The following is a 108,032-nucleotide window of genomic DNA, read 5'->3' as shown; positions in this document are numbered from 1 at the left end:
CTCCGGGTGCTCACACACCATCATGAGTGCCGAATTGTGTCGAAACTGGACAAAGCAGAACATCAAAGTTACCACAATAGGTGGCAATACGCAAGCTTGCTGTGGAGCCGGAACTGTCAAAGTCCACACAGACTTTGGTGTGGCCGCAAACATTAATGTGCTGGTGATGCGAGGGGATTTGCTGGGATTCGATGTACTATTGGGATATGATGCTATTAAGGCACTGGGGGGAGTGGTTATCGGAAAAGATGGGACTGTGCGATTTTTGGAAACCCCAGTGTGTGCTGCAGTTCACATTGATCGGCCTGATTTTAAGGTGGACTACGACCCTCACCAAAAAGCATGAACTGCATCGTGGAAGTGGACAGAAGGAAGGGCGCCAACCGAACTCAAGAATAGCATTGCAGAGTACTCGATATCCGACGAGGCCCGTAATGATTACGAGAAGGAACTTGAGGCATGGATCCAGGATGGATGGCTGATCCCCTACCCCAACAAGCTGGGACCACCCAAGGGTCTGATTCCCTTAATGGCTGTAGTCCAGCATAACAAATCAAAAGTTCGTCCGGTGCTGGACTATCGTGAACTCAATAGATACATTGAGACGTACACTGCCGATGCTGACGTGTGCGCCAGCAATCTGAGAGAATGGCGCCAGAAGGGCTGCAATGTGTCTATAGTAGACTTGCGGAAGGCTTATTTGCAGGTGCGAGTGGATGAGACATTGTGGCCATTCCAGACAGTGTGGTTCCGGGGTCAGAGATACTGCCTTACTCGGCTTGGCTTTGGGCTGAATGTGGCACCGCAAATCATGAAGACCATCGTAAATGCAGTGTTGTCCCAGGAAAAGACTACTGAGGACGCAACATCGGCCTATATTGATGATGTGTATGTCAATGAAGACGTACAATCTGCGTCGCACGTCAGAGAAAAGTTAGCTCAATTCGGGTTGGAGTGCAAGGATCCCGAACGTCTGAGGGATGAAGCACGGGTATTAGGATTGGACGTTTGCGGGAAAGACGATACCTTACGATGGAGGCGTGGCAGTGAGATTCCAACCGTCCCTGATGTTATTACGCGGCGGACTATTTTTTCCTTGTGTGGGAAACTTATTGGTCACTTACCAGCGTGTGGCTGGCTCCGAACAACTGTGGGCGTCATCAAACGCAGGGCAAGTTTAGTAACTACAGGTTGGGATGATGTATCTGATGATGCTCTTCTAACTCTGATGACGACAGAAACCCTAGAGAGAGTTAACAAGGAGGATCCTGCCCGTGGAGAATGGTGTGTCGATGGGGACACTGTGAATGTGTGGGTTGACGCTAGTTCTTTGGCATTGGGAGTGTTATTGGAGCAACGTGGAAATGTAATTGAAGACGCATGCTGGCTGCGACCCGTGAATGATGCTCAACACATCAACCTGGCGGAATTGGATGCTGTTGTGAAGGGTTTAAATCTGGTACTGCAATGGCAGTCGAAGAAGTTACACTTGTACACGGATTCTCTCTGCGTCTACCACTGGGTGTCCGACACTCTCTCGGGACGAACAAGAGTCCGTACTAAGGCAGCCAGTGAGATGTTAATCCGGCGGAGGCTAAACACCCTGAAGAGTCTGGTATCAGAATATGACCTGTCGGTGAGTGTAACGCTCGTGGCATCACACTGTAATCGTGCAGACCAACTAACCCGTGTGCCTCACAAATGGTATGAAGCTGTGAAGACAGGCGTGGAGTTCACTGCTCGATCTTGCGCAGTTGGCGCGATTAGCTCATGCCAAATACAAAGAATTCATGTGCAGAGTGGACATCCAGGTATCAAAAGAACTTTGTATTTTGCGAGGCGTGTAGACCCGGCAGTGACAAGGGCGGATGTCAGGCAGATCATCAGGCACTGTGAGGCATGCCAGTCTATCGATCCTGCACCTGAGCAATGGAAGTAGGGGCGATTGGAAGTTGAGCATGTGTGGCAACGATTAGCGATGGATTATACCCATTACAGTGGTAAGCCTTTTCTAACCCTTATCGACTGTGGACCCACTCGTTTTGCGGTGTGGCGGCAAATGACCAGGCAGGACTCAGCGAATGTTGTCCGCCAACTGTCATCTATCTTTTCTGAGCGAGGTGCACCGGAAGAGATATTGACGGACAACGATGCTACTTTTTGTAGCCACCAAGTTCGGCAGTTGTTGAATGAGTGGGGTGGCCGACTACGACTGCGATGTGCCCATGTGCCATCAGGGAATGGCATTGCTGAGAGGAGCCATCGCAGCATCAAGAGAATTGCTGCCAGAAAACAATGCACCATTACGGAGGCCACGTATTGGTATAGCGTCACACCAAAGGATGGGAAGACACTAACAACAGCACCGGCCAATGCCATACACAAATACCGTGTTAGGATAAAGGGCATTGACACTGTCCAACCAATCGACGAGGAGAGTCATAACAAATACAAGGTAGGGGATCCAGTTTGGGTTAGACCTCCTGAAACCGGTGCACCACCAAGTTCAAGCGAGGACGAATATCTGGAGTGGTCAGCCAGCAGTCAGTCCTTGTTGATGGAACCCCACGCCATGTGCGCGATCTTCGCCCGGCTAGTGAAGTACATCCCATAACTACAGAGAGCGATGAATCATCAGATGATGAGCTGCTGATGAGTGAGGTCACCGAGCAAGAGAGTGGTAGTTTAAGTTCGTCTGATCAGGCAGGATCAGAACCAGAACCAGAACCTCACACAGAACCAGAACCAGAACCTGAATCCGAGAGTGTAAATACCACCCTTCGCAGAAGCCAACGAACTAAGAGGCCACCCCCGGAGTGCACTCTATGTGATCATCAAATCAGGGGGGAGTGTAGTACTTACCAACACAACAAACGCCCTCGTGTTTGTGCCTTGTATAGGCATGCGCGACAACAAAACTTGGGTTTTTATAGGCGGAAGTCTCGAGATTGTCAGGAATCTACAGGCGCATGCGCAAGAGAAGGGATTGAGATAGTGGTATAAAGGCAGGTCGTGAGAAGGTTGTTGTTGTTGTTGTTGTTGTCATTGGACGTTACAGTGACGCATGCGTTAGCAGGTGATTAAGAGGCGGTTTATTTTTGTGTGTCAAGTCGCGCACCTCGGTGAATGTCATATAAATCGTTCACCTCGGTGAAGGTGAAGGTCATAATACATTCTTAACGCTTGTATAAAGTATTGTAAAACATAAGTTGTCTAATATTTGTAATGAAAATGTCTACACAACTTTATTCTAAAACATCCCACGGCATATTTAATGAAATAAACTGATTACTCATTCCTTAATTTATTGAGATTTACTACACAAACATGTTATCTCTACTTATATATGGAAGGCACGGAAACATATTGACCAATTTTTAAATTTCATATAGATGTACCTTATGTCTTTGGCAGTGTTTTGGGATTTTTATCGGAATGCCTCCGATAAGTATCAAAAATAGATAATAGAAAAATCCGATTAAAGAATGGACTATACGATTTTGGCCATAGTTTACACCCTTATACAGCTTAATATCACGCGCATTTTATTAGCGCACAAGCAGAAGAACTCGGTGTATAAAATCAACGGTAGGTTCTTTGATAAGACAAGAGTGCGCTTGAAATGGATGTCTTTGTTTAGACTACAATTGAACCATGATACCTGAGTTTTTCATTTTAAACCTTTATTCAAGCCATTATATTAAAATAACTTAATAAAAACCATAGTAGGTTCTTGAAACAAAAATGTAGTAGGCAAAACAAAAAAAAATACAACTAAAAACAGACGGAACAAAAACTCGCTTCTCGCAGACACGTGGATCGTAACAAGCGCAATCTACTCGCCAGAATCACCTACACACAATGTGCAGAACGCCCCCTCTCCTTTCCAGTGTCCTGCCTTTATAGCGGCTGGGAACCACATATTTGCATAATCTCGCGAGAGCAGACGTGATTCAACGATAATCATTGGGTAAACGCTAATAAAACCCCATGGACGCCATCTTGGAAATCTCTCTTTCGCTCAACCCAAAACAGACGTATCCGAGGTAAGCTCTATTTCTCATTTTGGTTACTGCTAATTCTGCTACACCCCCCCCCTGATCTCATGATCACAAACGGGGCATGGGGGCAGTCTTCTTTGCGGGGTTCTTCTTCGAAGAACTGGAGCCAGCACTTCCTCCCTGTCATCTTCCCTATTACCACTGTTATTGCCGCCAGCTTGTTCCATAGGCGGTGTTTTACAATCAGGGCAGGGACAGGGGGGCAGTATCCGTCTTTGTCGGGTACTCCTTCGTAAAGGCAAGACGGGTGGTCCCTCTTCCGCTTCTTCCGTATGTGCATTATATGGCTCTTCATCGTCCTGCATCATACTCTCTGCTCGTTTAGAAGATATTGTACTGTCTTCCTCTTCCTCTGATGTAACAACATAATGGCGAGGGCGCAGATCTTTCACGTGGCGAGGCACATCGTCCACAAAAATCGATTGAGGGCTGATTACCTTGGTCACCTCACCCTTGCCGAACCTCGTGGTACATCGATTTTGCGGTCTTTTGACCCACACGCGATCTCCAACCTGGTAAGAGCTGTCCTTGGGATCTGCGAACGCAGTTGCGAGATTGGTCTCCTTTACTCGAACTTCGTATCGATAAATCCTGTTGGCAGGCGCAGTGAAGGGAGATGTGTCGTCTCTTGGTGTGATGTTATACCAGTAGACAGCTTCCTGTACGGGACAGCGCATTCTAGCCGCTATTCGTTTCACTGTACGGTGACATCGCTCTGCTATGCCATTCCTGGCTAGAGCGTACGCACAACGGAATCGCAAGTGAACTCCCCATTTATGTGCAAATGCTTGAAATGCGTTGCTGCAGAAAGCCGTGTCATTGTCTAAAAGGATTTCGTGTGGCGAGCCACGCTCGAGGAACACTGTTTCCAACTGATAGATCGCGCTTGCCGAGTCCTGCCTTGCCAATTTCCTCCAAATGGAAAAACGCGATGGGCCACAATCTGTCAGAGTTAAAAAGTGGAAGGTGCTATAATGCGTGATATCTATTCCAATTCTTTGCCAATTCTCGTTAACTTCCAGCTTTCTCTTTTCCCACCTGACTGGCGCTGGGTCAATGGACTGACATTCCTCACATGTCCGTATGAGCGTTTTAACGGTTGCTTTTGTCGTGGTTGGGCACCTTCTCCTGACAAAGTAGGTAGTGCGTCGCACCCCCGGATGTCAACTACCTTTGTGAATAGTGTAACGTGCATCCAGGAGATAAGCGCCCGCATGTTTGCATGTTGTGTGGGTACGTGGGAGAGACGGATGAGGGAAAAAGACTTACCTCGAGACCAGCTCAGCGTTACCGACCAAAAATAAAAAAGAAAGACCAAGATGGCGGCCGCCGTCTTTTGTAAATTATGATGTCTCGCAAAGTCACACGAATTCTCGGAATATGCAAATTTAGCCGGCCTAGAACGACGATAAAAGCGGGTGAGGGGAAAGACGTCAGGAGGGACGATTGAGTTGGCTGGGGAATCGTGTGGATGTTGCTTCTTGTGCCGTGTGAGGATATTTTACCGTTGTTGGAATTCGTGCAGAACCGGTGTAAAAAGATTATTGAATTGCTGCAACATTTATAACATCTTTTCCTGAACTTACCGTGTTAAAGAGAGAGTCGGGCGCCATCTTGAATTTTTCCTTACACATTTCTGTTACAAGCTATCTCGGCCATTTGGCCTCTAGGACTATGACCGAGTCGAAATTTGACTTAAAGCTCATACCCGAGTTTGACGGGTCCACATCCATCGTCGACTGGGTTGAAAGGGTCGAGCTGACGTGCGACCTTTGTGAGGTGAAAAGGGTACACACTGTGATTCCCCTGAGATTGGCTGGGGGTGCCTTGAGTGTATATCAGCAACTCAGTGCTGCCGAAAAGGGAGATGTCACCGCAATTAAAGCTGCGCTGTACAAGGCATTTGCCATGGATCCTTGTACGGCCTATGAAAAATTTGCTTCCCGAAAACTTCTACCGGAGGAAAGCGTGGACGTTTTCTTCGCTGAGTTAAAGAAACTCGCAGTTCTGTTCGGTGGAGGGGTGTCGGAGCGGACGCTCGCGTACGCGTTTGTGGCGGGCCTTCCCACTCGGGTGAAGCAGCTACTGAGAGCCTCAACCAGCGTTTCAACAACGAACACTTGATGGAACGTGCTCGAGCCATCATCAAAGATGAGGAGGACCTGGGAGAACCAGTTGTGATGGCGACACAGACAGGCCAGATTGGCGCTCGGGAGATTCCGAATCAGAACCCTGCAAGCAATGGGAAATGTTTTCGTTGCGGCCGACGCGGACATTTTGCAAGGAATTGCACCAACAGGGGGCGTGTGCGCTGTTTTAAGTGTGGCGGTTTGGGGCATCTAGCCCAAAACTGTGCGGGAAACGTATCAGGGGAGAGGACGTCAGCGCCGCCCTGCTCCCCGAGCAAAATTTGAACAAGGCGCAACCAGTGATGACCGTCTACGTAAACAGGATACCCTGCTCAGTACTTCTCGACTCAGGCTATTCGCATACTATAGTGAGCGCCAGGCTGTGTCCAAGTTGGACTAAGAGGAAGATCAAAGTCACCACAATAGGAGGCGAGACCCAGACATGCTGTGGAGCTGGAACTGTCAAGATCTACACGGACACCGGTGCAGCCACTAAGATCAATGTGCTCGTGACCCAAGGAAATCTCCTGGGGTTTGACCTGTTGCTCAGATACGATGCCATCAAGGCGCTGGGGGGAGTCGCAATTCATCGGGATGGAAAGGTGCGATTCTTGGAGGCCCCAGTGTGTGCAGCGCTCCATATCGATCGGCCGGATTTTACAGTGGACTACGACTCGCGCAAGAGGGCCTGGACTGCATCTTGGAAGTGGACCGAGGGAATGGCACCGACTAAACTCAAGAATGGGGTTGCAGAGTACCCTATACCCAGTGAGGCCCGAGCAGAATACGAAAGGGAACTAAAGGCGTGGATCCAAGATGGCTGGTTAATCCCCTACCCTGAGGACAAGCTTGGGCCTCCCAAGGGTCTAATACCCTTGATGGCAGTAGTCCAGCATAACAAGTCGAAAGTACGGCCCGTGCTGGACTATAGGGAGCTTAACAAGCATATTGAAGCCTACACTGCCGATGCTGACGTATGCGCCAGTAAGTTGAGGGAATGGCGTCAGAAAGGCACTAATGTCTCGATATTGGATTTGCGAAAAGCCTATTTACAGGTGCGAGTTGATGAGACGTTGTGGCCGTTCCAGACAGCTTGGTTCCAGGGGCAGAGGTACTGCCTTACACGCCTTGGCTTTGGCCTAAATGTGGCACCACAGATCATGAAGACTATTGTCAACACAGTATTGTCCCAAGAAAAGCCCATGAGGGACTCAACGTCAGCTTACATTGATGACGTATACGTCAATGAAGATGTACAGTCTGCGTCGCGTGTCAAAGAAAAGTTGGCTCAGTTTGGTCTGGAATGCAAGAATCCCGAACGTTTAAGGGAAGGAGCACGTGTATTGGGATTGGATGTTTATGAAGACGATGGCACCCTACAATGGAGGCGTGGCAGTGAAATTCCAAGCATCCCCAACCTCGTTACAAGGCGGACCCTTTTTTCTTGGTGTGGAAAACTTGTTGGTCACTTACCGGTCTGTGGCTGGCTCCGCGCAGCTGTTGGTGTGATTAAACGTAGAGCAAATTTAACAACTATGGGTTGGGATGACATATCCGATGATGTCCTACTAACTCTGATGATTAAAGAGACACTGGAGAGAGTGAACAAGAAGGACCCTGCCTGTGGGCGGTGGTGTGTTAACGGAGACAACGTAGGTGTGTGGGTTGATGCCAGTTCTTTGGCGTTGGGAGTATCGTTGGAGCAAGGAGGAAACGTGTTCGAGGATGCGTGTTTGCTGCGGCCCGTAACAGATTCTCAGCATATCAACCTGGCAGAGCTGGACGCTGTCGTAAAGGGGGTAAATCTGGCCCTGCAGTGGCAGTCTAAGAAGTTGACCTTGTACACAGATTCTCTCTGTGTCTACCACTGGGTGTCTGACACACTTTCAGGACGGACACGAATCCGTACCAAGGCAGCAAGCGAAATGTTAATACGGAGAAGGCTAGACACGCTAAAAAAACTAGTATCTGAGTATGGGCTATCACTGAGCGTCACTCTGGTGCCATCACATTGTAATCGTGCTGACCAACTGACCCGTGTACCTCACAAATGGTATGAAGCCGCGAAGATGGGAATGGAGATTACTGCTCGATCTTGTGGAGTTGCAATCGACCCATGTCAAATACAAAAAAATCATGCACAGAGCGGACATCCGGGTATCAAGAGGACCCTTTATTTTGTGAGGCGCGCATATCCAGCAGTGACCAAGATGGATGTCAGACAGATCGTCAGAAATTGTGAGGCTTGCCAGTCTATTGATCCTGCACAAGAGCGATGGCAGAAGGGTCGCTTGGAAGTTGAGAGTGTGTGGCAGCGGCTGGCCATGGATATTACCCATTACAGTGGCAAGCCCTTTCTAACTCTCATTGATTGCGGGCCTACAAGATTTGCGGTGTGGCGGCAGATGACCAGACAGGATTCAGCAAATGTTGTTCGCCACCTATCATCCATTTTTTTTTTTGAGCGAGGTGCGCCGGAAGAGCTCCTGACTGACAATGATGCAGCGTTTTGTAGCCAGCAAGTTCGGCAGTTGTTAGATGAGTGGGGCGTCCGACTACGGTTGCGATGTGCGCATGTGCCGTCAGGAAATGGCATTGCTGAAAGAAGTCATCGCAGCATCAAGAGAATTGCTGCCAGGAAGCGATGTACTATTGCGGAAGCCACATATTGGTACAACATTACGCCAAAGGACGGGACGTCCCCTTCAACCGCACCTGCAAATGCTATTTACACGTACCGAGTCGGAGTGAAGGGAATCAATACTACGCAGCCAACCGACAAGGTAACATATAACAGATATGTAGTGGGAGATCCAGTGTGGGTGCGGCCCCCAGGAAATCGGTGCACTGACAAGTTTAAGCGAGGACAAATATCTGGAGTGATTAGCCAGCAGTCTGTTTTGGTCGATGGAACCCCACGACATGTGCGAGATCTTCGCCCAGCTACCGAGGTGCGTCACACAACTACAGAAGAAAGCAGTGAAGCGTCTAGCAATGAGCTGCCGATGCACGGATTCAGTGAGCCCCCTCCAGAGACTGATAGCGATACTTCATCTGATGAGGCGGAACCAGATCCAGAGCCCGAATCTGAAACAGTGAATGTACCTCTTCGCAGAAGCACACGCACTAAAAGGCCACCCCCCAGTGCTCTCTATGTGATCATCAGATCAGGGGGGAGTGTAACGTGCATCCAGGAGATAAGCGCCCGCGTGTTTGCATGTTGTGTGGGTACGTGGGAGAGACGGATGAGGGGAAAAAGACTTACCTCGAGACCAGCTCAGCGTTACCGACCAAAAATAAAAAAGAAAGACCAAGATGGCGGCCGCCGTCTTTTGTAAATTATGATGTCTCGCAAAGTCACACGAATTCTCGGAATATGCAAATTTAGCCGGCCTAGAACGACGATAAAAGCGGGTGAGGGGAAAGACGTCAGGAGGGACGATTGAGTTGGCTGGGGAATCGTGTGGCTGTTGCTTCTTGTGCCGTGTGAGGATATTTTACCGTTGTTGGAATCCGTGCAGAACCGGTGTAAAAAGATTATTGAATTGCTGCAACATTTATAACATCTTTTCCTGAACTTACCGTGTTAAAGAGAGAGTCGGGCGCCATCTTGAATTTTTCCTTACACATTTCTGTTACATCCAGCTCGTCTGTGTGAACCGCGCCTATCACCGGGTCAGGCCCGTTTTTCTTTTTCATTGCCTCAAACCATGTCTGTGGTACTTGTATCAATCGGTCAGCAATGTTTCGTGCTGAAGGAACCAGCGTCACGTCCACTGTCAGCCCATACTCTTTCACGAGCTCCTTTAGAGTACTTAGTCGCCTCCTAATAAGCATCTCGCTTGCTGCTTTGGTGCGCACTCGCGCCTTTTCAGTTAGTGTGTCCGAGACCCAATGGTATACGCAGATAGAATCTGTCTTTATGTGTAGCACTTTGCTCTGCCACTGTAGAGCAAAATTAATACCTTTCAATACGGCATCCAACTCGGCTAAGTTGATATGTTGAGAGTCACCTTCAGGTCGCAGCCAACATGCATCCTCCAACACAGTTTCGTGCATCTCCAATACTGCACCAATTGCTAGGGAGCTAGCGTCGACCCATGCATTCAGCTCTTTGCCATCCACACACCAATTTCCCCGGACCGGATCGTTCCGCTGCACAGATTCCAAGGTTTCGAACATCATACGATGCAGTACGGCGTCCCTTGCTTCATCGTCCCAGCCCTTCGTTACCGAACTTACTCTCCTTCTGAGTATTCCACAAGCCACACGAAGCCAACTGCACACCGGGAAGTGCCCGACAAGTCGACCACACAGGGAAAACATTGTCCGTCGCGTAACAATGCTGGGAGCTTCTGGAATTGCATTTCCTCGCTTCCACCGTAGTTCACTGTGTTCCATCTAGACCGCCAATCCCAGCACCCGTGCACCGTCCTTCAACCGCTCCGGGTTCTTGCACTCTAACCCAAACTGCGCTAGGTGCTCTCTTACGTGGGTTGCGGGCACCACGTCCGGTTTTGATGATCAAAGGTGGCGGTGAAATCTGGTTCATTAATAGAAATGGCTGCGCATTTAATATTTTCCTGTCGCCCAGCCGCACTGATCCTGTAGGGTTGACAACGACACCGCCCAGAGCTTTTATGGCGTCGATCCCTAGAAGTAAGTCAAACCCCAGCGGTTTGCCACGCACCACTAACACATCGATTCTGGCAGACACACCTTCGTCAGTGGACACAGAGACCGCTCCAACACCGCAGCACGCATGGGACATTCCACCAATCGTTTTGACATCTATGTTCGTGTTTCTCCAAGACCGACACCGGTCTGCATGTAAAATAGTCCTAGAGCATCCTGTATCAATAAGCGCCAAACATCGCGTCCCGTCAACCTGGATGCTTATCACCGGGAGCGTCGTGCTCGCATCTTGGTGGGGAAGGAGACTGGCGCTTATGCGTCCTCCCCGTGCTCGTTTCCCAAGCAATTCCGAGCCCAGTGTCCACTCTCACCGCAACGGTAACACCGTGTTCCATGTTTTCGATAGTCCTTTGCAAAGTGGCCTTTCGTATTGCACTTGAAACAGGTCACACTAACAGGAATATTCTGGGCCCTGTGGTTGTTGGGTGAGCGTGTGGCCGCAACCACGTCCTGATTGTGTTCCCCAGTCGTCGTCAAAATTCTTGCTCTCGACATTAGTTCCCCCATGGTCAGGACTTTGATGTTCGGCACCTGTTGAAGAGCAATTGAGATAGCGTCAGGGAACCCAGTGACGAAAGTCAATTTTGTAAGCCATCTCCTGTGAATCCGGCCAATCCAACCAAATGCCTGATTTTGTTGGCGTAAACATCCACACGTTCGCCAGCCCATCTAACCATAGTTATTTTTCTGTATGCTGCAAACGCGTCGTCGGTAAATGCCTCCTTTAATCGGGCCTCAATCCGGTCTATTTCTTTTTGATCGTCCTCCTCCATTTCCATGTAGAGGGCCAGTGCATCACCTTCCAGATATAAAGGTAGCAGACTCGCTACATCATCCACCTGCTGAAGTTGTGCGACAAGTCTCACTTTTTTCAGCCACGCTACAATGTCTCCCTCGCCAGAGAACGGCTTGATGATATCGCTGCTTATCCGCACCTTCGCCATAGTCGGGCCGAAATAACTTGAAACAAAAATGTAGTAGGCAAAACGAAAAAAAAATACAATTAAAAACAGACGGAACAAAAACTCGCTTCTCGCAGACACGTGGATCGTAACAAGCACAAGCTACTCGCCAGAATCACCTACACACAATGTGCAGAACGCCCCCTCCTTTCCAGTGTCCTGCCTTTATAGCGGCCGGGAACCACATATTTGCATAATCTCGCGAGAGCAGACGTGATTCAACGATAATCACATTGGGTAAACGCTAATAAAAGCCCATGGACGCCATCTTGGAAATCTCTCTTTCGCTCAACCAAAACAGACGTATCCGAGGTAAGCTCTATTTCTCATTTTGGTTACTGCTAATTCTGCTACAGTTCTTTACAGAATATAATGAATTGTGGAATAAGTCACTCCGGGCACGCATAAGTTTCTTTCCTATATACCGTCGTAGGCCTCCGATTGAAAAGTAAGTGATTTAATCGATTTTGATGACACTGAAAGTATTGAAAGTGTGGAATGTTCGTTGATTTTCATTCAATCTTGAGCAACGTTAGGTCTCCCTTTTGATATATATATATATATATATATATATATATATATATATATATATATATATATATATATATATATATTGTGCTGCCGCGAAAACGCTAACACAAAATGTTTTCTACTATTTCTATCTAATATTTGCGAGGATATAAGCTGTCTTTTAAATGTTTCTTGTTTTTGGATGTTTTTCATTTTTATATTGATTTTTCTCGTTATGTACTGAATATTTGTAAATTAAACTTATACAAAATCTGTTCCTTATTTCATTCTACATACTTTTGCTTTTAAGGTATTTAAAAACACTGAAAAAGGTTATTTTAAAGTTTCTGTTTTGAAATGTTAAGATGTTTTTATTTTTAAGACCTTACGTTCAGTGAGATGGTTGCTTCTTAGTTAGAGTATGACGAAAAATACAGATAAAGAGAGAAAGGGTGAAAGAGTAAGAAACACATAGGGGCCTAGAAACTTGCTTTTATTATTAATAAGATAGTATACGCTTAAATAAGAAAATAAGGGATTTGTACATAAGCATAACCATATGAAAAAATAAGAAACAAAATCTTAACAGTGACGGAAAGATAACGCCGTACAGCAAAACGAAAAACACGTAAAATCATCGACTAGTTTTATTTTTTAAAACGCAAATGAGTTACTTGTGCAGAATTTTATCCATATAAACAAATCTTGCTCGAGACGGAAATAAAACGGTATGCAACAAAACAATTACGTAAAATGATGTAGTAGTTTTATTTTTTTTATTAATTTACACTCCTACCTTGTCTTGAAAAAGATTGAGAGTTACATTGACCAAAACACTGAGAGGATAACATCTAAAAATTAAAATTATACAAATTAGAAGGAAACACCCAAATTAGAAAGAAACATGGTTTACGAGAAATTTCAGTTTCAGTAAAATTAAATTATATTCTTTAAATACGTTGATTAAACTTGAATTGCAGACATGTTTAATACCAATACTGTTGGTTTACGGAGGAGCGTAGAAAATGTACATATAATGTCGTTTGGCGTATTTTCCGTGCGTGCGATTGTATATTTGTTTATCTGTCAGTTTTATCTGTAATCTAGTGACAAATACACTCGTTGAGAATATACCGTGTTTTGAATAACAAATAGCAATTTCAGTTTATCAAACAATGTCGTTTGTTTTAACAATCAATTTGTAGCTGGTGGTTATATAGCAAGAAAAAGACGTGGTAGTTTGTAGGGACGTCGAAAGAATGAGGAGAAGTCTATTCACCACGTCGAGTTCTTTCTATTCTCTCTGTTGATCCCAAACAATTTGTTTTTTCGTTTTTATTGCCACAAATTGGAATTCCCATTGTTTCTTTTGACTTCGGTCAGCAAATGGTACACGACTATCTCAAAAGGCGTTCTTCATTTTCCCGAAAATTCAGCACTGCACGACTTCACAAAATCCGGCACTGCTCGGGATTATAATCTAACATTCCTTTTTTACACATTTTCCAAAAATGTTTAGTCATTTTTCACTCCACGTCTCTCTTCAACCACATCCCTCGTTCCTGGTGTTGTGTATTGGGTGTACATATCGGAGACATATAACGGACGATGAGACATTTATATAACGGCGTATACCGCGACAAAGATGACGATAAGAATTACTTGCTGAGTTCATTATTTGTAGTAAAAGTAATATAGATGTGAGAATGGACTGTTCTTTTTAACACAGAGAAGAGATATATTATTATTTGGGGGACAGCAAGCTCAACTTTAAGAGAGGGTTTCATATAAAGTTCATTTTACAAAGATGATAGATAAAATCACATTATCTTTTCAGTGGATGACAAACGTAGACTTACAAATAAGATGATGATATTTATTCTTTCAACTGGATGAAATTATTCGATTGCCTTGCAGAATTATCCCTTTCTGGTTCGCTTTCAAAAGGGCTGAGTGAACTCAACTCTCCTCTCTCCCGAGTCTCCTAGCTGTGACTCCCAGCTGTTTCTCTTAACTCTGTCTGATTTTGAACTCTCTTAACTGAATATATTGAACTATCTTTCTTTGTGACGTCAAAACGTGTTCAGTCACGTGAGTATTTTTCACGCAGATTTTGCATATTACACATGTCTCCAGAACACTTTTTGTCAACACAAAGAAAATTCCTAAATTTAATTTCCATTGTCCTAACTCTGATCTCTAGTTGTATCGTTATTCTAACACAATGAACAATGCTCCACATTCCTAGGATTGCATCAAAATTGCATTATGTATCCTTTCCAACTCTTGAATACTGGGTTCGATTCCATCCTTTTCCTTGTAATAAATATTATTTTCAATCCTATTTTCGTCGTTTATCTGTCCTCTTCAATATACAACACCGATACAAAACAAAAACCAAAACAAACAAAAAACAAAAAAAAATCAGTCGTTGTGTAAAATCCCACTCCTTCACTGTAGAGGTTGCTAGAAACTGGGAAGATTTCTACTCTGATATCTTCTTTTTGGGGACTGCTAAATTTTGGAATTCTCTACCTGCTTCCTTTTTCCATGGGTGTACTTATACAAAAGTTTAAATGTAACGTAAACCATCATCTCGTTCATACCATTACATAACTTCCTATAGACATGTTCATAAATATTAGCCCTTACATCTAAATCGAAATATGCCTTGTTTGTGGTAAACAAGAGTGAAAAGAAAAAAATCGAATATTTCGATGATTCCATTAATCAATCCGAATAACTTATTTCAGCTGCAAATGACATTCAACCAAATGATTGTTTATAACAAAACAAAGTTTATATTAACATAAGCCACCGAATAAAACTTAATAAATATTCAATAAACAATGGCCCTATACTTCTGTACTTATCACTATTCACTTGAATACTTTTTATAAGCGGATTTTTTAATACAACGCGGCAATAAATGTAGCATAACTGTTGAATATATACGTCTTGGATTTTTTTAGAGTTGTTTATAGTGCTTTGATTATTTTTATTTTTATATAATATTACTTTTATGCCTAGAGCGCTTATTCTAATATTACTTAAAGTTCATTACATGATTTTGATTTTAGAAAATGTCTCAAAATTAATTTTTTAAGCCTAAGGGATATTTAGAAGAAATTGATATTAAGAGAATTTTGCGAAATTTGTGTCAATTATTATCGATTAAAGTAAAAACAAGTCTTAAATATTTGAATTATTAAATTTATTCATGTATGTCTGATATATAATGCTAAAATGTGACAAAAGAAACCCATATTTCTTGCAGCTATGTTCTAAAGTTCATAATGATCAAGTCACTTAAAAGTGAATTCAGTACATATGAATATATAACTACGTATTCATATATATTCATACGAATATATAAATACTTATTCATTCCGAACTCTATATAAAGACTATTGGGAGGGTTTTTACTTGGTTTTATATCATTAAGAAATGCATATCAATAACTAGAAATACGTATAGAAGGATAAAATCATACTTAACTACAGGGTGTTTTCAACCTTGATAAATTACCTGGAACGCCAATAATGATCCTCTTCGATTTAAGATCGTTTTTCAGAAACGTGCTAACTTGTTGTTTTATGATAATCGTTCATTAATTGTCACTATTGTTATGTATATCAACCACCATTACTTCGTCATATTAAGGAAGAATAACTGGTTGTATCTTAACAAATACTTGTTTATACTCATTGACAAGAATTAATATAACAACTGAAAGGCATGGGAAAGCGCTTCAGGTATTGCAACATACTACGCTTTATTTAATTATCAGCAGGATCCGTGTCCGATCGTTGCCCGGGAAAATATAAAATATTTTAACTTAATAAAACTTAATAGTAGCGTATTAAAAAGAAAAGTCCATAACATTAATGACGCTTTATTGAATTATAACCCGTATATGGCATTTCCGAAGCTTTAAATATATAGCAAGATAGCCAATATATGTAAGCGATTGTAAATGTTTTTTTTTTCACTAAATTCTCTTTGTTTGAATTGCATTTAGTATTAAGTAACGTAGTCGCGTAAGTGAATAGACCTTTTGTAAATTGGTCGGAAACATTTTCGCTCTCTTTTGATTTGTTCTTAACATCACTGTTCTCCAGGTAAACGTTTATAAACATTTGGTAAAAATTATCTAGTGTGTAAATTTGATTATCCTAAAGTTTATCACATATTTCATTTAATTGCTTAGAATCAGATTTGAATGAGAGTATAGTGTGGGTTGTATTCTAAGTGTTCCAGATTCTGCACCGCTGAATATCAATATGATGTCGTATTGATGCTAACACACAATAGATTTGTGCTATCATATAAAGCCTTAATCAACAGCTCTATGACAAGGTTACATTGATCATTTGTCATCGACAGCCGCTACTTGTATATACTACCATTTTAACGTTTCATAAACATATTACACTGCGGATTATACATCTTGGTTCCAGTTATAAGCACGTTCCTCTTAATTGGGAATTACTTTATTTGTCCAGACATAAACCAGAATATCGGATTTGTGTGAATATAGACTAATATTCCAAACATCTATAATATAAAACTCACCTGTCTGTTTAAATGTATGTATGTATATATGTATGTGTTGTGTTTGTATCAATAACAACACGAACGCAGAAAATACAGGTAAAACGAATATATTAAGACGAAAATATAATACATATTTACAAAGGTGCAGTTGTACTGCTGTTGGAAGATTGTCCGGCAGAGGGCGTGTTAAAGTCTTTCATGGAGCAACCGGCACATGCGTCTTGCCTATCCGGCGTTCGAACACAGCTCCCCGGTCTTGCTGACTTGATACCTTTATCTATATCTTGTTCACCCACGTATGCTAATTAGTGGGCGTCTCCACAACAGTGTGTATATCTGCCTAAAATTTCGACAGAAGCGACAGATTTTCATGATATCGATACCGTTTCGAAGCTCGACCCTTCGGGCTACATATATCGAAAAATTGGATAAAAACATTAGTTCCTTCACCCTCAACGTGGCACTTTTCTACAGGGAGGGGCGACTTTTTTCGCCGATATTTTCGAAATGTATCCCCTCTTTTCGATTGACTAGCATTAATTTAAACATTTGTAACTTCTTGTTTGGCGTTTTTTTCACGTTCTCTTCCTTCATATCAGTACAGGTTCGAGCTTGCCTGCTTTTTTTCTCAACATACAACTACAAACCAACAGATAAAAATATAATTTCTTCACGCTGGGTTTTTTCCAAAAAAATCACAGCTTCTGGCAGTGAAACTTTTTAAGCAAGATTTGTTGCAAAAGGTTTTTCACAAATTTCTGGAGTGGAATACTTTGCAACATTTTCACCAACGACAAATTTAACGATAATTAGAATTTTATTACAACTTGCAACTCAATAGAATTAAAAAATACATCAAATTGGATGTAAAAAAAATTGATTATTTAAATGCTCCGATTGACTGTAAAATCTATATTTACCCTCCAGAGGGATTTAAAAAATAAAAATTGCATGTGGAAATTAAATAAATCGTTATACGGACTAAGACAAAGTGCTCACAATTGGAATCTAACACTCTATAATTATTTAATAGAACAGAAATTCAAGCAATGTCCCGTAGACGCGTGCATGTATACCAAAAATGTAGGTAACAAATTGTTGATTTTGGTTTTTTAGGTTGATGATATATTACTCGCCTCAAATTGCGACAAGAATTTTTAAGATGTTAAAAATGAATTAAATAAAGCATTTAAAATGGGCGATCTTGGACGACTGTCATGGTTCCTCGGTATAAAATTTACCTGTGAAAATGAAACTATAACTATGAACCAATCACGATACATTGAAAAAATTCTGCTCAAGTTCGGAATGCAAGATTACAAACCGCGTAAAACTCCCGTCGAAATGGACATAAATAAAAATATAGAGACCGAAACAAAATCCATATATAATCGAATATACAGGGAAATGGTTGGAAGCATCATCTATTTGATAACCGCAACTTGGCCTGACATATGTTACACTGTAACAAAGCTATCTCAAAACTTATCGAGGCCGATAATTAAAGACCTTAATCGTGCAAAACAAATCCTTCGTTATCTAAAAGGAACCAAGGAACAATCTTTAATATTTAAAAAATCTACATATCTTCTAAATTTAGAAGGCTTTTCGGATTCAGATTGGGGTAACTCTGAGGATAGAAAAAGTATAGCGGGGTATTGTTTTAGACTGTCAAAGACTGGACCTATGATCTCTTGGAAAACTAAAAAGCAATAAATTGTTGCCCTTTCTACTTGTGAAGCAGAATTCGCGGCCCTTACCCATTCCACACAAGAGTCAATTTTTCTGAACACCCTTCTAAAATATATTTTAAAACCTGATCTAAGTAAAAAAAAAACTTATAGTAATTCATTATGACAATCACAGCAGTACCTTATTAACAAATAATTCTATGATTCATCAAAGGTCGAAGCATATTGATATCAGATATCATTTTATAAGGGATAAAATAAGGAAAAAATCTATTAATCTTACTTATGTGACGTCTGAGAATAATATAGCTGACATTTTCACTAAACCTATAAAAATAATAAAATTAAAACATTTTGTAACCGAACTTTTTGGAATCTAATTATGAATAAATCTCTTTTCAGAAACCCAAAAAGAGAAGCATGAACAGTCGAAATCACACAAAAAAAAATGTAAATTGTATCGGGCACGACGTTAAACTGCGACCATTTCTATCTTACTAACCAAATTAACCAACTAATACCTAACATAATGTTTCCAATTTTTGTTTAAAAAAAATGCATATTTGAATTTTTGTGCATATATGTTTATATGTGTTTGAATAGGATTCTATTTGTATGTTTATATATAAAACAAAAAAATGTATATTTGAATTTTTGTGCATATATGTTTATATGTATTTGAATAGGATTCTATTTGTGTGTTTGTATATATATTTGAAAAGTGTCTATTTTTATGTGCATAAAAAACACTTCATGTGATTTACAAAAAAGATGGCTTCTTTTCGCACACATTATACCAATATATTAATTCTTTTTGACCAATGAGAATAAAGACATATTCTCCCAAAACAAAACAAAAAATTGGTTTATTTTTTATTTGTTCATTTATTTGTTTATTTTTATTTATTTATTTTTCTTTCCTTTTTTCAAGTCGAACCAAAATTGAATCCGAAAGGATTTTTTCATTACATCAAAAAAGGGGTTGTATAAAATGTTTTTGACTCCTAATGGGGCGGGGGGGATATGACGCCAATGACTTTGACAATCGTTTTTATAATCACCGTCTGTGCTAATCAACCAATGAAAATCTTCCAAAGTTACTATAAAAATTGTCAAATTTTAGATTCAATCAGTTCGCCGTTAACTACGTCACGGACTGCATTTAATTCTTGGCCGCCATCTTTATTACTAGCAATTACTGCCGCCATTTGTGTTACTGGAAAATACTTTACACTCAGTATCGAGACTGCACTCTGTTCAACATGTCTCAACACTTAACAGGCTCTTAATCTCGGACATTCAGAGTTGCAATGCCTTAGGGTTCGGAACAAGAAGGGCTCTCGTGATTGAATAGATATGCATAATAGACACATGGCCTGACATGGCTCCGTGTTTAAGCATGCATTGTTACTCACATGTTTCCCCGATTTCTCTAACCTACTTTACAAATATGTTTAATATTTTCTATTGTTCTGATCTAGATTCCTTATTTTAATTTCATTTCATTACATTCCTTTTCCTATAAACAGATATCTAACTATTTATGTGAACTAAACAATGGTAATTCTGCATTCCATTTTCAATAACATTCTTATTATTTCAATAACATTATGTATTCTGTATTTATTTTAACTTATGATCGGAATTCTCAATTCCAAATCTAGCTCGCAAGTTCGAATCCTCGACTATCTTATCTCTTATTTACTCACTTACAAGAACAGGCGGCTGTTCTTTAACAGTTCATTTATACGTCGTGTTATTGTGTGTCGTGTTACTAAATGTCTATATAGTGGCGTCTTCACTATCTGAAACTTAACTTATCGTGTTGCAGTCTATTTATGTTTCGTGCTCGTCTTAGTGTGTTGCGCGCGTGTGTGTCAAACATAACATAAACACATACATGTATTTCAACATACCTCATCAACTTTCAACTGCGTCGTTGGTCTTTTGGTCGACCTGGAAATTTCATCTGTTCTTGGATGGAAGCTGAAACCTGTGGACGAATACATTTCAACTCCAAGACGATGATTGGTTTCTATAGTTTTTTTTATTATTACTTCCTAGTTGTCAATCACAGAAGAATGAGGAGTGAAAATCTTTGCTTGGGTGATACTCTTTCCAACTCATCTATTTTCTCAGCTAACTAGAATACGTGACATCAGATACGTACTTCCGATTCTGATCAACTCTCTTTCGGTGCAACTTGTTCAGTTTACACCTCAACATGTTTTGATAACTTTTATTAAAACATAGTTTCACATCTCATCTCTTGTTTACTTCAAATCAGGTAGACAGATAGATCGACAGATAGATAAATCGATAGTTAGATAAACAGATATAAAGCTAGATAGATAGATAGATAGATAGATAGATAGATAACAGCTAAGTTCTCTTCTGTTCCACGACCATATAACATTACAAAATCTTCGACATTAATTGTGATTTTGTGGCTTTTTCACTCTGACTTGTCATTGGTTTGATGAGAATTAATCTCCATTTTATCCTTCAAGGTAGACTCCCCCGGCGTCGTACACCTGGCAGACGCTATTTCCGGCGTGAGAAATATTCCGACACCAATAAAGAAATGTTTGAAGTCGAAATGCAATAACAAAACTCCAACAATTTTTTTTTCAGTAAATGATTTAACGGTTCTCTCAAAATATGGATATTGGGTATATAGCCATTGTACTAATTAACTAAAACCAAAATGATTGTAATTATACTACGTTAGTCGGTGCGGACATACATTTTATCGCGTTTGCCGGTTTGAATCAGAAGTCTTACCGTTTTTATTATTTATCTTAGATATTTGATTTTTGTAGACAAAACACATTTTACCATACGCAGTTTCAAACAAATTCGTTTATTTTTTTTTAAACACTTCGATAAAAGGTTTCGTATACTTTTAACGATTTTCACTTTTTATTCGAAAACCATATAATGTCACATGGTACGAGCACGTCACAATAAATTATGTTTTGTAAATAAAATTTTCGACTGAATTTCTTATCGCAGCTTGTGGAAAAAGTATACAGATTTGCTTAATCACTTACTTTTGAGGGTGGGCGTAAAAAAACAAAACGGGGGTGTATGTAAGAAAAACAAAACGGAGGAGGGGATGTAAGAAAAATAAAACAAGTGGGGTTGTAAGAAAAACAAAACGAAGGTGGGGATGTAAGGAAAAAACAGGAGTATGCAAGAAAAATTAAACGGGATGCATGTAAGAAAAACGAAACAGGAGGTACGTAAGAAAAACGAAATGGGGGGTACATAAGAAAAACGAAATGGGGGGGGGGACGTAAGAAAAACGAAACGGAGGGTATGTAAATTGAGCGTAACGAACGAAACCAACCTGATATGTAATGGGGGTATTATTCCTGAAAGTTTGAAATTGATGGAAACGGTGGCTTCTGAAAAGAAGACACTAAGAAAGCCTTCCCGGCTTTGAGAAGTGTGCACTCGGGTGAGGGGTAGGCACACAGGTTGCCCCGAGGCGAGTTCTCTGTCTATCAAGCGTGTCGTCGCACTTTGAAATCCCTTCTTATGGTGAAAGGACGCCTCTGTGATATGGAGGACTCGCATGAAAGTGGTTTACGGAGCTTCCGTTTTTACTTGAAGGCTCATATTAGGACCGAGAGATTTAGACTTTTTTCGTCTGACTTTGTTTACTTTGTTTAAAGGCGGGTATCTGTTGCGCGTGTCTGTCGCGTAAGTGGTGCAAGACTTGAGTGGTATTTGGACATGCTTTAGGCTACAGGATGCTTGGTTCCAAAAACAAACGTCAACCATGACTCGGTTCTCAAAGTCAAGTATATAGTTTAGTTTAGGTTTCATTTTTAGACATCTCAAGTTCATAACTTAGCTAGTTTGTGAGAGGTATCATTAGGCCCCATTTTTTTTCGACGCTAGCTAGGTGACAGATCATGCGATTTGCTAGAGATGTGGGTTCTATTCCGATGTTTTTGTAAGTGGTGTTAGTAATAAAGCGATCAAACACGCATCACTTTTTTCGACTGGCAAATCTGTGCATCTGCCACAGTTTAAAAAGGAAGTGGTCTTTATACTAACACCTTTTCTTTTCTATTTATTGTAAATATCACATTTTTTCTTCATCCACCTCCAACCCCACCTTTTGCATATTGTATAAAATTGGGTGTTGGTAGGTTAGTCATAGTATGAGTTTTTGGTGATTGAAGAAGGATGTATACGCTGATGGATGCATAGTATAAATGCGGTATTGTGGTGAGAGTATAGTGAAAGTAGGATCTAGCTAAGTTAGCTTAGGCAACATAATTTAGTGATGACCGGCCTTTCCTTCATTCCCCAATTTTTTGGCCTTATGCCAAATATTTCTTTTAAAATCTTGTTATTTTTTAAAATAAATAATCATAATGTTTTCGTGTCAACACCAGAAGGATCATTTACTCTTTGCTTGCAAAATTATAAAGTCCAAAACAAGTTCAGAACAGCTACCCACTGAAAATTCATTTCCAGAACTTGTCGGACACTCTTCTGAAATTAGACATGGCTTACAATTCAAGAACCTCATTTAACAAATATATATATATATATATATATATATATATATATATATATATATATATGATTTCGAAACTGCTGAGCCTATCTTTTGTCAAATTTCACACAAAGGTAATCATGTCTGGCAGTGTTCTTACATATTTTTTTTACAGAAATTCATAAGTATCGAAAATCGAAAAGATCCGATTTCAAAAATACTCTTTCTCTTTTCTAGTTAAAAAAAAGAGAATTTTACGGGGGAATATTTTACGTTACAATGGAAAAATAATAAAATCTCAGCAATTCATTTCTCCTTTAAAAAAAACAGTATATTTATTGTCATCTGGAAATATAACAGAGCAATAATAGTGCATTCAAGTACAGATCAAGCCCTGGTGTACCTCACTATTTTATTTTAAGTTTCTCTTAGTTAATGGGTTCAATTTACGATAAAAAAGATACCATTTAAAATCGCCGCAAATCATTTCTTCGTTTGCATATTTTAAAACTAAACTTTGATCAGAAGAGCATTCATCGGCAAGCCCAAATATTAGCTGACGTGATATTATAATTAATCAGAAACGGAATACGATAAACGACGACATTATTTTTCCCCCGAATTAGTCCACCGGGCAAATTATTCCTCGTAATATATATAATAATCAATAGAGAACTGATTTTATAATACATACATACGCAATCTGCATAAATTAAAATATCATGTTCAAGAGTATTGTACGATCGGGCAATACGGGGAGACCAGCTAGTATATATATATATAGAAGAGAGAATAAATGGAATCAGACAGAATTAGGGACACATAGAAAAGGATGAGTTAAAAAGAATAATAACATAGTTATCGATATTGAATAGTCGAAAGACAATTCGAAAAAAAAAATGAAAAAGAGCAAGGTACCTTTCAGCCGACTCATTTCCAAAAGGGAAATAACCTTTAAAATAAATACATGAAGTCGAATGGGGGAGGAATAAAAAACAAAAATTCTATACCATAATATCCTTGCTTCAATATGACTCTATTCCCTTTAAACATTAATAAAATTTTGTACCACAATTTTTTTTAAATATGTGTGTGTGTGTTTGTGTGTTTGTGTGTTTGTGTGTGTGTATGTGTGTGATGTATATATTTTGTTTCTGTAGTCAAGTGCATTTTTTAAGCTCAATGGATATTAGACGTTCGAAGGACTTTAGTATGTTTTCTCAGAGCAATTATAAATTGAGATATTTTCTGACAAAGTCTTTTACCAAGAAAATCGGGTTTGATTTAGTCATAACGTCTGTTTTTTCATAGCCAAAAAATTTGGACATTGACAATTACAAAGAATGCGATGGTAACCATAACAGATGAGTACTCTTTATATTTATAAACAAAATTACAGTTCACTATTTAAGATTCTCGATAAAAATCACTCATAATAGGTTTTTTATATGAGTAAAAATTTATATATAAAATTTTAGTGTAGATTTAAAAAAAAAACACTTACCTAGACGTTGTTTCCAGTGTTGAAAGTTCACCTGAGATGTCAGTAATGATTCTCACTTTTTAAGATCGAACCATGCAGTACTGAAAATAGTTTCTATCTAAGCTCATCGCTTTTCAGAAATGTGTTAACTGGTTTATTATGTTATGATATTCATGCAGCAATTGTTACTATTGTTATGCATATCAAACATCACCACGACTTTGTCATATTAAGAAAAGATAACTGTTTTGTGTTAGCAAATACTTGTTTATACTCGTTGACAAAAATGGATAGACACAAGGTGAGGCACAAGAAATCGATTCAGGTATTATAATAAACGTTATTCGATGGTTAATTCGGATATTGTATTTAGAATGTTTGAAGATTTTGACTTATAACAAGGTAATCTGCATGGATGTGAAGACAAATGCGACTTTCATCACATGTCTCTCTTCTGTTAACTTGCATTTAGCATCAAGTGGCGTAGTCGCGCAAGTGACTAAACCTTTACCAAATTAGTCGGAAACGTCGTGGATGCTGCCGGATACATTGCTAGGAGATATGATGTTCAAAATCTCTTCTTTCTCCTACATTTGCATTCAGATTTTGAAACAGGGTCACTGAAATTTTAACTTCGGTGTTTATATGTTTTAGGGACTTTATGAATGTGAGTTTGCACCTTTATAAAGTAATTAGTAATTGAGCATGGAATAAAATAACGAAACCTTTTTTTAAAAAAAAAACAACAACAGTGAAAGGGTTTATTTCAGCGACAGAAAGTTGAACTGTGTCCGAGTGAAAATAAAAACTCTTTGGGTGTCGCCGGTCAACCAGAGGATATCTTCAGCGAAGATCATCTATGCTGGAGTGTGAGTGGGCATGGATAGGAGAGAGAAGAGGAAAGAGGGTGTTTTTCGGTGCTTGCCGGATTCTCTCTATTGACCGACCGTGATTCTCAAAGTGGCTAAAGAAGTTCCTAGGCGACAAATGGTATCTATGCGCCCTGCAAGTTGGTTGGTCAGTAAGTGGCTGATTTGTTTAACGAAGGCATTGATTCATGATAGAAAATAAATCTTTTATTTTATTCATGACTGCTACATCAACCCTTGCTTAGGCAGAAAGCTGACAGATAATAAAATTGCAGTTGTAAAAAAAAATGTCAGTTCAGTTTACAGTTTTTGGGGTTTTTTTTATTTAAACTGTTTTTAATTTTCAGCGAAATATTTTGTTGTGCTCTTTGCTGCAGAAAAAAATCTTGTTTTTCGGTGAAAAATATTTTTAAAAATAATTTTGGAAAGGGCATTTCAGTGAAAAGCACTTCTTTGGGAAGAATGTTTATGACACCTCTGTTAAACGGTTTTTTTATTTGATAAATGTTTATATTTTGGGGGGTGGTATTTTTCTTTTCTGTGAAAAGTATTTTCTTTTCGACAAAATAGCAGAAATTATACATGTTAAGTTTGGAGACATTGTGTTGAACAAAGATGGCGGCGTAGTTCAGATCAATAACCAAGCTGGCGGCCAAGAATCAAATGCGGTTCGTGGCGTAGTTAACGGCGAACTGACTGAATCTAAAATTCGACAATTTTTATAATAATTTTGAAATGTTTTCTATCGTTGTTTAGCACAGGCGGTGCTTATAAAAATGAGTGGCGAATCCATTCGTCTCATACCCCCATCACTCGTCTGATGGGGAAGGTCTCCTAGCGGCTTCGGCTGCAAGGAGACAGGGTAGTACACGTCAAGGATTCGTCACTTGACACTCAGCCCAACAGGTGGGGGGCCGGGAACCGGCCCAGCACCTGTTGGACTGAGGTACACCGCCTGGGTAATACCTAGGAGGTCCACCCTCCCAGGCCTTGCCACCGGGCTTTCCGGTGGGGCAAGTTTATTGCTTGCTGCCTGAGGCGCCCCGACCGGGGAATGCCGACGGGGTTACTCAGGCAATTTTTAAAATTGCAGGAGTGCCCCTCCTTTAGGGGAGCCTGCGGGGTTCCCACTTTCCAGGCCTTGTGCCAAATAATGCTGATGTGGGCAGCATTTAAATAAATACCCCCATCACTCGTCTGATGGGGAAGGTCTCCTAGCGGCTTCGGCTGCAGGGAGACAGAGTAGTAGTACTCGTCAAGGATTCGTCACTTGAGACTCGGCTCAACAGATGAGGGGCCAGGAACCGGCCCACCACCTGTTGGACTCTGGTACGCCGCCTGGGTAATACCTAAGAGGTCCACCCTGCCAGGCCTTGCGACTGGGCTTTCCGATGGAGTAAGCTCATTGCTTACTGCCTGAGGCACCCCTACCGGGGAATGCCGACGGGGTTACTCAGGCAATTTTTACAATTGCAAGAGTGCCCCTCCTTTAGGGGAGCCTTTTGGATCCCCAATTTCCGGCCTTGTGCCACATTTCGCCGAGGTGGACGGCAAATAAATAACTACCCCCATTACTCGTGATGGGGAAGGTCTCCTAGCGGCTTCGGCTGCAGGGAGACAGGGTAGAAGTACTCTACGGGGATCTAATTCCAGAGCGACGCTCACATGCTCGGTGAATTACCTATATTTTTCGTTTGTAACCTTTCCGTTTTTTATGTAATACATGTTTAAACTGTTCTCCGTTGTTCTGTTTTTCTTTGTGGCTACTTGTAAGCCATAACACTGGCGACATTGGATTCGATAAACATACTCACGTCTAAAACAGTGTTCCTATGACACTGACGACATCGGATTCAAGAAACATACTTACGTCTAAAATAATGTTCTGAAAATATTAACGACGTTGGACTCAAATGTTTATCACGCTTAAGAAAATGTTTAGCATAACACTTGCGACTGAAGGACTCGCGGAAATTAAAAAAAAAAACAATTAGATTATAACTGTCCTAAAAAACAAGTACGGAACGAAAAGAAGTTGGGGAAAACATTCGTCGTTACTAAAAAAGTAAATCTTTACTTTGCAAAGGAATAAAAAGGTTCATCGCTGTTTTTCTCTACTAAAAAGTACATCGTTGCTTTATTTTTTTTTTCAAAGGAAAATATACACTTGATTTTTTAATGGATTTGGACGATTAACTATTTCCCAAGATTAATATCTATCTATCTATCTATATATCTATATATCTATCTATCTATCTATCTATCTATCTATATATATATATATATATATATATATATATATATATATATATATATATATATATATATATATATATATATATATATGGTTGATGGTTTTTGGCCTGATGAGGTGATTTTCCCTGCTAGGGGGTCATTGAAACACGTTTGCTAATGTGTAGCCAATAGCTCTCCAACAATCAATCATATATATATATATATATATATATATATATATATATATATATATATATATATATATATATATATATATATATGTTTGGGGGAGCTTGTCCTGAGAGAAAAAATCAAAACGCTTTTGTTAAACCCAACCAGACAATGAACGTTTTAAAATTGCTAAATTCAACCAGACAAAATGGACGAACTAAAATTAGCATTAGCACATTTAACTAAGTTACAAATTGAAGCGGTAGAACGTCAACAACATACAGAGGACAAACAGACCGAATTACAAAAACAGTCGGCCGAGATACAAAAATAGTTGGCCGAACGTTAATTATGAACAGAGGAATTATTTGCAGAACGTCAAGAACAGAATTAATTGCAGAACTCGCGAAGAATAACGCGCACTCTGAAAGCGATTCAGCTTTTTCTCAAAATGAAATATGGTCCGCAATAGATAATTTTAAAGTACGAGGAAGATAAAAAATCATTCGCAGCTTATTTCAGGAGATATGAGGGTTTTTTTCAATATCGACTGCTGTAATTGGTCTGACCAGAAGACCAGACTGCTGCTACGAAAACTTGAAACGGCTGAACATGACAAATTCGTGAATTACATCTTGCCACGGAAAACTGCGGATTTATCGTTCAATGAGACAGTAAATCTATTAACAGAACTGTTCTCCTCGAAAACGTCTTTTTTTCATAAGCGATGGAGATGTTTCATTGTGAGCAAAGACGATAATGACGGCTTTACCACGTACGTAGCAGTAGGGAACAAGCATTGTGATGACTTTAAGTTGTCTGAAATAACAACAGACAATTTTAAATGCCTTGTTTTTGCACAAGGTTTAACCTCGGGAGAAGATGCGGAAATCAGGCACAGAGTTCTTACGAAGTTAGAAAACGAACCGAACCTAATACTGCAAAAATTGACTGAAGTTTGTCAAAAAGTTGAAATAATAATAATAAAAAAAAAGATGCGAGAAATATCGAAGCAAGCATCGCAAATATGAAAAAAATAACGAGGAAAAAACCGTCGAGACGGTACATAGAAAATTAACCCCAACGGTCGGAAAAAAACAAAAGCACCGAGCCCTTGCTTCAGATGTGGTGGTAAACACTGGGTCAAGGATCGCCCATTCTTAACAAAAAGATACCTCATATGTAATAAAATCGGACACAAAGCTCTCACTGCAAGAAAAATCAGAACAAAAGCCGTGTACGTCAAACAATAACTAGAGACGTCGTAGATGAAAACCTATGCAAATATATGATGGTAAACATTCTCGGCAAGGATATCAAATTTCAATTAGACAGCGGGTCGTATCTTTCAATTATACATTTCAAAACATGGAAGAAATACGAAAACCGACGCCCGTCAATGGTACAAAAATTAATTTGGAGGGTGAATTAATCACCAACGTCACCTTGCTGGGAAAAACAAAAAAACTAAAAATATATGTATTAGAAAATAGTGAGAACCTGTTTGGTTCCGATAGCATGACTGAATTTCATGTGTGGGATCTTCCATTATCCACATTTCGCAAAAAAAAAAAAGAAAAAAAAAGAAACCTATCCAGCTGAAACTGAGAAACTTATAACCAGTTTTAAAAAAAGATTTCCCAAATTTATTTTCTTGGGAGATGCACAAAAATGACCGCGGAGTTTAAGCTAAAACTGGGCACACAACCGGTGTTTACAAAAAAACTTAATGTCCTGTTCGCATCTCTGAACAAGATAAATGAGGAATTGGATAGATTGAAAACATCGGTAAAACATGGCTAAAATTGAATATAGTGAGTGGGATGCTCCAGCCGTCTACGTAAAAGAAAAGGTCCGGAGAAATCCGAGTTTGCGCTGACTTCTCGACCGGACTCAACGGATTGTTAGAAGACTTTCACTATCCATTCCCCAGCCCAGAAGAAGTATTCACGAAATTAAATGGCGGAAAGTTTTTCTCAACGATCGACCTGAGTAACGTTTACTTACAAATTCCTGTAAACAACAAAACCGCTAACTTCCTCTGTATTAATACTCATCGGGGTTTGTACAGATAGGAAAGGCTCGCGTTTGAGGACACGGTAGCACCCGCGATATTCCAGCAAGTCATAGATATCATGCTGAGCGACTTAGACAATGCCATCGCATATCTAGACGGCATCATTACAGCGAGCAAAAGCAGGGAGGAACACACACACCATATCATACAAGTATTCAGTCGAATACAAAATCATGGGTTTAAGGTCAAAGACAAGTGTGGATTCTTTTTACAAAAAATCAAGTACCTAGGACATATCATTGATAAAGATGGCAGACGCCAGATCTGGACAGAGCGACCACCATTAGAGAAATGCCGGCACCGGAAAACATAGCACAATTACAAAGTTTTTTAGGCTTGGCAAATTATTACCAAAGGTTTATCCCTAACATGCACAAATTGCGTGTACCCCTTAATCAATTATTAAAGAAAGATAAAACTTGGGAGTGGACAGCGGATTGCCAAGCATCATTCCAAGAAATAAAAACAAATTCTTACTTCAAAACTGTTCCTAGCTCATTTAAACCCCAAGTTGGATATAATAGTTGCTAATGACGCTAGTCAATATGGCATTGGCGCCTGCATGTTACATAGAATGGCAGATGGCTCAAAACATCCAATAGTTTTCGCGTCCCAAACTCTGCTTCCAGCAGAGAAAAATTATTCTCAGATCGAGAAAGAAGGACTAGGCATTATTTTTACATTTTCGAAATTCCATCAGTTCCTGTACAGAAGACATTTTTACCTACAAACCGACCATAAGCCTTTGATATCCATTTTTGGATCAAAAAAGGGACTTCCCACATTCGAACCGACTATAAAGGTGGGGAACTATTCTTCTAAATCATAATTTTACAATAGAATTTCTCTCCTCAAAATAACTGGAACATGCAGACGGTCTGTCGAGACTAATTTCTGCCAACATGGAACCTCGAAGACTTAGTAATCACGGTACTACGTATTAATAGTGAATTGAAAACTATGGTTAATAATATCATCCGCGAACTGCCAGTCAGACTTCAGGGAATTAAGGCAGAATCCGTGAATGACAATTTTATCCAAACCACCAAGCAGAAGTTAACACTGGGTAATACCGTTTCAGGCATTTTTTCTCTTTGCGACGAAATGCGGCTATATGGCGAAAGGGCTGTCATTCCCAAACACCTTCAAAAAAGGATTCTCAAGGACTTTCACATGGGGCTTCCAGGAATAAACCGGATGAAAAGCCTGGTGAGAAGTTTCGTTTACTGGCTATGGACCAAGACATTACCAATATGGTGAATACGTGCAAAGGCTGTACTTTGGCTGCCATGGCATTGCCTATAACACATAAGCCTTGGCCTGAGACTGAACAACCGTGGTCGGGGATCCACATTGACTATGCAGGGTCAGTAAAGGATTTTTACTACCTGATAGTAGTAGACAGCTACTCAAAATGGGCAGAGGTCTTGAGATACAAAAAAAACAACCATGGCTACGACGGCAAATATTTTATTTGGAGTTGTTTGCTCGTTTTGGGGTTGTGGATTGTCTAGTCAGCAACAACGGTATCCAGTTCACCTCCGCAAAGTTCAGAGAATTCTGTGAGACGTACCAAGTTAAGCATATTATGACCCCTCAGTACCGTCCCAGGAGTAACGGTCAGGCCGAACGCTTCGTCGACACGCTAAAAAGGACGTTAAAAAGGGCATGCGGCACACCGACAGAAAAGGTCCTCCAGCAATTTCTGCATCTATAGGATAACGAAAAATCCGAACAAACCAGATGCCGGATCCTTAGCTGAAATCATGTTTGGGCGGAGAATAAAATCAATATTTGATAAACTGCTGCCCAAACATATAATACAGAACCTCTACTATGCCAACAAAACGGTTAAACCGCGGGGATGGAGTATATTTTAAGTATTATAAGAATAATGTTTCTTTTTAAAAACAGGGAACGTTCTCACGAAGAGTCGGCCATGTTACATCATTCAGGGCCCAAAATTCGAACATAAGAGGCACCTGAACCAAATAAAGAAACGCATCTCCGAGGTTCAAGAAGAACTACTGCAGGAAGGCAGAGAGGCAATTGATACAGCATACGACTGTTTGGCGAAGAATCTCCAAAAGGTATGTCAGAACCAAGACGCTCCGGCAGGAAAAGGAAGCACACAGACCCCTTGCTGGTCTGCCTCAAAAACGAAAAGATACTGATTTCACGCCCGGAGAAATCAGCTTGGGAGGGGGGGGGTGAAGGAACCACTCTCCAAATGGACTAATCCATCGTCCATATAAACTTTACTCATGGCGATCCCAGGCGGGGATTTAATTCCAGAGCGACGCTCGCATGTTCGGTGAATTACCTACACTTTTTGTTTGTAACCTTTTCATTTTTTTTTTCATGTAGTACATGTTTTAACTGCTCTCAGTTGTTCTGTTCTTCTTTGTGGCTACTTGCGAGCCATAACAATTAATATATCGTTGTCTATCGTTTGCACACAGAAAAAACACCCATTGTAAAATCTGTGAATATAACTTGTGTTTTGTTTTAATATTCTTTTCTATTTAAACATTGAAATGTTTATGCTTTTACAAAACATAAACATTGAGTTACACTTACACTTCAAAGAAACATTCTGCCCCGTTAGATCGGTCTTTCCCATAGACATAATTACAGAATATTATAACTGCTAACAAACGTCTGAACAATATTTTCATTTCATTTTGATCGTTATATAGTTTAACCAAATACTGAATTACATTAATTGTATTCCCTTAACTTCATAAATATTTAATTCATGCATAACTAAACCTATACGTAACTGTTTGATTACTTAATTAATTTGTCATTGAAATTAACTTGATATTTTTTGAGAAATACGAAAAAGAAAATAACGTATTAAATACTTTTGCTACCCACTGTATTTTCATGCTTTCAATAAATGTTAATCGGAATTTTGAAGATAAAGATTAATTTGTATTATTTGGATTCTTCAGACTACGTATCAGCCGATGTAATCTCCGACCTTCTTCAGGTGCATCTTGTTAAACTGTTTAGTCACCCTGCTTTATTACAGGGTGGAACAATAAAATTGTCGTTAATAGAAAGACATACAATAAACGTAAACATTCAAGCGAAAATGCTGTGCTCTACTAAAACTAATGCTGAGTTTACGTTATTCCTCATTGTTTATTCAGTAGAAATGTAACTTTAACACATTTTTGTGAAATGTTGGATTTTCCCAAACAACACCGTAACATGGATATCGCTAGCATAAAGATATTATGATGGGAATGTTAATGAATAACTAATGATCAGTCATCAGTATAAATGCCACCAATGTTAAGATTGTGCTTGTTGGGTTATTGTCTTAGATAACTGATAGTTGTATTATCAGGTCGGTGCAAAGTTTTTGCTATTTAAAATTTCATTTTGAAAATCAAAAACTGTGTGTTTTTGAAAGTCTTCATTTCTTATAATAACGGTCTTTGATCTCTATAACTTGAATTCATCTGCCAACGTGCATTATAAATGACTCGTAACATTATCTAAGTTTTGGTGTGAAATATATATTCAACTCATGTTCAGCCTCGTCTCATGGTGTTAAACTAAAACCATCTAAACGGTTTTGTAATACTCGAAATAAGTGATAATCCAAGGGAGCTAGGCTAGGAGAATATGCAGGATGGGGAAAGATTTCCCAACCAATTTCTCATAGTAGATCTTTGGTCAGCAGTGCCTTCATAATCTGAAATGAATATCGACATTGGCAGAATATTCTGAATTCTTTGGAGGAGGGGGGATGTAGGACTGGACACATTGTCCGATGTTACTAGATAACTTTCCGATGGAAATGGTCGCAAACTGTGACCTTCTGAGTTATTTGTGACGAATTGTAGCACTATAATATTTACTTTCTTTATCTTTTATTGTATTCAAAGTATATTATATTGGAAGAGTAGATATCTTATCTAATATTATTATTGTATAGGATAAGGCAAATGAAGCCGATACATATATGTGTGTGTGCCTGTGTGCCTGTGTTTGTGCGTGTGTTTTTGCGTGTGTGTATGCCAACCTTGCTTTATATCTATGTTTATCTAAATTGCATGCTTATAAATTCTTTTATACAAATTTATTAAAATTAACGTAAGCTTTTGAATTAAAATAATTACAACTTTAAACACGAAAGCTTCGTATAGCATACAAATGCAATAGGTTCGTACAAGCATAAATTTTATCGTTTTCTATATTTTTTCATTTTTTTTCTTTGAAGATTGTAATGCTGGGTATGGGTCAGCCAAATCAGTTGTCAACATCCCCCTGATTTTTATTGAGACCAACCGAAAGCTCTTTTTAGTATCCTCGCTGTTCCCTTAAGTAAATTGTTTGGATCTCTTTTGCACTTGGTTCACCAGGAATATTAGTTAGGTAGGACTTCAGGTCCTTCTTCATAAGTCCTGTAGCACCTATAATAACTGGTATGATTGATATCGCCATAAGATTCCAGTTTCTCTTCATATCATACATGAGACCTTGATATTTGATCTGTTCAGACCTCCATCATTAGGAACACTCACTTCAACGAAGGTTGCCAATCTTTCTGGCTTATTCTATTTAACTATGTCAGGTTTCACAGCACCACTTTCAAGGTAGGTTGCTGTAAGGATTACGTGGTCGTAATGTATGGTATATAAGTCATTTAGAATGTGTTATATCATGCTTACTTAAGATAGCCTTATTGTATATTAATCTTTTACCCTACAGCTAACTTAATCAAATGAAATTTTACTTTTATAAATAATGAAATTCCTACTACATAAGCTACTCTTTATAAGATCTTATATTCTATTTCTTTATCCAGAATAAAATGATTAGAGATTTTATAGTTTTTTTTTTTTTAATTTTATCTTTTTTATTCATTTTCCATTTGTATTCGTTTTGTTATTTCCATGTGTTCCGCTATCATAAATTTTTCACAGGTTTTCTTTATAATAGGTGTCCCAAATCCCTTGTTATTCATTTTTTGCATTTCCGTTATATATATATATATATATATATATATATAGTTATATATATATATATATATATATATATATACATATATATATTTTAGTCATCGACATACAGACCTGTTTCGTTGTTTCACAACTCATCAGTGCCGCTAGACTAACATCTCTCCCAAGCCGAGGATCGAACCTAGAACCGTCGTGATGACAGTCGGCAGTCCTACCCCCTGACTACGGAATCGGTGGCCGTAATTAAACTGTCCGAACGTCTATTTAAATAAACATCCGTCCGCTACTCGTAGAGGGCTCAAACGTTTGTTTGTAAACAAATCGCGAGCTTCGCATTATTTCAGCTAAATTAAGTAGCGAGTAAGATAATTTACGAGAGTGCTCTACCGAAGAGGGGATCTTTATAAAATATATTTTAGTCATCGACATACAGACATGTTTCGTTGTTTCACAACTCATCAGTGCCGCTAGACTAATACCTCTCCCAAGCCGAGGATCGAACCTAGAACCGTCGTGATGACAGTCGGCAGTCCTACCCCCTGACTACGGAATCGGTGGCCGAAATTAAACTGTCCGAACGTCTATTTAAATAAACATCCGTCCGCTACTCGTAGAGGGCTCAAACGTTTGTTTGTAAACAAATCGCGAGCTTCGCATTATTTCAGCTAAATTAAGTAGCGAGTAAGATAATTTACGAGAGTGCTCTACCGAAGAGGGGATCTTTATAAAATATATTTTAGTCATCGACATACAGACCTGTTTCGTTGTTTCACAACTCATCAGTGCCGCTAGACTAACACCTCTCCCAAGCCGAGGATCGAACCTAGAACCGTCGTGATGACAGTCGGCAGTCCTACCCCCTGACTACGGAATCGGTGGCCGAAATTAAACTGTCCGAACGTCTATTTAAATAAACATCCGTCCGCTACTCGTAGAGGGCTCAAACGTTTGTTTGTAAACAAATCGCGAGATATAAATATATATATATATATATATATATATATATATATATATATGTGTATGTATGTATGTATGTATGTATGTATCTTGCTAGTCCTTTTTTATTACTTACGTTCGTATTTCAATGGCCACTAGTTAAACGCAAAGTGAAAGCTTGAAACGTATTGGACTAGCAATATATTAAATATTAAATGTAGAAGCGACTTGTCAGGCGCAGCGGGATTAATAGGTATGATTGACGGTGTTTGACTGGAGAACAACTATGGTGCATACAAGGGTAAGTATATGATTTATTACTATAATAATGTTATACTAGCGGGACCTGTGGAAATTCCACAGGGGATTCATTCATATGTAATATATTGATGTTGGCATTCTGTAGATGTTCAGTGTAAATGGAGACGGTCTGATATTATCGTAGCTTTTTTGTTAAACTGAAAAAGTATTTATCTATGCTAGCACAAACGTCCGGCAAAGCCCGATCGTAAAGTACGCTTAAATATGATATTTTAATTCTTGCAGATTTCGTCTATATTGTTATAGAGTTAATGTTCTATCGATTTTTATATATTATAAAGTTGCGATTTCAAAAATAAAAAATATATCTATATGACTTGGATTCATCAGCTTGAATCGAAACCGAATCCACAACTTATATATATATATATATATATATATATATATATATATATATATATATATATATATAAACTTTAGTTCTTTCAGCCATAATCAAAACCGAAACTTATGAAGAATTCTTGATAAAATTATTTATTACAAGAAATGGAGAAATGGAAGCACATAACAATTAAACTCCCCGGATGTAAGCATGACACAGAAAATAACACACACGCTATCGTATATATATATACATATATATATATATATATATATATATATATATATATATATATATATATATATATATAATATGTGAACATGAGGTTTCGATTTGATGTCAGGTAGGATTATGGACGCTTAGGTCCAAGATTATTAGATTATACACAAGCATGGAAACATAATCCATCTAAACTCATCCTCTAAAAATCCATCTAACTTAGTTTAATAACAATTCACGTCGTTAAAACGACGTATTCCAACATGAGTTAAAAGCTCATGTAAATGGCCAACGAATCAGCAAATGGATGTCCTGGAATTAGAAAAAGGAGAAAAGACAAAGTTGAATACTGGATAACAATTTCAGAACGTATATTTTTATGAAGGGAGCACTAAATTGTATAAATTCACGCAAAAAAAAACTAATGAATTTACATTTTTTTTTTAAATAATATTGGATATAACCTTTTTTGGAATTAGACTGTTAGTGGTAACTATTATATAAACAATAGAAACACCAATTTTTGTTTGTTTATTTTCCTTTTCACATGATGATGATTCGACGAGGAACTAAAAACGTTCGTGATGCATATGAGTCATAAAATATTTTTTTCATTACACATAAAAAGATCATTAAGCACATGAATTCTGTTATTTTTATCAATATTTGCACAAATGAAAAAAGACTGCCTAAATAGATAGAATCTCTCTCTCTCTCTCTCTCTCTCTCTCTCTCTCTCTCTCTCTCTCTCTCTCCTTCCTTAAGTATATGTGTGTGACGAGCTAAAGTATTACTGAAATAAATGATGAATACAAGACTTACCTCCATTCCATTGAATGCCTTCAGTTTTATTAGAATAAATGATATACGGGTAAGAGAATTGTTTTTCCCAGTTACAGATATTGTTCCATCCAACGACAATAATCCAGCCTTTATCAACAACGCAACCACCCTGGCTTTTGGCGGCGTAAAATGTTCTCCAAGACCACCTAGAAATATAATTTTTCAAGTTAAATTAGTAATCAGGTTTATCAGTATATAAAATACGAACATTATCTACTTTCTTTGTTAGATTCCTCTCATCCAATGTATCAGTAGAACTTCTAGTTATATGCATGAATAATATCAACAATTAATTGTAGATTTTTAAGCCTGAATTACTTTTATCTTTAATGTGTTTTAATCTGATGCTTACTTTAGGACATATCTCTTTTAAACAGGGTTTTACATTGTTAGTAAAAACACTTGATTTTTCATATTAAAAAAAACGTAAAAAAGTGCTTTTTTACGATTAAATAAGAAAATGTTTTTGTCCTTGGGTAGATTAGACGATGAATACTTGAAAGACAGTGCTGTTAGTTAGTCTTACAGTATTTGATGCATGAAGACATTATGTGGCGCTGAGGAAAGAACACAACTCAATTTCAAGTAGAGAGGGCTGCTTTATTATGTAGAGCTTGCTCTAATATGGAGATAGTTTCGATCGTTATTGATCTCATCAGGCAAAAAAAAAATTTTTTTAATTAAAAAAAGTTTAAGAATTTTATTCGATTTTAGAGAAAAAAAGGGTAAAATATTTTTCTCCTCTAAAATTAAATAAAGTTCTGAAACGTTTTTAATTTTCAAAATTTTTCCCTGCCTGATGAGATCAATAATAATCGAAACGGTCCGCACATCATAGTAAGATATGCCTATATTTACATAATAAAAATAAAAATATATAAATTTTCTCTCTTTCATTGAGCACTATCAACGACATTTGTTGGAATTCAATGATTCTAATATTTTGAATATTTTCAACATGGAATATGTATATAGGATATATCAAAATAATGTACTCACACCTGAACTGTTATTAGCGTTGCTTGGATAATAATGGTCATCAATTTGAAAATTTACGAACATTATTCTTAAATTGCATTTCTCTTCTGCACAATGGAAAATTGCTATTTAAATATAACTTTAGCACATTAATGCAAAAAAAATACAGCAAGAACACAATAAACTACCTTTCTGCAATTTGACAGCCTGTAATCTTTTGGGAATTCCTTGAATTAAACTACAGCAATAATCCGGGGAAAGGCATCTTACTTTTCTTTAATTTTTGGCCAAAGTTCTTCTAAATTTGAAATTTTATCATTGCGTAGCTGTTGCTTAATGCCATGCCATACGTTTTCGATGGGATTGAGGTCTGGAGATTGTGCAGACCAATCCAAACACGAAATATCATGCTCTTCGAGGAACCTCTTGATATTGCTAGCTCTGTGAATGGTAGCATTATCCTGCATGAATATGGGATTATCATCCAAATTCCAACCAAAGTAGGGTAGAAAATGCTCAGTCAATATATTGATGTACTTGGTCGAATTAATTAGACCTTGCAAGCGAACTATAGACCCCGGACGATTGGTACTAATAATGCCCACACCAAAACTGAACCTCCACCACCTTGCAGCGTTGAAATTGAGCACCTAGGATTAAATTCTTCGTTTTTCCTCCGACGGACGTACTGCCTATCATCACTGCCTAGCGTATTGAACTTGTTTTCGTCGCTAAAAAGCACCTTTGACCAATATGAAGGGTCATGATCTTCATTGAATCTGACGAAGTCGAGACCGCGCTTTCTATTCTTTATAGAAATCATTGTCTTGCGTCTTGCAACATAGCTTCGCAAATTAAATTCCTTTAATCTGTTCTTGACAGTAGAAAGAGAGTACCTTTTAACAAGATTGCACTGTTGTTGGATTTGGGGAGCCGTTTAAAATCTGTTTCTAAGGCTGCGGATCTTTATAGCATTGTCGTCCCTGTTAGAAGTTACTCTAGTACGACCAGATTTAAGGACATCACGAACAGTGCCGGTGTTTTGGTGCTTTTGCACAGTCCTTCGTGCCGTTTTCTCATCACATTTCAATCTGCGGCCGAATTTTTCGATTGGATAAATCAGAGAGGTGGAGATTAATGCGCTCCTGATGATCACTTAAAGAAAGTCGTGGCATATGAACTAAATGTTACGTTGAATAACCTGGAACAACAACAATTACGATTAGAAATGTTTTGTGTCCTGTTGGTGGATATTTTAAACTGATTTAGGGGCGATAATTTAAGTTGGGTTTCAGTGAATTTGTTGCTGTGGACTTTCTTATTGCCTCCTCAATTTGAAGTTATTTTTTTAAATTGACGTGAACACTAGAATATTTCAATTAAAAGTCAAATATAGACAGATAAAATCATAGAGGAATAAAAGGCGAATCAAATGAGGTATAGGTTGTTTAAACAGTTACAATAAATTTAGCTTACATTTGCAGTTTTTGAAATAATTGCAAGTGCGGACTATTTTTTGCTGACACTATATATATATATATATATATATATATATATATATATATATATATATATATATATATATATATATAAGCATACATAAATATATAGAGATAGAGGTTTGTGTTTACTATAACCTTTTTACGCAAATATTACGCAAGTATAAATCATGTAGAATACCTTCATGAATATAATTACACGTAATAGTTAAGTAAAGATGATCATCTCATAAGAAGCCCCGAAAAAACTAATAGAGAATTAATTAAAATGAATGTTTAAAAGAATATGCAAATTAGCTAGATCTTTTACAAATGAATTCAGTTCCACGACTCTATATGATAAAGTTGTATTATCCTTTTAAATAAATAGAAAAAGGGATTTTTCTTATGAATATTAGTACACAATATCTATCTATATATATATATATATATATATATATATATATATATATATGTTTATGTTTATGTGATTCTCTCCTCAAACAATTAACCTATAGAAATGTATTTTTGGAACATGTAAAGGAAAGGAAAGAGAGGATTAAAGTCCTTCGTGTGAATTCAGATACCTCCGACCTTTGTGAAATTTTAACAATTGGTCCTGTCTTCAGGGGCTAGAAATACTACGTGCATTTTCTGTGACATATAGATTAACCTTTCTTCTCTCTTGTAAATGAATTGACTTCAATTGTAAATAAAAAATCTCTTTTTATATGTTTTTGGCCTCTAGTAATTCTATGCTATTTGTAACTTGTTTTACTTTAATTCCGATTTTGTAGAATTAGATAAAATTATAATAGATTAAGTGTTTCTGTTATACTTACTTCCAAAATAAACTAAAATACATATTCTTTGCTCCTTTATAAACATCTTTCCAAGGAGAGTCCAGGACTCGTGACATCGAGAACCAATCGCTTGAATTCGTTCCTTGGCCATCAAATATCATGAACGCTACCTCGACGTTATTCTTGTATAAAGACAATTTTACCTAAAAAATTTAAATGTATACATTTTATTATTTTTTTATCGATTTTATAAGTATTATAAACGTTTAATTGATTTTATGTATTGCTTATATAACAATAGAAATAATTTTACCTAAATCTATCAATTTTATTTTATTTGTTTAAGTTGATGTTATTTACTAATTGTTAAAAGTAATTTTTTCTTTAATAATTACTTTTCTTGAAAATAATTTCACGCTTTTTATTTGTTAACTAATTTATGATATCGTAAATGAGTTCTATTATTTTTCTTACATGATTGGATCCGAAATTGGATGTACATCATAGAATAAATGTTACTTACATCAGAGAATAAATTAGGAGTAAATATTTAGTTTATGAAATCTTAATAGAGTTTGTTTACATTATAAGATCGTAAAGTCATTTTCATTTAATAGACATTTGAGGTAAATATTTAATCGTGTTAGTATCTTGGTAGTGAATTGGACCTCATGATAAATCCTCCAGTAAATTTTTAGTTCAAATAATTGGAAAATAATTTTAGTTTATTGCAATGTATTTTTAGTTTATAAGAATGAAACTAAATTTTTATTCATTAAATAACATTTATTTTTAAGGATAGAAAAATTAATTTTCCGTTTATTAGATTGTAAAATAAATTGTCAGTTCTTAAAATCGTAATAATATTTTTTGGTTCATAGAATTTTTAATGAAGTTTTGATTATAGGAGCTGTACGTCTTTTTAAAGCCTTTTTTATTTTAAGGAATACGAACATATATTTTTGGATTTTTATATTGCAAGGTTTTTTAATATATTTTTTTTATATTTTTTAATATAATTTTTATATTTTTTAATATAATATTTTATATTTTTAATATAATGTTAATGCTTAGTTTACACAAGTGTACAGTATTTTTATTTATGGAATAGTAAAAGCTAGTAGATGTACTCCCGTTGTTGGCTATTAAGCGTAACGTCATTTTTTCTTTTTCAAGGTCAAGATCAAAGGTTAAGGTTATATTTGGTGCGGTTCTTCATAAACTCCCCCACCTAAGGATAGTGTATACCAAGTTGACATTCACTGTAATCTTTAGGCGGGGGATTATGAAGAGCCACACCGAATATGACCTTAACCTTTGACTTTGACCTTGAAAAATGGTGTGCATCATCCCTATGTCGGATACCATCATCATGTCAGGTTTACTCATGATCGAGCCAGTGATGTGGACCGTAGGCTATCACCTGGACCTGTGAACCTTTCCTTGGAAAATTGTGTGCACAATTCCTGTGCATGTAATATTGGGTAATAAAGTAAAGTTTCAACGCATTTCATTGTATCTTTAGTTGAAAAGATCTTAAATTAAATGTTTGTACAAAATCTTTCCGGAAATTTTTATCTTATGCTTTTTTGTTTTTGTTGATTCGATCAGAAACATTTTAGTTCGTGGAATTATAAATTTTTAAAAAAAGTCGTCCAAAAGTAGTGCATCCTATTTTTAACTTTCATTAAAACGAGCGATTTTTTGTGCTCTATAATTTACTTTTTTATATAGTCACCACTGTTCTTAATGCACTTTTGCTAGCGATTGGGTGGTGGATGCGCAAAGACGTCCGGAGCGCGTTTTGACACTCACATCCCTGCTGCGACTCTGAAATCGACGAACTCATCTCCTAACTGTGCTAATATCAACTGCATCCGTAAATGTTCAACAAGCGCCATCCCTGATCACAGCACGAGTAACGAGGTAACGTTATAATCTCCAGCATGTGCTTTGTCGCAACGGTGTTTCTGATGTTTCTCCACTTCGTGTTGTCTGTCGCCCAGGCAGTGTAATATACACAAAGTCATCTGAAGTCTCATTATCTGTTCTGCTAGGTCGCATGTCCTTTACATGGCGAGACACGCCGTTGACAATAACGGTTTGCAAGCTGCTCCCATTTTTTAACGCTTCTTCTTAAAACTTGGACGTGCATCCGTAACGAGACGGCTTGACCCACACAGGGTTACCCCGACGGTACCGGTTTCGTACGGAGGCTGGTAATGTGGACACTGAGTCAATATTCCTTATTCTAACCTCATGTTCGTAGATTCCGTTGGCAGGTGCAGTATCGTCCTTGGGCTCGACGTTGTACCAATACAATACTTCCTAAACAGAACACATCTTCCTAGCTTCAATCCGCTTAATATTGAGGTGGCACCGAAATCACATGCACACGCACCAGCTATTCTCCCCTACTAACGAATGCTGTGTTGTTGTTAGTGTGTAGTTTCTGCGGTAGGCCGGCTTTTGCCAATTAGCTTTTACTGCTAATCTCTCTATTGTCCAATAGAGTTTACATAAGAGTAGTGAACATCCAGGTATCAGACATACCGTGTATTTCATTGGCGGGTTTGCCCTACGATTACCAAAGTAGATGCGAGGTCGGTTATTAGAGCATGTAAAAAATTTCAGACGATTTCCAGTCCTTAGGACGATTCCCAGTCCTTAGGACTGGGAATCGTCTGAAATTTTTTACATGCTCTAATAACCGACCTCGCATCTACTTTGGTAATCGTAGGGCAAACCCGCCAATGAAATACACGGTATGTCTGGTACCTGGATGTTCACTACTCTTATGTAAACCCTATTGTATCGCTTTATTGTAGGTCAATGTTTTTTGTTTTTTTAAATCGCTATGAAACGCAGAGAAGTGAAATTTGGTACACTAGAAGAGCATAACAAGGTGCCTTATTTCCCTGATTTTTGTGGAATTTGAACAAATATTTTGAAAACTATGCAAACATTTTCTATTTACTGGTAATTTTAAGTGTGTATCACTTTATTGCAGATCTCCCAAAATGCCTAGAATTGACAGCAAGTTAAAAAGGAACGTGTTGTTGCAGGCCGATTGACACCATCAGTTGACAAGAGGATATTCAAAGTGGTTTTGAAGCATGGGAGTTATGTTGACAAATAATTATTTCCTTAAACAAAATAATGTGAAATTCGTTCTGTTATGGTTAATATTGTTACTAGATATGTTCTTTATTTCATATAAATAGAAATATGAAGTTAGAATATTGTTTTTTTACTGAAAATATACATTTTTAGACACTTGCAATAAAGTGATACACGCTTAAAATTACCAAAAATGGAAAAAATAAGTATAACTTTCAAACTATCTGTTCAAATTCCATAAAAATCAGGGAAATAAGGTATCTTATTATGCTCTTCCAGTGTACCAAATTTCACTTCTTTACGTTTCATAGCAACTTCAAAATTTAAAAATATTGACCCACAATAAAGTGATACACAGGGTGTACTTCCATAATCTGTCTACTTGTCATCTCTAGTCGTGGCACGTCAGCAATATAGACTCAGTCGCGGATTTCATCCTCTTGAACCACTTTTATGGTACCGAGACAGGGTGTCCGGCAAGTTCTGGTACGACGGGACTAATGTAACAGATATGGACAGTCCATACTCTTTTATCAGCGACTTTATCGTTTCCAATCATTGCTGGAGCATCATTTCGTTGGCGGCCTTTGTATGTAGCTTGGTCTTTCCGGTGAGCATGTCCACTAGCCAGTAATATACACTTATTTAATCTGTTCTTAAGTGTATAACTTTTCACTTATATTGTGACGCCAGATTGATGTCTTTTAATGCCGCATCGAGTTAGGGCAAGTTAATATACTAGGCGTCGTTCGTAAGTCGCAGCTAACCCGCATTTTCGAATATAAAATCATTGCATTCCAGGAGCACGCCAGTTGCCAGGGAACTTGCGTCTACCCCTGCGTCCACGTTCTGTCCGTTCACACATCATGGGTCCTGTGAAAGATTGCTCTTCGTCACCTTTGTAATTATTTCCTGGACTATTTGGTATCATCCCATCCTCGGGTCACAGAGTTGATCCTTTGCTTTATGATTCCTGTTGCTGCTTGAAGCCACCCTCACACTGGTAGATAACGGATCAGTTTCCCAAATAAAAATGGTATGTCTGGTACCTGGATGTTCACTACTCTTATGTAAACCCTATTGTATCGCTTTATTGTATCACAACGTCTATGATATCCAGAATTATACTTCCACGCCTCCATTTCAAAGTACTATGCTCTCCTCAGAGTTTCAATTCACGCATTTGTGCGCCGTTTTCAAGCTGCTCCACATCTTTGCTATCGTCTATGTATGCCGACATCGCCTGTCAAACTGTTGCATCCTTAGATAGAACAGCCTTCACAGTCGCCTGCATAATGGATGGGGCTACGTTAAGCAAAAATCATATCCTAGTCAGGTAGGATTTCTGCCCCTTCAACATATGAAGCGGCCATAAAGAACGGTGCACATGCACCTGAAGGCAGACTTTTCTCAAGTCTAACACGTCGGACCCTTACTTATGCCAGTCTTTCAGTTTTTGTGAGTACATATCGGCGAACAGGCTGGAGAGTTTGGTCAAACCCGGATAGAACTCATCTACTGACTCGTCCAATCATAAGATGCGTCTCAAAAATTACTTATATGCCTCGCATGAGTCAAGCACAAAGGCGCTATGGAGCGCATCTTTTACGCGTGTCATATAGGTCTTATCTACATCTGACAGTTGCTGGTAACGTGGAAGGCCTCTCCGGCTAGTTGCAAATGGATTACTTGCTTGACCCTCTCAACTCTCGAGAGTTGGCAAATCAGGTCTACTCTTTCCAACTAGTTTGCAATAGACGTTGCTCCGTTATATTCTTTTGTTGTTTGTTTGTTTGTTTGGGATTTTTTTGTTTGTTTTTGTTTTTTGTTTTTTTGTACTCTAAACAAAGCACCGTGCGAATTGGATGTAGGGGGCTACTATTTGGGAGATAATATGTAGGAGTTGAGCAGCAAGATTCTGCTAACATTACATTTCAACTTCTGCATGTCAGTACAGTCAGGAAAACAGGAACTCGGAAGGAAAATCCAAAGTCTATCAGTTCGAGGGAAGAAACTATTAGAGTAGAAGGCCTTCAGGCATCTACTGATTTCTGCTGTGTATGATGGTATTTTGCTGCCTTTCGGGTTTGTCGGGAGTATTTACGTCGAGGGGCACAATGACGTAGTTCACCGGAGCACCTTCCATTAAAATACTTGTTAAATACGTACAAGGATGCAACATTTCGTCGATGATACAGGGGTTGGAGTTTGGTTAACAGAGCGAGTCCTATCAGGTTGGTGATTCTTTTTTAACTCTTGTCTGAGAGTGAAAGACTGGTAGCAGATGCACCAGCCCAAATGTGGCAACAATACTTTATATATGGACGAATGGTGGCCTAGTAAAGGTACAGAACACTCTCAGGTGTAAGTGACCCTCCAGCACGGTAGAGAGAGCTCACCTTCGAAGCAGTGTTGGTAATGCTCTCAATGTATATATTCTAATTTATGTTTCCTGTGAACATTAAGCCGAGGAATTTGAACGAAGAGCTTTTAAGTAGTGTATCATTAGTCATAGCTATCAGTAGTTGAGAAAATTTCTTGTAATTATTAAAGGAAAGAAGCTTAGTCTTGGCAGCATTGAATGTTTCCGTCATTTATGTCTCCATTTCACTACAGACATCCTGTTTGTAGTGGAATGGGAGAGTTTGAGGTCGAACCTTCCGTCAGTCATAACGCCAAAATAGCTAGTGTTGGATCTTTGTTTCGTTGTCTTCTACTTCTTCCTCTTTACTTCTTCTACAACAACATTCGACACCGAAACCAACGACACGCGGATATCTATCTGATTTAGAAACCAAGACTCTCGACACTCAGTTCGTCGTGTTTTATGGCTCGGATGCCTACGCTTATGCAAATAAGTACAGACCTCACTTTCAGGCCAGTAGCGCACGTGTGTGTAATTTCTGCGTCCGCCGCTATTACATTCGCCTCGGCACGCATTGTCTACGGATTGAAAAATATTTTTATAAATACGATTTTAAATGTTTAATTTCTTAATCATCAGCAAATGAAATGTTTGTAAATAAATTTGTAAAGCATTTTTTCCTCCATTAGTTTGTAAAGTAAATACTTAATTAATGAGATAATTACGTAGATTTTAAATAATGTTTAGTTTGTTTTTTGTCTTGGTAATCATAAACTAAATATTATAAATTGTATTGTAAAATATTATTTTAATTTAATCTATTTTAAAATATGTTTGCTCTTGAAATTATAAATAGGGCTAGGACAACAGCATATTCTTTTCATTGTTTTGACCCTCAAGTATGTATCCGTTGATATCTTATATGCTTTTATATAGTTATGTGTTTCTCGGTTGATTAACTGTCTAACTGTGTCGGATATATACTCGAGAGTTAAAACAATGAAAAGAATATGCTGTTGTCATATCCCTAATAATGAAGTACATGCCTAGTAATGGCATCATAAAATAATTGTTTTAGTTTATAGAATTGTAAAATACGAGTTGCATTCAATAAGTTTCCAGACTTTTTCATACAAACATGTAAAATTCTAGGCTTTTAAAAATTCAGTATATTATTACTATACATCTTAGGAAATGACTGACCAAGTTTTATGATTTCAGGTTCAAATGAACAGTACAGCGGGAATTGGAATACGCCTTTCTAAAGTCTGATTGTCACAATTGGTGAATTTCAAAAATGAAGTCTAAACGTGAGGACACTTTAGAAGAACAATATGCAATAATATTCTGCTTTAAACTTGGAAAACATTCCACAAAAACGTATGAAATGCTTCAGGCGGCTTTTGGACAATCTTGCTTGAATGGCAATCAGATTTTGAGTGGCATAAGAGATTCAAGGAAGGCAGGGATTCTGTAAGGGATGATGAGAGGTGTGCGAAAAGTAATGAAGTCAGAATACCAAAGTTAATTGGCTAAATAAAGAATTTCGTGGATAAGGACCGTTGTATGTCGTCAGAGATAATAAGTGCACAGTTTGATGTCAGTGTGGAACTGTACACACAATTATTTGTAAGGAATTGAAGATGCGGAAAATTTTTGCGAAGATTTGTGCAAATATACAAGTCCACAAGTCCATCCTCGTCATAGACTATTTGATAAAGATAGGCATTAATACAGTTCCTCACCCTCCCTATAGTCCAGACCTTGCTCCCTGTGACTTTTAGTTATTCTCTAAGATGGAGGAAAACCTGAGAGGCTATCGTTATGAGAGAATTGAGGAGATGAAAGAGGCTGTGACGAAAGTCATTGGCACACTCACACAAAAGGACTTCCATGAGACCTTCCAGAAGTTAGAACGGTACAAGTTCATTGCAGCCAGAGGAGATTACTTCAAAGGGGACTAGAGTTTCATGTGTGTATTATCAATAAAACTGTCTATACGAAGAAAAAAGGCTGGAAACTTTTTGAAGACACCGCGTACATTTTAGTTCATTTTATCAATAACTCGTTACATTTCCCATTGTTTGTCACAATTGCATGGGATAGAATTTTGGAAAGAAATCTAGTAAATAAAACAAGTCATTTTTTAATAAATAGATTGCAATTCTATGGTATATGAGGATCGATGACACATTCAAACTTTCCAATGTATTCAATTAAACGTTGAAATGTTGAAATGTTGAAATAATGAAAATCTTAAAGATAAAAGAATTACGTGTATTGTTTTTTTTTATAACATTAGAAAATGTACACACAGAACAAGATCACCACGATTTCATAATATAAGCAAACACAAATCAAAATTGTTTAGTTATGGTGTGCAGATACTAATTTGTAAAAAGTGCATACTCGTGTCTCCTAGAGATCATTTTAAGCAATGCAGAGATTGAAATCCGGAGTTTTCTTAGTTTCATTTCGTCTGAGCTCCAATCCCTCGTCCCCCCTCGCCAATTTTTACGAGAAACACCCGTCTGGCTGAAACTACTGCCAATAATTTTCCCCACTCTTTATCTGTGCCTAAATCCAAACGTAGATTCCATGAGCAAAGCTTCTTTCTTAAAATTGCACGCTAGTGGAACTCTCTGCCGCTTGCCTGTTTCCCACCTGACTACAATTTGGACGTCTTCAAGTCCAACATAAACAAACACCTGACAAACTGCCGCCTTAAGTAAGACACTCTATCAAAACCCCCACTACTAATGATTACTACAATACTATCTCATTGATTACTGTACACGCAATAACCCTTATCCCTGAGTGGCCTTCGGGCCTTGATAAGTGGTGACCCCCATGTAAAAAAAAAATTGTACAAGGTGCACGTATATAATATTTAATCCTGTATAAAATGAAGAAAACTAGATTATTCATGTGATCATTTGTACTTAAATAATAAATCTATGATCAAATATACGTTTGGTATATTTAAAGAAAAGGGATGGATAATTAGATATTAGCAAAACTTTAAATGCTTGCCCATTTATCTCCTTTGACCTCCACCTTTCAAAAATGACTCGAATCAAATAAGAAACTAATGTCTCATAAATTTGAATGTACATTTAGACATTTACAATAAGTGTATTTTTTTCAAATTTGGAGTTTCAATTCATCCTGCGGTGAACAAGTCTTACCTGATTAAAATAAATGACTATTTATTTTTACAGTTAGTGTATATTGAACAAAAACTAGTTTTAGTTTTGTTTTTTTTAATTTGAGACGCAACCACTTAATAACTGAGTTGAGTAAGAGCATTTATTATGTGAAAAATCCCGGGCTATTCTCGATTGTCTTGCTGATACCATTTATTTGGACGATGAGGCAACCCAGAACAAATAAAAATGGCTTCGTTGACGGATTTGAGATTGATCATAATAAGATTTGTGAAGATAGTTTTGATTAAGATAGAATAGTAATAAAGTGGTTTTGGCTAAACTTGGGAAACAGTTCTTGGCCCGAGGGTCAATCTCCAAGGTCAACGTGAGAAGCCTTTGGAAAGTTATTTAATTAATATGCATGAGTAATTTTACGAAATTGGCCAATCCGGGTGAATTCTATTCTGATAATTCAGAGGCTGATTGGCTGAATGGGACTTCAAACCTCGTCCGCTCTTCCTCGCTCCTTGACTATAAAAAGGCAGGCACGAGCAAAGTTTGGCAGAGTCTGAACTAGCTCCCAGCTGCAAACACACCCTCCCCACGCCAGCCACTTACCCCCACTCTCATTGACCACCAGCCGACGGGAATATAAAACAAAAGAAAGAGAGAGAGAATGAAAGAGAATCGTTCGTCGGAAATAAATGTTTCCTTTTATTTTAAATAACTGTTACATTTTTGTAAATATTGCGTTCTGGGATTTAATTTCACTGCATAACACTAAAACATTTGACAATGTAATTCTTGTAAAAACTAGAACTGACGATTGGAGTTTTTATTTATTGTCTACGTGGTTTATAACGTAAGTATCAAGCTGAACCGTCCACTTGAATTATTTTTTTACAAGATGCAGCAAGCGGAAAGGGTCACTTACCCTAGCCACGAGAACAGGTTGTAGCCTGCAGATCTAAAAGAAACACCATGTAGCGCACACCTATTTCCCTAGAGACTTTGTATTGTTTTCCTTCCTTTTTTTTTTCTACTTTGCGGACTACTTGTAAAAAAGGACTAACCGGAACCGGGCATCAAACCCTATTATCACACAGGCGATCAGGACCAAACTGCTGAACTTTCTTGGGTGTTCCGAAATCGGAACCACCTAGAACTGCACTTAAGTACCGGTGAGCATTCCTTGAAGTCTTCTTCGGGATACATTTGAGTACCGCTTGATCAGAATTCGACCCCAGCGACTCGTTGGGCTACATTTTGGACTTTTGCGGCCGGGATGTGACCATAACATCTTTATCAGTTACAAATTCCATTTATAACCATTTTAGTTTCTGTCTGTTTTCTGTCCAATGTACAATTTGTAAAGAAACTAATGGATCAATTTTGAGGCATTTAGAATCCAAACATTCTCACAGACATTTGTAAATCATAAGAATAACAAACATGGCTTTTTGCCGATTAACATCCGATGAACCTAGCATTCTTCGAAGTGAAAGAATTCGGATTATGTCAGTAATAGTTTTAATAACGTTTAAAAAGTAAATAAAATTAATATTACAATTGGTTCTGTGAGACGAAGATCCAATTAGATAGAATAGTTTACTTACCTTTTGTAATGGGAGATCACTCCAGACATCGATTAGAAAGCTCCGAAAGAGGTCCGGACAATATGTACGGGTACAGGTCGCTGGACCCCAGCTCTCGTACGGTCCTTCTCCTAAGAAAGATGGCAAAACAGCGAATCCACTCCCACTCTTCACAAAATACACCTTAAACCATTGGTCATCTACAGCATATTCATATATAGAGAGATAAAGAGAGATGAGTCAGCGATGCAGAATAAGCATACAAGAATCAATCAGATTGACTGAAAACGTAAGATTAGAAACTACCAGTTTCTGATTGTGCCTCTATCCTATCTCTCTCTCGCGCGCGCCCACTGTATGTGTGTATGTGTGTGCGAAATAAAAATGTTTACACGCCAGTTCCAGTTAGATCGCTGATTAAAAAATTCAAAAATGCTTCTCCTTAAGGAAGTATTTCAAAATAAACAAGCTAATTTATATATATATATATATATATATATATATAAATTAGCTTGTTTAAATTCAATATATATATATATATATATATATATATATATATATATATATATATATATATATATATATATATATATAAATTAGCTTGTTTATTTTCAAGTGCTTCCTTACGGGGAAGTATCCTTCAATTTATATATATATATATATATAACTACTTAATTTACTCACATAAAATTAATATACGAAAATATAAATTTATGCGTAAACTTTAAGTATTTACTTCAAAAGTGCTCAATACGTATGTAGAGCTAGTTAATAAGTTCCGCGTTTCATCCACTCTAGGACTCTTCAGGTTTATGCGCATAAGCCTGAAGAGTCCTAAAGGGGATGAAAAGCGAAATATTCAGTGCAGCTTAATCGCCATATATATTTTATAACTTACTATATATATATATATATATATATATATATATATATATATATGACAATAATGTGGTAGCTATATATATATATATATATATATATATATATATATATATATATATATATATATATATATATATATAAGAAAAGAAACAACGCACTGAAGATGGGGGATACCTCTGAAATATATTTGTGATAAATTTCAAACAAATAAAATATTTGTTTATTTTCCTAATATTACGTTGTATTTGGCTTTAAAGCGCACTTGATGCGTATTTTATTTTATACATTTATACGTTTAACAGGTTTCGATTCTAGATGAGAATAACAGTCTGCAAAACAATGAATATCCAAATTATGAAGCATCATCTAAAAATGTATTGTTTTGCAGTTCTTACTCTCAGGCAACGGAGGATAACCATGCTAGTTATTAATAAATTCTAAATTGATGGGTGTAGGCATAAAATGACTTCAAAATGTCAGAAACGATATCTTACCTTCATCAGTTATGTAATATGTCTGCATTGTTCCTGGTAATGACGCTGAAACTGTAATGATGTCTTTCATGGAATGGAAAATTTGACAGAATTCATTATTATCGAATCGCCAGACATGGCAGAATCGTTCGGTCGCACACCATCGACTGCACATGTATTTATCTGCTACTTTCATCTTGTTAAATACAGGAGTAAAGCCAGTTTTAATGATTACATTAAATCCTCCTGACAATTGTTTGTATTGTCTTCTATAACAGTCGGCATTCGTATAGCAGTAACATTGTAGTAGAATATAAAAGGCGTTTAAGATGAGTAAATTTTTCAAAATCTTCATCATTGTCCAACCTGCAAAGAAAACACAATAATTAAATAATTGGATGATTAGTTATTTAGATTAGTTACATGTTTCTTTAATAGAAGGAGGTCACTCACAAGCTCTGGCATCCTTTTTCTGCACGGATTATCTCCCTTGGCGAAACCTATGGAATCTATTACACGACAGATGATCAATTGGTAAAACTGATCAAATCTACATAAACAAACTTGTAAAAAAACTATTATTAACATCTAGAGAATCTGCCGACAGCGATGTCTGGCAAAGTTCGTATAAGAAAACGAATCGAGAAAATCCGATCTGCGTGATTAATTGATTAGGTGAGTGAGTGAGTGAGTGATTGGTTGATTCAGGTGCATTCTATCGACTGATAAATTTTGAATTAAGCCTTTTAAAGTAATGCTATTGGCATTGATTTCGCATTCTATGTCTTATAGTATTAGTTAATGTTTCCTCGTAGGCGCATTCATCAGTCAATTTTTGTATTTATTTTGAACCAAAGATTTACGGATTTTTTTTTGGGGGGGAGGGGTTACATTAGTCTTTCTGGTCATAATAGTCTTGCATGTTGATGGCTGCCTACTAATTTGTGACAACAAACGTTTGTTATAATCTACGTCAACTAGACACTTGCTGACGATAACTAATCGATTTTAGTTTCTCCTTTATCCAAACAAAACTTTCTCAATACAGACGTAATTAAATCCAATCGCAATTCTATGTGTTCTTAACATTCTTTAACGTTAATTTTGTAATTATCAATTTTGGCCATTAATTAAAATTGATTAGACATATATATTTTAAATAAAATCAGTTGTTTTTCGATTGCAAATGTTGGTATAATTAAATTGCATTCTACGATAAATAAGTTTTCATATGACTAATTAAGAAGTTACTCGAGTTTTTTTCCCCCAATTTGAAATATTCAATAGAACATATAAGAATGTTTCAGAATTTGTTTCTTTAGGTCATCAGAAATGATAACAGTAATTTCTATTTAAAAAATTAAATTACTGACGTAAGCCTATAATTTTATATAAATGATAACAGTAATTTCTATTTAAAAAATTAAATTACTGACGTAAGCCTATAATTTTATATAAATGATAACAGTAATTTCTATTTAAAAAATTAAATTACTGATGTAAGCCTATAATTTTATATAAATAATTTAGTGCTATATCTAGCGAGTATGACCACTGATGAAGCATATTATTTCCGGTGTATCTTGTCGAACTCGGGAATCTTTCTGTGTGGGAATCTTTAATCCATAAATATCGGGATGTTATGTTATTTGAATTTTCGAAGTATACCTCATAGTAAATACATAATAATAATAATAATAATAATAATAATAATAATAATAATAATAATAATAATAATAAAGTTAGTACTGGTAAATGTAATAACAATCATTTAATAATAACAAACATAAGTGGCGACTTACATTTCAAAAATAATTTAAAAGCTTCTGTGAATCTACTTTACTGCGGTTCTGCTACTTCCATATGCCTCCACGAGTAGTTGTATATATTCGTAACATTTTAGTTCTTTCGGAAGATGAGGTATATCTAGAAAACTCAAAGAGCATAACACCACGATACCAGCCTGGGTTCGACACATTATTTTGGTAAATAAATAATTTATAATTAAGATTTATTGGAATCTTTGGATATTGTCATTATTCTTTTTTGCCCTTTTGCCTACAAGACTGCATTGTCCTAGCCTTCAAACACAACGCCTTGCAAAATATTGCATTTTCTTACAAAAATATTTTCTCTTAAAACATATTTCATCTTCATATATATTAAAATAACTGCAGAAATTCCCCTCTGAATCAAAGTATTGTAAGTTTACAACAACAGATGCCACATACGAACTCAATGCAGGTAGGCTAATAGCCACTATCTTATATAACTTTCTAACACCTTTGCAGACACATTCAATTGTGATAATAAAATACTACATTACATCCTAGAAGCAATAGCATAACAATCGAAACATCATTAATGAAATGAGTACCTGTATTCTCCTCTAAATATTTAGTCCTACCACAACCGGGAGGAAGTCTACACGTTTCACAGATCCTACATTTACACTGACCATAAATGGCTCATACATACACAGACATACGATTAACTTCTTGTAATAGAATAAAAAAAATAATAAACTCTCCCTCGGGAAAGTCCGCTGCCTCTGATTGGTTGCCGGTTAATTTTTTTATTCCAGAATTAGATCATTCTAAACGAACACTTCAGAACATTGCAATATGGCGTCGCTACGGCAAATATTGATTTGCATGGCAACAATTTCAGTTAATAGACAATTAATTTCAAACATATAACAACAGCGAACAAATGTTCCACCCCTTTTACGTAACTAGTGACTGTTTAGCTTCTCTACTAATACTAAAACATCAACAAACATACGTGTAGCATCTAGTAGTAAATGTATAGTTTACATTCTTCTTTCTTTCTTTATGTCTGTCAAAACATACAACCTATCGCAATAAATTCATAAATTTTACTGTTTTTTATTTTTTATTGGCAACTGTCTTTTTCTCTCTATGTGTGCTTTATTTTTCGTTTGTTTTTTTAACTTATAAAAGCTTTGTTTCTTTGAATTAGGGGACACACATATATATATTTGTTTAGTTTATGTATGAAAGGTTAGCTTGGCATTTTTACGACGTAACCCAGCGTCGTTTAACCCTTAAAATAAATGATAATCTACTGTTTTGCCTAATACTTTTAAACAACCTTTCAAAGGGTATTTTTACGCCCTAATCCAGCGTAGTATAAACACCCGTACCTCTCCTTGTTAAGAACGGCTTTCGGAATAAACACCCTAACCTCCCCATGTTAACCACGGCTTTCGAGGTTGGGGGTGTTTATTGCGAAAGCTGTTCTTAACATCGAGAAGTTGGGGCGTTTATACTACTCTAGGTTGAAAAAATACCCTCTTTCCTTCTTTTTTTTTTCTTCCTCCAATTTTGGTCCATGTGCTCGTACGCGTTTCTTTTTTCTCACTCGGTATAATCCGGCAGTTTTCGTCGTTCGCCGGGCGTTGTCGAGCGAGACTTATAGGAAAACGAGATTTAAACTGCAGAAGTACTCTAATTAATTTATTAGGATAAAACTTTCTTTTCTCATTCTGATCACCTAAAAGCGGAGAACAATGTTTGCACAAATATATATGCCGCAGTTAGGTGAATAATGTTCTCTTATTTTTATATATTCATGCTTTTCCATTTTGGAAATTTATTATATTCTTTTGGGACATATGCATTTACTGAAGTGCACTTAAATAATCATGTGATTATTTAGAAACCCATTACAAACCTGAGGAGAAGGATAGTGTTTTGCAACTATTGGATATTTCACCTAACAAATTAACATATGCTGTAAAATACAGATGTTGTCAAATAAACATATCCTTCTCTACATGGCGCAATAGTACTAAAAAATAAATACAAACATAATAATAGCTCAAAAACAGAAATTTAACTATTAAAATTTAACCTTAAAATTATCCTAATGTTTCATAAATGCTGGCAACTTATTTTTAATAATTGAGCATGTTAACAGTAAAAAAAATATATGTACATAACGTTTTTTACCACTCGATAATCGCACAAACATAAAATTTAATCAACTTCTACACATGATGAAATTCTTCTAAAATAAAACATATACCGCTTCTTTGAAGACTTGATAATCGCTCAAAATTATTAAAATTAAATACTGGGACACTTAAAATTTTGCTACGGTGAGTTCTAACAAAAGGACTCAGAATTATTGGCATTTTTAACACACATTGTTAACTCTTTCCTTGCGCACACGGAACTAACATAAAATGTAATCAAACACATATTGCTCTTTCCTTGCTCAGACGGAACACTTTCAAAATGTAAACACAGCATTGGTTTGGGACTGTAAATACGCACAAAATACCGACACGCCACTACCCTCCACCCCAAAACGGTCCTAAAAGATTTTTTTACGAGTACCAATATTTAATTTTCGGTTTTTGGGCGATTATCAAGACTTTAATGATGCTATATTTGTTTTGTTTTGTTTTTGTTTTGTTTTTTGTTTGTTTTTTGTCATTTTTTATTCCTGTTTAATTTATATTCTTGACCGATTACCTAGGTTTCAAAGCTTTGATGTATCATGTCGACACTTTCTTTTTAGAACTGATTAAACGCATTCAAATAAGTTAAAACAAAAATATTATGCAGGTAGGTTTCAATGTACATTTTATTGGCTATGGAAACATTTATTCATTATATATTTGTTTTCTTACCACTTTTATTTTCTGTGGAGTATTTTATTATTTAGAAAATGTGCTAGAGCTACTTTTAGAAAAAAAATATGCCTGCAGTATATCAAGAAGAAAAACGATCGATGACTTGAAAGATACTGTTATCGGTAGAAGGCAAGTATCTACTTCCGTTTTCGCTTAATCTAAAGAGTTATTAAATGCTTTCTTTATAATCAACAGCCAGTACCTGCAGGTTATCGCCCCAAACCAACACTAATCACCAGTAACCAACAGTGCTGATGATCACAGACAGTGGCTTTCACTAACTGCCATGGGAAAACAAGGGTCAACAGTGGAAACCAGATTATTTCATTTGGGCCACGGGCGCTAGTGCCCGCCATTTTCCAGCGACGTCAGTGGCCACCAACAACAACCGTAGTTTAATTTGTTTTCGAGGGGGGGGGGTCCTTTAACGATTCTGTTCTGGATCTGTCGGGCTCTTACCGGGCAACGCCGGTTAACAGGTCCTGCTATTTAAAAATAAATTCCGTTACAAAAACACTAACTTAATACAAGATAGAAGTTCAACCAACAGATAGTTAGAGTCCTCAAGAAAGAATGCGCTCTGTTTTAGATTTAATGTACACCTGTTAGATATTAATCGGACAACGGCGGGTAACCTGGTTTAATTAGATTTTGGAAAATGTGTATTTGCAGCTTGGAATGTTTAGTCAGGAATTTAACTCAGAAATACAATAGACAAAGTCAATTTAGGAATTTTAAAGTAGATTGAAATTTGGTTATGTTAAGTAAACAAGGTTTTAGCTTACGTGAACGACGAGTGATTTGGTTTGCTTTGCTGGCGTGATAGCAGAGATCAAACTAATGATTTAGAGAGAAACACGCTAGTGAACAGGTGTGTGGACGACCCTGTTGGAAGCAGAATAGGGAACGAGTGAAAATGCATGCGCAGCTGCCATTGCTCAGAGGCAACATCCATACCATAGTTTTATCCGGCATAAGTCCTGTACAAACAGAAAAAATATATAGAAACTAGAAATAATTATAAGAAAGAAGTAACAACCGCTAACAGTGAGTATACTGACATCACCAGGAAACGCATTGAAGCGCAGAAATTAGGAACTCATGATTTCTGGAAAATCTACAATAGTGTAATAATGGGCAATCGACAATACCCCCAATATCCAACAATCATGACGTTGTTTGCACAGCAACTGAGAAAGCTAACATGCTTGCCCGTCAGTTTGCCTCAAACTCTACCTTGGACCTAGCAAGCCATTCCCTCCCTGATTTTCCGCTGCGGATAGAAACCACGCTAGATGATCTGAAGATCACGCCTTCCGAAGTACATGATATTATAAAAAACTAGACCCCTCAAAAACATGTGGACCTGATCTCATCCCGGCTATGCTATTAAAAACATTCTCCACTGAGGTTGCTCCTGATCTCTCTAAACTCTTTAACAAATGCCTTAACGAATTTGCTTTCCTGGCTGCTGGAAAACTGCTTCTGTGGTACCAATTTACAAAAACTCCGGCGAAAAAAACTGGCCCATTAAATAATCGCCCAATTAGTCTCCTCCCACTTTTTGCCAAAATATTTGAGTCCTTAATTAATCAAGCTCTAGTCCACCACCTTACAGTTGCTAAATTTCTGTCAGACCACCAATATGGATTTAGGCAAGCCTATTCTACTGCAGATATTCTAACTGTAATCTATGAACGTTTATACCAAGCACTGGATAAGGCAGGGGAGTGGAGGAAGTATCCCTAGATATATCTAAGGCTTTTGACAGGGTATGGCACGATGGTCTTCTCATGATAATAAAATCCTATGTTATTACTGGACGAATGCTTAGCATAATTAGATCCTTCTTAAATGATAGAAGAATCTAGGTTGTCCTCAATGAGTGTACGTCCAAAAAAAAATTGATATAGAGATCGATCCTTGGACTTTTATTATTTCTGATATTCATAAATGACTTACCTGATAAAATTGTCTCTGAGATGGGTACATTTGCCGACGACACCGTCTACGTGGCACTCATTCCTTAAACGAGTTCAAATATCAATTTTCATGAGTATTATCGTAGTCTAAATTTGAATTTGTATCTCTTTTTCTTTTTTTTATTGAAAAAATCGTCATCCAATTACCACGAATGACATTAGGCCTCATACTCAATACACCTATATCTCATAAGTAAAATCTTTGAAAGAGTGCGATCGATTCTTCGATTTTTATTTGTTATTGAACAGCATACAAACGGTGGTCAGCTTCGGATCCATTAGCGATAATAGTCTATAACAGTAATAGAATATCGATCATCTCTTTGTTTTCGAATTTATGTGGCAACAAAAATTCGAAAATAGTCCGTTTGTCTTCATATTAAACCGCATCGGCGAAAGTTACCCAGTTTGGGGAGGGGGGGATTCTTTCCATTTCCGCCATCTCTTTTAAGCCCACTTTTCAATCGTTTCCTACTCAACAGTTGACAGAATATATTTCTAAGGAAATAGCCTGGCCTTCTCTGTTTCCTCCTCAACACACGAACAAATAATAAAAGAAAAAAAAAACAATAAATATACTGTTTTTCACCCACTCCCCACAGAAACAAATTAAAAAAATAATTCAAAAAGTAAATTACATTCTTGCAACTTTTTTGGAAAAAATACTTTTAAAAAATACTTGAAAAAAGAAATAATTCCTTGAACCATCTTTTTTAAAACTTCTTTTATATTTTGTTTGAAAACAAAAAAAACATTGCATACTTAAAAAAAAAAATGTGTTACAATATTTACAACAAAACCTTTTCTGTGAATTCTCTTTAAAAAGAAAACATTTTGAAAAAAATACTTGAAAACAATATATAAAATAAATACATAATTTGCTTTGAAAAAAATCTTCTGCCCCCCCCCGCCAGCATAAAAATATGTTTGTTATTAAATTTAAAAAAAAAAAAACTTATTAATAAAACAAAATTACGGGAAGTTGTTGTCTTCTTTTTATTTCTACGATTTCTATTTATGTATTTTACTATTTTTCTGTCTCGTATTGTTGTTAACATTTTTTTTTCGGCAACGCTCAGAATAATCCGGAGGTTGACGTCAGTTCCGGGCAAACTCGAGCGGACGCTGAGATACCTCTGATTCTTAATATGCATTAGTACCGATACTTATATAAAATCATAGCCTTATGTAAGTAATTTAATTTTATATATATATATATATATATATATATATATATATATATATATATATATATATATATATATATAATAATTATTATTATCATTTCTGATGACCTAAATTAAAAAAAAAAACATAAATCGTTTACTTTTTTATTAAGGTGTGAAGAACTTCTTTCCAAATTAATTTCAGACGGCGGAGTAAATCTAAGTTGATTTTCTACCTCTCTATTTGCTTTTCCGCTTTGCCTCCTCTGGAGACTAGGGAATGGCACTCTATACTTTTTGCATAATAGCCTGGAATTATATATATATATATATATATATATATATATATATATATATATATATATATATATATATATATATATATATATATATATGTATTGATCTTTATTATAGAGTTGAACGCTTAACTTTTGTCTTTCTACCCCACAAATATTATCTCGATAAGAAAGTATTCCGTGAGTAAACTTCTTATTTTAGATTTTCATTCCCCCATACAAGAATCATCACGTCTTTTCAGTCAGATCCAATGACTTGCTTTTATGGATATTTTAAATGAATTTATTCACCTTTTTATTAGCCAGCTGTTCAACATGTGACCAACATATTCTCTATAACCCCAATTCACAGCGAAGTTGGTAACTCGCCAGCTAGTGTTCTCCCAATCCCATAAAAGACATCCATCACAATTGCATGCAAGGCGTTTCATATTGTCCAAAGGCGTATAAATTATTCGTTCAAAAATATATGAAAAGTTTGTAATCTCTTTTTCTCATTAAACCGATCTGTCTGTTCTGAAATAGTTTGTGAATCTTAAATAAAATACACGCAAACAGAGCACCTACGTATCTCTCGTAATATTTTCATGTTTATTTATGTCAACTGTCGATATTTCGAACAGAAAAAAACACAGATAAGGAAACCGTTTCTCGTATTTCCCTGAAGAAAACACTGGTCACTTTAAGGCATTATTAATTTGAAAATGCCTCTCTAAATCTAATTTAACCTCTACAAACTAACCCAATAATATTAACTAACCACGCGGGGTCGCAGAAATACCTGGATTAGTACCCAGGCGCGGAGCAAACCCTCTCAGTGGTGACGGACCCAGTAGATCTTTCCAGATCATCCGTCTAGGAGAATGAAAACTCTGAAACCAAACCAAAGAGGAGGGAGGCCTCTTCAGTCTTGGATGACAACCTTCCTAGAGCTGGTGACTCAATCAAATTACCGGTCTGCAAACCTAAAATGCTTAAGGAGTAGATAGGTCCTGCCTATCGCCCGGCTTCCATACTCCTTCTTTGCCTATTAATCAGGCGCAGAGATACTATCACAGTGATTCGACAGAAACACCCAGTGGTAGATCTTGTTTCTTGTCTAGGGCAATGAACGCCGTTTCCCCACTCCCGACACACCCCACCCCTAAAGCTGGGTACTTGAGAATGCTTGAGTACCACATATGCCTGAGCAACTACATTGGGTTGACCTTCCTCCGATGGGTTGAGGGTACCGGATTGACAGTTACTGGCTGCTGTTTCCGACTGGTAGTACAGGGGCCCTAACTCTTTGGTAGCGCTTAGAGCGGCTGCTCCATCAACAGTTGAATAATATCGGGATGTTTGCAGTGCCATGGCGCGCATGGAAAGGGACCCTACACTCATCCCCGGTGGGCTTTCCTGAGGCCACAGTCCTAGTTGATGGAGGGTCAGCTGATGGTCTACTTGTGATGCATGTGTGATATTCTGCATAACCTCCTGTTCGGCTTCCCCTAACCCAACTGAAACTCGTTAAAAAAAACATGATGACAGTACAATCTAAAAATAAGCTTAAACCAGGCTTAGGGTCAAACAAATCCAACTTGCCTCCTCCCTTGAGGCTTGCATTCACAAATATCCGTGGGCTTAGAACTAATTTAGCTGATGTTGAAGCATTTCTCCTAACAAATACCCCGGATATCTTAGCACTAAGTGAGACTAACCTACACTCCTCCATCCCCTCTAACTACTTTAACATGCCTGGATATCTCCCACTCTGCCGTAAGGACTCTGACAGACATATGCACGGACTTGGAGTTTACATTCGTAATACCCTTCCCTTGACTAGAGAAACAAACCTAGAAACGGATGATCAAGCCTTTATGTGCTTTAGACTAATCATGCAACACAACATTAGCTACTTTTACTTTCTCTACCGCTCTCCCTCGACCCAAGACTGCACCATAATAAACAAAGTATCTGACAGCATAGACACAGCACTCTCCTTCGACACTAGCGCCCAAGTACATGCATTTGGCGACTTTAATGTCCATCACAAAAACTGGCTTGGATTCTCTACTTACACAGATGCAGCAGGCAGCGCAACTCATAGCTTCTCTGTATCTCACTCCCTAGCGCAAATTGTTACTTTTCCAACCCGCTTCCCTGATCAGGAAGAACAACACGCATCACTTCTAGATCTGTTTTTGACCACAGTTCCTGATGATTGTGTAACGAAAGCCGACAGCCCACTTGGGAACGCTGATCATGCGGTGATAATGGTTGAAATCGCCCTAAACTCTAGACCCAAAACTGAAGAGCCAGTGCTCAAAACAATGAGATATTATAAAAAGGCTGACTGGGAAGCTATCAGAGATCTTATCAGAGACGCCCCATGGGGAAATATTTTTTCTCTTCCTGCTGAACAGTGTGCAACCGAGACCACTGAATGGTTCAAAACTGCAATCGAAGCGCATGTTCCCATGCGGAAATTCTATAGCAAGCCCCACTCTCCCCAATGGTTTACTTCGACTTGCGCAACTGCCATTTCTCAAAGGCAGCGTGCATTCCGCAGGTTTAATCGACATAAGTCCAGTTCAAACAGACAGAAGTACATAGAAGCTAGAAGTAACGTTAAGAAAGAAATAGCGACAGCTAAGAGGGAATTTACGGAAACCACGAAAAAACGCATCGAAGAACAAAAACTAGGAACTCGTGACTTCTGGAAAATCTACAACAGTGTAGTAAATAATGGGCAATCAACAATTCCCCCACTAACCAACAATCACGAGGTTCTTTGCTCAGCAACCGAGAAGGCTAACATGCTTGCCAGTCGGTTTGCCTCAAACTCCACACTGGACCCTCTAAACCACCCCCTACCTCAATTTCCTATGCGGACAGACGCCACGCTAGACGACCTGAAAATCACCCCTGCTCAGGTGCATGCTATCATAAAAAACCTTGACACTTCCAAAGCATGTGGACCCGACTTCATCCCAGCTGTGCTATTAAAAAAGTGCTCAGCCGAAGTAGCTCCAGTTCTCTCCAAACTCTACCACAAATGCCTTAATGAATCTTGCTTTCCGAGCTGTTGGAAAACTGCTTCTGTAGTACCAGTATTCAAGAATTCTGGCGAAAGAACTGACCCATTAAATTATCGCCCTATTAGCCTCCTCCCACTTTTTGCCAAAATATTTGAGACCTTAATTAACCATGCTCTAGTCCAACACCTTACAGATGCTAAACTTCTGACCGACCGTCAATATGGATTTAGACAAGCCCGTTCCACAGCAGACATCCTCACTGTAATCTCTGAACGCATATACCATTCATAGGACAAAGCGGGAGAGGGAAGAGCGGTAGCTCTAGATATATCTAAGGCTTTTGACAGGGTATGGCATGAGGGTCTCCGCAGGAAGATTAGATCTTACGGTATCACTGGTAGAATACTTAACGTAATTAAATCCTTCTTAGATAAGAGAAAAATCCAGGTTGTCCTCGACGGTCGTACATCTAAACAATATAATATAAATGCGGGAGTGCCCCAAGGATCTATCCTGGGACCTCTGCTGTTCCTGATATTCATAAATGACCTCCCCGACAAGATTGCCTCTGAGATGGGGATATATGCTGATGACACCACACTCTATAGCAGGCACGACAGGAAAACAAACGAACATATATCTAAAGTAATGGCAGAAACACTAGAGGATGACCTCCAATCAGTAGTGGAATGGGGACAAAAATGGATGGTAACGTTCAATGCCACCAAGACAAAACTGGTTTCATTCAATAATTACAAGAAACCTTCTCTACCATCTATAGCAATGGCCAACGACTCTTTATCTGAGAGTACGTCTCTCAAGCTCCTTGGCCTAACGTTCACTGGAAACATGAGTTGGAACAGTTACATCGAGGGCATTGCCAGGGCCGCTGCAAGGAAGGTGGGCTCTCTCTACCGTGCTAGAAAACTTTTAACACCCGAAAGTATCCTGTACCTCTATAAGGCCACTATTCGCCCATGTATGGAGTATTGCTGTCATATTTGGGCCGGTGCATCGGCTACTAGTCTCTCGCTCCTTGACAGGGTTCAAAAGAGAGTCGCAAATCTGATAGGCCCTAAACTGGCATCAAAACTTCAGCCTCTGTCCCATCGTCGAAACGTTGCATCCCTCTGCCTGTTCTACAAGTACTATAATGGTGAATGCTCTGAAGAACTGCAAGCACTTGTGCCCCCACGACGTGAACACCCTCGACAGACCCGACAAGCTGCAAAATCCCACCCCCACACTGTAGAGATCCCTAGATGTAAAAGATCCTTCTACTCCAGTAGTTTCTTCCCCAGAACTGCTAGACTTTGGAATTCCATTCCGGGTCACTGCTTCCCCAACTGTACTGACATGCATAAGTTCAAGTGCAACGTGAACCAACATCTCGCTGCCCTAATCCCTACATAGTACCCCAGTAGATGTTTCCCCTGATAGTAGCCCCCTACACCAAAGTGGCAATGTGCCTTGTTTGGGGTGAAAATGTAATAAAAAAAAAATTTAAAAAAATTATACAGAAAGATTAAAAAAAAATTTTTAAATATCCGTCCCAGGATGGAAAACCTTAATTGAGAACAGTTTTGCACCTATTTGTCTCCTTACAAAGATTAAAATGAAGACATAATGAAACAAAACCGTATGGTTAGAATCCTGCACATGATTTTGATTCTCGAAAATGTCTAAAATTAATTACATTAAAATTCAGTTAGTGTTACATGATAAGGGCTGTCCCCTTTTCATGTAAGTATAAAAATAGAGAGATTAGTTAAAATGAAAATGAAATAGCAATAGACGAAATTCGAACCTCGTAATGTAGGTTTAAAAATAGATTACGTGTGAGAATTAAAAAAAAGGAATGTAAAACAAACGATTGTTTAGAATAGAGATAAAATATTTCAAGAAAAGAATGTGCACTGTCAAGTTTGTTATGAAATTTTAATTGAAAGAATGCATCTATAAGATAATGTTTTTAACATATTGGAAAAATAGGTTACTGGGTATAGGTTAAAATTCCTTTTGTAGAAAAAGGAAAAGTTTTGGACACGCATGTCCAGAACACGTGACAGAAGGCACATGTTTTAACATGTGTATGATGTCACGGAAAATAGAAAGTTCTAGGGAGAGAGAAAAAAATTTAGAGTAAAAGAAGACAGAAACTGGGAGAAACTCAGAGAGTCTGGAGTTTGGAATTCGAACGTCTAGAAGCGAGACGATCACTTTTAAACTTAATATGTGAAGCTTTGAATTCTTGATGATGAAAATCACGGCCGGTCGTGTGAAGAAACAAAACCATCATATGTTTTTGTAAAACGTCGTCTTGTCTTATGATTCTACAAAAAGGTAAATTGAATTGTTATTATATGTCTGTGTTATAAAATGTCGTGACATACACATCTCATGTCTGCACAATGTCTGAACAGTGAACACTATCTCATCATTCTAAGAGCTTTCTTCTACACATCTAAGGAATGAACATTTAATATATAAGGATCATAACACGAACAATCTCTCTGAGTCTTTCAACATTCCTCTTAAACACTCTCTCTAAGATACAACAAGCCATATAATAAGACTCTCTCTCAAGACAAACACTCTAATAAGACTCTTTCTAAGCATCTCTCTCTAAGACTCTCTCTTTTAATGAAACCCCTATATGAAACATTAGTCTTCAATGACTAAGGATCAAATTTAATGCAATTTGAAATATTTTAATTTTCAAATGGGATATTGTCTCTAAAAGACCTTTTAAATACTCCAAAGTAACTGAAATTTAGGGAATATAGTTTGTTGTTCCTAGTTTCAGTAAAGGCCATTTTGGACAACGATAGCGTTTTGTGGTTGACCAAGAATTCACCGACATTTAATATAAATTGGGTATAAAAATGATTGTTTTAGCCAAATAAAAAAATGAAAGATATATATGGAAAATTTATAGCAGAGCATTTTATACAAGAAATCAGAATATAAAAATTATTTTCATGTTAGTAAATATTCATAGTACAAAGACGTGTTTAGTAAAAAAGAAAAGAGTTCAGTAATAATCACAAGGCTTAAGAATGTCTATGTCAAAATATTTATAGTGTGAATTTACGTCTTAACCTTGTCCTTAATGTGTATATAGTGTGTTTACCTTGTTCTTGTAAGTGCTGTATAGCTGTGAATAGTAGTTCGTTTCTGTTCGCTTGACTCATTAGTATGTAAGCATGTGTGCGCACAATGAAAGATGCTAATATGTAAGTCATTGCCCTTTTGCGATTTGCCTCCTCAGCCGGAGGAGGGGTGATGAAGAGCTTACGTTCTTGTGTCTTTCAAATGCGACTGGTGAAAGCTGGCGAAAACTGATTTTTTTATGACGAGATTTTATGGGAATTTTTAAGTTCGCACTGACTAGTTTCGCATGAACGTGTTACTTCTTGGGGTTCAGAACGATTTTGATTTGGTTGAAAAGATGTTTAGTTAGCACCTTCATGTTAAAACTTACTAGCTTTAGGAAGTTACGAAGAAAGCGCATCGAAACGAATTAGAGAAAGAAAGAGGGTAACTAGTTTGAGCCACTTTGGTTTTAGTGTTCGTCAGAATCGCATCGCAATTCCGCTATAGGGTTTTCACTTATGTTTTACCTTCTTTGCCGAAACTAAATTATTAGGTTGGTGCAAAAATAATGTCGTTTTTGTATATAGTTGAACGTCAAAATTCATTATTTTTGCACCAACCTAATAAACTGAATATATATAACCACTAATTACCCTTACAAAAAGCACTATATTCCAAAATTCATAATGATCAGTTAATTAGTTTAGGAGTGAAGCATGTGTATGCAAATATATAAATGTATATACATATCTAACGTTTAATCAATAGAAATAATGGTGCTAGTGCAGAGAGTGATCCGCGCTATTTTTTTAAATCGTATTTCCAAGTTTAATTAAAGTTTTATGATATATTTTTTTTTATTAATTGTAAGGTTACAGTATAGAATAGGCACAAAACATCCTCCCCTCCCCATGTTAAGAATGGCTTTTAAAATAATAATGCTATTATTTACGTCCGGATCGCTCTCTGCACTAGTAACGAAATAATACGAGTAGTATGGAGCCTATCTAAAGATACATACTATGCACGGTTTATAGATAGTATTAGTTTTAACAGTTTTGAACAGTGTCAATGGCACAAAAGAGTATGCTTCCTTAAACTTAGAAAACGTTGTTCATTTAAAAAAAACTCGCTCTTTTCGAGCAACAACTATCTGGATATGCGAAAGGGGCTGGTAAACATTTGATCCACGGATATAGTGGATAAAATACTCAGTAAAATTAAATTGTGAGTTACAATCTTTCGGAGGTTGAAGTTTCAATCCTCGGTGAGAGTGACGCTCGAAATACAAATGCGAAGTGCTTAGAACTTTTACACAGTCATGGTTGATAGAACGAGGCTGATTAATCAAATATAAATAAAAAATTGTTTTGATTCAGAAATGATAACAATAATTTCTAGATGAAAAAAATTAAATCATTGACATAAGTCTATGATTTTATATAAATGCTTTAGTTATTTATCCAGCGAGTGTAAGCACTAGCACTGATGAAGCATATTATTTCTGTAATTTTTGATGGCGGTGTACATTAGTATTATATGAAACGTATTAAAATGTGCAAGTTCATATTAAAATTGAATAACAAAATATCGTGGGGCTGCTCCCCAGGGGACTCTAGCATTGTCGTTTTAATTTCTAATACGCACAATTTTTTGTTAAACATCTATCTTAAATAACCGGATTCTGACACACTTCCACCATTATTACGAATAATTGCGGCACGGTCTCACCGTCTACGTAGCACTCATTCCTTAAACGAGTTCAAATATCAATTTTCATGAGTATTATCGTAGTCTAAATTTGAATTTGTATCTCTTTTTCTTTTTTTTATTGAAAAAATCGTCATCCAATTACCACGAATGACATTAGGCCTCATACTCAATACACCTATATCTCATAAGTAAAATCTTTGAAAGAGTGCGATCGATTCTTCGATTTTTATTTGTTATTGAACAGCATACAAACGGTGGTCAGCTTCGGATCCATTAGCGATAATAGTCTATAACAGTAATAGAATATCGATCATCTCTTTGTTTTCGAATTTATGTGGCAACAAAAATTCGAAAATAGTCCGTTTGTCTTCATATTAAACCGCATCGGCGAAAGTTACCCAGTTTGGGGAGGGGGGGATTCTTTCCATTTCCGCCATCTCTTTTAAGCCCACTTTTCCATCGTTTCCTACTCAACAGTTGACAGAATATATTTCTAAGGAAATAGCCTGGCCTTCTCTGTTTCCTCCTCAACACATGAACAAATAATAAAAGAAAAAAAAAACAAGAAATATACAGTTGTTTACCCACTCCCCACAGAAACAAATTTAAAAAAATAATTAAAAAAGTAAATTACATTCTTGCAACTTTTTTGGAAAAAATACTTTTAAAAAATACTTGAAAAAAGAAATAATTCCTTGAACCATCTTTTTTAAAACTTCTTTTATATTTTGTTTGAAAACAAAAAAAAACATTGCATACTTAAAAGAAAAATGTGTTACAATAGTTACAACAAAACCTTTTCTGTGAATTCTCTTTAAAAAGAAAACATTTTGAAAAAAAATACTTGAAAACAATATATAAAACATATACATAATTTGCTTTGAAAAAAATCTTCTGTCCCCCCCCCGCCAGCATAAAAATATGTTTGTTATTAAATTTAAAAAAAAAAAAAAAAACTTATTAATAAAACAAAATTACGGGAAGTTGTTGTCTTCTTTTTATTTCTACGATTTCCATTTATTTATTTTGCTATTTTTCTGTTTCGTATTGTTGTTAACATTTTTTTTCGGCAACGCTCGGCATAATCCGGAGGTTGACGTCAGTTCCGAGCAAACTCGAGCGGACGCTGACATACATCTGATTCAGTAATTTAATTTTATATATATATATATATAATAATTAGTATTATCATTTCTGATGAGCTAAATTTAAAAAAACATAAATCGTTTACTTTTTTATTAAGGTGTGAAGAACTTCTTTCCAAATTAATTTCAGACGGCGGAGTAAATCTAAATTGATTTTCTACCTCTCTATTTGCTTTTCCGCTTTGCCTCCTCTGGAGACTAGGGAATGGCACTCTATACTTTTTGCATAATAATCTGGAATATTATTTAACTTTCGTCTTTCTACCCCACAAATATTATCTCGATAAGAAAGTATTCCGTGAGTAAACTTCTTTTTTAGATTTTCTTAAATAAAATATTCAGTTTTATACAAATTTAAACTTAAAGGCTCCCACGTTTTGTGACGCATGAGGCAATCAAAGTGTGCCATCGTTTTCGAGGCAAGATTCACAGCGTTCCTTCAAGTTCTTCTCATTGCAATCAAATCTCACCAATTGTCTGTTTCTAGTACATAATTGGTCTTCCTCTTTTTTCCACTGAAGGTCCCTTGGGGCACTTAGTTAGCACTTCTCACTGAAGCCAATCTTAAGGTATGTCTGAGCCAGCCTAGACGATATGACCTGCTGGTTACGGCGATCTCTGACTTCTTAGTTGCTAATTCGATCTCTCCATTTGGTCCCTAGTATCCATTTACGGTTTATATGGGTTGGATCAAAATTGAACGGACACACTTGGTAAAGGCACAAAATACTTAACTGTAACAGCGTGCAGAAATTCCAAGCTAATGTTGAAAAAAAATCTTACTTCACAACGCCTCGCTTAGTATATTCCCTATAAGTCCTAATGGTACTAGTCCTTTATGTTTCAGTGACAATGTGTTTTGTTTAAGTTTAATAAAAGAAAAAGAAAAAGCATGCGTCATATTATATTGATTTAGGCAAAATATGAAGAATTGGTAATAAATGCGCTACCATTCATTCCATGCATATAAATAACTTTAGCGTAACTTACCTTTTTGGGTTCTTGGGGGACAGGTGATTCCTGATAACCGTTTCAGAGAACTGCTCCTCTACTGTCCTGTGATCTTTCAGAGAGAGAAAGACAGAAAGATAAAGAGACGGGGTTGCGTGATTTATCTCTGGCTAATATCAAACGGTTGATTTTAGTAACGTAACAATCTTATATTATGTATTTGATCTTTCCTTTTTTTATATTTATCCGATCTTGTCTGTTGGTCTACATGCGTCGTCTACAAAAAGTATAATTACTTTAATGAAATCAGTCCACAGACTGGTGTTGTAAATTGATGATTTCGACCGAAAGTTGTTTTGTCTCAAGTATAAATAATAAACATCGTAAATGCAACATTTTAAATCACCTGTGGTGAGGTTCACATGTAAATCACAAATAAATATTACTCGAAACATTATGTACATGAATAAATTATTAGTTGACCCATTAGTACGAAATATAGAGATAAAATAAACTTGATCAATCTTTCAGTCATCCATTAAGTTCGCTAGCATTTCTATTTCGGTAACACCATGGATTTTTTACACTAATAGTTCACAAATGTCAAAAGCCACTCGAAAATAAGGTTTGTGATATTTTCAGTTGAATGAAGGAATATAAGGTTTGTGAGATTTTCAGTGGAATGAACGAATATAAGGTTTGTGAGATTTTCCGCTGACTCTCTCTCTCTCTCTCTCTCTCTCTCTCTCTTTATTCCAGTGAAATAACATACATTTATTTACAAGTACTTTCCAGAATGTCTCTTGTTCAAAAATCTTCTCGTACTTCAATGTGCTTAACAAGACGCTACCGTGTCGGACACATGATCCTCTGCATTGTTAAGAACACGTCTTTCCCTCTCACTCTAAAGCCACACATCTTTCTCTGTCTGTCTGTCTGTCAGTCTGTCTCTCTCTCTCTCTCTCCCTCTCTCTCTCTCTCTCTCTCTCTCTCTTTAACATCAAGGGTTCACGTTTTTCTCTTTTTATAATCTTCCTCGCTGTAAAGTCACTAGGCATCAGGCTCGGTCATTTGCATGCAGCTGTTGCTACTCCTGTCATACGCGCGTCCGCGTTCTGTTACGAATGCATGCTTATTACCTGCTATGTTAATCGGCGTGTATAGTACAACTTCAATCCACAAATAATACAGAATTCTATCAGGTTGTATAGATGTATATCTATATAGTATCTTCTTGCAATAAAACCTTGGGAGATTTTATCATAATGTTGTCTTCTTTACTACATTTTGATATTAGCATGACCAATGCTTTTCTATTCTCATATACTGCCTAGAATTTAAATGCTATTCTTTGAGTTTTTTCACATCCATTAATGAGTATGTTTTATTTTTTCTATATACGACCTTTTCTTCAATCAGTGATATTTAAACTTTTTCTGTATATTCTTTTATCGCATTAAACATGTCAATAGTGTGACTTTAACATTGGCGGTCGGATTAATACGAGGGGCGTGCAATAAGTAATGCCCCTGGCCCACTTCCCATAGCAGTAGAGCAACGAAACTTGGCACAGTTATTAGTCTTTCTCTACATAGGAACAACCCAGAGTTATGCATTTCTCCTATCGTTTGAATCAGCTCTGGAGACCGTTTTTGTAGAACACCCCAGGTTGGTCCTCCAACCACAACGTGACTTCAGAAATCAAGACTGCATCATCTGGGAAACGCTTTCCTTTCAAAAACAACTTCATAGCTGGGAAGAGGTGAAAGTTAGAGGATGCAAGGTCAGGAGAGTAGGGAGGGTGGGGGAGGATTTCATAACCACACGCCCGTGCTTCTGATCTGGCGAAATGCGACTTGTGGACTGGAACGTGGTCCTGCAGAAGGGCACCTTTGCTGATCTTGCCCCACCTCTTGATTTTGATAGCTTCCCTTTATTTCCTCAAAAGTGAAGCATAATAGACTCCTGTAATTGTGGTACATTTTGCCAGGAAATCTGTCATCACTACTCCGTCCTGGTCTCCGAAAACTGTGAGCATGACCTTGCCAGCGGAAGGCTGCACCCTTGCCTTCTTTGGAGGTGGTGAGTCCAAGTGCTTCCACTGCATTGACTGGGCTTTAGTCTCTGGATTATAGTGATGGACCCAGGTTTCATCCTGTGTAATCAGTCTTTTGAAAAACTTTGACTCATTTTCTTGGCACATCTCCAAATTCATCCTCGAGCACTCGACGCGTTCTCGCTTCTGGAATGTGAGCAACCTGGGAATCCATCTGGCAGACACCTTATGCATATGCAAGTGGTCATGAATGATAGTTTCTACAGACCCTGTACTAATCTTGACATCTTGAGCTATTTGGCGAATAGCAATGCGCCGATTTTCCAAAATGGCAGCCTCAACTTGACGGACAGATGCCTCATCAATGGCAGAAGGGGAGGGAGGGCGACCAGGTCTGGAAGCTGTTTCCACAGACTGTCGGCCATGTTTGGATTCACGATGCCAGCGTTTTACAAGGTCATATGATCGGGCATTATCATCATAAGTTTCTTTCATTTCATCAAAAGTCTCCTGTGGTGTGCGTCCTTTCAAATACAAAAACCGGATCACTGCTCGGCATTCAACGAGCACCATTTCACACCTGAATAATTTCAAACACCTGTAAAACACCACAATTAGTTCAGAGCTATAATTTGTCACATAATAGAGATATAAATCATTGCACTGGAAGTGGGCCAGGGGCATTACTTTTTTTTTTACAAGGTGGTCACCACCTATCAAGGTCCGGAAGCCACTCAGGGATAAGGGTTATTGTAAGTATAGTACGTTAGTGTGGAGATTTAATAAAGTGTCTACTTAAGGGGGCGGTTCATCAGGAATTTGTTTACGTTGGACTTGAAGACATCCAGGTAGTAGTCAGGTGGGAAACAGACAGACGGAACAGAGTTCCACTGGCGTGCTGTTCTAAGAAAGAAGCTGTGTTCATTGAATCTACGTTTTGATTTAGGCATAGATAAAGAGTGGAGAAAGTTTTTGACAGTGGATTCAGCTAGACGGGTGTTTTTCGTAAAAGATTGGCGAGGGGGGACCAGAGATTGGAGTTCAGATGAGCACCTGCCATGGAAATAACGATAAAATAAAGATAGGCTTGCATCGTCTCTTTTGTGGGAGAGAGGTTGCAGGGTCGAGAAAAGGGCATTCCCCACTAAGCCACGAAGTCTATTTTGTACTCTGTCAAGGCAGGATAGGCTGTTTTTAGCAGCTCCTGACCATATATGGCAGTAGTATTCCATCCTTGGACGTACTTGGCTTTTATATAGATAGAGAATTGCATCAGTAGTGAGATATCTTCTGGAGCGGTAGAAGGATCTCACCATCTTTCCAGCGACCTTGGCAACAGACTTGATGTACGTGTTCTATTTCAGATAAGGAGTGAAGGTCAAGCCCAGAAGCTTGTCAAAACATGGGGCTTCTCCTAGAGGAGATCCATCCATTTCAATTGACGCCAGATGGGGATCAGAGCGTTGATGATGTAAAGATAGGAGTTTGGTTTTAGATGTATTGAAGGTAACCAACGACGTCTTCCCCCACTAAACCACGCGCTCGAGATCAGAGGAGAGAGAATCAGAGAGAGCTTTGTCATTTACAGCCTTTGATGTGTTGCCGTAGATGGTCATGTCATCAGCATAGATGTCAACGAATGATTTAAGTATGGGTTTAAAAAAGTTTTCAAAAACATTTGCAGTTTAAACTAAGACAATAAATCTGTAAGTAATATTTTCATTAATCAAATAGTATCCCCCCTCAGAAATATTTTCATTAATCAAATAGTATCCCCCCTCAGAAATATTTTCATTAATCAAATAGTATCCCACCCTCAGAAATATTTTCATTAATCAAATAGTATCCCCCTCAGAAATATTTTCATTAATCAAATAGTATCCCCCCTCAGAAATATTTTCATTAATCAAATAATATCCCCCCCTCAGAAATATTTTCATTAATCAAATAGTATCCCCCCTTCAGAAATATTTTCATTAATCAAATAGTATCCCCCCTCAGAAATATTTTCATTAATCAAATAGTATCCCCCCTCAGAAATATTTTAATTAATTAAATAATATCCCCCCTCAGAAATATTTTCATTAATCAAATAGTATCCCCCTCAGAAATATTTTCATTAATCAAATAGTATCCCCCCTCACAAATATTTTCATTAATCAAATAGTATCCCCCCTCAGAAATATTTTCATTAATCAAATAGTATCCCCCCTCAGAAATATTTTCATTGATCAAATAGTATCCCCCCTTAGAAATATTTTCATTAATCAAATAGTATCCTCCCTCAGAAATATTTTCATTAATCAAATAGTATCCCCCTCAGAAATATTTTCATTAATCAAATAGTATCCCCCCTCAGAAAGATAAACTGCATCTAAATTTTGTCCAACGCATACCATTAAACTGTAGTTAGTAAAATTACAGCAACTATTAGAAAATAAAAGGAAAATAAAGGTTTCTTTTCCGTGGAAGCAAAGTTAGTTCTTGTAAAAGAAATAAAATATCTACAATATTGAAAATTTAAAAACTATTATTATTCGGATAATGAAACCCCAAATGTATCCCCAGCAAAAAGTCGGAGTAAGATTTACCCAAGAACTATAAAAACATCAGATTCAATAATAAGAATAACTACAACAACATAAAACTGAAGAACAGTTAATCAAACAAGAACTACAAAAAATCTAAGAATTCTTTCTAAAAAGTCTGAAAAATAATCCACACAATAACAGCGACATAACATTTTCACAGAACACGATATTGAACACTATAAATACCTTTACCTACGTTCTCTATGAATAAAAACGTTGACGTTTTTTTAGAAAGTATGAAGACCTTTTCAACGTCCGTTGAGAAGACTGGCTTGATGCGAAAATAGTTCAATTACATATACGAAAGCTAAGAACTGCTAAACATAGTAAATTCGTAGACATACCTAAAAGAAACCACTAATTTGAAATACGAGACAACCATAAAGCTATTATCAGAACTTTTCAATTCCAATACGTCAATGTTCCACATAAGGTGAAATGTTTGATTTAAATAAGCAGGAGGATGAAGATTATTTGTCATTCACATCGGTCGTAAACAGGTGCAGTAACAACTTTAAACTAGCGGAATTGTCAGCAGATTATTTTAAATGCTTCATTTTCACTCAGGGAGTAGTGTCGGCAAAAAATGTCGAAATCAGATGAAGAGCGAAACGCGAAAGCGAACCTAATATAACTCTTAAGAATCTTACCGAGAATTGCTAAGTGTTGCAAGTGTGAGAAGCGATTTTAAAAACATATAGGGGTCAGGCGTAGCATATGACTGAAAGGTAAAGTATAAATCTAAAAATTACTTCCTTAAAAAAGAGAAAAATTTCAGATCAAAAAGTTATTTGCCTGAAAAAGAGAATATTCAAAATAACTACCTACATTTTCAAAAAGAACAAACTATACAAAAATAAAAAAATTTACCCCAAGCTCATGTAACTAATGTAGAGAATTACATTTAAAAAAATTTTACCCTTTTGGGGATAAAACTTGTCGAAATTACGGCAAAAGCAAAGCAAAAATAGCATTAGATATACAAGATACAGTGCAAAAACAGACGAAAAATTACGCAAATATGTAATAGCAAGGATACGTAATAAAACAGAGAACCCCAGTTGAATATTCTGTCTGATCTTTCAATTATAAATTTGCATATGAACAAACCGACTTTTCAGAAGACACAAAAGTCGGCTCGTACTGTAACTAGCAATAACATTAATTTTATTGGCGAATTATTTTTATCAGTACAGCTAAGAAATTGAAAGCATTCGTACTAAAAAAAAAAAAAAGAAAGTTCCAAAATTTATTTTGAGACGGACTAGATGAACTGTTTTAACCTTTGAGATTTATAAGGCAACACTTTTGATCAGAGAATATGTAAATTGAAAGTCCAAGAAACGAAAACATATCATGCGAAATCCTTCGAAATTAAGGTATCTGTGAAAAACAACCGAAGACATCAAATTAAGTGCATAGAGCAAACAAAAGACATTGAAATGCATAATTTATATAATTCGAAATGACGTAAAAAAATAACGCACCTACGATGAGAACAATTAAAAATTGAACAGAGAATAAAAGCGTTACAAACAGTGAATCACAAAAAAGTTATTTCGAAACGTAAACAAAAGGAGGTTAAAGCTTTAAGAAAAAAAAGCAAATACTAATATCAAATCTATTCGCAAGGAGGATTGTCAAATACGCAATTGGTCCAATTATACCAGCTTCTTTTCAGTTTTCTTTTCATTTTTTTATAAACGTAGAACACTAAATAACTGAAGTTGCGCAACGAAATCGGGATATAATTCAGAAACTAATTGATGATTTTAATAAAGAAATGTAGGCCTTAATTAAAATTGTGATATAGTGTATATCATATAAGATCCGAGACATATTCAAAACCAGTTACAAAAATCTCACTCGGTAGATATTAGCTACACATTATTACCCGTAAACGAAGAACCGATCAACGCCATTTTGGAGATGCTCGACTTCGGCTCATTCCAATTAACACAAGAACACCGACGGTCGGGCAAAAATAGAAAATTTACCAACCTAATAATTATCGACAGGAAGCGGAAAAGATATTAACAGCTTCTGACAGTGGAATAAAGCTAAGTAGGTGTTGTTGTGGGGACTTATCCATACACAATATATGAAATCTCTCGAACGATACCAATAGGGAACGATTCTTGTGATACGCCAGTCAAATAATGACCTCGACAATCGGTTTGACAGAAGCTGTACCATTTCAGTGGATTTTTAGTTGTTGGGCTGGGACAAATGTTCTGGTAAGCCCATAAAACCAGGCCTTGTCTCCCGGCTTACGGGGGGGGGCGAGTTTATTACTTGTTGTCTGAGACGCCTCACCACGGAATGCTGACAGGTCTATTCAGATTTATTTTGAAGGGTCGGAGTGCTTGTGCATTATGGGTGCTAGCTCATTCATCCCAACTTCCGATCTTGTGTCACATCTCTCTTGTGGTGGGTGGGCGGTAAATACTACTTCTAGGTGTACGCCATAGTGACACTATGTGCTAAAACTCGCGTTCTCTATGTATTCTGTCTTGTTGTAAATGCAAATACTTTTTTCTAAACAATGTCCGTGCTCAAGACTTTTTTGGTGACCTTTCCTGGTTACAGCATACATATTTATTTAATTATCTAAACGAAGAAAAGGATAAACGGTTTTTTTTTTCGTAAAAAATGTGATATTGTGTTTCTGAATTTTTTAGATGAGAATTGATTCTTCAACATGAGACACCTGAAGTAAATTGAAGTTACATCGACCGAAACGTTCTGAAAATCATAACCAAGATAAAAACAGCAGTCTGAAGAATCCAAATAATAGAAATATTGTGATTTTGTTTGAAAATGTTGCCTAAAAAAACACAAAGAAACAGGCGAATGCCTGATTAAGGCGAGTCCAACGGTACAATTGGCAACACCGGTGAACAAAAGAAAACTGGGGGCTTTGGATGCCATTAATATTTTATTAGGAATGAACTGTGTTACGTCCAAACGCAATATTCAATAGTAAATTTTAAAAAACTGAAAGAGATCCTACCCATATTTTTGACAGCACGGGCATGATGTATATGCACTGGGTTCCCACTGGACAGGCATTAAACAATGAATACTATGTTAAGGTTTTAAGGGAGTTCAAGAAGGGATTCTCTCGGAAGAGACCAGCACTTTTCAAATCGGTTTAGTGGCATTTTAACCAAGACAATTCACCAGTGTTGCACTATTTTTAGTGCCACTGTCCGTGTGGTTCCCCGCCGCCGTACCCAGGATCTAAATTAGTCGCGCGGAGCGATACACTGAAAAAGGGCAACCATATGCAATGCGCGATCCCTTTCTGTTTCCGATTCTGACAGCCATGGGGTAAGGACACATATTTTTGGCTCTCTGTAAATGAGAGAAAAGGGAGCACGCCCCCTCGCTCAGCACTATTCAGAACTAGCTAAGTAGTTAGCTCAAAGTCTGATAATCTAAAATGTTTAATTATTAGTTGTTGTTGAATGTTTTATAAATTGTAATATAAATGTGTTGTATAAATTGTAAAATATTGTAATAAAATAATATTGAAATAAAATAGTTCAGATTTCTAATATATTACAACCTGTGTTGCGCGTTGTTTTGTTCTGCCTTAAGTGTATAAACGTTGTCTGAAGACGATTCCAGTCAAAGGAATTCCAACCTGAAGAAGATTCTAGCTAAAAAACCACCAGAATGAGAACGCCCAAAATCCTAAGGCATGCCTTTTCTCTTCAACTCTGACAAAAAGACATCTTTTTTTTTTCTTTTTTTTTTACACAGTGATCACCACTTATCAAGGCCCGGAAGCCACTCAGGGATAAGGGTTATTGCAAGTACATCACGTTAGTGAGGAGATTTTATGAAGTGTTTAATTAGGGGGGCGGTTCATTAGGAATTTGTTAACATTAGACTTGAAGACATCCAAGTTGTAGTCCGGAGGGAAGCAGGCAGACGGAACAGAGTTCCACAGGCGTGCAGTTCTAAGAAAGAAGCTTTGTTCATGAAATCCGCGTTTTGCCAAACGCGATGCCATACTAGTGGGTAATTGTTACGGCTTTACCTTTTCGTGTGCTACATCTAAGCGACTAATCTTCATGTTCTTATTCTGTTGCCGTTTCAGGACATTTGTTGTAACACTTGAGCGGTCACACTGGTGAAGGAGTCATAAAGGGAACAGTATCTATTCTTAAAAGAGCCCTCGAATATAAATTTAAATTGTAACGGAATCAAGTGTTAGCTTTAGGAAGGAGCCCCTTGATCTCTTAAAGTTTACTGAAGTAAAATACAAAAAAAAGTGAAGGAGAACTTGAATGCCTCCTAGACACTGTCCTCGAGTGTCTAAGGTCTCTCTGTACAGGGGTTTGTCAGAACAATCTGGCATGAGGATACTTTTTCCATAGAAGTAAACCCTGACCAAATATTCAAAATCACATTTTGTATTCGCAGCCCAAATAAGATCTCCTCACTACGGCCACTCCACAGCCTTTCCGAGGAATGGTGTACCTTCTCCAAGTGATATTACCTCAAGTAATAGCACGAAGCTGGATACTCCACCAGAATAGATAAATTCTTGTCCTGAAATGCAGTAAGACCATGAGACCAACATGAAAGATATACTACAACGTATAAAGATTGTTAATTGGGGAGAGGAAAATTATGTTCTCAATTTCTTTACTAACTCAGTGCTTGAGAGATAAAGAACTTCAATGAAACATTCGAATGTCTATGTATCTCATATAGAGTTCAAGTGTTAACCCCAGGTCGTGGGCCCCTTGATTTATGAGAACTTCGACTGAAGTAAAATAAAATTTAAAAAAAAGTGACCGGCTCATCGTGTTACAATTTGGTGCCGTAAAACCAAGATTATTCCTAAGCATAGGAATAAATTCGACCTTGCTGTCTATCTCTGGGTACAGTCTGTCTGTCTGCGGGTCTGTATCTTTTCCTTTCTCTCTCTCTCTCTCTCTCTCTCTCTCTCTCTCTCTCATCTATCTATCTCTCTCTATCTATCTATCTATCTCACTGTTCTCTTTCTTTTACTCTTTGAATTTTTTAAGGGCAAGAAAAAATTATATTTTAAAATTATCGAAGATATTTTTTGTCTGATAGTTATTAGGAAGGTGGTGGAATGGTGATAAGAGCTCTTCTGTTCGACTCACCTTCTCTTTTTTGTTTCTCATGCATGTGTTGGACGATCCCCATGCCGGCCCCATAGCGGGTTACAAGTAGGGCAAACAGGAACCGATAAACTTGCTTTTTAATTTTACCAATTTGGTATAAAAAGATTATGTATGGAGTAATGCGTGAACGGTGTCCTGAATTTTTAATAATTTTAAAGAAAGAATTACTAATAAATATAGCACTTAGAATGTTTTCCTAAATTAAATAATTTTTTTAAAAAGAAAAATTATTTGATTATGTGAATTTTTGGTTCGAACATAATGCTAAAAATGCTTTCTGAACTTTTGATAGTGTTTAAAAGAAAAATAATTTTTATCATGGTTTTTTAAAATGTTCTCTGATGTTTTAATAATTTTTTAACAAAAATGATTCGATTAAACTTTAGATGCTACGTGAATTTTTAATAAATTTTTAAGAATAATTATTAAATTAAACTTTAGATTTTACGTGAATTTTTAATAATTTAAAAAAAAAATTATTCGATTAAACTTTAGATGTTACGTGAATTTTTAATAATTTTTCTTAAAAAATTATTAAATTAAACTTTGGATTTTACGTGAATTTTTAATAAGTTTTTAAGAAAAATTATTAAATTAAACTTTAGATGTTACGTGAACTTTTAATAATTTTTCTTAAAAAATTATTAAATTAAACTTTAGATGTTACGTGAATTTTTAATAATTTTTCTTAAAAAAGTATTAAATTAAACTTTAGATGTTACGTGAATTTTTAACAATTTTTTAAGAAAAATTATTAAATTAAACTTGAAATGTTACGTGAATTTTTAATTTTTGAAGAAAATTATTTGCGAACATTATGCGTGAAGAGTGTTCTGATTGTTTGATAATTTCTTGAAAGGAGCAATTATCAAAAAATCATTCGATCGCAGTGCTTGAAATGTTATGCGAGTTTCTTCTGATTTTTATTATTCGGTTATAATGCTGTAGATGATACTCGGATTTTTAATAAGTTTTAAAGACAAAATTATTTGATTTAACCCTTGGAATTTTCCCGAATCTTTAATAATTTTTAAGGAAAAATTATTCGAGCGAACTCCTTAATTTAAGGTTTATTTGAAATTTAACTGAATTACAAATGTTCCTGAAATGTTGACTGGAGAGTATTTCCGAAGAATTAAATTCATTCTACGAAAAAAAATTTTCCTCAATCTAGGATTTCTCCTTCATCGGACGGGAGCAGAATAGGTTAAGCGCAACACGAGAACAAATGATACACAGCGATCTATTTGAATTAAATGGCGGTTCGACATCGTCGAAAATTTTATTTTCTCAAGATTTATAATCATACAGAATTTAGCTTCTAGGTGTAGTGGGAGTCGATTAATTCGAAATAACCTTTGTAATGATCTTTTAAGAAGGAAACTATTTTTAATAATAAATTAGATACTATGAAATGTACTTTGAATTTTAGGAAAAAATTAATTATAAATGAGAAAAGAAAACTGGAAATGTTTTCTAAATTTCGAAAGGAATTTTTTATGATCCTTTGCGAAGAAAAATATTTGGAAAAAAAATTAAATACTTTGAAATGTACTCTGAATTTTAAGAGAAAGTTTAATATATATGAAATAATTTGGGATGTTTTCTGAATTTCATTGTTGTTGGTGAATTGATACGAAACGAATTGTTGATAATATTTTGGGAAGAAAATTGTTAATAATAAATGAAATACTCTGCATTTTAAGAGAAAGCAAATTATGAAATTAAATAACTTAGGATGTTTTCTAAATTTCATTGTGAAAAGTCGATTAATTCGAAATGAATTTATGATCTTTTGGGAAGAAAATTATTATAATAATAAATCAAATACTCCGAAATCTTGTCTAAATATTGAGAGAAAGTTAATTGCGAATGAAATAATTTGAAACGTTGTTTTTTTTAATTTCATGAACTATTTCTAATTGTGACCGACGTGCTTCGAAATGTTTTTTATGTTTTTTGAAAAGAAAAAGTGTTAACAGTCGTTTTCATTGACGATGTATATACAGGTTCCTGAATTCATTCCCTTTGTGAAAAAGAATTCCATAATTGGGTATCCAACTCATTGAATCTGAGTACCCTCCTTTTTGATTGATTTTTAAATTACTATTAATTTAAAGATATAGAATAATAAAACTTAATAATTATGAAATATTCCGTGGTTGGTTGTTCTGTTGGTCGTTCTGCGGTGGACTCCTTGCTCTGACAATTAAATCGGATTATGGTATCTGAAGACCGAAATACTGGAACACTCCTACCTAAGGAGGAAGGAGTAGTGGGGGTGATCTGTACCGAGGCCCAACTAAATCTATATTTGTCGACATGATCATCTCACCAAGATGAAGTCACTCTGGTTGAAAAAAAACTGGTTGCTGAAGGGGGCGTTACCCCAGCGGTAATAGATGTTATTTATTTATTTATTTATTTATTTATTTGTCTGTTACAAAAATAAATTGAAGCAAAATTTAACTGGTGGTCAAGAAGGAAGCGTAATCCAAGTTGCTGCAAAATAAAATGAAATATGTGTTGGTCGACGTGATCATCAACCCCGAGATGTAGTCACGTAACTCTGGCTTGGTTAAAATATACTATACTAGTAGCAATGAAGCGGTAACCCAGTAATTGAAATCATAACAGGACCTGTGGTCGTATGATTTGTTATGCTATGAGGTGATTGAAATTCCTCCGTCATTTTTTTTCTCTGTCTCGATGGAGGACGAGGATGATTACCCTCTCTAGTATTTGAAGGGGTATACTAACCTCCCAGAGAAGTCTGCCGGAAAAAAAGAATTGCTTTACTCAGTTCCAAACAGAACGAAGAGGATAGAAATATTAACTGCAGGGGCTGATTGACGCACCATCCACGGAAAATTAAGGAGAGATTAAATTCATAAATACTCATAAATTTCAGTGAATAGGGAGAAATGTTGCACTATTTTTAGTATCAGTGGTCGTTTGGTTCCCCACTGCCGTAGCTGGGGTGTAAATTGGTCGCGCGGATACACTGAAAAAGGGAAACCATAATGCAGTTGCACGATTTCGTTTCTCTTTTCGATTCTGACAACCACATATTAAGTAAATGAGAGATGAGGGGGCACACCCTCCCTCAGCAATAATTAGAACTGTCTAGATAGCTAGATCGAAGTTTAATAATTTAAAAAGATTAATTATTAGTTGTTGTTGATTGTTTTTATAAATTGTAAAATATTGTAATATAATGTATTGAAATAAAATAGTTAAGATTTCTCATATATATTACAACCTGTGTTGCACGTTGTTTTGTTCTGCCTTAAATGTCGAAACGGTGTCTGAAGACGATTCCAGTTAAAGAGACTCCCACTTGAAGAAGATCCCAGCTAGAAAACCACTTCAGAGTGCACAGTCAACACATGTCGTATCTTCTACAACCGATAGCGCTTGTACCAACATAATACCACTTTATGAGATAATTGTATAGTTGGAATTAAATCATTTCGAAGTCCACCATTCAACAAGTTTCGCATCATGATAATTTGAAATGCTTTTGAATTTCATAAACTAATTCTTATTTTGGCCGAGGTGCTTCGAAATGATTATTTTAATGTTTTTTTTTTAAACGAATTGCTAACATCCTATTTCATTGACTTGATGTATATCCAGGTTTCTGAATTCATTCATTTTGTGAATAAAATTGCCTTAATTGGGTATTCCAACTCATTGAATCTGAGTGGGTTTCTTCTTGATTGATCCTTAAATTATTATTAATAAGAGGTTAGAGATATATTAATAAAAAATAAGGGCATTTACGTAACACGCGGGTCATGCTATTGATCGGTCCATAGTGTTACACGTATGTAAATAATTAAAATCAAACCAAAATATTTTACAATTTTCCTTGTGTTTCTTACGAACTTGAATGTGTAAAAGTGACTATATAATTATGTAATAGAAATATAAACTTACCGTGCTTCATGACTGATCATAAACACAGAGTTGCGAACACTCCTTGGCATCCTCTTAATGTCCTCTGTCGTCAAATGTAAAATCTTGAGATTATTTCGTCACTATTATGCGCTCCGGTGTTATACAAAATATGCATTGAAGACATAATACAAGAAGTCGGTCGAAAGGAAAATAAAGGAAAAAAAGGATGGACAAAGTCTGTGAATGAACCAAAGTAAGCATTAACCAAATTGATGTAAATGAAGTTATTATTGATATAAAAATGTTATATTTTATGAAAAAGAGATTATACTTTATTTAAATGAAACTATATTTGATGTAAAAATGAATAATAGCTATGAAAAAAAATTTATTCGATGTCAAATTATACTCGATTTTAAATGAATTACATCAGTGTAAAAATGTTATATTAGATTTAAATGAAGTTATATTCGATATTAAAAAAGTTATTGTTTATGGAAAAAAATATCGAAATTTTTAGTTATATTTGATGTAAAAAAAAATTGTACTTGATTTAAGTTCGGTTAGATCTAATATGAAAATGTAATATTTGATGTAGAAGTTATATATTATTAATAAAATTACAACTGTAAGTTTAAACAAATATTGTGTAAATATTTTGTAAATATTGTGACAATGAAATTATATTTGATGTAAAAAATTTTGATGAAAATGAAAATATATTTGATTTATTATGTAGTTTAAGACGGTATATTTGATAAAAAATAAGATTTATGTGGAATAATATTTGATATACATTAAATAATAAATATTAATAATTGTTTATCAAATATTACTTTTACATAAATTAATGTATATCAAATATTACTTTTACATAAATTAATGTATATCAGATATTACCTTTACATAAATTAATGTATATCAAATATTACTTTTATATAAGTTAATGTATATCAAATATTACTTTTACATAAATTAATGTATATCAAATATTACTTTTACATAAATTAATGTATATCAGATATCACTTTTAGATAAATTAATGTATATCAGATATTACCTTTACATAAATTAATGTATATCAAATATTACTTTTATATAAGTTAATGTATATCAAATATTACTTTTACATAAATTAATGTATATCAAATATTACTTTTACATAAATTAATGTATATCAGATATTACCTTTACATAAATTAATGTATATCAAATATTACTTTTATATAAGTTAATGTATATCAAATATTACTTTTACATAAATTAATGTATATCAAATATTACTTTTACATAAATTAATGTATATCAGATATTACCTTTACATAAATTAATGTATATCAAATATTACTTTTACATAAATTAATGTATATCAAATATTACTTTTACATAAATTAATGTATATCAAATATTACTTTTACATAAATTAATGTATATCAGATATCACTTTTAGATAAATTAATGTATATCAAACTTTACTTCTACAGAAGTTAATGTATATCGAATATTAATTCTACATAAATCTACAAATAATATTTGCGTGAAAAAGTATACGATATAAGAAATAATATTTCATGTAGAAGCTATATTTGATCTGATTATTGTTATATTCAATGTAAAAGTTATTATTTAAAAAGTAATTCATTTATTTATTGCGAACTATTATCCTCATTTTTTAGTTTTGATGAGGATAATAGTCCGCAATAAATAAATGAATAAATAATACTGATCTTAATAAACATTGCAATTAATTAAAACTAGTATAAAAGTAATTATATTTGATAAAACATATGATACAATGTAATAAATCGAATAAACAAAGAAAAACATTTGAATTTCAATAAAGAGAGACTTTATTTCATTAAAAAGATGCAATTTGTAAAGTGAATGGACATTCTGCCATTTGCTGGGGTGATGAGGTTAACAGCACAGAGGATATGAGTGTAATAAGATAATATTGACTTTCTATTAGAGATTAGTATCAGTAAGAAAATATATAAATATATTTTTCAAAGTTAAACATTTCAAATAAAAATGTTCATATCGTGCTATTTTATCGAAAGTCTCTTTGATCTGACGAATTCAGCAGTACTGAAAATTGACTTCAAACGTTTATTTTCATTCGTTTTTTTTTTGTATTTTTTTGTTTGATTGTTTTGTGTGCGTGTGCGTGTGCGTGTGTGTGTGTGTGTGTGTGTGTGTGTGTGTGTGTGTGTGTGTGTGTGTGTGTGTGTGTGCAGTTCGATACGCTTACATTCATTAAAACCAACAAACATTTTCCAAATTACTCCAATGTGCTATTCAAAAGCTACAATGCTACATTAAAAATTCGGTAAGAAGAATATAGGAATATATATTTTAAAGTAAAACATTTCAAATAAAAATATTCATATCATGCTATTTTATTGAGGGTCTGTTTAGTCTCACGAAAATTGACTTCAAACTTTATTTCAATTCATTTTTTGTGTGCAGTTCGTCCAAACCAACAAACATTTTCCAAATTATTCCGATATGTTAAACGTAGCCGTAATGTATAACTCCTGTCAATACCTTTTAACATGTTACACGATGAAATTAATCTATTTATATGTCTTGGGGTAAGAGCATTGATATATGTTTGGATAGCTCAGTGGGTAAGATATGTAGCTGACAACATCAATGTTGCTGTAAATTAGTAAATTTTCCTTTGTATGATCAAACTACCTTAATGAAAGAGTGGTTCTTTAGAATCGTTCCAGCGTGAAAAAGTCATAATTTCATAACTGAAAATGATTCAGTAAACCACGGTGCATCGATCGCAAATTCATCGCTGATAACCAACACAGCTTTAAGGCACTATAAAATTACTAAAACCGCATTTACAACACGGAAATATGTAGAATTTTTCAAAAAAAAAACTGAAATTTTCAGTTAAACTTTTTGGTTCCAAAACCAGTTAAAAACTCATGTAAATGACCAGAGCATCAGCAGTCGCATATCCTGAGAAAATAAAAAGTATTTAAAAATCATAAGAATGAAACAAAGAAAACAATTTCAAAGAAAAAAATGTGTACAACACACAATTGGATTTTCAATTCATTTTAAAGTGAAAAAGAAATTCATTTTAAAACTTGAACAAATATTATTTAATTAGAAAAACGTTTTTTATGTCTTTTCATCGCCTTGTTATGCTAGGACGGATTTATATTTCTGTATATATCTATTTTTTATCGATTTATTTATTCATATATTTAATAATATATATTACTCATGTGTCAGATCCAGAATTGACATTATCTTCACTCCTGTAAGTTTTGTAATACATTCTAAAACTATGTTTAATGGATAGTTCATAAGTCTTTGTTATTGTTTATGAGTGATTTAAAATGTTGGTGTAGGAGTGTCAGAAATTTCGTGAAAATAGCGAATAATTCCACCCCATCTTTCCAAGCTTATAACTCCTCGAAAAATGCAATTCAAGCCCTAATTTTTTTTCAATTAAAGGAGCAAGGACCAAGATTTCATTAAAAAAAAAATTTTTAAAAAAACGTGTTTTTTTTTTAAAAAGGTTTTAAACTTCGGACTTTACAGGTAAAATTCTATAAGAACACTATGTTTTTTTTGTTTAAATTTGAATATATTATGTATTGACCTTTTCTCTTCAATTTGTGAGTAAATAATTATGTACTCATCGGGTTACTAAATTAATTATTATTAGACATTTACAAAATGGGAGGCGTGAATTATTCGACCCCCTGTCTTTCCAAGCTTATAACTCCTCGAAAAATGTAATTCAAGCCCTAATTTTTTTTTTTCAATTAAAGGAGCAAGGACCAAGGTTCCATTAAAAAAAAAAAGAAAAAACAAATAACGTGGTTTAAAAAAAAAGGTTTTAAACTTCAAACTTTACAGGTAAAATTCTAAAAGAACACTATGTTTGTTTTTTTTTAATTTGAATGTATTATGTATTGATCTTTTCTCTTCAATTTGTGAGTAAATAATTATGTACTCATCGGGTTACTAAATTAAGTATTTACTTTTTAATAGACACTTAAAAATTGGGATGGGGGGGTTCGTGAATTTAAAAAAAAAAACGTTTGTCTAAAATATTATATTCGATTTATTGGAAAGAACATAAAATTTCACATTGACCCTGAAAATATCGTAAAAATAGAATCAATAGAAAAATTTTGATAGATTTTTAAAATTTAAGTTCGGAAAATTCATTACTGTTTAAAAAAAAAATATTTCTATTACTTTTAAAACAACTGTAATAGTTTATTTTGGAAGTATAATCCATAAAGAAAATAAATAACCCACTTTTAACAGAGAAATTCCGAGATATTTATATTGTATTCGCAGTTTCGTGTTAGGGGTGTCAAAAATTCCTACAAAAATTCTGATACACCACGTTTTTGCCGATTTATTATATTTTCTTGAAAAAAGATTTCTGCCTCAACAGAAAAATATTCAACAAAATGTTTACCCGGAAAATTATTTAACCGAAAACTATTAATATTAAACTTTAAAAAGAAAGATACTAGAATTTTAAAAAAGAAACTATTTTATTTACACTCAATCAGATGTGCCTTATGTACTAATAAAAATGTAATTGGTATTTTGTTGCACTTTTTAAGATTTTAAATATTTTTAAATTTTCTCATTATAAAAAACGATTATTATATTGATTATAATTTTTGACAGAAGAAATAAAATTAATTGCATATAAAACATTCGAAGAAAATTCCAAATTATCCAATTATATCAATACATTTTGGCAAATTATTTACATATATTTTGTAAAAAATGATTTAGTAAATTGATCTGAGCAAAAAAAAAAACATGGATTGACAAATTTTAAATCAATAAATTATCAATTCATTTTGTCATTATAAAAAGGATGATTGAATTCATTTTGATTGGGAAAAGAAAAACATTATACAATTCAAAATCAGCCAATCATCAACAAATTTTGTCATTATAAAAAATTTATTTATGTACATTCGACATAATTTATGTATACTATTTAATTTTGATGAAATAAAACATCTGTATCCGTACATTATGAGATATGCAACCAGACGTTTACTTTCAACATGAAATAGGACATGAAATACAAGCACTTTACTCATAATGTATGATCGTCAATAATTATTTCCTGATGTGAAAGGCCTTCTGGGATCGCAAATAATGTATTCCATGTATTCCCTATATTTAATTATTTTGAGGACCGAATCCTTGTCGCTAAAGTAAAGTTTTTGTCTAAGTCACTTTGTCGCTCTAATTACGTTTTTAGTCTTGCGATCAACAACAAGCATTTGCATGTTCGTTTAGACATTTCTCCCACTTTAGGCAAGTCTGTTAGCAATGCTTTGTCCGCTAATATTATTTAGTTTTCTCCCAAAATTACTATTTTCGACGGTTTACTTCAGTTGCTATCTTTGTTGAGAGATGAAGTTTCAACCGGACCCTTAAAATCCATTCATAAAGTTCATCGCCAGAACTTTGAAGAAAAACAGTCAAAATATAAGTTATCAAACAGATCCTAAATAAAAACAAAAAAAAAGGTTTTAAGAAAACGATGTGGTAAGAATGATAATTAAGCGAGAAATAACAAAACAACAATGACAACAACAATAACAACAACAATGGTAACAATAAAAAAGGTAACAACAATCGCAAAGAGAAAGAATAAATCAACGCACGAATTACAAAAGAAAACTTTTGCGAATAATAAAAAGTGAAGAGGCACTTAAACGCGTTTATTGCAAACGACATGTGTGAACTATCTGTTAAGCATAAAATGTTACAATATAACTAACTTTTATTTGTTTATTCTGGAAATATTTTCATTTGGCGTAGAAATTGGTTTCCGAGAAATATTTACGAACGAATTAATTTTGACTTTATATGAGAACTTTCACGCTTACCTTCCTGCCATATAGTAGCTGTAGTTTTGTTAGAATAAATGATATGTGGATAAGCTGAGTGATTTTCCCATGAACAGCCTTTTTTTAGTTCAGCGATCATCATCCAGCCCGACTCCCTTTCGCATCCTCGGTGATGTTTGGTGATGTAAAAAGTTCTCGCTGAGCTGAAGTAAAACATTATAAGATTCATTATGCCATTTCAATCAAATAAAAGTTCATTTTCAATTTAAATGTATCTCTATACATTATAGTGCGTGCTTATGTTCATACATGTGTATGCAGTGATTTCACTTTTAAACTAATTAACTGATCATTGTAAATTTTCTAACACAGGTGACATGCGTAATGGATTGTAATGTAAGCTATATTTGGTTTAAATTATTTTCATGCAAGCGGGTTTAAAAGGTGGTGGAAGCTGATTAGAATGAAACTTGAACAAATAGATTAGACACCAATTAATAAACATTTCCCAAATCACTTCTTTGTGATAATTTAAAGAGTTTTCGGGGCATAATCTTGACAAACATTCTTATTTAAAATTCAAATATTTCAAATGGCATTAAATTTGATTAAGAATTAATGGAATTTATGTTACTTCTTATGACTCTTTATTTTTTTATTCCTTTAGCTCCCTTAATTTTAAGCATTAAATTTTAGACGTTTTCCAGAGTCAAAATTATTTAATGGATTTTGATTGAAATTGAAATTAGAATTCAGAAATAATGTTTGGTAGAACAAGATTTTGTATAATTAAGGTTTTTTATCTTGCATGCTATTCTCACCACGTTTCGGCCGACTTGCTTCATATGTACCTTGTCAAATTCGGGAATCTTTCTGACTATCCTTATCATCAGATAAGACAAAATCCCAGTTCTACGAACAACATAAATCTGAATCTTTTATCGTTACAACACTCGGATACGCGGATTAGTCTTGTATCATTCAAAAATGATGATATAATTGCTGTGGATGTAACTTAGTGCTGTGACATTGAAGAATCGGTAATAATCAAGATAAATGCAGTGATATAATTAACAAACGTGTATTGGAAAAACAAAACATGTTACAGAAAGTTGGCGTCCGATTCTTTGGCCATAACTGCCATCAATAACTGCCAAGACATTTAGTCGAAAATGTAATTATTGTGTCTGCGTAAGTCCATTTATTCCTGAAACAGGGAGATCAACTTACATCATAACAACCCTCTTTTAATGTATTTATTTGCTTCCCCACCAAAGCAAATTAGGCACAAGGCCGTTTTTAATGTGGGGTAAAAACCAGCTCCCCTAAAAGTAGGCAAAAAGGGGTCACTCTGGTTACCAAAAATGATAATTGTCCTAGTATAGAGGGTTTCCCCTCCATGTACTGGTACAAATTATCTTAAGTGCAGCATCCGCAGAACAGATACTACACTTTGAGGTATTTATTTGCTCCCCCACTGAGCAAATTAGGCACAAGGCCGATTTTTAAAGTGAGGAGTGAAGGGGAAATGGGGACCAATTCCCCGGGGAGTAGGGGAGCTGGATAGTGACAATTGGTATGAAGGGTTGCCCCTACATTGACCAAGGTCTTATATGTGGGGTCGCCCCCACATATGGTCTTTGCTTGCAGTATCTGCCGGAACAGATACTACACTTTGATCCCGGCCCGAAGACCAAGAACAACCCTTTTTTAAGCCTTGCTCCGTATGAAATCAACACCTTATTCTCTTGGCGTTGACTTCGATGAAGTTGGTTTTTGTTTTTTGTCGTTTTAAGTGTTCGATTTTGAGAAACTGTTTGCTGAACTGGTAATTCGAAAATGTAAAACACGACATCCATTAATTCTTCTTTTGTAATATTGTCCGCTACAGCATTATTCCTGATATGGTTTAAATGTCTCTTATGAAGTAAATTATTTGAATCATTCATTAGTTACGTAGCATGTTTATTTCAATTTCAGTCACGTAAATTATATTTTTTACTTTACTTTGGTAAATTATATATATATATATATATATATATATATATATATATATATATATATATATGATCTACATCACATTTTAATTCCAATTTCAATTACGTAAATTATATTTTTACCTCACTTCTATTGTGTATCTTGCGTGATTAAGCATTTGTGACAAATAGACGATCGGAACCCCATCGAGTGAAGGAAGATGCAAGCCTTTACATAGTTCCTCTGTTAAATATTGGATGACCAAACCCACTCATATATAAAACGCTTACTTGATAACAAGAAGTTAAAGTTTAGTCGGGGTAAACTTGCTTAACTAGAGATTAGAATTACTAGATTGCAGAAATTAATAGCAACGAATATGACCTAACATGGTTCAAAGTGAGGGTGAGAGAGAAGCAGATAATTTATTGGATGCATTTCACGTTCTAATACTTTGTAAATTGGGGTATGCTAACAAAATATGATTATAGAATGCTTCTCTTTCTTTCTCTCTTTCCCTCTCTCTCTCTCTCTCTCTCATAGATAGATAGATAGATAGATAGATAGATAGATAGATAGATAGATAGATAGATAGATACCCGTATGCGAGCGTGTCATCAATCCTACTGGACACTAATGTGGAACGAAGATCAATTTGAATTAACCGAGTCTGACTTCTATCAATCCTAGATTAAATTATTCATTTTCGAAAGCGTAAATACGGAGACGGCTAAGGATTTTTGTCATTGGCCTCCAAAATAAACAGAGATTAGACCATTCCTGTAATAATCCGGTCCTTGCTGATTTTGCAGTGAGAGTTTAGTTCTGTACAGTTCTAGGAGGTCCACCCTCCCAGGCCTTGCCTTCTCGCAGAGAAAGGGTTAGTTTATTGCTAATCGCCTGAAGCGCCCTCACGAGGGAATACCAAGAAGGTTTCCCGGACACTTTTGCAGATCAGAATGCCCCTTCCCGTGGGCGCTGACTTTTCAATCACACTTTTTTTACCCTGGTGTCTAAGTTTTTTCAGTGCGAGAGAAGTAAACAACCTTTTCTTTTTAATTTCAGGTCGGAAACATTCAGACTGGAAGGATCATCGGGGCATGTACAAGAACAAGTAATTAACATAGTATGGAAAATATGTGTGAATTTTCGTTTGTTTTTGTTATAATGACGTCAACTTTGTCTTCTACGTGCATAACACAAGGTTGAAATACAACACTTACTGTGATAACATGAATCGAAAACATTCGGGCAAACCATGCCAACAACAGAATTAAGTAGGCTTCAAGTTGTAACATATTGCTTTGTAAGAATTAAATCGCTTCTTTTTTTTTAATTTGTTTCAATTTTATTATTTAGATAAAAAAATACGCCGATCGTTTTTATTCCAACAAATTGCCGTAGACACGAATGGACAATCGTCCCTACTATGCAGGACTTCCTCAAAAGCCTTAATCTACTATAGAGTGCAAAGCCTCGTAGGGGATGCCCTTTTCTCTTCCCTGCAACCTCTTTCTCACAGAAAAGATGTTGCGAGCCTGTCTCTGCTTTACCGTTATTTTCATGACAAGTGCTCGTCTGAGCTCCAATCTATGCCACTCTCGTCCTGACTGTCTCAAAAAAATAAACTCGTCTAGGTGAAAATACTATCAATAATTTCCCCCACTCTTTATCTGTGCCTAAACATAAATGTAGATTCCATGAACAAAGCTTCTTTCTTAGAACTGAACGCCTGTGAAACTCTGTTCCGTTTTCCTGCTTTCCAAATGATGGTTGTCTTCAAGTCCAACGTAAACAAATTATTGATGAGCCACCCCCTTAAGTAATCAAATTTACCAAATTTCCACTACTAAATATGACTACATGTCCCCCTTAACCACTGTACACACATTAATCCTTATCCTCAAGTGGGCTCCGGGCCTTAATAAGTAGTGCCTCCTTTGTAAAAAAAACATCGGGGACTAACGTGAATTGAGATGGATGCTTAAGCCTTCTTAGGTCTGTCAAGCGAGTAAACATCTAATGAAACTTGCTAATATTTGAATATAGGTGTTGAAGTAAGTCATTTTATTAATTAACTATTATTTTTTTATTGAATAAATTGAAATGTATAAATAATGTTTGTTCGTGTATTTATTTTGATGGTTTTATTTATTTTGATTAATCTTATTTTATTTGTTGATTTTTATTTTGTTACTTACTTGTAATCTAAACCAAAGTCAATAGAAGGCGCTCCTTTGTGAACGTCTTTCCAAGATGACTGAAGAATTCTTGATATCGAGAACCAATTTTGTGTAGTTGTCCCATGGCCATTAAATATCAAAAATATTACCTCTGCGTTATCTTTGAATAAAGAGAATTTAACCTGAAAGAACAAAAAAAAATTAAGATGTATCGATGTATATGTATAATGTATTCTTCTTTCTTTTTCTTTTTCTTTCTGTTTCTCCCCCCCCGCCTCTGTCAGAAAGCAAACGTTATTAAATTAAGCTTTTATAAACGAGTTACCCTCTTTGTCAATTCCGGGGCAGTCCAGAAGAATCCAATTGAAACTGTGTGATCAACGATCATAGATTACTAGCATTTCAGCCCGGCGTTGCCCGGGTGTTTGGAGGTGTATGCTGAGCAAAAAAAAAAAGGGTAATTTTTTTAAAATATGACCCCTATTACGACCCCTTAAAATTTATTGTTTCGGGCTCAAATCAAGTTATTAAGTTAGATCCATGAACAAGGAACCTATATCTAAAATTTCAAGTGTGTAGACCCAAAATTGTCGGAAGAGTTTGGTAGAGTTCTCAAAGGTTAAATCGTTTAACTTTGACTCCTTAACAGCGATATTTCTGGCCGAAAACCGATCACATCGATTTTCCCAAATCTCAGTACCCTGTATATCAAATTTCGAGTCTGTTGACTGAAAATTAACAGAGTTATTGCGAAGGAAAATGTACACAGACGCACACAGAGACAGACACACAGACACACAGGCACTTTCACTTTTACAGATATATAGATTATTACAAGATGGAAAATTCAGTAATACAAGCAGTCGGAAATCGATCACCAGTACAAAAGAATATTGCTTTGGGCGTATTCAAGGTAGAATATATATAAGCATACGGCCATATCACATTGAAAACATAGGTTCTCATCCAATCACCGAAGTTAAATAACGTAGAGTCTAGTCAGCATTTAGTTGGGTGACCGCTTGGGAATATTTGGTGCTATAAGCATTAAATAATTCACGTTGAGACACCGGTTCCCGTTAGATCATCGAAGTTAAGCAACGTTGAGCTTGGTCATTACAAAAATGGGTGACTATTTGAGAATTTTAGGGGTTGTGTGTGCTCTTCGCTTATCTCGGCATTGCTTTCATTCGTCTAACACTTCTTGCCACTGGACTTAAGCAGTGCCGATTCAGGAGACTTTTTTTTACATGGGGGTCACGGGATAAGGGTTATTGCGTGTACAGTAATCAATGAGATAGTATTGTAGTAATCATTAGTATTGGGGGTTTTGATAGAGTGTCTTACTTAAGGGGGCGGTTTGTCAGGAGTTTGCTTATGTTAGACTTGAAGACGTCCAAGTTGTAGTCAGGTGGGAAACATGCAAGCAGCAGAGAGTTCCACTGACGTGCAGTTCTAAGAAAGAAGCTTTGCTCATGGAATCTACGTTTGGATTTAGGCACAGATAAAGAATGGTTGGAGATTGCACAACCCTTGCCTCATAATTACACGCGCATAGGATGTATCTATTGCTTGTGGATATTAAACAGAGGCATCGAAATCAAGGTAGAATATATAATATATAATATCAAATAGTTTCAAATATTAGAAATCATGTGAAAATCGATTCCGGTTGATCTCAGGAAATCTAAACAAAAGGATAAAATGATGGACGATATTTTTAACTATTTCTTCTCCCACTGCCAATGGCTGATTCGATAGCGTCTCAAACTGGAACGCTGTACAATTTGGTTACGGTTTTGATTCTAGCCGATGCCAGCCAAGTCATATTTTTTAAATTTGAAATCACGACTACATATTAGGTACAACATAATATGATACAGAGTAAACTCTATAATCATGAATACGAAAATTGCATAAATTACAATATCATATTTAAGCGTATTTTACGTCCTGGCAACGCCAGACACCCCCTGTTAGTATATATATATATATATATATATATATATATATATATATATGTGTGTGTGTGTGTGTGTGTGTGTGTGTGTGTGTGTGTGTGTGTGTGTGTGTACTTGAAATTGGTATATTTAGGCAGCAGTTTTTCATTCAACCAAATATTATTAAATGTAACGGAGATACTTTGCTTTATGATTTTTTTTTTTTTTTTTTTCATTTTTCTATTTTCCGTATAATCTTTTTGTATGAAAATCAAAAATATTAATAAAAGTTCCATAGTTGCTGTCAGGAGCACTTTTGATTCGCCCATGAATCATCATCAGGTGTTGAAGTAAAAATCCGAAGGAGCGAAAATCAGAATTAAAAGTGAAAACTAAAGTATACAGTAAACAGCGATAAGTTAAAATATAAAGTCGATGAAAAGTCTGTTAAAAATATAGGTCGATTAAAATTCAAGTATTATAAAACAGCGAGTTCATGGACACCGTTAACAAAGTCCGTCCAATACGAACATTTTAGAACATTGCTGCTTTTCTCGAATGCAATATTATTTATAGTGGGTTGAATGGTTCGAATATATGCCGCTTCAAGAATTTTAAATTTTTTAATATTATTTTCATGTTGTATAATTTTTATGTTGTAAACGAGCACCTTTCTTAGATTGGAGGTGAGACAGTTATGTTTTTTTATCAAATGTTTACATATAGAACTAGTATTATTTAGATGCATGGTTATTTTCCGGGAGAATTTTGTCGTTGTATGCCCAATGTATGTATTATTTTCGGAGTTACATTCTGCCATAGAGCATTTGATTTGGTTGGTTGGTTTTGTTTTACGGCATATCAACCCGTTTCGGGTTATTTAATGCCGAATCCAAAGATTTTGAAGAAAAATTTTTTTAATAGAATATATTTGCTGTTTTCACGTCGGTTTCTATTTAACCCATAGTTGGGACTCTAACAGGTACTACCACTCCGGGTCAGAGTGGACCTGGGAGCAATGGTAATTAAAGGGTGGCTCCACACTCCCCAAAGCCCACAAGCTGGGGCCTCACCGCTGGATATAGTTTAAGGTCATATCCAGGACCCCCATTGAGGGACTTTTACCCTCTGCAGGGGGGCAGTCGGCGTATTCTAATGCCGCATTTAGCTGGTCTGCAGTTTAATTTGTTGCTGGCTATCTTGCTCTTTCTTGTTGTTGGATCTCAACATTTTGAACCGAGAGAGAGACTTAGCTGTCGTACTAAGCTAAGACTCTGTAACATCATCTGTGTATAGATACTACCTCAGACATTTGTCTATTAAAATGGTCCTGTGGCGATGGAAGTCATGTTTGGGCTCATGGAAGTGTCTGAGCGAGTAGCACTCGGCTGACAAGACGTTGCAATCATATATATATATATATATATATATATATATATATATATATATATATATATATATAAAGTGATGGTTGTGTAGTTCCATCGAAAGAAAAAAATGTATATTTAAAAGAGTGTAGCCATCAACAATTGTGGGTTTTTCAGAAGTTATCATTTTTTTATTTTTAATATATGTCTTCACAGGACAACATTAAAAAAATGATTTTTTGACACAATGAAAAGTAGTCTGTCTGTAGCATATATAATAGAGTTAATCTGTTTTCCCTTCAAAATAACTCAAAATATATCTATTTTTTACTCATTGCTAGTGTTTTTATTTCTATTACGATTTGCGGTATTACTATTTTTAGTAATTATATTGCACGCATTGGTTACAATAAATTGGTGTGTGCTTAACAAAGAATCCGATTAAGTGACTAGCAAACCCTATAACAAAACAAGCATTACAGAGTATATACAATGACATTGATAATATAGTGTAGACATCAAGAAATTACTTACTTTAGTCACTGGCAGCTTCTTCCATACATCAATTAAATTGCTCCGAAAAAAGTCTGGGCAAAACACCCTAGTGCAGTTCGCTGGACCCCAGCTCTCATACGTTCCAATAGCCATGAAAGATGGATAAACAACGAATCCACTCTTGCTTTTCACATAATAGATCTCATGCCATTTCTCATCTAAAAAACAGTTTTATATATATTGTTAAATTATCTTTGTTAAAGCGAACCATTATAAGGTATATATATCTTTGTTAAATTTTCTTAAAAACATCTTATTTTGACCTTACATTTAAACCCAATTTAACTTTATTATTTTATTCTAATTTTTATTCTCAATTTATCTTATTTTGTTTATCAACATCGAAAAAGTAACTATTTTCCTTTATATTTAAATATTTTCCAGATACATCCGCCTTACTTAAAAAAAATGCTAGGTTTATTTTTGGTGGCTTTAAAAAAAACACCCAATATTTATGACGAAGAGACTTTGTTTCAAAAAACTATATGTTAAAATTATTGTCCATGACTTAGTGTCTATCTCAAAAAAAACATCGTTTCCGAAACGATCGTACAATTTATTGATTTTGTTTTGTTCCTCCTTATGAAACCGATTTTTAATTTTTAATTTTAATTATAAATTATCAATCATCTTACTAAATATTAAAATAGCTCTAGAATATATATGCCTATTGAGCTTATTGTATATCTACATTACAACGAACATTGTTTTTCTTGTATTTTAATTACATTAGTGATTTTACTATTACATTAAAATACACTCTGCTCTTTAGACTGTTGTTTTAATCCCCTTTAAATTTATACATATATATATATATATATATATATATATATATATATATATGCATATAAAAATAGATATAAATATTAAATTTTCATATATATTTATTTTCTCCTTTTATGGCGTGTAGAAACACATAATGTATTTTTAAGAACAATTTATTTATCACGATACTGATTTGTTATATGCTGAGAATGAGAAAAAGCTTGCAGATAGATAAATCAATGATTTGCACATACACACACTCACACACATACACACACTCACACACATACACACACATACACACATTTCATTCTATGGGGGGGGCCTGAAGAATATACTTTTGCTAAAGTATAATAAAAATATTCATAACCATGTATGGCGTATTGCTGTCATATTTGGGCTACTGCATCTGCTACTAGTCTCTCGCTCCTATACAAGGTTCAAAAGAGAGCCGCCAACCTCATAGATCCTGAACTGTGATCTAAGCTTCAACCTCTGTCCCAATGACGAAATGCTGTATCCCTCTGCCTGTTCTACAAGTATTTTAATGGTGAATGCTCTGACGAACTGCAAGCACTTGTACCCCCTTGACATAAATACCCCCAACAAACCTGACAAGCAGCTAAATCCCACCCCTACACAGTAGAGATCCCTAGATGTAAGAGAGCTTTCTACTCGAGTAGTTTCTTCCACAGAACCGCTAGACTTTGGAATTCCCTTCTCGGTCCATGTTTCCCCAACTGTACTGATATGCAGAAGTTCAAGTGTAACGTGAAACGACATCTTGCTGCCCAACTCCCTACATAGTACCCCTGTAGCTTATGTCCCTGATAGTAGCCCCCTACATCAAAGTGGCAATGTACCTTGTTTGGAGTGAAAATGTAATTTTAAAAAAAAACGGCTTGAAGAAGAGTTTTGTCCAGTATTAAAATTGACTTAAGTATTGAATTTTTTTTCTCACATTCTCATCCGGTCTTCAAACAAAATCTATGACTTATGTTTCTAAAATGTTCGGAAGCAGCATAATTAAAACTTACAGGACCCCTGGAAATTCCACGGAATGAGAAATATATTGAATCAACAAATATGGTTTGAGGAATCTATAGCGCAAAAAAAAATTAGATTTTGGACAGAAAAAACAATATCATGGAACAAATATTAATTTTTTAACATTTCTATAAAAATAGTGTCCGTTGTATTTTAAACATCAAAGTGACACAAATGAGATAAATTAATAAACACTAATAAATACTCAGAAAGTAATATTATGCTACACAGTTCAATACAAATAATAAAATCATATTGTAAGCAACAATCTTTACTTTACTCCTTCAGTCCAGCACTTCTCGGCAGACAATGTTCTTTTTACCTTTTTTTTTTTAATGTTCCCTTTTTTTAAACCTTTCCTTGATTCCCTCCTTCAGTGAAGCACTATTGCGCGTCGAAATTATGATGATTTTTCTTCTCAGACTATTAAAACAATGATCATATATTATTATAATGATATTTAAAAACGAGGCTAGATCAAAGGGAGATTATTCTCATATGTTTGTTCATTGTTGTTAGATTGGGCTTTTTAAAGCCAAATTTCATGAATTTGACTTTTTTTAAGCAGTTTGGCCATCAAAAATTGTATTTGGCGTTTTTTTTTTTTTCAAAGCGTAAAGTACAGAGTAACAAAGGAAGTACCAAGCAGAATATTTTATAGAGTAAAGTAATGGGTTTTGTAATGGGTTGGTTATTAAATCTGATTTTTTAAAACAAACAAATATAATTATATACTCCCAACCCTGTACCCCATTTTATGATTTTATACTGTGAGGATTAAAATTTGATTATTCAAGAGGACGGTTCAACAAGAATTTGTTACTATTGAACTCGAAAATAACTATGTTGTAGTCAGCTGGTAAGCAGTCTCGTTGCAGTTTCACAGACGAACAGTTCTTGGAAAGAAACGTTGCTCATGACAGTTTCGTTTAGTTTTAGGTACACAAATGAAGAAAAGAAAATTAGTTATAATGGCTGTAGATAGACAAGTTTTTCTTGTGTTTGTTTTACAGATTGGAACTCGGTCGAACATCAACCATGAAAATGACAATAAGGTAGAGAAAGACTAGTAATCTCTCTTCTATGAGCAGATACTAGATAAGACATACATAAAATAGGTGATATTTTAACATATCAAAAGAGGAAAAAGTGGACTTTAATTTTACTTGTAACAGACTCGTAACTCTCGTTTTCATTGATTTTCCCCCTTTTATTCTCACATTCCATGAGCGATGTTTCTAGTAAAGAGAAAAGAATCGCCGTTTTCTGTGTTGAAATCTATCCATCATCGTTAGCTAATTTTTTACCTTGAAGTAGTATTTTCAGTTCCTTACATCAAGTTACTTCATGCATTCTTTGGAAGGATCCCCATTAAAAATATATATACAAAATAAAACTTCGGCATGTATGCAGGATACCATGCTATTTTTTAGATAGGAATTTTAAGTAAACTTCAATTTTTATGATACTTTTGTTTATTAAATTTTTAGATGAAAGTACAGTATAGTTTTTAAAAAGCTCCCTCCCCAGTTCCCATGTTAAGAATGGATTTCTAAATCGTAAAGTTATTATTTATTATTTATGGTCATCTTCAAGTACAATATAAATATGTTTTTGATGCTCTGTCCTCTTAAATAATCAAATTCTACGCAACTTCCGCTACTAACGATCTCTACGCTGTTATTTTGATGACCACTGTACACTTATTAATCCTTATCGTCGAGTGATCTTTGACCCATTGAGAAGTGGCGAATCTCTTGCAAAAATATAAATAAGTAAATAAAATTTCAGCATAGTCCGTATTCAGCATAAGTACTAAAACTTCTTTCGTAGAGATTCTTATAGTTTATTGGAAAACCCAGGTCAAAATTTAAAGTATTCAGAAAACAATATTGCACCTTTTTATGATGGTGTTTTTGTTTTAAAGTAGGGCGAATATCTTCTGTCGTTTTTATATGGATTGTAGTTGAAGGTTGATGGGATGGTAACGACATGTATGAATCTAAAACAAGGGCTCACCTTTAACTGTTTCATAATATGTCGTCATTGATGCGGATTTTGATTTTTCCACTGTAATGACGTCCTTCATTGAGTGAAATATCTGACATTTGTGATTATCATCGAACCTCCAGATATGACATAATCTCTCTTTCACACACATGTGCATACATCTGTTTTCGTCTTTGGCTGACTGCTGCTTGAATACTGGCTGAGAACCATTTTTGATGAATACGTTGAATCCGTCCGGCAATAATTTGTATTCTTTGGCAAAACAAGTGGCATCTGTATATTTGGGACATTGTAGACATTGCAGTAGAATAAATAATATTTTCAAGATGAGCAAACTGTTATAAAATCTCATCGTCGAATCTGTAGTAAAAAAGAAACAGAAAATACAATTTAATAGAATGAATTTTACTAACTTTAATTTCTATAAAATCATAAAAGGTCGCTGCCACATGGACTGTAAATCTTACACTTGCACATAAATGTTTGCAATAATAAAAACTTATTAAATGAGGAAACAATTTATTAGAATGTGTTTTTTTTGGGGGGGGGTTACTCTTTTTCGCCCCAAAGTATATTGCCACTTGGACATGAGGGGCTACAAATTGGGATTAGGTCTACATGGAAGTATTGTGCTGTATTAAACCGTTACATTCGCATTATATCTAACCTTCTCTTTGTTAAAATAATCAAATAAAGGAACAGGGAGGGAATTCCAAAATATGGCTGGTCGTGGGTAGAAATGTGCAGAAGATTTTCCTGTATTTTGGGAACTCAACAGTGAAGGGGTGAGATTTTTCTTCTTGTTGGGTTAGTTGAGAATATGTACGTCGAGAAAGCAGAGGTTCTACAAGTTTATCAGAGCACGTCCCATTAGACTATTTGTAAAACAGGCTCAGAGATGCAACATTACGGAGATGGGGAAAGGGTTGGAGCTTGGCCGATATTGCGTGACCAATTAAATTGTAGACTCTTTTGGGGCCTTGTCTAAGAAGGGGAGACTAGTGGTGGATGCACCAGCTCAGATCTAAGAACAATGCTACTAGTGGATTTGAAGAGATATAGAATATTCTTACGTGTGAGTAATTTTATAAAACGTTAGAGAGGCATCTTAATGTATTTGTTCAAACTCACGTTGCATGTGAATGTTAAACCGATAAATTTGAACGATTTCTTGTAATTTGAAAGGTTTCTTGTAATTGTTAAATGAAAGAAGATTAGTCTTAATAGCATTAAATGTTACCATGCATTTATAGTCCCATTCCACTACAGATTAAAAGTCGTTTTCTTACAGTTTCTACCATTGCCTTGGATGTGTATGAATTCATTTCTTTCTAAAACGGAAATCGTACATGTTTAAAGTTTCTGCTTCCTTTTCCGACAGCCAACACCCGGTGCCACACATAACAATTAAAGTTTGCAACATCGATTACAGTAACTGACATTGATTGTATTTCACAATTCAGTAAAATAAATAAGTCGATTAAAAACAAGATCGTTAAAATACACGCTTCAGGTGTATTTTAACGATCTTGTTTTTAATCGACTTATTTATTTTACTGAATTGCACATTTGTTACATGTAACTTCCCCCATTTTTTTTTCCTTTTCCTCACCCCGTTTTCCATCTTATTTTAGTCGACTGAATTTCCGCTATGGTTCACTTCTTACAAATATATATATATATATATATATATATATATATATATATATATATATATATATATATATATATATATATATAAAATTATTAAAATGGATAAAATCCAACGATATATATATATATATATATATATATATATATATATATATATATATATATATATATATAAAATTATTAAAATGGATAAAATCCAACGATACGAAATTTAAAATGGAGGCGGAAAGACCTAAAGGCTCAATGTTTCACCCGTCTTATGCGGGCTTTCTCAAGAGGTATGAAATTTTATGCACCCATTTCCAGTATTTACTTCAATAGTGCTCAACACGTAAGTAGAGCTATGTAGTAAGTTTCGAAAATATCTATAGCAATTAAGCTACACGGATTTTTTCCGGCTTTCGTGTGGATTATTTCATGCAAAAAATAAATATGCAGGGAAAAGTGAATTATTTTATGCAAAAAAGGTAATCTGGTCTGATAAAAAAAACTGACACAGCTACAAGTGTTTCGCTGAAGTGTTTGGCTATAAATTGGCACTGCCCTCAATAAATACAGCCCCATCCCCACAGTTAGTTTAGAGTTTATTTTTTTTGTTTTTGTTTTTTTTTACATATGCATCACCACTTGTTTTTGTTATTTTTTACATAGGCATCACCACTTATAAAGGCTACACAGTCTATTTTGAACTCTGTCAAGGCAGGACAAGTCCTTTCTAACAGCTTCTGTCCAGATGTGGCAACAGTACTCCATCCTTTGACGTACATGGCTTTTATATAAATAGAGAATTGCATCAACAGTGAGATATCTACAGGATCGATAGAAGGATCCCACCATTTTTCCAACGGCCTTGGCAACAGATTTGATGTATGTGTTCCATTTCAGATCAGGAGTAAAGGCCAAGCCCATAAGCTTGTCAAAACATGAGGCCTCTCCAAGAAGAGAGCCATTCATTTCAATTGATGCCAGATTGGGATCAGAGCGTTGATGATGTAAAGATAGAATCCTGGAATATTGTGAATGATAAACTTTTCCCGTGAAGCAGTTTTTTTATTTATATTTTTAGTTTGGAAAATCTATATGAGTTCTTGTGTGGACTATACACTGTATTTGATTGGTAAAAGGGGATTACAAACATGGGTAACTATATGCTAATGTAAAAAAACAACTCATAAAGCAACTCCCCATTCGTCCCATAATTCGAAAATTATTTGCAAGTTTCAACCCATATTTATCAATTAACTAAAAAGATAAACGACCTTATAACTCCGTATTTACCAAGCAATATTCTATATATTATTAAGTCAATAAAATAACTACATAACATCTTTCAAACAAACTCTGTTATCACATTCATCTATTAAATAATTAAATAAGCAGTAATAACAAAATTCCATTTCTAGACGTATAAATTGATTCTAACAATGATGAACTTATCAACCTTTTATATTAAACCATACCCCCCTTAATTCTTGTGTATTGAACTATAGAAGCAAACATTCATAAGTTGTAAAATCGAAATTATTAATAATTTTAAATGGGTAGTGTTGGCCATATTATGTCCTATAAAAATTCATTAGAATATTCCTAAAAAATTGAATTTGAGAAAATATTTATAAAATATTTATGAATTAACGTCTTATATAATTATTAAAAGTTCACAGAAATGGAGTTATCTGAATTTTCAAAAATTTTCAACTTGTATAAAACTAAATTGAATTAAATATACACTCTATTACTAGCAGCTAGGTTTAAATATTCATAACGATCGATTAATTAATTCAGAAGTAAATCTGTATATGCAAATTTATAAATACATAAACAGACCTCATTATATATAAACTAGCATGGGTGCCCGGCGTTGCCCGGGTGTTTGGAGGTGTATGCTGAGCAAAAAACAAAAAAACAAAAACCAACGATCAATTTTTTTAACTTTGACCCCTATTATGACCCCTTAACATTTATTGTCAAATCAAGTTATTAAGTTAGATCCATGTCCAAGGAACCTATACCTAAAATTTCAAGTGTTTTAGATCCAAAATTGTCGGAGGAGTTTGGTAGGTTTCTCAATGGTCAAATAGTTGAACTTTGACCCCTTAACAGCCAAATTTCTGGCCGAAAACCGATTACAAAGATTTTGCCAAGTCTCAGTACCCTGTATATCAAATTTCGAGTCTGTAGACTAAAAATTGACAGAGTTATTTCGTATGGAAATGTACACAGACAGACACACAGACAAACACACAGACGCGTTCACTTTTACAGATATACTAGCATGGGTTCCCGGCGTTGCCCGGGTGTTTGGAGGTGAATGCTAAGCAAAAAAAAAAAAACGGTAAATTTTTTTTAACTAACCCCTATTATGACCCCTTAACATTTATTGTTTTGGGCTTAAATAAAGTTATTAAATCAGATCCATGTCTAAGGAGCCTATATCTAAAATTTCAAGTGTGTAGACCAAAAATTGTCGGAGGAGTTTGGTAGGGTTCTCAAAGGTCAAATCGTTGAACTTTGACCCCTTAACAACCAAATTTCTGGCCGAAAATCGATCACATCGATTTTCCCAAATCTCAGTACTCTGTATATCAAATTTCGAGTCTGTAGACTAAAAATTAACAGAGTTATTGCGTAGGGAAATGTACACAGACAGACACACACACAGACACACAGACACGTTCACTTTTATAGATATACTAGTAGTTCCGCCCGGCTTTGCTCGGGCCCTATGTACTGTTCATAAGGTTATGTGCATATGTATTTATTAAAAAGTGTGAATATGTAAAGTAATGCCTTTCTATATAATAGTCTCCCTTAACTACCATAGAGAAAAGACAGACAGACATTTTCACTTTTATAGATATATATAAATAGATGAATAGATAGATATATTGGATGCAATATATAGTAATGATTTAAAAAGTATTTTAAAAAAAGACTCATGCGCTACCACCGAGAATCAAAGCCAAAACGTTCCGCTCACGATTTATTTTGCCTCCATCGGCAATGACTGGACTATGAAAACATGTTTACTGCAAGGCTAAAAATTAAAACATGGACCAATAGCTACTACGTTATTCATTCGTAATGCCGGCGTTTGACCTTCACCTGGCAAATTTCATTCTTTTTAATTTTCACACTTTTGCACCGATTTTTCCGGGCTAAAACCCAAATATAAAGTTTGGCCTGGATTCAAATAAATTATATATGAAGTTTCATGTCCGTAGACCAAAAACTCTAGGAGGAGTTTGGTAGGCAAAATTTGCTAAACAAACATATATACGTAGGTTGTAGTTTGCTTGAAGCATTGTTGAAGAAAATTATAAGATAAAATTAAAAGCCAAGAACAATGCGAGATTTTTTTTTTATATAGAGTAAAATTAAATGCAAACAAAAGAAATAAATTTCTTTTTTTTTTTTTTTTTTAAATGGACTAATAAGTCTGAAATATATTGAGATTTACAACACCATTGAATACAACAGAAAAAAAAATTACTGTTGTTTAGAGTTAAAATTTGTGTGAAAAAGAAAAAACAAACAACAATAAAAAAAAAAAAAGAAATTTATTTCTTTTGTTTGCATTTAATTTTACTCTATATAAAAAAAAAATCTCGCATTGTTCTTGGCTTTTAATTTTATCTTATAAACATATATACGTATACATAAATATATATGAAAACAATTTTCTGTTTAACATGAACTTTTTACGCAAATATTATGCAAATATATATCATGTAGAATATCTGCATGAATATAATTACACGTAATAGTTAGCTACAGATGATCATCCCATTAGAAAACCGAATCAACTAATAGGGAATTAACGAAAATGAATGTTTAAAAGAATATGCAAATTAGCTAGATCTTTTGCTAGTAAATGCAACTCTACAACCCATATGTAAGAAAATTGTATTTTCTTTTTGAATAAATAGAAAGGTGAGTTTTTAATATGAATATCAGTACACACAAAAGAAAAACGAATTTATAGAAGATAGAAGATAAACAAAATGACCCAAAAAAATCATCGGATGCACTTACCTGAAAATCTTACCTGCTAATTGCAATGATTTGAAAGTCGTATCTGCTATACCGCAGTGATCTAAAAGTAGGACTTGCTAAATGACCAATCAACGTAACCGAGAAATGGTTCTTGTACTATCTTCGTTGAACTAAGCATCATTTAAGATCAATAATGCCTGAATAATGGATGCTGTTTACTGAAATGTGACAAAATCTGAATCTTTTGTATTGATGTCACGATTTTGTCTGATCATTTGAAAAGAAAAAGAAAACGATGTTTAGATATGACTGCCTTAAAAATCAAACATGGTGCTCTCATGCCTGCTACACGATAAGTCGACCCTCAAGAGCGTTATTCAATCTACTGAATCATTCATTAGCACAATCATCATGATCTTTCACGCTTCGTTATTGCAGATAACGGCACTTCACGAGAATATTGCTCAACCAAAACAATGTGTTGTCTCTATATATTAATAAAC

General features: G+C 35.7%; 2 protein-coding genes across 2 annotated transcripts; both read right to left on the bottom strand.

The window, feature by feature from the left end:
- Window positions 1-36,821: 36,821 nt before the first annotated feature.
- On the bottom strand, window positions 36,822-70,799 carry LOC145241448 (uncharacterized). The gene is made up of 6 exons (XM_080104414.1): window positions 70,491-70,799; window positions 52,441-52,785; window positions 51,086-51,264; window positions 40,875-41,038; window positions 37,556-37,722; window positions 36,822-37,045 (listed from the first exon to the last, which is right to left on the bottom strand). The coding sequence occupies exons 2-6, from the start codon at window positions 52,775-52,777 to the stop codon at window positions 37,002-37,004; spliced, it is 891 nt and encodes a 296-aa protein (XP_079960540.1). The 5' UTR covers window positions 52,778-52,785; window positions 70,491-70,799; the 3' UTR covers window positions 36,822-37,001.
- Window positions 70,800-87,055: 16,256 nt separating this feature from the next.
- Window positions 87,056-107,694, bottom strand: LOC145241441 (uncharacterized). The gene is made up of 6 exons (XM_080104401.1): window positions 107,569-107,694; window positions 101,890-102,240; window positions 98,038-98,216; window positions 94,215-94,378; window positions 90,076-90,239; window positions 87,056-87,145 (listed from the first exon to the last, which is right to left on the bottom strand). Exons 2-6 carry the CDS (start codon window positions 102,230-102,232, stop codon window positions 87,102-87,104), a joined length of 894 nt encoding a protein of 297 aa, XP_079960527.1. The 5' UTR covers window positions 102,233-102,240; window positions 107,569-107,694; the 3' UTR covers window positions 87,056-87,101.
- Between the last annotated feature and the right edge of the window lie 338 nt (window positions 107,695-108,032).

This window comes from Euprymna scolopes, chromosome 2 (genome assembly GCF_053919585.1).
Source record: "Euprymna scolopes isolate OS-2025 chromosome 2, ASM5391958v1, whole genome shotgun sequence".
Taxonomy (NCBI): domain Eukaryota; kingdom Metazoa; phylum Mollusca; class Cephalopoda; order Sepiida; family Sepiolidae; genus Euprymna; species Euprymna scolopes.
The sequence above is the reverse complement of the archived record's forward strand: the minus strand, read 5'-3'. Positions and strand labels throughout refer to the sequence as shown.

Bases quoted from the DNA above. Each gene is read 5' to 3' on its own strand.
- LOC145241448 (XM_080104414.1), bottom strand. From the start codon at position 52,777: ATGATGAAGATTTTGAAAAATTTACTCATCTTAAACGCCTTTTATATT. The intron at 37,723-40,874 runs GTAAGTATAACA...TTATATTTCTAG, and splicing joins TATTTTAGTTTATTTTGGAA to GTGGTCTTGGAGAACATTTT. The intron at 37,046-37,555 runs GTAAGTCTTGTA...TTCTAATTCCAG, and splicing joins AGGCATTCAATGGAATGGAG to GACATCCATTTGCTGATTCG.
- LOC145241441 (XM_080104401.1), bottom strand. From the start codon at position 102,232: ATGAGATTTTATAACAGTTTGCTCATCTTGAAAATATTATTTATTCTA. The intron at 94,379-98,037 runs GTAAGTAATTTC...TTGTTCTTTCAG, and splicing joins AGAAGCTGCCAGTGACTAAA to GTTAAATTCTCTTTATTCAA. The intron at 87,146-90,075 runs GTAAGCGTGAAA...TTATTTTCTCAG, and splicing joins AGCTACTATATGGCAGGAAG to GATATGCGACTGCTGATGCT.